At 45.2% G+C, this 144,179-nt stretch overlaps 1 protein-coding gene and 5 long non-coding RNA genes across 7 annotated transcripts; 3 read left to right on the forward strand and 3 right to left on the reverse strand.

The window, feature by feature from the left end:
• Positions 1-531: 531 nt before the first annotated feature.
• Positions 532-7,376, forward strand: ZNF503 (zinc finger protein 503). The gene is made up of 3 exons (XM_083440391.1): positions 532-1,359; positions 3,108-3,571; positions 4,949-7,376. The coding sequence occupies exons 2-3, from the start codon at positions 3,194-3,196 to the stop codon at positions 6,497-6,499; spliced, it is 1,929 nt and encodes a 642-aa protein (XP_083296517.1). The 5' UTR covers positions 532-1,359; positions 3,108-3,193; the 3' UTR covers positions 6,500-7,376.
• A 16,325-nt stretch (positions 7,377-23,701) lies between these two features.
• Positions 23,702-31,385, reverse strand: LOC310677557. The gene is made up of 4 exons (XR_014511273.1): positions 31,255-31,385; positions 29,893-30,077; positions 24,832-24,938; positions 23,702-23,925 (listed from the first exon to the last, which is right to left on the reverse strand). It is a non-coding gene; the product is annotated as an uncharacterized lncRNA (long non-coding RNA).
• Positions 30,907-55,022, forward strand: LOC310677556. Its single transcript, XR_014511272.1, has 4 exons — positions 30,907-31,125; positions 31,358-31,470; positions 51,031-51,099; positions 54,746-55,022. It is a non-coding gene; the product is annotated as an uncharacterized lncRNA (long non-coding RNA).
• On the reverse strand, positions 37,868-41,754 carry LOC310677578. 2 transcript variants are annotated; one of them, XR_014511295.1, is made up of 3 exons: positions 40,967-41,754; positions 39,421-39,811; positions 37,868-37,943 (listed from the first exon to the last, which is right to left on the reverse strand). It is a non-coding gene; the product is annotated as an uncharacterized lncRNA (long non-coding RNA). The 2 variants fall into 2 exon arrangements; XR_014511296.1 differs by having other exon boundaries at positions 39,421-41,754.
• A 1,190-nt stretch (positions 55,023-56,212) lies between the features above and the next one.
• LOC310677555 lies at positions 56,213-74,003 on the forward strand. Its single transcript, XR_014511271.1, has 3 exons — positions 56,213-56,745; positions 69,343-69,456; positions 73,793-74,003. It is a non-coding gene; the product is annotated as an uncharacterized lncRNA (long non-coding RNA).
• Positions 74,004-142,757: 68,754 nt separating this feature from the next.
• LOC310679139 lies at positions 142,758-143,908 on the reverse strand. The gene is made up of 3 exons (XR_014512130.1): positions 143,782-143,908; positions 143,566-143,664; positions 142,758-143,481 (listed from the first exon to the last, which is right to left on the reverse strand). It is a non-coding gene; the product is annotated as an uncharacterized lncRNA (long non-coding RNA).
• Positions 143,909-144,179: the final 271 nt, after the last annotated feature.

Genomic DNA, 144,179 nt, shown 5'->3' on the forward strand with positions numbered 1-144,179 from the left:
CCAGCTCAGAAATTGGCCGCGACCCCTGAAAGCCCTCCTGCCTTGTTCTTCCCTTGTCAAACGTGTTTTATATCTCCCACTGACCTTTTTTCCCTATCGTTGCAATGTGCGCAAGGCCACCCGGGCAGATCCGGAAACAAAAGGAGACACATTTCTCTTTCGATCTTTTTATTTGGGGCCTGTGGAGATACATACTTATTTACATTATGCCTTCGAAGGGCAGCTTAAGGTAAATGAGGAAGTTTGAGAAGAAAATCAGAGCAGCTATTTTACGATGATGATTTTACTGCAAACTGGAAAAAAGCACTAGGAAATAGTCGACCCGGAATCTTTGAAGACAGAGCGAAAGTGGGAGACTCTTTTGATGTTCAGTCGCCTGGGCATCATCCTTAAAGCTAGCCGAGGGTAAAACGGCCAAGAAAGAAGCGCTGCCTTGCCTACAAGCGCGCAACTGACGTCTCCCCAAACGTCTGGTTTTGCAGCCCAGCCAGACTAACGTTTTACTCCGAAGTAAGCGCGCACGGGGATCGCGCTGGTTGGACTCTGTTACAAATGAGCGGCTCTTGGCCATTTGTTTCGCTAGGGTGTTGTTGTTGTTGTTTGCCGCAGGAGCACTTCCCCGCTGGATCTGCACCGATTATTATTTCTGTTTTAAGAAATCGTCTAGGTGCGAGCAAGGTGTCGAGATACACACACCGCTCACGGAACCACGTGGTAGATCAATAGGGCAGCGCGGGGGCAAAACGTGAGGGGTGAGTTAGCGGGGTGTGCGTGTGAGTGGTGAATCCAGTAATTGTGGACAAATACTTCGAAGGCTGCAATGAATCGCCTCCGCCGAGCCTTTGATCCCGGGCCTTTCCGCCTCTTCTCCCCCGCCCCTGGCTCCTTCGTCTTCTTCTCCTTCTCCCTGCGAGCTCTTGTCAGTATTGGCATTCCGCGGGCTGCTCAAGATGTCAATCTTAATCTCATTTTAAACATTCCGCCGTGCCAGCCGATTGAGAGACGGATTGGCGATAAAATTTCAATAATGCGCCTGCCTCCTCCTCCCCCCCCCCTCTCTCCCGCCTCCAAATCCGGCACCAACTCGCATCTCCCTCCCTCCCGCGCCACCAGGGTCAGTCAAAGTCACCTCTCCACAACCTGAGCTCGGTACGTTTACTCGGAAGTAAACCCTGCACAGTTCCGCAAGGCTTACTCCCAAGTAAGTGCGCGCCGGGTCGGGGCCGAAGTCGTTGGGCGAGCGCGCTCCAAAGTAAGCCCTACGGAGTCCAGTGGGGACTTCAAAGGGGACTCGCGCCAGGGCGAGTGGATTGCCTCTGCAACGTGACGGCCTCATCCTGTTCGTGTAAGTGCCCCTGAGTTCAAGGGGACTGAGTCCCAGGGTTGTAATCTTGATTAGTCAAGCGAAAATATGAAACAACAACAACAACAATAATAATAGTGACGCAGCGATCGCCGTGGGGAAGAAAAAAAATCTGCCCGGTCACTCGGCTCTTTCTCCCCAAGGTGCGTCCGCCAAAAGAGAAGTGAGAGTCGCTCCTTGTTTTGTTGGCATACAAATTGCATTTACTCGGAGAGCGATTTACTCTTTAAATTGAATGGCTCTTTTTTCCAGGGAGCTCGTCTGCCTGTCTGCCTGTCTCTCCTTGCTCCCCTCTCCCTCTCTTCCTTCCTTCAAGTCGCACTAGGCTTGTAATCAGCAACAAAACCTGACATAAATCAAGGGAGGATTGACAGGGGCTGACAAATAACTGATTGATTGCGGTTGGGGAGCATTGACAACTGATGAAGGGGAAGAGAGAGAGAGGGAGGGAGGGAGGGACGGAGGATCCCCACCCCAAAAAAGCGGGGAGAAAGGGAGACGAGAGCGGCTTAAGGAAGGGCGGAGTGTTGCGAGCATGTGACGCGCGCCTCTCCCAATCTCCGTCCAGAGCCTCCAAGAGTCACCGAAGACCCGATTGGGCGGTTTTTGACTCGTACTTCAGGAGGCAAGAAGCCTATTAGTTCTTTAGTTTCGCGCTCCAGAAAAAGAACAAAAATGCTGCGCGATGGGCAAAGATTTAGAAAAAGGAAAGAAACCCACGAAATAATTTTCCGGTGTGCGGAAGAAGGGGGGCCATGGGAAGTGCGGCGTCATTAATAAGAGGGGATCAGTGTGGGGTGAGGGTAGTGGGGGGACCCTAAGAATAATTTCCCTGCCTTTTTTTTTACGGAAGGCGGGCGCACTGCGGAGGCCTCTAAGGTACGGCACAAAGCGCGCAATTGCGCAAACCTACCTCGGGAACTTGACCACCTTGTCGTTTTTCTAGAGGTATTTACAAGCCCCCCCCCCCCCCAAAAAAAAAAAGATCTAGCGCGGTGCGGAGGAAATACTGGAGGGGAGCGAGTGAGAAAATCAATAGCGAGTGGCTTACGTGAAACACAAAATTGATGCCCATCCATCCTGTCCTCAGGAGCAAAAACAAGAGAGGCGGGGAAGGCGAAGGGGAGGAAGGAAGAAAGAGACCATTAGAAAAAAAGCCAAAGAAAAGCGATCGCGGAGGGGGGGGGGGCGAGTGGTGGAAAAGCCCCTGAAGAGGGAAGGTGACGTCACATCCCCTTGACCCTCCAATCACCTCGGGGTCCCATTTGATTGGAAGGCGGCAAAGGCTTTAATCTCCGACTAATTCAGCTGCTTTTGAAGTGAGTTCCTCTGCCAGATCCGACGCTGGATGGGCAGCGGCTCGCATCGCAGCTGAACAGGGAGGCGGAGGAAAAAAAGGAGGCGGCCGGCCGGGGAAGAGCCCGCAGCCAGCCAGCCAGCTAAGCAGCCCAGGGAAAGAAGAGGGACTGGGACAGACAGGGGGAAGCAGAGCTCCAGATTTCCCCCCCATACCTCTCCACCCCCGTCGTCAGCAGCAGCAGCAGCAGCAGCAGCAGCAAAAAAACACACACGAGGATTATTTCTGTTTTGTAGCATTCTTCCGTTTTGAATTCTCACGCACCCCTCCATCAAAGGACTTTCTTTTAAAAAAATATTATTATTATTTTGGACGAGTCTTCCATTATTATTTTTTTAAATTAAATAAAGTGCGCGCATCTATGTGTGATCCCTCCTTCCCGTAGAGATTGGAAGCAGACGCCCTGTTGGGGCTCCTGATCCGCGCGCCGGGCGCCCCCCCACCCCGCCAGTTTTCATGCGAGGCTTTGGGTCATGATTACATCCCCCTTGCTTTCTGCCGTAAGAAGTAGTCAGCACGGAGGAGGAGGAGGAGGTGGTGGTGGAGCAGCGGCGGCGGCGGCGGCGGGAGGAGGAGGCGCGAGAGATCTCGGAAGCAGCAACAGCAACAGCAGCAGCTCCGGCTCTGATCTTCCCTGGCAAAGCGGACACACTGGGATTTCTACCAGCGGCGGCAACTGCAGCAGCAGCAGCAGCAAACCTTTCTTCCACTCTGTCCCACCCTCGGACCCTTTGCGCCAGGCGAACCGGCTCCCCATCAAAGTCCTGAAAATGCTTACGGCACGGACTGGACACATTTTGCACCCCGAATACCTTCAGCCTTTGCCTTCCACCCCAGTCAGCCCCATCGAGGTAAGGGCGCCGCGATCTTGGGCGGACGGGTGTGTGTGTGTGTGTGTGTGTGCGAGAGAGAGAGAGAGAGAGAGAGAGAGAGAGAGAGAGAGAGAGAGATGAACACCGCGGGAGACTGACCGACCGACCACCTTCCCGGACGGGAATCCTTTGCAAAAAGACGCTTTCCGATTTCCAGCCCAGCCCCCACCGCAACCGCGGGCTTCCCCCGCGTCCGGGCAGCGGAATTCTGCGCGCGTTTACTTAGCCCCGCTTAGCCCCCCTTCGTGTTTAATGGAGGTTGCATGCTCCTAGAAAAGTGCTCCCCAGTTCTGAGAGGTTTGCAAATTTAAACAACAATGGTTATGTGCCCATTGGTTTGGTGGCCTCCCCCATAAAGGTGATTCTGCTGCAATTATTGGGCTCCACTTTTCTCCAGCGGAACGTGCAGTGTAATGCAGAGTCGCGCCCACTCTCGGGTCCTGTCTCATCGCCCCCCCCACCACCACCTCAACCGCCCTCGTCTCCCCGCTTCATTTCGCGTGCCTTATCATTGGAGCAAAAAGCGTCTGTAATGTAGATCTAGCGAGCATTTCGCTGGTTCACAACGCGCTGCAGTTTGAAAGAAGCAGTTTACCGATCATTTATTTGTGTGTGTGTGTGAAAAAAGGAAAAAAAACACAAGACATGCTGGCGTGACTTGTAGGTTGGGAGGAGAATTGCAAGGGAAGCAGATCAGATCTTCGGGATGATAACGTTGTGGGGTGATACTGAGGAGCACCGCAGTGGGGCGGCGGCAAAGGGAAGCGGGTGGAAAGCGGAATGTACGGAAGGAATAGGATTTCTTGGCTATTTCACCGAAACGGCTTCAATCTCTTCGACTTGGGATCTGTTTATAAATAGTATCACTGAGGGATCCACTCAGCTGCACAAGCGTTGCTTGGGGAGAGCGAAAAAGCTTGACTTCTTACCAACAACGGCGCGGGGAGGGGGTTGCAGCGTTGGGGGAAGGACTGTGGGGAAGCGGGGGGCAAAGTTACTCCCGGGTGACCAGCCTGAAAGCGAGTCCGCTTCCTCATAAAGACGCCGAAGACTTTCACATTTTAAAAAAATGCAAAAGTATTGCCATAAGTACTATGCAATTATAAAGTAATTTGCCTTGATAAAACAAATAAAGCATGCTTGCGTAAGCCCAGAAAAAGTGTTCGGGCTGCTGATTGCGCCTCTCGGTAATTGCCAGGGGCTTCCGGATACTTTTGCAACTTTTTTTGTTTCCTTTAAACTGGCACTCCGCCTTTTATCTCTCTCCCCTCACCCCACCTCCCAGCAAGACCCCCATACTAAACGTTTGCGTTTCTCCCTTTTTCTTCCCTCGCCCCCACCCCTGGCCTTCTGCAGTTAGACGCGAAGAAGAGCCCGCTGGCTCTCCTGGCTCAGACTTGCTCGCAGATCGGCAAGCCCGACCCGTCGCCGTCGTCCAAGCTTTCGTCTGTCACATCGAACGGCAGTGACAAGGACTCTTCCAAGTCGGGCCCGCTGAAGCTCAGCGACATCGGCGTAGAGGACAAGTCCAGCTTCAAGCCTTACTCCAAGCCCGGCGCGGACAAGAAAGAGGCGTCGGCGGGCGTCGGGGGCTCGGCGGCCGCCTCGGGGGGAGGCTCGGGCGGCGGCGGCGGCGGCGGCAACGAGAAGTCGGGCTTCCGTGTGCCGAGCGCCACCTGCCAGCCGTTCACGCCAAGGACAGGCAGCCCCACGTCCAGTGCCTCGGCCTGCTCGCCCGGCCTGCTGCCCGGCGCCGACGGCAAGGCCGGCGACTCGGACAAGAAAGACTCTTCCGACGGCTGCGGCGCCAAGGCGGGCTCGGAGCCGTCCGGGGGCCACGGCCGGCTGGGCTCAGGCTGTGGCGGGATTACAGCGGAGCTGAGCCAAGCGGCCCACGAGAGCGCCAAGGGCCTCCTGGCGTCCTCGTCGTCGTCCTCCTCGTCGTCGTCCGCGTCGTCGGACTCGTCCTCCTGCGGCGGCAGCAACACGGTCACGTCCTCCTCGTCGGCCGCGGCGGTGCTGAGTTCGGGCCTGGTGGCCCCGGTGTCTCCCTACAAGCCGGGCCAGACGGTGTTTCCGCTGCCGCCCGCCGGCATGAGCTACCCGGGCTCCCTCGCTGGCGCGTACGCGGGCTACCCGCCGCAGTTCCTGCCGCATGGCGTGGCGCTCGACCCCACCAAGTCCGGCAGCCTGCAGCTGGCCGGTAGCCTGGGCTGCAGTAAAGCGGGCTCCAGCCCGCTGGCCGGCGCGTCCCCGCCGTCGGTGATGACGGCCAGCCTGTGCCGAGACCCCTATTGCCTGAGCTACCACTGCGCCAGCCACTTGGCCGGCGCCGCCAGCGCTTCGTGTGCGCACGACCAGGCGCTCAAGTCCGGCTACCCGCTGATGTACCCGACGCACCCGCTGCACACGGTGCACTCGTCGCTGAGCGGAGCCACGCCGCCCTCGCTGGCCGGCCACCCCTTGTACCCTTACGGCTTCATGCTCCCCAACGACCCCCAGCCGCACATCTGCAACTGGGTGTCGGCCAACGGACCGTGCGACAAGCGCTTCGCCACCTCGGAAGAGCTGCTCAGCCACTTGCGGACTCACACGGCCTTCCCGGGCACGGACAAGCTGCTGTCCAGCTACCCGAGCTCCACCTCCTTAGCCAGCGCGGCGGCAGCGGCCATGGCTTGCCACATGCACATCCCCACCACCGTTGCCCCCGGAAGCCCCGGCACCCTGGCTTTGCGCAGCCCGCACCACGCCTTGGGACTCAGCAGCCGCTACCACCCTTATTCAAAGAGCCCCTTGCCCACCCCGGGAGCCCCCGTGCCTGTCCCGGCGGCCACGGGACCGTATTACTCCCCTTACGCACTCTATGGGCAAAGACTGACGACAGCGTCCGCTTTGGGATATCAGTGAGTTTTTTTGGGGCTTCTTTTGAATTTTTTTTGTTTTTGTTTTGGTGGTCGAAAGGGTGTGGGGTGGGGCGCGAGGAATTTCAAGCAACGGTTCTCGTTGGGCGGGGGAGAGACGGGGCGAAGAACACAAAGCAACCCTTCAAAACTTTCTTTAAAAAAATCCCACAAAAGAACAGAAAATTGAAATTTGACTTTTTTTATATATATATAAAGATAGTGTTCATCTTGAGGACTGGATCCATGGGCACTGTATTTATTTATGTTAGCTTCAAGCGGGACAATGAATCAATAAAAGTGCATTACATAACTTCAGCTCGATAGGCTTAAAGGAGAAAAAAAAGAGAAAAAATTAAAGTGGAAACACCCGTTGTAGAATATAAATAAATAAAACGAAAACGAAAATAGAGGTCTTCTCTTTAATGTTACTTTAAAATTGCTATGATTGTATTGTACCTTCTTATTTAATGTCTCATTGGGGGTGGGTGGGGGAAAAAAAACCCTAAATGCATGTCTCTTTTTAAAAATCAAAATCAAACAAACAGAAAACCCCTTTACCACTTAACTTGCAATTTGTCGACTCGAATTTCAAATTGCATTTATTTTTTAAGATGTATGCCATCGCAGAAAGAGAATTGGTATTTTTTTGTACTTATTCTGGAAGAAAGGAAACCCAACAACGATTCCAAAAACCTCCATTTGCCTTATTTTTGTTCTTTAAAAGGAACACTGGACTATTTTTTAATTTTTAAGTCCACCCTGTAGAAGGGGCAGAAGCAAGGATGACGTCATGTATTTAAAATAATAGACAATGTATCGCTTTAAAAGATTAAAATTCCGTATATTTGATGTATTAAAAAGGTTTTACTTTTCTTTTGCAATTACCTTCTGGAGTCTGTTATAAATACACCTAAGTGTGCGGTGGACGGAAAGTGACTAGGGGAGAAAAACTAACAAACCTCTAAGTGTTGATTTAATTTAATAATAATTATATAAAGTTTTATTTGTTAACTAACGTTTTTCCTCTTCTAACTTAGAACAGTGTGTTCCTAAGAGTTCCCCCCTGCTATACCACAACTGGCAATTAAATTAGAAAACCCAGGAGTCAATTTAAACCGCTCCCCGCTTCTTCCCAGGGAAAAGCAAGGCTTTCGATTCTAACTAGGGAACTGCTAGCCAGGCTTACCAATGTTGGCAACCGGGGGGACGGGGGGAAGCGAACCTCTGTGGCTGGGAAGAGGGAGAAAGAGAACGGCAGTTTCTGGTCTGTAGTAACTTTCTGTGACTTTACCAAAAAGTTTAAACCAATAAATGGGGCGCGCGGTGGGGGATATCCAGGAAAACTTCGGGCACAATTCGAAGAGGAGTTCTCCTGTGGAAGCCCAGTAAAAGTCGGGGGAAATGCGTAAAGGGGCATAATGCTCCTGCGTTTCAGTAGGGCTGGCGGAGGAGAAGCTCCCGCTGGATTGTTTCCTTTACGACTTAGACCTCAATCCACCATTCGGCGATTGGGACAGTTCCCTGTGGAAGAACCCCTGTTTCAGGTCGCTTCTCAAGCCTCCTAAAGGGGTCCGTGTTATTTCTTTCTCGGTTTTCCGAACTAACACTCTGTCCCCAAACTGGCTTGCGGCAGTTAAAAAAAGCAGCGCCATTCAGTCGACTTCAGTTGGACTGGCGCAGACTTCTCCCTTCCCTTTCTAAACCCAGTTTAGTTTTGGGGTGGGGGTGGGGGCACTATTTATGGATTTTAGTTGTGTGAAACGCAAGCACTTTGGTTTCTCCGGGCTCCGTCGCCGGAACCCAGCTGTGAATCTGGCTCCTCTATCCACTCTTTCCGCGTTTCCTCGACGGCATAGATAGCAAAAGGGTGCCAAACGGGCTTTTAGCTTAAGAAAACAGTCTGCAGTCATCGCTGTTTACCTGTGCCTCTGAAGGAGGAGGGTCCCGCTTCCTGCAGTGAGTTCAATGGGACTTACTCTCGGGGAAGGTTGCATAGGACTGCAGACCTCCTCCGGATCTGCAAGGGACGGACTTCGCTTCCATTTAAGGGGCGTCTAAAAACAAAAAACAAAATTGCCACATACAAGGAAACAGTGTATTGTATTCGGCTGCCTCTTACCCCCAAGTTCCCGTGGGGAGGGTGGCCAAACCAGGCACGCTCTCATCCAAGCAGGCGGTGCAGAGGATGGCTGTTCAAGGGTGCGATCCTAAGGACATTGGCTATGGAAAGCGGGGGGACTTTGTGTGAGTAAAAATGGGCTGTCAGTGTTTGGAAACAGCTATTCCACCCCAAGAGGGTGGTGTGGAGGCGTGAAGTCTTATCCCCTTTATCTCCTTTTAAGCAGCAGGGGGTGAGAGCCGAGAGCCACATAGGCCGAAAACCAGCCCAATGGCAGCTACGGCGGAGGGGGAAAAGCAACTTCATAACTCGGTGGCCTCTAGGTAGCCTGCTTGGTTTGTGCAGGCGTTCTTCTGAATATGCCTTCGCCCGTAACGCATAGATTGCCTCCAGTAATTAGAAGTTAGCTTCGCCGTAAACCCCCCAACCCCCCCAAAAAGGAGGGAGAGAAAAAAAGAAAGAGGAGCTATGTCAAAGAAGCGACGCCAGCAAATGCCCAGTTCTTGCCCAGGCATTTATGCCAAGCAATTAGGAGCAGTAAATGTGCAGAGGGTAGCAAACGAGAGACCCCGTGGTTGGAGTTTCCGGCGCTGCAGAACGTCAGGCTGTTTTTCCTGCTGGGGGGGGGGGGGACGACGACAGTGACTTGACTCTACGTTGTGCCTTGAGATGCACCGACGGGCAAGGGCGATCTCCCTCTTTCTCGCCATTTGCTGTTGCTAATATTTATTCGTTTTATTTCACCATCAAGGAATTTTCACTGGGCTCTCTTGGTAATGGGAGGCAAGGAAGGAACTGGAGGTCTTTTTCAAGCCAAGAACAATTACCAAACGCAGGAGTAGGAGATCGAGAGATGTGTACAAGTAACTAGAAGTACGTGCACATTTGGAAACGAGGAGTCGTGTTTCTCTAACTATGGAGGAACCCAAACTGTTCGTTGCGTGTTGCAATTTATTTGTAGTGTAATGGGGTTGGGGTTTTTTTTTTGCCTTTGTTTTGGTTTTAGAAAACGGAATGAACCCAAATCTCCCTGGTGTGACGATTTCCTATTTTCAGAGAGGGGAAAATCCGCCTTGGAGGAATTAAAAGGGAGCGTTAAGTTAAAAGCAGCAACAGTCAAGCAAACAGGGGCGCATGAGATGAAAGGTGACCTTTCTTACAAAAGAAGCGCCCGCCCTGCCCTCAACAAAGGACCCGCTCCGGCGGAAAGTTCTCCTGCGCAAGCCTTACTGAAATGAATGGGAGCCAGGAAAGACTGTCTGATTGAGGGCGCCCCATTCATTTCAATGGAGCTGGCGCAGAGTAACTTTCCGCCGGAGAGGTTCCTTTGTTATTGCTGCGTTAGATATATATATATATATATATATATATATATATATATATACATTCACCCAGCAATAGGCTCCATTGTACTTAAAAGAACTTCTGCATGGGCATATAAAGGATTCCGGAGTGTGATCCTAGAGCGTGTTTACTCAGCAGTCTGTCCCATCGTGCGCCATTGGGCTCAGCCTCTGCTAAGCCTGCGTGAAAATGGCAAGAAAGCTGGAAGTTAGTGATCTGTCTGTCTCACAGCTCGGCTAAGCCCAAATACCTTGGCTAAAGCCAATTAAACTGAATGTTAATTTTTTGATGCAGCGTCTTTGAAGTCAATGGCTCTCCTAATCGCGTCTAAATCTAAGTAAATCGGCTTAACAGAGTTGTGGATGAGGCTGGAGTCCGAGCAAGCGACTCTTGCCGGTGCTGTTCACGCTAGCAAAACTTTCAGTCGCTTTTTATAAACTTCCTGAGCTGTTCAAACATTTGCTCTGGCCCAGTGTCGCCTACATTTTTTTTTTAATATTAAAAGCCAATAAATGGGCGGAAGAGACGAGTGGGTGACAGAGCGGACACACAAGCAATATGCGGATAAGGTCCCGAGTCCATTTCTGTCTTGCTAATGTGGAGTTGAGGGCAAGCCGCTAGTCCCTGCGACGTACGTCGGAGAATTTCAACGTCAAAGCCGCCTTCGAGAGGACAGGCAACAGAAGGGCAGCCCCCTCGCCCTCCCCAAATCAAGAGCTCAGCCTCGTCTGCATCAGACAGACAGACAGACAGACGCTCAAGTCTCTCGGCTTCTCTCTGCGTGTGGAGCGCGGGGAGAACACGGACCTACCTCTTCGTATTTATTTCCGTATTTATTTTGTATTTGCATTTCCATCTAAAAAAGATCCGCCTAAAACCATCATTTTGTACCTTTCTATGGCAAAGGTGCACAGACGGCAATGCCTTTATTAGGCCCAGCAAAACATGTCGCGAAAATAGAGAGGGAGCTTTGGAGGGAACTGTGTATCAGGCCAGATGCGAACTAAAGTTAGAGAGAGACAAGTGGCTTGATGTTGGTTAGCTTCTTCTCTAAGCTCTTCGGGCAGAGAATTTGCCTTTCTCTGTAAACTGTACGCTGGTTCCTGTAGCAGTCCTAACAGCAGGACTATGATTAATTATTTAGTTGTCCTTTCTGGTTTGCAAGGGGTTGGACTGGATGACCCTGGGGTCCCTTCCAGCTCAACAATGCTCTGATTCGAATACTGAGGGCACAGAATGGCTGGGGGAAAAACGTGCGTAGGTATCTTCCCCCCTGTTTATTTTCTCCACGGGGAAACGTAATGGAACCTGGTTTTGGTGAACCACAGCAATCCACAGAGAGGCCAAGACTGCGCGCTGCCATTTGCGCGCTGCCTTCTTTCAGGAGAATGAGGTCAACCCGCTTACCAGTGCGCGGCGCGGAAAGAAAATGGGCAGGTGAGGTCAGGAAAGGAGAGGAGAGGAGGACTTGGGTGCTGGTGGTGAGGATGTGTGTGTGTGTGTGTGTGTGTGTGTGTGTGTGTGTGTGCAGGATGTCGTCGAAAGCCTGGTGTGGACACCAGGATTGGACGTCTTCAGCTTGGACTGTGTCTCCTGACTCTGGGGGAACGTGGAAGATTGGGAGAAGGTCCGACGAAACGCGCACGGGATCGGTTGCGTGTTGTTCATAAGCCCCAAATGAGACCCAAGGAACAGATGTGTTGCGTGTTGGGTGGGGCAGCGTGTCAGCAGAGGGCTGGACAAAGGGCACGAATGATCGCCTAGAGAAATGCATGGAGTTTCATACAAAAGCGGTTTTTAAAATTTCCCTTCAATATGGGAGGCCGGGGAGTATTCTATTTAATAGTAATAAACAACACAACGTGGGTCCCGTCCCCCCCGCCAATGTCACGAGTCTGGAATTTAAAATTCCCTTCCCACACAGTGGAGAGAAAGAAAAAAAACTTAATTATATATAGAGGGTAGTAGTCGTAGTACTAGGTGTGGGGTGTCGCAATAATGCCTTTTATTCGACGCCTGGCGTGCAACCTGTTAACTCAGTAACGTCCCAGCCTTCACCGCGCCTGTTACGTTTTCCAGTCCGAAGCAACTTTAAGTGGTCCTTAGCGATTAGATCCAGATTGCTTTATTATTATTATTATTATTATTATTATTATTATTATTATTATTATTATTATTATGATGCCGCATGCCTCCAGGGCCTGGCGGTCTCACCCTCCGCGCAATTTGATGGATAATGAGACAAGTGGCGCTCTTTAATCCCTGTGAAAGCAGGTATTTGCAGTTTATGTCCCAGAAAGGTAAGCTTACATGGTCCAGGAGGAGCAGTTTATTCCTCATGAAATGGTGAATTAAGGAACGGTGATCAAGGAACAGGCACAAATTCATCAGGAAAACCCACCACCCCAAGTTGACAGACCGTGTGTGTGGGGGGGGGGGGACTGGGAGACTTTATGGTTTAGAATATTACATAGCCCAGAATATTTTCCAGAATTTCCAAGGTCCTCGCTACAAAGCTGTAGCGGAGCCGAAGAAAGGTCTCGTTTCTAGAGTTAAATACTTGGTGGGTTGCATGTGTCTTGGTGCTTAAAACGCAGCTTTTTTTGCGCGTCTTCAGTTATGTTCAGCTCTTTCTGCGGATCTTCAGCCGCTCTTGTGGAAAAAGAAAAAGGGTGAATCCATTTTGGCTGGCTGGGAGATCACCCTGAAAACTCTGAAAACCTCCCCCCTTCCCCAAATGAATTAAAGACAACCAGACAATACTGGCCTCTGCCTTCAGCGTCACGTCGAGGCACGCAAGAATGGTAACCCAGCAGCAGGAAGACGCCCATTGGAACCTGGAAGATCGCGAAGGTTGGGCAGAGGAACGGCTGGAGAGGTCGCACGTCGAGGCCAAGCCTCCTAGGCCTGCGCACCACCAGCCTTGGCAGGTTTGCTCAGAAATCAGTCCCACTGAGTCCAAATGGGGCTTCTTTTTAGATAAGAGGTCACAGGAGCTCTCTCCTTCCTTGTCCTGTCCTCCTGGATTGCACCGCAACCGTGGTCCCTCACCCCCACCGCCCTTGTTTCTTTGCCGCAAACTTTTCGAAGGACGAGGAAGAAGCCAATGATTTGGCCAAATAAAATAAAATATAATTAAAAACTATTAAACGCAGTGGCTCCGCTTAGATGCTATCCTGTGCGTCCCAATCGGTTCATGTTCCACTTTTATGCCGTACTGGAATGCTATACAAGGGTGCCCGAAGATGGGGAAAACGAGACAGACCCTTAATTCTCTTATTATTTTGCTTAATTCTCCGGCTTTGTTTTCCCTGGGTGCCCCCGCCCGGCGGAGTTCAAGCCGCTGAACACCGCCAGGCGGCGCTGTCCATTCCCTCCATAGCAAGGCAGTGATAGCAAAGGAATGAACTGCCACTTCTATCCAAATGTGGACTTTTGCTCTTTTTTTGTTGCGCGCGGGGGCGGGGGAAATTGAGAACTAGTTGTTTCTGTCTCCTATGTTTCTCTCTCTCCTTCCTTCCTTCCTTCCTTCCTTCCTTCCTTCCTTCCTTCCTTCTGTGTTTTGCATTGCTTTAGCTCAGTTTAAAGGGAGAAGCAACGGCATGACCTCTCACACTTCGGAAACAAGAGAAGTCTGGAACCAGATAAAAATCACATTTTGTTATTTTTAAATGGAGGGTAGGAATAGGAGTAATCCTTGATGTAATCGGAAGGGAACGAGTGCAGTATAAAAGGAGGGGAGGAAGATAAGACTAGATAAGACTGAGGGAGGGGAGGAGGAAGAGGGGGGGTCCCTCCCCTTCTTTCTATTCGAAATCTTCCTGGGAATCTCACTCCGAGGGGGCAGATAAAGCTGAATTTTCTATCCGAAGCAATTTAGGACTACAGGTGTTCAGAACAGATGGCATCTTATCAGAGATTCCTTGTAATAGATTTCCTTTCCACCACTTTTTGGAGATAGTGGATTTTTGTCTCGCCTTTTCAAAACAAGTTGCAAAAGTTTTGGGGAAGTACAAAGGTTTTGCAAATCCTAGTGATGCAATGCAATGGAACCTAGAATTTATTTTTTATTTTTTGGAGGGTGTGGTGTTGCGAAAATTCAGGCCAGAAAGGCGAAGATTGACATGAAATTACATAATTCCCCTCCGGGGGGGGGGACCGCCACCATAAACACTATAAACTAAGCAGCTACTTGTAGCAAGCTGAATTTGAGCAAAACTTCCAGAGCAAAAACGCTTCCTAATTTTTGTCTCACTCCACCCCTCCGCCAAAGAATAAAAGAATCCAGCCAGCCAATGGAGAAGCCCAGAGTGAGATCAACCCGGCTGTGCGCCAGATCTCCTAATTAAAACAATAGAAGTAAACCACTGAAAGATTCAATACGTTTCCTGCGTGTGCCCACCCAGGTCGTTGGGGCTGATTCGCTCCACATTTCACCTCTCTGCCTCCAAACTGTGCGGTCATATTCTCGAGATAAATAATTGCAAAGGTATTCCATTTCTACGCAACAACTCACCCTCGCTCCCCAGACTCAATCTTCGTTCAGTGCTTTAGAGAGCTTTCATTTAATCCAATGGTCTCAGCGGTGAAGCTCATTTTTAGAGCGGAAGAAGTCGGCGAAACCGAGCGGACCTGCCCGCGTTTCACTTGGCCCCTAAATTTCGCCATGTAACGTAACACGTTTCTAGTGACCTATAAATGCTTTTTTTTTTTTTTTTTAAAGGGAGGTTGGAATTAAAACCAAAATAGGAGTATAGGCGGGGGTTTAAAAAGTTATACAAGTCGATTCTCCGGCACCAGTAAAATACAGAAGAGTTGTATCCATTTTAAGGCAAGCTCATTTAATGTACCGGGCTGTAATATTAGTGTTTTTAGAGCTGCGGAAGAGCGAGGAAGGCGGAACGAAATGAGACTAGAAAGCCTAGCTGTGTGGATGTTCTGTAATTGTTGCAGGATCTGCTCAACGCAAACCCACTTTTGAATCCCCTTTGCTCTTGACAGGCGAGAACTAAGCGCAGGTTTAATCGCCCCAATGGGGCAGGATCGTGCCCTTCCTAGTAAGTTTATTTGCTCAGCGATTCAGGCCGTGGCCTGCCGATACTTCCTTGGAGTGAATGGGTACCGAATCGAGTAGCCCTCCTCCATCCATAGCAATGGTGCTGTCCAGACTTACCGCACCAGCTTCACTATGTCTACTTAGAAGTAAGTCCTGTTGACTTCAGTGGGGCTTACTCCCAGGTAACTGGGGTTAGGAGTGCAGCCCACGGAGCAGCTGAAATAGCCACCGAGATTCAAAGCAAACCTGGGGTGGTCATTTTAAAAAACATGGGCGTAAAAGAGAGCCCAGCTATGGTGGTGTTGCGTTGAGGAAAGCCTTTGGGTTTTTAAATCTGACTGTTGATTTCTCTAGCCCTAAACGTAGATGCGCAATGCACCAGGAAGTTCTCCAGCGCGAAAGAAGATGCAAGTGAACGAAAGCCGTGCGTCCACACCCTTCTCCTCCAGCTCAGGCCCCATACATCTAAATGGAGTTAGGAGACGTTCCCGTTGGACAGAGTCCTTCAGGCCCCCGACCCCCCAGTGGAAATGCGCGCTCTGAGACCACCTTTCTTGGGCATTTTTCGCAGGGAAGAAAGGTCGTGGCTCAGAGGTAGCGAGCAGGCTTTCCATGCAGAAGGTTCAATCCTAGACGCCACCAGGAAGATTGAAATCTTGGAGATTTCTGCTACTGGTCAGTGTAGACAATCTGAACGCGACGGACCAATGGTCTGACGCGGTACAAAGCCGCTTCCTCTGTGTGTGTACGTCTGTCCTTTCCAAGCAGTTTAGCTCCGTTCTGACGCGAGCGTGCCAATACGTTTCGTTCGAGTCATCCCTGACGCGTCAAATCATTCCTAGCTCGGCAGGTCTGACAGCCTTGAACAGGCCGACCATTTAGCGATGGAGAGCTAAAAAGAATCCCTGCTCTGAGGTCTGAGGATCCCTCTCAGATCTGAGGGGCAGGTAAAGGAAGGGAGCTATTCCTAGCACCAGAAGTCCGAACCCTCAGTGTGTATTCAACGACAGACCCGCCACATCTCCAGGGAGGGACAGTCCCGGATTTACAGGAGGCGTCCTGGTTTCTGATTTGATCCCGGAATGTCCAACTTTACCAGGGTGTCCCTATTTATATCGCAGAAATGTTGGAGGCGGGTATGGTAGGATGTCCCTCTTTTCATCAGAGAAATGTTGGAGGGTTTGGAGTTATGCGACTCCAGAACTATGAAGATAAATAACTATATATACAAACTTTAGAAGACATCTGAAGGCAGCCCTGCATAGGGAAGTTTTAAAAAATGGCAAATATTTTATTATGTTTTTATAGATGTCCCAGAGGGGTTGGGACAACTCAGTCAGATGGGTGGAGTATAAATAATAATAATAATAATAATAATAATAATAATAATAATAATGTTGTTTAGTCATTTAGTCATGTCCAACTCTTCGTGACCCCATGGACCAGAGCACACCAGGCACTCCTGTCTTCCACTGCCTCCCGCAGTTTGGTCAAACTCATGCTGGTAGCTTCCAGAACACTGTCCAACCATCTCGTCCTCTGTCGTCCCCTTCTCCTTGTGCCCTCCATCTTTCCCAGCATTAGGGTCTTTTCCAGGGAGTCTTCTCTTCTCATGAGGTGGCCAAAGTATTGGAGCCTCAGCTTCATGATCTGTCCTTCCAGTGAGCACTCAAATAATAATAATAATAATAATAATAATAGATTAGGGCATCCCTATTTTCACTGGAGAAATGTTGGAGGGTATGTCTTTTTTCCAGGTCAATGTGCTGGGAATGGCAGCCTTAAGACCGAAGGGCATTATCTAACAGGAAGTTCTCCTGCTCATGTCTCACTTTGCCAAGAGCCAGCTCTCTCTCGTGACTCCCATTTATTTCATTGGGGAGATGTCTGGGCAACATGCACTCCAGCTTGAGAAACAGTGCAATGAAATTGCAACCCGCAATTCTGCAAGGTAGGTTTTTTTTAACACGGAAATGACACACTTTCCACAAAATGCACCATTTTTTCTCACCTGCTGCCCAGAGTCCCACTGACTTTCCCCAAGGAACCCTCTGTTGCGAGGGATCCCGTTTTTCCCAGCTGCAATATTTTGTGCTGGAAAATGCCCTCTCTTTCCCTTCCCCCAGCTAGCGGCACGTACAGCTGAGTGAACGTTAAACATTTATTCATCCATTTATTCATTCATTTAAAACATTTGTAGCTAAGTGCTGGGAAACGGTTATTTTTCTCACCATGGAAGTGCTACTTTGAGGAGGGTGTGTGTGTGTGGATCACTTGGCAATAATCGTGCAAGCAGTGGTGAATTATGCTGTACGCATCATCTGGAAACACCCTTAGGGTCTTTGCACTCTTCCCTTTTGAAAGCACGTTTATCAGTTTGTACCACTCAGCTTTCATGCCTTCCCTCAGGAAAGCCCTATTGCTTGAGGGGTATTGAATCTGCCTGTCAGGAATTCCAGGAACTGAACCAGTAAGCTCAGGGAAGGGCCCAGCTTGCTGAGGCACCAGGGCTTTCATCTGTGGTCAGTCCCTGCAATTGTCAGGCAGTATAATGCCTCTGGCTTGGCTGGGCCTAGTGCTGAGGTAGCCCCTGCCCTGCCCAGCCCAGCAAAAACCTACCATAATTGGTTTAGCAAATGGTGAAAATGAAGGCAATTAGAGCTGGCCCAAGACATTTTGGCACCCGAGGCGAACCACAACGTCCCTCCCTACCAGGGAAGAAGGAGCGAGTGACGATCTACATCGGGAACAAGGGGAGGATGAAGATCGACATCAGGATGTGCTGCCCCTGGAGATCCTGCCACCTGAGGGAGTCATCTCATTTTGCCTTAAGGTTGGGCTGGCCCTGGGGAGGATTTTGTGCATTGTGTGTGTGTAGGGAAGCAAAATTTTCTGCACGTATCAAGCTTCCCCTATACCTTTGGCAGTGGCGATTGTAGCAGTCCCTCTTATCCTTTCTGAAAACTTCTGTGGCAATGGTGGTGGCTGATGGTCCTTGGCTACCATTGTTTCCTTCCAGAATGCCCCTGGAGTATGATATAGAATCATAACATAGCATTAGTCTGAAAGGGTGGAAAATGGAACCCACACTCCCCAGTCATGAATGCTTGGTTCAGCTAGAGGCTGGTCCATTAGGACAAACAACCCCCACCTACCTGTCTTATTTACAACCAGTCATGGGGGCTCTGCCTGCCATTGGCTCTAGCTGTGCCTACTGTGGGTCTCCCTGGCTTTTGCCCAACCAGTCCCACTTCTGCTCAGTTTTAATAAATACTAGCCGCCTGACTTTCTGCTTTGCCCTCTTCAATGACACTGTATTTTCTGTGCTTCATTGTCCAGCTTCCTGACAAAATAATCCATTCGGGTAAGGCCTGCTATTGCCCCTACACTGCCACTATTGCACACTTAAAGACAAAAAGGACAACTCTTCCAGAATTCACATTTACTTATATTGTGATTAAAAGGGGAAATTTAGCATCACAGATATGGCTTTTGTATAGCTGGTGTCAAGGGTGGCAGGATGGGTAAATAACTACCCCCAAAACTGCTGGCTCCCTCTGTCTGAATTAGAAATACAGAAAGGTTTGTGTCTGCGAAGGTTGGAACAACATAAGAACACGAGCCAACCACAGCACTGCCGTGAGAATCTGCCTCAACCCTTCCTTGCCCTTTTCTTTTCTTTCTAGACCTTTTTCTTTGTAGAGCTTCCTCTGAGATTGAGATGCAATTGGAGGCCACAGGCAGAATTCCTCCACCCTTGCTCCATCACATTCAGTTAGCAACCAGCAGCACTGAGGCCTAGAGACACTGGCATGTGCCAATGACACCATCATTGCTAGTCAGGGCCTAGGGGCTCTCGGCATCGACAGGGATGCCCAGAATCAGACAGACCCGACAGGGGAATCCAGTCACATTAAAAAAGAAGAAGCTAAGAATTCATGAAATCATCCTTGTTTCCTGAATGGTAGCAGCCTTGTTTGTTCCAGCTCTGATGAGCACCTGTAACTTATAGCTCCAGGCATATTTGAGGGTGCACTCCTGCTGAAAGCCCTATTGGAGTCTGAAACCATCGTTCAGGCTCATGGCCTTGTCATTTCTATGGATTTCCCTAGAAGCCAGAATTTGACGACGACCAGGAAGACCTTCCACCAGCTGCATCTGTCGAGGACTGCAGCCTTTTCACTCAGATTCTAATGTGATCGAATCACTTTGTAATTTGTATTGCAAGGAGCTCTCCGTGGGATTGTCCAGAAGGTGTGGCTGTTGTAGAACTTTGCAGTATTGGTGGGCATGGCCCCTGCTTACGTTGAAATGAGATAAACAGTGCCGCTGTGCATGTACAATGTTGGGGGTCCTCAGTGGGTCGCCTTGGGCCAGTCATGGTTGTGGTCTCTCACCTTAGAGGGTTGTTTTTGAGGATAGAACAGAGAGGCAGAAAACCATGCACACGTTGAGCTCCTTGGAGGGAAGTTGGGCTAGAAATTTATAGGGACAAAGAAAGTGGATTTCAGATAAGCTGGGTTCTGATCCCTCTCTTGTTCAAAGGCTTTGGTTTTGCAAACTGTGTTGCTCACACTGCAGTCACTTGCATGCTTGCTGAGACACATGTCTCACTAAGTTCAGTGAGACTTACTTAAAGGTAAAGGTAAAGGTACCCCTGCCCGTACGGGCCAGTCTTGACAGACTCTAGGGTTGTGCGCCCATCTCACTCAAGAGGCCGAAGGCCAGCGCTATCCAGAGACACTTCCGGGTCACGTGGCCAGCGTGACATCGCTGCTCTGGCAAGCCAGAGCCGCACACGGAAACGCTGTTTACCTTCCCGCTAGTAAGCGGTCCCTATTTATCTACTTGCACCCGGAGGTGCTTTTGAACTGCTAGGTTGGCAGGCGCTGGGACCGAGCAACGGGAGTACACCCTGCCGTGGGGATTCGAAGTGCCGACCTTTCGATCGGCAAGCCCTAGGCGCTGAGGCTTTTACCCACAGTGCCACCCGTGTCCCTAGGGGGAGACTTACTTACCCCCTAGTAAGTATGTTTAGGATTGCAGTCTTTCTTCAAAGACTTTGAATGACAACTTTCTGCAGGCGTTCCTTTGCATGAATGTTGACCTGGAGAGGGCTCTCTGCAAGTGGACTGTGTGAAAACCACTGTTCTGAACAAAACATGCACAGATGGCCTTGGTACCTTTGCCCTTGCTAAGTTCTCTGTGACTCAGATAGAACCCGTTTCCCACCTTTGAAATCCCCAATGTTTGTTCTCTGATTATGTACAGGGAGAATGGGAGCTGTTGGATCCTGGCCCCTCTAGAAAACTTGCTCTCAGTAATGTTCTGAGGCAGGGAGCCATGCTCTCTCTTTTTGTGCAAGCTCCTGCATTTCACTCTTACAATAACTGCCTTTCAATGATGGGTGAAGTGATTCATATGTATTTTTGTGTGTGTGAGTAAGTAACCGAGCACTTAGAGCACTGCTGAGTGATTTATCATCAATATAAACCATCATTTAGGAAGTCACTAGGAAGATTGGGGTGGGCGGGAGGTGGGCAAAGAGAAGACCTTCCAACTTGAAACCATGTAAGTAAAACAAACAGGAGAGAAGGAAGGGGAGAAAATATTTGGGCACATGTAGCTCCTCCGAGATGAAAAGCAAAAATAACTTTGAAACAAATAAATATTTCCAACATCAAATACCAATCCATTTGAATAAAACACCTAAAAGCTAATAGATAGAAGAAGAGTTTGGATTTGATATCCCGCCTTTCACTCCCTTTAAGGAGTCTCAAAGCGGCTAACATTCTCCTTTCCCTTCCTCCCCCACAACAAACACTCTGTGAGGTGAGTGGGGCTGAGAGACTTCAATGAAGTGTGACTGGCCCAAGGTCACCCAGCAGCTGCATGTGGAGGAGCGGAGACGCGAACCCGGTTACCCAGATTACGTGACTACCGCTCTTAACCACTACACCACACTGGCTCTCAATAGGGCTCTATCATACAACTTGCGTCGCACAAAGAGATAGGGCTCTATCATACAACTTGCGTCGCACAAAGGAACAGAACCCAGAATGGAGCTGTGTAGATCAGAGGTTCCCAAGCAAGGCAATAAACTTGTACTGTAAGTTAACTATACAGAGGATTCTTTAAAATTGCCTGGTCTTTCCTACTGAACACAAGGAGACGTGCCTAAGCCTCTTTCCCAAGTTTTCACATTTTGCAATTGCCATTTGGTGGTGGTGGTGGATACTTCAACATCTGTCCACAGTTGGTCGTAGTTGCAGAAAAATAACTTCCAGTGACTACCTGATATCAGATGAACTCATGATGGGTAAGATGCATCCTGGTTACTATGGGGGGAAGGAGGGGCAAACTAGAGATTCTAAGGACTCATTATCAAGGTGGAAGCAGGAAAAGGGGACAACAGTTGCCCTTTAAGACCCCAGGGATTCCTATGGCCTGGTGTCCCAACAATTAACTCCTCCATCTCAGTTCTGATTTCACTCGTTGGCTAAAAACACTGTCAGGCAGGATAATTGCTTAGAAGGTACCTGCACACTTTGTTTCATAACTTTCTTTCTAGGAGGGATAGATTCTATTTTATAGCAAAAGTCAGAGGCCCCTGTTGGCTTTGGCTCTGGTACCCTGTTTTCCCACTGAAAGTGGCAGCCTTCTGCAGCTGCCATTCTTTTTTTAAAACAACAACAACAACATGGTAGACTAGTTTTCAGCATATTGCTTAGTTTGGCCTTACAGTGCAGGGATCTGCAGACTGAGGTTGCTGGTTTAGGCACTTAAATGAAGCCCAGGCTGCAGACAGGCTAAAAAAAGGGATGTGGTGTTATGCTGATGGGGACCTGCTGAGCTTAATGGAACAAGGTAAAAAGGGTAAAGGACCCCTGACCGTTAAGTCCAGTTGCGAACGACTCTGGGGTTGCGGCGCTCATCTTGCTTTACTGGCTGAGGGAGCCATCATACAGCTTCCGGGTCATGTGGCCAGCATGACTAAGCTGCTTCTGGCGAACCAGAGCAGTGCACAGAAACACCGTTTACCTTCCCGCTGGAGTGGTACCTATTTATGTACTTGCATTTTGACATGCTTTCAAACTGCTAGGTTGGCAGGAGCTGGGACTGAGCAACGGGAGCTCACCCTGTCGTTGGGATTCAAACCGCCAACCTTCCGATCGGCAAGCCCTAGGCTCAGTGGTTTAGACCACAGTGCCACATGGGCTATTAGCTGCAATGTACATGATAAAGGGGAAAATATGATTCTTGCTCTGGGAACATCATGATCAGGGGACAGGTTGGGTCCCAAAGGGCTCCTTCCACATGGATGGCGGCAAACAGATTGAGATTGAATCCTGACAAGACAGAAGTACTGTTTCTGGGGGACAGGAGGTGGGCAGGTGTGAAGGATTCCCTGGTCCTGAATGGGGTAACTGTGCGCAGCCTGGGAGTCATTTTGGACTCACAGCTGTCCATGGAGGCACAGGTTAAATCCGTGTCCAGGGCAGTGTACCAGCTCCATCTGGTATGTAGACTGAGACCCTATCTGCCTGCGGACTGCCTCGCCAGAGTGGTGCATGCTCTGGTTATCTCCCGCTTGGACTACTGCAATGCGCTCTACGTGGGGCTACCTTTGAAGGTGACCCAGAAACTACAACTAATCCAGAATGCGGCAGCTAGACTGGTGACTGGGAGCGGCCGCCGAGACCATATAACACCGGTCTTGAAAGACCTACATTGGATCCCAGTACGTTTCCGAGCACAATTCAAAGTGTGGGTGCTGACCTTTAAATCCCTAAATGGCCTCGGTCCAGTATACCTGAAGGAGCGTCTCCACCCCCATCGTTCTACCCGGACACTGAGGTCCAGCACCGAGGGCCTTCTGGCGGTTCCCTCACTGCGGGAAGCCAAGTTACAGGGAACCAGACAGAGGGCCTTCTTGGTAGTGGTGCCCTCCCTGTGGAACGCCCTCCCACCAGATGTCAAAGAGAACAACAACTACCAGACTTTTAGAAGACATCTGAAGGCAGCCCTGTTTAGGGAAGCTTTTAATGTTTGATGTATCACAGTATTTTAATATTCTTTGGGAAGCCGCCCAGACTGGCTGGGGAATCCCAGCCAGATGGGCGGGGTGTAAATAATAAATTATTATTATTATTATTATTATGGCTGCCATCATTGGCATGGGTTCAAATCCAGGCACTATAATCCCTTATACTGGGCTGAGTGATCTCCGCAAAAAGAGTGTGCTAGGCAAAGAGACAAACTGCACCTCCATGTCGAGGTCTTTGCAAGCAACAGGTCCTAATGACGGGTGTTTTGCTAGTTCTTGTGAAACTAGAACTAGCATTATGGTATAATAACTCAGTCTCTGGTGTATGTGCACACACAATTCAGGATAGACCAAAAATGAGAACAATCGTCATACAAAATCAAACTGAAAGGAGGGAGCTGTGCTACTTGCAGGATGGGAAACAATTACTGCATCATAACATTAAAGTCTATTGTCTCTTAAATGCTGTAGTCATTTGTCTAACATTATCCAAGCCTTATTGTAGCACTCATCTTTCATGAGGGACTTCTCTCTTCTTTTCAAATGTGTAATTCTCTAATACGTTCCCCTCCTCCGGCCCTTGTTGCTGTCTGTTAAATTTGTAAATCAGAGGGAGGAAAGAGGGATTAAATTGCTGAGGTGTACAAAAACAGAGGAAGAAAAATGTATTTTTCACATGACAGAAACTGGCTCCAAGGCCCATTGAAATGACTGGTAGCTGCACCAATGGCCCATTCATTTCAGAGGTTTGGGTTTGTGCAGGAGAACTTATTGGAGGATTGTGCCCTCATTAATCCATGCTTGTGTGTCCATGCAGCAGGGCAGGACCTTCTCTGGAATAATGAGACGGTATTCTTCTTTCATCTGCAACAGAAAAGGATGGCATTTGGAGTTTAACTGCATCAGCAGAAGTTTGAACCGAACACTGAATTCCTGCTGGAGAAGCACACTCTATTTTTGGATGTAATCACATTGAGTTTAGGGGGAAATAATAATAATAATAATAATAATAATAATAATAATAATAATAATAATTAAATAATTTGTATGCCGCTCTATATCCATAGATCTTAGGGTGGTTCACAACATAAAATTACAGTATAAAAACAAAATACCGTATTTTTTGCACCATAACACTCCTCCTAGAAAGTAAGGGGAAATGTCTGTGCATGTTATGGAGGAAATGCCTACGGGTGACATGCCTACAGATTTTCCTCCTCTAAAAACTACGTGCATGTTATGGTCGGGTGCGTGTTATAGAGCGAAAAATACAGTACGTACATAATAAGAACAAAAACAAGTCAATAATTCCCCCTTCCTCAAGATATTTAAAAGGGCACCAGATGTCAATCAGCCAAAGGCTAAGTTTATTAAAGGAAATACAGTGGTACCTTGGGTTAAGAACTTAATTCATTCTGGAGGTCCGTTCTTAACCTGAATCTGTTCTTAACCTGAGGTACCACTTTAGCTAATGGGGCCTCCTGCTGCCGTGACACCGCTGCTGCACAATTTCTGTTCTCATCCTGAAGTAAAGTTCTTAACCCGAGGTACTATTTCCAGGTTAGCGGAGTCTGTAACCTGAAGCGTCTGTAACCTGAAGCGTCTGTAACCCGAGGTACCACTATACATGCTTGATACAACAGATCCTAGTTTTAACTACGTTGGAGAGATAAAGTTCTGTGCTCTCAGCAGCAGACATACAAACATGTCCCCAAGGTAAGGATGAAGGAGGAGCAGGAAATGAGGTCAGCAAGAGTATAAATCTAGTACCTTAGGGAAGGTTAGCACAGGTTACATCAGAAAGGGCAGTCTGGGAAACTCGGAGGCTCCTTTCTCTATCTACTCTTTCCCATTGCAAGTAGAGTTGCGTCCCAACACTTCCATAAGAAACAGGGGAAGGAGGTTATTTATTTATTAGTTAGTTAGGGATGCGGGTGGCGCTGTGGGTAAAACCTCAGCCCCCAGGACTTGCCGATCGTCAGGTCGGCGGTTCGAATCCCTGCGGCGGGGTGCGCTCCTGTTGCTCGGTCCCAGCGCCTGCCAACCTAGCAGTTCGAAAGCACCCCCGGGTGCAAGTAGATAAATAGGGACAGCTTACTAGCGGGAAGGTAAACGGCGTTCCGTGTGCTTGTCACGCTGGCCACGTGACCCAGAAGTGTCTGCAGACAGCGCTGGCTCCCGGCCTCTAGAGTGAGATGAGCGCACAACCCTAGAGTCTGTCAAGACTGGCCCGTATGGGCAGGGGTACCTTTACCTTTACCTTTTAGACTTATACCCCAACCTTTCTTACAAGATGGAGCTTAAGGAAGCTTATGAAAAACAGAAACAGGTATGCGTGACACACGCACATACCCCACCATAGGATAATATCCTGTTAGGATATGCCCCATTTTAGGAGAAAAGCCAACACAAAAATGGGTAACTCAAAGGCAACGCGATATATAAAAATGTATGAAATATCAGCTGCATGATAACAGCACCACTCTGGAATTCCAAAAAGACAGAGATGAAATCCAATACAAGACAGCGATGAAAATCCAATACCAAACTGAAACAGTGAACTTCAAAAGTCACATTGGAAAATGTCGATACAAAAGATGCCCAAAGGAGAATTTAATCTACTTCAGCGATTGTGGCCGGCTCTTTGGACTTTCACCTTCTTCCTTCTCCCACACCATCACCCTGTGGCCTTTCCTGGCCATTCCCACTTGGGACATGCATGACACTGTTGTGTTCATTTCTCTTTTTCTCTCTTCCTTCTTTTATTTTCCTTCTACCCGACTGTTCTGCTCCTTTGATGTTCTCTTTTGTTGTGTGCATACGAGTGTGTGGCTGGATGGATAAAGGACTCAACGTGCCTCCCCCCCCCCCCCAAAGCAGGGCGTCAATTCTGGAGTAGGACAAAATTGTTGTGGCAATACTGGAAGGGAAGAGTGTGTGATCAAGGAAGATTTTTTTAATAAAAAAATTACAATGAAACTGTTTAAAGCAACTTTTATGGATCAATACATTGGCACTGTGGGTTAAACCACAGAGCCTAGGACTTGCTGATCAGAAGGTCGGCGGTTCGAATCCCCATGACGGGGTGAGCTCCCGTTGCTTGGTCCCTGCTCCTACCAACCTAGCAGTTCGAAAGCACATCAAAGTGCAAGTAGATAAATAGGTACCACTCTGACGTGAAGGTAAATGGCGTTTCCGTGTGCTGCTCTGGTTCGTCAGAAGTGGCTTAGTCATGCTGGTCACATGACATGGAAGCTGTACGCCAGCTCCCTTGGCCAATAAAGCGAGATGAGTGCCGCAACCCCAGAGTCGGTCACGACTGGGCCTAATGGTCAGGGGTCCCTTTACCTTTACATTTGCATTAAAATTAATAAAATGCAAATTTATGGTTTGCTGACAATTTTGAGGGACTTTCTCTTTGCCACATCTGATGGTCCTGCAGAGAACCTAGCTGACTTCTGAAATGGAGCAAAGATCTAGGTGGTTGAAATGGTCTAGCCTACATTTCCTCTCCTGTCTGCAAGAGCCTGATCAGCAACCTGTTTTGTTGTTGTTGTTTGAGAGCTTGGAGCAATGCAATAGGAAGGATGGTTGATGGAACATCAATGGAGAACGGCTAGTGATGAATCTACTGGCTGGACTTCAGCATTTCTGAAGAAGACATGATAAGATGTACTGAAAAATCTTTAATTAAATCCTGAAAAAGCTTTAATTAAAGTTTGTCCTAGTATGAACTGATTCTTTCTGTTTCTGTTAGTTGGTATGTTGTTATGCCTCCCACTTTTGATTTTTGTTTAGCGGTTTTTTAAAAAAATGATAGTGAATGATCATTCTGTGTGGGTGGAAAAGTGGGCTAAACACATTACAAATAATCATTTAATATTATTTATCTGTTCCTTCTTCACCTTCTATTCCTACAGCTCAACCATGCCACCCTGCTGCCTTTTGGGAGGTTCACAGACCTAAGCCAACACAAACAACTGTGCACACTGAGGGATGCTGTTTTTCCAGAGTTTCCAAACACTTGGAGAGGAGTTGTGTAGACATCCATGCAATTGTATGTGCAGGGGTCCTTTCAGATAGTGCAATGAATGCATATATGTCTGGGACATAGACTGCCAATGTGATGGCTCCCTGCATTTATAGTATATTCAGTCAAAATGTCCGGAAAGGACTTAGCCTTGCCTGTTGGCCCCCACGTAGCTGAGAGGCCAGCCTCTCCACCCAACCCCAGTTGAGTTGGCAAAGCTAGGACTGCTGTTTCTCTCTAACAGTCTGAGGGACAGTGCATGGATGTTTTGCTTTTATTTATATAGGGGTCTCACATATAAAGTACAAAGCGGCTGCTTTGCTTTGCTTCATTTATTTTTCAAAAGAATCACAGTGACCGAAACTAGCAAAAAAGGGTTGAATGACGGAAATGTAACAGCTGTAACCTCACCACCTTAGGAGCAAAAGGTTTATGCAGCATGGACAGGAAAATACAAATGGCAAGCCAAGGTGGTTAAGCTGGGAGGGGAGAAACAAGCCTTTATGTTTAAAAGACCTCCGTTTTGTCTTTCTTGTATGAAAAATGAAGAATTAGAAAGAGAGTCTTCTTTCCTTCTTTTTGAAATGGCAGGCTCTTTTTCTCCTGTGGACTAGCCCTCCCCCCCTTTTTTTGCAGACTGTGCTGGAGTGCATGATGGAGTGCTGTCAAACCAAACAACTATCTGTCTTGTCTGTTCAGTGCTTTTTCCTGTCTCTAATATTGAACCTGCCAGTGATCCTGAACGCACAACATATCAAAGACACTGCTTTTTATTTTTTTAGAGCTCATCTTCCTCCAAGGGATAGGAAGCTCTGAGCAGTCTGTACAGGGTCACTTTCACCCGGAGGTGAGGAAGCTTGGGAGATCTATTGCATGGAAATCTGTTTACATGAGGCTAAGCCTAGTCCCCTGTGATGCTGAAGAGTCTCCTCCAGACTGCCGGGCGAAAGAAGCTTTTGCCAAACCAGGAGAGAGAGAGAGAGAGAGAGAGAGAGAGAGAGAGAGAGAGAGAGAGAGAGATGGTTATTTCCTTTTCCTTTCAGATTATTAATGTGGGCACAAAAAGGCAATGTTGAGCAAATAGACCCAACTCTGTGATCTGCTCAATTACTGTCTATCATGCAGATGTGGATGGTTTGTGGGCACAGAAAGGGAAGTCAGTTATACCTGAAAAGGAGCACTGTTCAAATTCCAAAACCTGCCCACTATTAGAACTAGAAAAGCATGGACCAAGGCATCAGATTATCCATGACAGGAAGTGGAATGAGGGCGGAGGAAGGCATATGGCCTGTGGGGACAACTTTGCTGAATTGACCAGCCATTATGAGTGACAGGTGGATTGATAAAAGGAAGCTACTGCAGGCCTGGACTAGAAGTATTGCAAGTGGCTTGTTCTATAAAACTTCCTGGAAGCCAAATATTCCTTCTGTGCATTTGAAGCAAATGATATTTCCTAATCCACTTCGAGTGTGCTTTGTCCTGAAAGGAGGCACGTAAGCCTTATAAGCAAACAAAACATTTTAATGGACTAGAAACTTCTGTTAATTGGTATGCAGGAAACTCTTCCAGAATACATTTTTCCTTTTGTTAAAATGAAACTGGTGTGACTCAGCCTGACTGTCTGAAACCCACTTCGTTTGTACATTTCTTGACATGGTTGTGGCAGTCTCTGCTTTGGATAGGCAAGAAAACATCTGCCCATGTGGTTTCGCTTCCTGACATATGCATCATCTTGTAAGCTTTCTAGGAAACCAAACTGTGTGGGTAGAAGCCTCTCTCTCTCTCTCTCTCTCTCTCTCTCTCTCTCTCTCTCTCTCTGCAAAGGTGCTATCCTTGTGCGCACAACACTCATAACTCCAAAATCTACTGGTGGGAGGAACATGAGGGTATGTTGGGGGTGTGACTACAGCCAAGGTCAGGCTGGATTCTAATGCCTCAAAAAGTCATGCTATGTTTTAGAAAGCAAGATGGGCTTTTGGGTGAGCTCTTGAGGGTAGTGGCAGAGCTTCATTCTCTGGCACCAGGGGGGGCAGAGAGCAGGGGGGGGGCTGGCGCGCATCCTGGGGATCGCACTGCCGGGGGTGGTGCGCTCTCCCCTCACTCCTCTTCCTCCACCAGTGCTTGGGGGTGTGATTCCATCCACTGTGCTATAATACAGTTGCCATTCATTTTATCGAGGCCTGGACAAGGGAACTCTCTGATGCATTGCGGTCTCCATTTCTGCTAGGGAAGGAACTGGCCTTGCACTGACTGTTGCCATATATATATGAGAGAAACTACTTCAGTTCCCAAGAAAACATCCCACTTAACAGGGAATCCATAATGCTAAACATGTTTGTTTAAAGAACTACATTACTGCTACATATTATAAGTGAGCGGCTTGAGTCACACATTGCAATTAGCAGATTGGTCATAAGTAATCTATCGAGCACGTTGGAATGCCAACAATTGATCGCTTACTGGTATTTCCTTTAATCATTAGTTTGTATGGAGTACCGTAAATAGAATTTTAACATCATAAAGCAGGCCAAAATTTACCCCTCTCTATGTATTGCAGTAATATGTGGCGGTAACAAATATCCATGTAATCAAGTGCTTTCAGATCCAAAAATGGAAGCACACAAATGTTTTCCTGAAATGCAGGCAGACTCAGTGAGGTGAACTGCTTGCTAATCAGCCACAAAGAAGCATTTTATTAACTTTCACCATTCTTCCTAAGGAACTCCAGATCGAGAACATCCAATGTTTTTTGCATTTAGTCTTCACGGCATTCCTGGGAGGTAGGTTAAACAGTGACTTACCAAAAGCCATTTGGTAATTTCATGGCTGAGCAAGGAAGTAACTCCCCAGTCCAACCAAGAACGGATAACTCTTTAGACCAGTGGACATTCTTACGGCACACTTAATATTGCAAATCCAGGTTCTTTTTTATGGATTATCTTGAGAGATGTCGCCAGAACTACGTACTTCTGTATTATCACCCACCCTAAACATTTAGGATGGAATGAAGAAACAAATAAAATGAAATAAATATTTGAAGAATTTATGTTAGGCTGGCTTCTTGCTTAGGTGTTTGTTTGTTTATATTAAAGTTTTCTTGGTTGACAAAGGTATGCGCAATCTCTCTTTTTTCAAGTTACATTTTCCATAGGTCAGTTTCATTTGTTGAGACATTAGGGTTACATTAGGAAGAAAAGGGGGGAAGAGGTGGAGGGGGGAAAGGCGAGTGGGGGTGGGGTTGGGAGGCGATGTGTCTAATTTGCTTAATGTATGTGTGGGGTTTTGTGTCAACGTCATTTGTGCGGGTTCTGTTTGCTATTCGCTTGTGTTCCTTTGGTGGTGAGAGAGGTTGGGTGCAGTTGCTTGTTTGTGATTGGCTGTGTTGAACTTTGTTTTTGTGTGTGAGTGTGGTGGGTGGGTGGGTGTTTTTGAATCAGGTTAGCTATATTGATTCGTATGCTGTTGGTGGATTCTTGTAGTTGTCTTGTTGGGCTGTGTATGTGATAAAGGGGAGCCATACCGGGGTGAAGGTATCTTCCCCGTGTCAGTTTCAGTTAATTTTTCTAGTAGGGCTGTTTCCCATACTATTTTGTACCATTGGACCATGCTTACTCCTGACAGGTCTCTCCAGTGTCTGGCTATGATGTTTCTGGTTGCTGAGAGTAGGTGGGTTATGAGTTCTTTGTGTTGTTCTAGAATGTTGGCACTGAGTTGAAAGCAATTTCTCTCCTCCACATGTGGTTTTGGCAATGTCAAAAGCTCTCTCCTTTTCTTAGGAACTTTTTGGCATGCCTTGCAAAAATGGTTCACCAAACACCAGAATTGCCCTCGCTTGCCACCACTCTCAATAATCTTCACTTGCTGTCTGTAGTAGCATCATCACACACGTAGTATTAAAACACAATCTCCGATTGTGTGGAACTATCACATGTGACTAATAAAAGAAGCGAAAAGGAGCGTCAGCCAAAGGAAAAACCAGTTGCAGCAGCAGTAGCTTGGGAAAACAACAGCACTGAACAGGATTGAAAATAAAGGTGAGCATTCTCACATTCTAGATAGTTTGGGGAGAAAGTGCTAGTGTTGACCCCAAAATTAAAAATGGCAAATAGTCAGTGCCGCGCTAGTGGTTATATACCTTTAATTATATCCATCTAAATACTGACCTCAATAAAATACCAGGGAGATGTTTGTCCTTAGTTGAAATTCACTTAAAAATTGTCCAAGCCCTAATCTTTCACTCTGGATCTCTGCTTTTCTTTCATATAGGATCCAACTCTTGACTGATGTGTCCGGGCAATTATCTGAAAATAGTGATGAATGTTACTGCGAGAGTGTGCAAATGACTGTTTGGAGAGTTTAAGCTTGGATCTATATTAAAGGTCAGTTATCAAAGGAAAAAGGAGGCAAGAATGGATTATTTGCTGCTTGCAGTGAGTAGAATTTTAATGTCACTAATGTTGGTTATTAAGCGTAAATACACAAAGGTTTAAGGAAATCAAAGGATGAATGCAGTCCAGGCTTCTGGCAGGGTCCCCAAGGAGTGCCTGTGCTCAGGGAAGAGCTAAAAATACAAAATGAAGCTTTTTAAGGCAATTGGGTTTTAAAATATACCCTCTTTGTGAATGGCCCAATTCATTTTGCAAAGCATTCTCCTAGGGTTCAGAGACCCCTGGCGCACAGGAAGCCAGGCCAAATCTGTCCTCGCAGGTTCCTAAGAATCAAGAGCTTGACAGGTTTTATGTTTAAAGAAAACCACTTATAAGTCAATTAGCTTTTTAAAAGACTTTGGAAAACCCTTGTGAGCTTGACCAATGATTCAGAAGATAAAAGACAAAGCAAGCCTCTCAGCAGAGTTCAGTTCTTCTGTTTCAAATTTCTGATGTGTAAACTTAAAGAGAGAAATTGCTTATAAAGCAAAGCATTCGTTGTCTAGTAGCCAATGATACTGGGTAACTCTTGTATTAACAAATGTAACACGTTACAATTGGAGACTCTGGAGTCTTCAAAAGACAAAACCAAACTCAATGTCTCGATATGCTTTTATATATTGAGTGGACAACTAGCAGAAAATTCCAGTTTTAAAAGAGAGAAATAATCACCAGTTTGTCTGAAAATCGGGTCTCACTGTGGTGGTTAACCTGTATCAAGGCTCCACCACTTCAGACTGCAGATGGAGAAAGTGGTCAAAAAATGCATAACCTATCATGAAAACTAGGTATTGTGGAAACGAGTTTTAGCCTAGTCTTCTCCCTGATATGCTAGTGTTCTTTGTGCAGGGAGGGCTTGCCTGGAGAAACAATCAATTATCTGATTCTGCCCCGCTACAGTTTGAACTGGTACATGCCAGACAGAGGTTTACCAACTCTGTCAAAATGAAGCAATTTCTGCTCATTACCAGGTGAGTTTCCTTTATAGAAAGGTACTGTGATAATATGGGACGCGGGTGGCGCTGTGGGTTAAACCACAGAGCCTAGTAATAATACTAATAATAAATTTTATTTATATCCCGCCCTCCCCAGCCAATGCCGGGCTCAGAGTGGCTAACATCAAATGTATAATACATTAACATAAAATCAGACAATCAATTAAAATACATCCTCAAATCAGATCAGGATCAGAGTAAAATCCATTCGGATGGCAACCCGCAGATTAGGGTTGGGGACCTTAAATGCTCACCAGGCCCAACTGTTTGTGCTGAACTTATATGGGCCTGTGAGAAAAATTGGGAGGCCACTTTCATGCAAGGACTTGCTGATTGGAAGGTCGACGGTTCGAATCCCCGCGATGGGGTGAGCTCCCGTTGCTCGGTCCCTGCTCCTGCCAACCTAGCAGTTCGAAACCATGTCAAAGTGCAAGTAGATAAATAGGTACCGCTCTGGCGGGAAGGTAAACGGCGTTTCCGTGTGCTGCTCTGGTTCGCCAGAAGCAGCTTAGTCATACTGGCCACATGACCCAGAAGCTGTTTGCCAGCTCCCTCGGCCAATAAAGCGAGATGAGCGCCGCAAACCCAGAGTCGGCCACGACTGGACCTAATGATCAGGGGTCCCTTTACCTTGTTGCTAAACAGTGAAGTCCCATACCTCCATGCATGGCTGCAATGCTTTCACTATTCTCTGGTTCTTTGTTTAGGGCAGCGTATTTCAACCAGAAAGGGACGCGGGTGGCACTGTGGGTAAATCCTCAGCGCCTAGGGCTTGCCGATCGCATGGTTGGCGGTTCAAATCTCCGCGGCAGGGTGAGCTCCCGTCTGCGGTCCCAGCTCCTGCCCACCTAGCAGTTTGAAAGCACCCCTAAAGTGCAAGTAGATAAATAGGTCCCGTTTATAGCGGGAAGGTAAATGGCGTTTCCATGTGCTGTGCTGGTGTCGGCTCACCAGAGCAGCTTCGTCACGCTGGCCACGTGACCCGGAAGTGTCTCCGGACAGCGCTGGCCCCCGGCCTCTTAAGTGAGATGGGCGCACAACCCTAGAGTCGGACACGACTGGTCCGTACGGGCAGGGGTACCTTTACCTTTTTATTTCAACCAGAGGTCCATTGATTCTTCAGTTCCGTATTCCCCCAGAGGTTCTGTGAAATGTTACAAACTCTTACCTTAAGCACTTCGCTTTCTTCTCTTGCCAGTTCCCTCACCTCTGAGAGTCAGAGTGCCCGCAATTAACATGTCGTCTCATGGCATAGTTTGCCAAAGTAACCAAGTTTCATGCTGGGAACTCTCAGAATAGTGTTGCTTCAAAGAGATCCACAACAGATTTCCTCATCTTTCCGGAGTTGTCCTCCCACCCACATACTCTTAGGGGGCTGAAAAAGGCTTTTAAATTTTGAGCTTGTGAAGCGATCTATTGCATGTAATTTCACACTTTCAAATCAAGAATTAAACACGTACAACCCCACCCAGCCCTTTCGGTATACAACACACCCAGAACTCTAACTTGAGAGATATGGCAATCTCATAAACAAACAGACAGTTTGCTTAATCTGGAATAAAGCGCATATGAATTTTATTTATATATTTCATATATAAAGATGTATTCATATTGCAAGGTGTTCCTCTCAAGCCAAGCCAAACCTTAACAGAATATTAAAAATAAATCACAAAAATAAATATTTCACGATATACAGGACCGGCTCTTCCATTAGGTAAGTAGAGATCCCTGCCTCAGGTGGCAGATCAAGAGGCTTGCAGACAAGTGACCCTGACACATTTGCTGCTGCCTTTAGCCACTTGCAGGGCTTCAACCACCATTTTGCTAGCTTACATTTCAAGTTGCTGCCTCCTTCCTTACTCAGGCTCAGCTGCTGCTGCCTAAACCCCTCGGAATCCATTTTTCAGTGCATTTCCACGACACTTTCCAAACTCGCAAAAGTCTGTTGTTGTTAAGTGGTTTTGTTGTGATAGGGGGACAGGGAACTTTAATCTGCTTCAGTTGTGCAAACCTAACATTCCAAGATGCACCTCAATCCCTCTTACGTCTTAAAGAAGACATTTAGACGAGTTTAGTTTCTTTTATTGTATTCTGAAAAAGCTTTAACCAAATCTTATTTTTTAAAGAGCAAGGTTGCAGAGCAAGATGGGACAAGAGAGGGAGGGAAGGGCGAAGAGTGGCAGCAGGTGAACCTGACCTGACTTCAGTTCCCACCATACCTTGTTCTGAACATGAAAACAAATAAACAACACCTGGAACAGGAATCTTGAACTTAAAATCTGAAAACTATGATGTAGAAGCATAGAAGACAACATATCTTCCAACATTTCTCCGATGAAACCAGGACGTTCCATTCCATAAGGATAATTTTACTATTTATACCTCATCCATCTGACTGGGTTGCCCCAGCCACTCTGAGTAGCTTCCAATATATATAAAACACAATAAAACATTAAACTTTTTTTTAAAAAAACTTCCCTATACAAGACTGCCTTCAGATTGCAGATAATACCATATACCCTCCAACATTTTCCCAATGAAAATAGGGAATTCTACCAAACCCTCCAATGAAAATAGGGACTTACTAAGGAAAAGTGGGACATTCTGGGATCAAATCAGAAACTGGGACGGCTTGTATACATTAGGGATGTCCCTGGAAAATAGGGAAACTTAGAGGGTCTGAGACAAGCTGCTCCTTAAAAAGCAGCTCTAGCTGCAAGGACTTTCCTATTGGAGGTCACCTGCCACAGATTATTTTATACAGATGGTGAACTTGCCAAGTGGTTAAGGCAGAAAAGACTTAGCACTCAATAACATAGGAAAAAGGATATATTGTTTTGCCTGCAGCACATAATTTGCTGAGAGAGAAATTCCTCTTCATACTATAACTTGCATTACAAAAGATCTGTTCCATTACAGAAAACAATCACATTTCCTTCCTTTGGTCATTTAATTATTACAATATTTATTCTGCCCACCCTCCAAGCTGCTCAGGGTTGTTTATGAGGTGTTTCCTGCCCCCCCAGCCCCCTTCTCCTTACAGTTTCACAATGTGTCCTCAAAATAACTGTGAGGTGAGTTTGGCTGAGGGAAACCTACTGGGCCAAAGTCACCTCAGCTGAGCTTCATGGCTGAATCTCTGGGTCTCTATAGGTCTAGTGCAGCTTTCTGTTGACTTGAGTTAACCACACTGACTCCCATGTCAACCATTTTATTGGTGTGCAAAAGAAACAAAGCTTTCACTTGCTATTCTCTGCTCTTTTGTTTCCTCTCTTTGGATCCCACAAACAAGGAAATATAGCTATCCATTTCACACATTTTTGCAGAAAGGCATCTTGAACTCATCAAGGAAGCAGCGGCAAATAACGGCTCTTTAAGGTGTGGAATCTGTATAAAGCCCATGTTTTTGTCATACTCACTTTTTAAAGAAGTATGCTTATGTTTTAAGGTGTGCTCCAAAAACATAATGCGTGAAGCGAGTCACAGTCTCTTGCTCTGTTTTCACCAAGAAAGAGGGGCGGACAATCGTTACGGCTTCTCTATAGCTATTTCTTCTAGCTGTATTGAAAATTGCATTAAAAAACTAGTTAAAACGAAGCCTAAGATGTTGAGGTGATTTTTCCCCTGCTCTTGTTTTTAGCAGTGATTTCAATGACTGTGATAAAGCAGATTAAAACCAGAGAGACTGAGTATGGTTCTGGTCCTTTGCATGCAAATTTGCTTCATGTGAACAACAACCAATATTTATCTCCAGTCTTTTCATTTCCGAAGAAAAAGGGGTTAGGCATTATAATGAAAATATTCAAACAGTCTTAACTACAGTGTCATTAGCATGGGCTAATTACCAGCGCCTTGTGATTTACGTGTTTTTGGATTCATTGAAAGCATTTGGAGCTGTTCCCCCCCCCCTTTGTTAAAAAAAACTTTAAACAATGGAGGGCATAAAAGAGGCTGATAGAATCATGAATGACGTGGAGAAAATGGGCAGAGATCCCCCCCCCCCCATTTCTCATTTAATACTAGAATGGGGTCCTCTAGTGAAAATGATTGGGAGAAGGATCAGCACAGATAAAAAGAAGTACTATTAGACACAATGGAAGGATATACAATGATGTTTTCCATTGCCACAATGGCAGTTGAGTTCTCTCCCCTCTGCTCACAGTGTTCAGGCACAGTTACTTGTACTGCGATGACATCCTATCCCATGTTTCCTTGCCTTTGCTCCTCATCGCTGGCTGTCACCAGAGAACTGCTCAGTGTGATGACATCACAATACTGGGAAGAATATGCAAATGTTGCAGTCGGATGGGAAGGGTGAGGAACAACCTGACATGCTAGTATAACATCCAGTGGCATTTGTAAGTAGCTTGGAGAACAGGCCTAACCGTAGGTAACAGCAATCATAGCAAAATGAAATATCGCTATATGAATATATCTCTGAACACCAGCAGATCAGGGCAAATAGCAAGAGATGGACAAGGGACTTGTCAGATCATTGGTCCATCTATGGTCCACATAGACTGGTAGAGGCTCTCCAGGGATTCAGGCAGGAATTCCACCCCCCCCTTTATTAAGGATTGGATCTGGGATCTTCTGCATGCAAAACATTTGCTCTAGCACTGAGCTATGGGCTTATTCCAGCATCTTCAGATATCCTGCTCATAAGCTCCTGAACACTGAGTACGAGAACTGACTTGTGGTTTGAGTCCATCTGATAGGTTTTCAAACGTCTGTGTCGTTTTCACTGTGTGTATTTATTTAATTGTTGTTAACCGCTTTGATACTTTTTAATGAAATTGTAGTACGCAAGTCCTTTCCCCCCCAGCAAATACGTAAATTGGGGCTGTTCTCATACTGCAATGCTCTTATATGTATTACTGTTATTGACCCAGTGGTTTCCAGGGGCACTGTGGGCATTCCCACAACCTCCATCCTCTGGGGAGAAAGCACTCTACTCTTTTTAAAGTGGGCTTCTGATACTTTTTACTGAAATGCAAAAAGTAAGTAGGCAGAAAATATACTTTGCTTGCAAGCCTCCTTCATCGTAGTTTGGCTGTCAGGTTTGCACTGATTTATGATAATAATTCTTGCCACACATGGAATTTTTTTTTTAATAAAAAAACACAACCGTTTATTTTGCTGTCTAAATAATAAGGCAATTTGTTACAGCTAATTACTCAAATGCTTCCTTAATCTCAATTAAAAGATAGAGGGCTGATTCCCCGCAGCCCCCGCAATGCTACTACCTTTCTAAAGCCGTATGCTCCCCAAAAATCTTTTTTTAATGTGTTCCCAATTACATATTCATTAAGGAATGTGTGGCCTATGGAAAACTGAACTGCTAAATGCATAGCTGCAATCTTAAACAATGATTTATTGTGACATGGGATGTGGGACATTTCCACAGCTTTTGTGATTGCCGTGATGAAGCTGTAAAGCAAATAGCATGAAATGAAGCAAGGCCTCACAATTTAATCAGCTCGTAAACAGATCTACCGCATCAAGCAAATGACATTATTATCCATCTGAAGTAAATCTTGCTAATCTCAGGAGATAAAATCAACATCATTAATGGTCACATGTCATATTCATCAACACTAAACCATCCCTTTTGACAGATTAATCCTAACTACAGCTCCCACGATGTATGGTAATCGAGCCTGGAGCCTGCAATTCATTCCGCGGCAAGGCTAACCAGTACTCTTAGCGCAGCTATTACAAATAATTTTTTTATTGATTTACATATTTTAAAATGCATTTAAGGTGAGGCGCCATTAAAAATCCTGTCACTATTGCAGATTTCTCCCCCGCCCTGTGTGCAGTCTGCATTCACAGAAAAAGGGAGGCGAAACACACTTTTGGGTACAGCCCAGCACAAACCCCATTGAAAGGAATGCAAGCCATGCTACAGCAGCTCTTGCACGGTTCCTATTCATTTCAATGTAGCTTTCAAAACATCTCAGTTATTAGGAGTTATGTCTCCATCCTGCCCCTCCTCCGAGGAGATCAGGGTTCTCCCCACCTCTTCATTGCATTCACACAACAACCCTGTGAGGTAGGTTAGACTGAAAGCTTGCAAGTGGCTCAATGTCACCCAGTGAGCTTCTTAGCTGAGTGGGGATTAAACTGGCATGATCAGTCTGCTCCTAGTCCAATGCTTTGGAGGTTTTTAAGCAGAGGTTGGGTGGCCAACCTGTCATGGATGCTTTAGCTGAGATTCCTTCATTCCAGGGGGTTGGACTTGATGACCACAGCGGCCTCTTCCTTCTCTATGATTCTAAGATTCTATATGGGTTGGGGAGCCTGCGAACCCCCCGGCCCCCGTGATGTTGCTGGACCACAACTCCCATCATTCTAAAACCATTGGCTAACCTGACTGGGGATGATGGCAGTTGGAGGCCAACCATAACTGGAGGGGCACAGGCTCTAACCACTATACTTTGCTGTCTTTTGCAGAATAACTTTCTGCTTGACTGTGCTCCCACTGTCTTTTGCTTATCATGCTGATGAGCTGGAGGGTAGTTAAAGGAAGTATTAGGCACACGGTATCCTATTTGCAGATTTAGGGTGCTTCCAGACCAGACAACCTGTTTATTGGCCATTTGTCCTGATTTGTGTGCAGGGAGATGAGATTACATTGGCTACTTAATGAGCACTTGTTCTGATTTACTTACGGCAAGTGAGGGAGATGTTGCACCAAACCAATTGTTATCCCAGTGCATTTACCCATGACTTTCCTTATGGCAAAAAGTCAGATCTTTTTGAGGGCTTGTTCTGCAGGAGGACCTCTCAGTCAACTATAACTGCACAGCCAGAATTTGCTGGCATGTGATCAAATCTCCTCCCCCCTCCCCAAAATAGCAACAGTCTGGAAGCACCCTTAGATTGCAGCCCTATATGCACTTACCTGGGAGTAAGCCTTATTGAAGTCAACGGGAATTTCTTCTGTATAGACACATGCAGGATTGCACTGTTAGTTCTTCTGGGGGGTGGGGGGAGCCAACCCACTCAATGTGTTGAGTGCTGAGCCACAAAGATTCTGTAAACTGGAAGCTACTGGAGAGCTTGAGTTGCATGGGATCTAAACGCCCCCTGGTGTCCTCTTCTGGCTGGGCTGTGAGCTTGCTGGTCCCTAAAGTTCCTCGAGTGGACTAGGAGTTGCCCTGCAGCAAGCAAGAGGTAGTCGGGATCACTTAAGAAAGGCAGGCTCTGTAAAACCAGCTCCCAGGCAAGGCAGATGTTTCTTTGACAGTTGCTTGAGTTCAACTGCACTCCTAAACAGCAGGCATGAATATTCCCTGGCAAGAAACAAGCAGAGATTTGTACACTGACTTAGAGCATAGTTCCATCTAGCCCAGTTTTGTCCACTTTACTAGCAGTGTGGCTCTCTGAGGCCGAAAGCAGAGAGATCTTTCCCAACCCCAGTATCTGAGTGGCTGCCTAATGGGCCTGGAGATACAATGATCGCAAACCAGAGCATTTGAAGTAGCTGACACAAAACAGCCCAGTGATCAGCATGCCACTGAAGCATATTTTCAGGAAAACGTAGATTCTCAGCCACTTGGCAAAGGACCACCTCCCTGCCTTAGTTTCCCCTGACGAAAATGACCATAGGATTGTTAAGAGGCTAAGCTAAACAAATTCTTGTAGAACATTTTGTACAAAATGAGCAACAAGAGCTGCATAGTCCTTCTGCAGCTTTGCTCTTTTCCTGACAGTCTACAACAGTTCTGTCTCTGTTGACCAACCAGGACTTCCAAAATTGAATGCAGAGGAGCAACAGACTCTCTGGCAGCCTTTGGGAATAAGTTTTCCATGAAGGCACGAAGGTTGCCATATTCCTGGGCTTACCGCTTGCTGCACAAAGCTGTGGACAAGGGAATAAGCAAGGTGGATGTGCTCCCTATAGCCAAGGGACAAGTACAGTTACTGCCTGAGCACATGAAAGAATGGTCAAGCTCAGAAATAGACAAATGCTGCATTGCTTCAGGCAGTTGATCAACAAGGGGTAGCCAAGCAAGAGACAGTAAGCTCACCACGGACTGGCAATTACTTAAAATTAATCTGTGAATCCTCTTTCTAGAGTCTGGGCTGGAACACACACAACTATCTTTCTGGGGAGGCCACTGAAAATGACAGCCTTCAATTATCTGATATGCCTTGCACACTACCTTTCTACCAGTTGGTTCTCAGGGCAGAAACAGAAAGAGCGAAGAAAACATTTGCTTACATTGTGACTTGTTTCCATTATGCATTGTGCTAAGCAGTGTGCCCTTTCGCCTGCCCTTAAAGGTGGCTATCAGCAGGGCTGCAAAATTGGAACTGCAACCCACAAACTACAGAAGCCTCAGCAAAAAAAGGCTTGACTGCTGATAAGGTGGGGGGTGACAAGATGAGTTTGCTGATGCAGGGAAAGGCTCTCAATTCACCAGACAAATCCCCTAAATGCTGACCTTGTTTGCATGGCCTGTTACCGCGTAACATCTTTATAGATCTGGTTGAGTCGTCAGAAGAAACTTTGTAGTTCTAACAAGTACGTATCACTTGTTGATGCACACAAATCACTAGATTGGTTCGGGTTGTGATGATTTGATCCTGGTGGTTTCTTCAAGCCCCCCATCTTGTCAAACAATCTGGGTTTGGTTGAGGACGCTTTTTCTTCCAGAAAGCCATGGGCCAACAGCATCCCACCACTGTAGTCTTCTCACCTTCAGGTCTCCCTCCATCTTTTCTTTCATAGCAAGGCTTTGCCTGTGATGTCAGCATGATGCAACAATGGCACTCATTGTGAAACGACTCTATCCTCACCTGCTGCTATGCTAAAGAGATTGGTGTATACAGTTCCTGGTTCTGGAAATGCTGTTTCATGATGATTTCTGCTTCTCTGGGCAGGAAGGACCAGCTTGAAGCCATGCCATTTCTACATTCATTGGTCTGTGGTCCAGAAATGTACCTGTTAAGTCAACTGCCAGGCTCTGTAACAACATCCCACATGACCTGATGCCCTGCAGATACTTTGGACCCCACCCCCCAATTTCCCTGGCTAAATACTGGCTAAAGCCAATGGGAGATATAGTCTGAAACACCTGCAGGAGTGGGTAGAGTGCCAGACTGGGACTTGGGAGACCAGGGTTCAAGTCCCCATTCAGCTATTAAACCTACAGGGAGATTACAGGATTGATGTGAGGATTAAATGTGAAGGAGAAAGAACCACGTATGCCACCTTGAGCTCCTTGAAGAAAAAGGTGAGATATAGATGCAATAAATAAAATAACACTCTAGAGTTTGCCACTTACAGCAATGCATACCAAACCCCAAGAGAGGCACAGAATGCATACCAAACCCCAAGAGAGATGCTACATTAAAAGGTGTTTTTTTTAAAAAAAAAATAATTCTGAAATGTGAAGTATTCTATATTACAATGAGACATGATGAGCTGTAATGAGATTATGATGAGATATTGTAATTAATTAGACCCACCCTTGCCAGGAGTGAAAATAGATTGCTGGAGTGGGTCAAACCAGTTGGACAAGTTTAGCCTGGCATATATTGCCTTTCATTAGGAGGCTTGAACTCCACATAGGATTTATTCTTTCCGGCGTGTGAAGGTATGGGCTAACTTTTTTATTGGCCGTGCTGTTGGGGGACTGATAAATTTGCTTTGTGGGCTGGATCCAGCATGCGGCCTGCCAGTTGGCTATCCTTGTGCGAGAGGATTGCGAACTTGATTGCTGTTAAATGTAGCAGTTGCTTTGATTGTTTACTTATATGCACAAAGCACTAATGTAAGTGCTGCATGATTGGGATACCATCCCATATATATATATATATATATATATATATATATATATATATCATTAAAAGCATTGATTTCTTAGAATTATGTTTGTTTATTTATTAAATTCATACCCCACCCTTCCTCCCAAAGGAGCCCAGGGCAGCAAGCAATAAGTGATAAATGTTCCGACTTTAATGGAGTGGCAATATAAATAATAATAATAATAATAATAATAATAGGCTTAAAAACAATTCCAGGACAATTGCAGACTGGGTCAGATCTCAACGCTTGTTGAAAGAGGAAGGCTTTCAGCAGGAGTCCAGAAGACAACAGACTTGGACAGAATAACTTTGGAATAACATTTTTTTTAAAAAAACCAGAAGCGTTTCTGCTAAGTATTGTTGGTAAAGATATCCTGAAAAACTTAAGAGAAATATTTTTATATGCCACGGCGGCAGTCCGAACACTAGTAACAAAAAATTGAAAAGGGGGAAATGTTCCGACTTTAATGGAGTGGCAGAATAAGCTATAAGAATATGTGGAAACGGTACAATTGACCAACAGTTTAAGGGGTAATTCAAGACAATAATTTGAAAAAAAATGGGACAAATATAAGAGATATGTGCAAAAATATGCCAGTGGTTTATTGTCTATGACACTACTTGATTGACCTTGGATAAAGAAACATATGAGAAATAAGAACAATGGTACAAATTGTTGTAAGAATGTATTAGAGAATATATAAAGAATAGAGTAATAATGGTAGGTACATTCACTATCAAAATAAAATTATACAACAGGAATTGACAGTCCAAAGTCCTTAGGGTATTTTTTGTTAATAATTTTTGATAAGGATTTTTGTTAATAATCGCATAAAAGGTAACATAAATACAGCAGAAGTTGAAGGTTTATATATAGGTAAGAAAAGATAAAGTATATGTTTTTCTTTTCTTTTTTGTGTATATGATTGAAACTTCAATTTACTTTATGAGATGTGTCATATATTTATGTAATGTATTGTAAGACTATTAATAAAGGAAAAGAAGAAGAAGACAACAGACTTGGCAGTGGTCTAATATTCAAGGGGACGGAACTGCAAAAGTACCACAACACTAAAGACCTCATTCCTACATTGTGCAGAAGGCAGCTCCTGTTTTGATGGCATCTGCAGGAGGCCCTTGCAGAATGAACCTTTTCTCCAGTTTCTCCAGTCCAAGGAAGTGTACATGGTCTCCTCCATTTTGTCATCACAATAACCTGTACGGTAGGTTAGGCTGAAAGGAGGTGTGTGGTTTAAGTTCGCTTCTGAATAATAATAATAATAATAATAATAATAAATTTTATTTATATCCCGCCCTCCCCAGCCGAAGCCGGGCTCAGGGCGGCTAACAACAATAAAACAGCACAAACAACACTTTAAAATCATTCATTATAAAATTAATTAATTCAAGCCACTGGCAACCATTGGGCCAGAGCTCTGCGGAGATTGCCAATGGAGGGAGTCAGGCTGTGCCCTGTCCAAAGGCCTGGTGGAACAGTTCTGTCTTGCAGGCCCTGCGGAAAGATGTTAAGTCCCGCAGGGCCCTGGTCTCTTGTGACAGAGTGTTCCACCAGATCGGAGCCACGGCTGAAAAAGCCCTGGCTCTAGTTGAGGCCAGCCTAACTTCTCTGTGGCCTGGGACCTTCAAGATGTTTTTATTTGAAGACCGTAAGTTTCTCTGTGGGGCATACCAGGAGAGGCGGTCCCGTAGGTACGAGGGTCCTAGGCCGTATAGGGCTTTAAAGGTTAAAACCAGCACCTTAAACCTGATCCTGTACTCCACCGGGAGCCAGTGCAGCTGGTATAGCACCGGGTGAATGTGATCTCGCAGCGAAGACCCCGTAAGGAGTCTCGCTGCAGCATTCTGCACCCGCTGGAGTTTCTGGGTCAGTCTCAAGGGCAGCCCCACGTAGAGCGAGTTACAATAATGCAGTCTGGAGGTGACCGTTGCGTGGATCACAGTGGCTAGGTCAGGGCGAGAGAGGTAAGGAGCCAACTGCTTAGCTTGGCGGAGATGGAAAAATGCCGCCTTTGTTGTAGCTGCAATCTGCGCCTCCATGGAAAGGGAGGTGTCGAAGATTACACCCAAACTCTTAACGGACGGTGCTGGCACTAATTGCACCCCCGCAAGAGATGGGAGTTGCCCCCTCAATCCCATATCGTCCCGTCCCAGCCACAACTGAGTGGGGATTTGAACCTGAGTTTTCCCAGCTCTAATCACTTTATCATGCTGGGTCTGTATGTATTTGCAGAGCTACCTGGCCAGTTGTCTAAGGAGAAGGATGTTTAGCCTGATCACAGCATCATCCATTGTACTAAATTTAAAGAAAAGCTGGATAAACCACATTTGTATGTTACTTAGTGTGCTGTCCATACAACCACCTTCTGTGTATGTCTGTATGCATATAGATAGATTCACTCACACGCAAGCCACTTTGAGACCATGGGCCAGAAAAGTGTAGATTTCTGCAGCAATAAAGCTTTAGGGTGCGATAGGACTTGCACAGAGAACTTCTTTAATTAGTTGGCAGCCATAACATATGTTGGTTCGGGTATTGCCTTGTTGCTGCACAATGAAAAACTTATTTATCAGAAAGCTGACCTTATTGGGGGCAGGGAGGGTCTATTATCTGGAACACTACATCCTCTAAACAAGCACAGAATTTCATTGGCAAGCACATTAACAAGGGCTTCTGAATGACAACGTGAATGACTGCAGCGGCCACAGTTGTGTTGCCAGTCATTGACTAAGTGTGTGCAAAAAAGAGAGAGAAAATGTCTACAACCTTTGCAGATTTCAAGTGGTCTGAGCCGAGACAAGGAAAGATAGATCGAAGTGATTTATGGAGACAGCATTTATCAACTTAGTGCAAACATCACCCTTGCTAATGTACTAATTCATTAATGGCTTATTCTTCTCTCCTGAGACTTAGTGGTTTTTTATATATATATTTTTTAAAAAAATACCTTTTCTTTATAGAAACAGTAGCCATTGTTAATATCACATCTATCATAGTCTATATTTCTGTTTTGCTGGGGGAATAGGTGATACACACATGAAACAGGAGGGGGTGGGGAGAATAGGACATAATGCTTCTAAGAAAGAGAGCATTTGGTTAAATTCCTCCCTGCCATGATATGCAAAGGTAGATGACTACATGGCTCATGTGAGAACCAGGCTCTGCATCTGGCAAGGGGGCATTTTCAGGGGTGGAGGCAAAGATATTTGTGTGTGTGCAACTTGCAGTAGAGGGATGGCTAGGCCGTCTTGCCCAATCACCCCCTCCAATCATGTGCTGGTTCTGGCAGAAATGATGCACAGAGTGTGAGTTTCTAGCTGTAGATTCTGGCACCAGTAGTCCTAGTCACTGGGAAGAAAATACGTTCCACCTGGGAGTACCAACACTTGCTTTGTCACCATTGGAGCTGGAGGCCAACCATAACTGGAGGGGCACAGGCTCTAACCCCTATAAATTGCTGTCTTTTGCAGAACTTTCTTCTTGACTGTGCTTCCACTGACTTCTGCCTATTGCTTATCATGCTGATGAGCTGGAGGTTAGTTAAAGGAGGTATTTGGCACACTGTATTTCCTCCTATTTGCAGATTTAGGGTGCTTCCAGACCAGTCAACCTGTTTATTGGCCATTCATCCTGATTTGTGTGCAGGGAGATTAGATGACATTGGTTACTCAATGAGCACTTGTTCTGATCTGCTTTCAGGAAGTGCAGACGATATTGCACTAAACCAAGTGTTATCCCAGTGCATTTACCCATGACTTTCCTTATAGCAAAAACTCAGATCTTTTGAGGAAGTGGGCTTGTTCTGCAAGAGGACCTCCCAGTCAACTATAACTGCACAGCCTGAATTTGTTGGCATGTGATCAAATCTCCCCCCCCCCAAAAAAATAGCAACAGTCTGGAAGCACCCTTAGATTGCAACTCTATATGCACTTACCTGGGAGTAAGCCTTATTGAAGTCAATGGGAATTTCTTCTGTATAGACACGTACACACCATTGGAAGGGGCTGCCTCTTCCCCACCTAAGTGGCACTCAGACGTTACCCTGACATGAAAGTGGGCAGGCTGTTTTGGGCTCATGGCTGCCGCTCTCTTGGCAGGTGTGTTCATGAAGGTCGTTGCTGGCTTTCCATGTTTGCGGCGCTGTTCATGCTAAGCATTCTCCATATGATCGTGCACTCGCATGACTGAGTAGAGTGATTTGATACAACAGTGTGAATTAACCCTAAGGCTGTGGAGAGAGAAAAATGGGATGCTGTTGTTGTCATCTGGAAAGACCATCAGATGCCATTTCTGAATTCTGTAGAGCTGAGGCCTATTTCTCATGAAGGTGATGTTCATGTGACGGTGTTGTACCAATGAAGATGGTGGCACAATTGATTCAATGCTCCCCTGCACATAGAAAGCTGGGAGAAGGATTCTGTTCTGTTCCGTTCCGTTCCTTTCTGTTCCGTTTTGTTCTGTTCTGTTCTCTTCTCTTCTCTTCTCTTCTCTTCTCTTCTCTTCTCTTCTCACCTTCTTCCTAACATAGTAGGGAATTGTTTGAAGCCTGAACAATGAACTTTCACTCTCCACTCCCCATATGCACCTTCCTGAAATCCACTCTGGAGGTTAATGGAAATCTCAGAATAGATAATTTTTTGGGGGGAGGGGTGTGAGAGCAGGAGGGGGGGAAAGTTCTGTTGCAGAAGCAGAAATCCTTGCACTGACAGAATGTGTTACCAGATGCTACATTGGCTACAACCCATTGATTGTCCACCAGCATTGGATATTCAAAGATATCTGCTGGACATAGAGGATCCAATTAACTGTTATAGTAAACGGTCATTGAAAGACACGTCCTCTTTCCATTTGTTTTATTGTCCTAAGCTAGTAACCATCATGAAACTACATGGTCGTGAATTCCATATGTTAATTCACAATAATTTCTTATTAGTTTTCAATTACAGTCCCATAATAGCCTCATTATAACAATACCAGGTTATAATACAATTATTAATACCAATCGTTCAAATATCAGATTACATAATTTAGATAAAGTGGCATGCTAGATTTGATGCTTTGATGCTTTCTGCGTTCCAAAATCTTATTAATTTCCATTACATTCTGGTCACAATAATAATCCCTTATACAACAACTGCAATATTAATAACTTCTGTTCTCGTTGACGCATTAAATGGTTTATAAAACTACAAGTGAGGAACTCAAATCATATCCTTGTTCTTCCTGTGTGGGGCAATTATTCTGTCCATGGTATTTCTTCCTGTCCTTATGTCTTTCTTTACCCTGGTTGGTGCTGTTATATGTCATGCCTTGGGTGGAGCTCATATCCCATTGTTGTTCCAGAAATTCTTCCATTTCTGCGTCCCGTGTTTCATTGCTTTGCAACTTTAACAACAGCTGCAAAAGTCACTCAAAATTCCATATGTTAATTCAGTGCTGTGTTGTGTAGAACCTCCTGTTGTCTGTCCTGAGCCACTGGCCAATCAGCTACATTAGATGAACTCTTGCCTATTATGATGAGAGAGGAAAAGGAAAAAAATTCTCCTCTTTCGACACCTTTCATATCCTCTATCATGCCTTCCTTCCTTGAACTATAAAGCAGTTTAATTCAGTTTAAAGGTGTTTCAGCTTCTTCTCATTGGGGAAGCTTCTCCAACCCCTTAATCATTTTCCCTGCCCTTTTCTACAACTTTTCTGGCTCTTTTATATCCTTTCCAAGACGAGATGGCCTGAACTATATGTCATGTACCAAATGTGGCTGCGCCATAGACTTAAATGCAGCACGACAATGCTTGCTCTATCCTCAGTCCCTTTCCTAATAATTCCTATCATTAACTTTCCTCCTTTCCTTGCTCCAACACAGTGGTTTTATATGTCCAGTGAGCTGTTTGCCACAACCAAAAATTTATCCTGGGGTAGTCATACCTCCCTATCTGCTCCCAACAGGCCACAGACCTCATACAAAAGCTCTTAAATAGTAAAAGGTACAAGGGGTGAGGAACTGCAGGCTCAGGGGTGAAATGTGGCCCTCCATACATCTCTATCTGGCCCTTGAGTATTTCCCAAAGCCACACCCCTCACTGGTCCTGCCTTGCAACCTTTCAGAGTATATCTGTCTGTCTAGAATGTTTCCTTGAGCTCTGATAATGGGCAACTGCACTATACAGTGGTGCCTCGCAAGACGAAAAGAATCCGTTCCGTGAGTCTCTTCGTCTAGCGGTTTTTTCGTCTTGCGAAGCAAGCCCATTAGCGGATTAGCGGATTAGCGCTATTAGCGGTTTAGCGGCTATTAGCGGCTATTAAAGGTTTAAGGGATTAGCGGATTAGCTGCTAAAAGGCTATTAGCAGCTTAGTGCCTTAGAAAAAGGGGGTGGGGAGCGAAACCCCCCCCCCCCCAGGAATCGCAAGACATTTTCGTCTTGCGAAGCAAACCCATAGCAAATTCGTCCTGCGAAGCACCTCCAAAACGGAAAACCCTTTCGTCTAGCGGGTTTTCCGTCTTGCGAGGCATTCGTCTTGCGGGGCACCACTATACTTTAAAGGCAGTACCATGCCACTTTAAACAATCATGGCACCCCCCAAGTAATCATGGGAAGTGAAGTTTGTTAAAAATGCTTAGAGGTGTTAGGATACCCTTTCCTCCTCACAGAGCTACAGTTCTCAGAGCTCCCTGAGAAGAGGCCTTGTATCTGTATCTGTATCTGTATCTGTATCTGTATTGTATCTGTATTGTATCTGTATCTGTATCTGTATCTGTATCTGTGTATCTGTGTATCTGTGTATCTGTGTATCTGTGTATCTGTGTATCTGTGTATCTGTGTATCTGTGTATCTGGATCTGGATCTGGATCTGGATCTGTATCTGTAATGCTGGCCCAAACCATTTATTGCAAAATGATGCCTGAGCTAGGAAGATTGTGGCCCCCTCTGCCCCTGTGGGCAGGATGGAGGTGGATTCACTGGTGCCCAATTGCAGTTACAGTAAAATCCTGGATTTCTCTCCAGATTTCTAATATTTGTAAACGACCACCCTGAGATCTAGTGATGAAGGGCGGAATATAAATCTAATAAAAATAACTAAATAGATAAATTCAATATTACACCTCATTGACATGCATTCTTAACAAGAATGGCTATGCTGGATTCTGCCCACCCACCCCCCAAATCCAATTTCTTCCTCTAATTCAGTAAGAAATTGGTTAGAGCAATAACATTTTGTCTGAGTGGCAACTCTAATTTTCAAATCGTTGTTAGTTTTCAAAACTTTTGAGGGGTATAAGGAAAGAAAGAAAGGACTTTCTAGCGGGGTTCTTTCTCTTTTTTGGTAAAAATAGGAGGTGCCTTGATAAAGGTGCCATGGGTGCCAGCACAAAATGGCTGTCATGGGCAGCAAAAAAGAGGAGGTCCCAGTACTCTGCACACACAAAAACCATGGGCTCTTTCCCCATCAAGCCTTTTCTGGTGCATTTTGATTTAATCCTACAAGGCACACTGGGCTTGACCCCAGGAGCTCCTGCTGCTGGTAGAAAGGGCTCTGCCATACACTTCTGTTCCACCGAAAGTGTCATCTCAAGCCGTTAGTTGTCGAAAAAGGGCTTCTGGCTATATTTTTATGCAGAAGGTATCTTTCACTTGAAGTAAATGCTAAGGCTCCAACGAGTGCACTCTCTCTTAATTGGTGCCACATAAAAGCTTTTTCATTTACTGTAAATTTGTTTCATGTACATAAAATGAAGTATGCCATTAACGTGGGCAAAGTACAGTACCTGGAGACTCAGCACATTTTATTTAGATTATTATGTGAATATTAAGACGTAATATTGTGTGCTCCTGTCATTCTCCCTGAAAGTTGTTTGATGATGGAGGGGGAGAAACAGAACCCAGGGTTAGGAAACAAATGAGCGGAGAATTGGCAGAACACGGGCATGAATTTATTGGATGCGGTGAAGGAGGGAAGGAAAGTGAGAGAGAGGGAGAAATGTGTTACAGGGCTCGGTTTGTTTAAATTAGAACATGCTTTATGCAATCAGCATAACCATGTTACAATTATCTATGAATGGTACTACTTCAGGCTGTGGGGGAGGGGAGAGAATCAGAATTGCACGTTTAGTGATTCCTCCACAAATCAAGATGCCCTACACATGAAAAAATAGCCAGAGCAAATTGTTCTCCTTAGTGTGCTACCGTTCTATGCCCTGGGACTGTTATTTGTTTTGCAGACCCTCCAAGTGTCCCTATTTTCTAGGGACAGCCCCAGATTTACAGAAAACTTCCCGGTTTCTGATTTGATCCCAGAATGTCCTGCTTTTCCTTAAAGGTAAAGGTAAAGGTACCCCTGCCCGTACGGGCCAGTCTTGACAGACTCTAGGGTTGTGCGCCCATCTCACTCAAGAGGCCGAGGGCCAGCGCTGTCCGGAGACACTTCCGGGTCACGTGGCCAGCGTGACATCGCTGCTCTGGCGAGCCAGAGCAGCACACGGAAACGCCGTTTACCTTCCCGCTAGTAAGCAGTCCCTATTTATCTACCTGCACCCGGGAGTGCTTTCGAACTGCTAGGTTGGCAGGCGCTGGGACTGAACAACGGGAGCGCACCCCGCTGCGGGGATTCGAACCGCCGACCTTTCGATCGGCAAGCCCTAGGCGCTGAGGCTTTTACCCACAGCGCCACCCGCGTCCTTAGGATGTCCCTATTTTCATCAGAGAAATGTTGGAGGGTATGGAGTTATGTGACCCCCCTCAAGCCAAGGAGGTAAGTAACTATACAACCTTTAGAAGACATCCAAAGGCATAGGGAAGTTTTTAGATGTTTAATGTTTTACTATGTTTTTGTGTATGTTGGAAGCCGCTGAGAGTGGCTGGGGCAACCCAGTCAGACGGGTGGGGTATAAATAATAAAATTATTCTGGTTATGATTATATGATGGAATAGGATGTCCCTAGTTTCATGGCAGAAGTGTTGGAGGGTATAGTTTTGTTGGGGGAGCATTCAAAGATACCAGTTCTCAACATGCAGCCACAAGCAATTTTCCTAATTAAACTGCTGGTTTTCGAAGTTGGCCAAAATGTGTTAGAAGCTGTGGAAGGAGACCTTTCAAATCCCCTGAAAAAGTACTCACCTGGCTGACATAATAAAGTCAAAAAAGCAGCAGGCTTATTACAAGGGACTGAAAAAGAAAATCAATGAATGCAGCGTAAGAGCATATTCTGTTCTATGAACTCACACGAGGAGAACATTCTTAGTGTCTGTCTGCTTCCCAAGTATTGAACCGTCTTCCTCCCAGACCTGACTAAGGTTGTGATTCTATACGGTGGGATTTGTGAATGTCAGGTGCACAGAATAAGTGTACCTGATCCCTGCAACCTGTGCTAAACCCATGCCGATTGCATGCTAAAGAGCGGGATAACAGAGGCAATAAATAAAATAATAATAATAAATGCCATTATTTGTGTTTTGCCTTTGGCAGCCTCAAAGTTGCTGAAGAGACACTCAGATTCTCTGTGTTGCTAACTGGCAACCTTAATCATGATGCGCTTTGACATTCTTTGTGATTTGGCATTCTTTGTGAGTGCATCAATAGGCTAACCAAGGTCATTTCCTAAGCTTTATCAATTATTCCTGATTGCTTTAATCCTGTAATTGCTGCAATGGGGAATGACAGCCAGCATACTATTCCCTCTGACTTAGGTCATTTCCACACACGAGGCTTAAATTGGCTTTGTTTTAAATAAGTTCCTAAAGCAAATGCAAAGACCACCGTTAGCTGGGATGCACATTTGATTTTTCTTCCAGGTTCTCACAGCATCACATGTGACACAAAAATCAATAAGGAATGCAGATGTGTTTCTCGGTGCAATGTATGAAAAAATCCTTAGCCACACTCCGGAATCTCTGTAAAGCACGTGAAGTACAGATTAGACAAGACATGAAGCTATTGCCAGATATGGCAACGCCATGCCAAATTCTCTTCCACACACCCTGACACAGTGTCACTTAATGAGCTCTTTGGTTCCATCACACCGTCCATTTCTCCAATCCATCCTTGCCCCAAAGCAGCCATTTATGGGCAGGGAAACATACAAGGTGCTGATGTTGAACAACCTTATGCCTGACATGAGAGAGGAGAGGACTTAACATGGTGATGTCATCTCAACGACGGCTCTGTTTCATGTGCAAGAAGCCATCATGCAAAAGGTAGCAGGGGGAAGGACCTTTTCAGAGAGAGAGAGAGACAGAGAAGAAGTAGAAGTTGGCAGCATAGGCCATAAGCTCAAGTCCCAGATTCGAGATCCAGCATCTCTAGGCAGGGCTAAGAAAGACCCTGGACACAATGTACAGAACGGAACTAAATGGGTCCATGAACTGACTCTGCATAGGACAGCTTCATATGCTCCTCAATCAGGGCTGGACCATACATGAGGCATGGTGAGGCAACTGCCTCAGGCAGCAGGGTCCCCAGAGGCAGCAGATCCTGATGTCAACCTTTCTTCTCCCCTTGTTCCTTGCCCCTTGTTCCCTGGTGGGGAGGGGGGAACCACCATTTTGGGGTTTGTCTCAGCTGCTAAAATGCAAAAGATGTCCTCAATACATCTTCAACGGCCTAACTTCTGCTGGCGAGAGAATGCCATTTTTCTGAAATCATGCTGATTCCTCCTTCTACAGAGTGCTGTGGAGCACACGCTGATCTTCACCAGCACAAGCTCCTTACTTGTTCATGCTCTGGAACTGACACAATGACCTCTTGATGTGCCAAAGTGGGGCTTCTGAAGGCCAGGCTCCAGCGACAGTCCTCCTATACCTCCATATTGGCGGAAGAACTTGCAGGCTGATTGGTGCCTTTTAGGCAGCATTGCAAGACCCATCAATAGACTGAGCACTGCGGCCACCTCCTCAGGCTAAGGAACCAGGCTGATTTATTTGCTGGGCTGAGCTCTTACCTGTCCCCACAGTAGCTGACACTTTGAAACCTGAATGGCTGCTTGCCTGGACTACGGTTCTTGCCTCTGGCCAATCTTCACCTTAACAGACCCTCCAAGTGTCCCTGTTTTCCAGGGACAGTCCTGGATTTACTGAAGCCATACCAGTTTCTGATTTGATCCCAGAATGTCCCGCTTTTCCTTAGGATGTCCCTGTTTTCATCGGTGAAATGTTGGAGGGTATGGCATCATAAGACCTCCAAGCCAAGGAGGTAAATACAACCTTTAGAAGACATCTGAAGGCAGCCCTGTATAGGGAAGTTGTTCAGTGTTTTATTATATTTATATATATGTTGTAAGCTACCCAGAGCAGCTGCCTCCTTCTTGAGAGATAAGCAATGACAAACCTAGACAGCATCTTAAAAAGCAGAGACATCACCTTGCCAACAAAGGTCCGTATAGTAAAAGCTATGGTTTTCCCAGTAGTGATGTATGGAAGTGAAAGCTGGACCATAAAGAAGGCTGATCACTGAAGAATGGATGCTTTTGAATTATGGTGCTGGAGGAGACTCTTGAGAGTCCCATGGACTGCAAGAAGAACAAACCTATCCATTCTGAGTGCTCACTGGAAGGACAGATCCTGAAGCTGAGGCTCCAATACTTTGGCCACCTCATGAGACGAGAAGACTCCCTGGAAAAGACCCTGATGTTGGGGAAAGATGGAGGGCACAAGGAGAAAGGGACGACAGAGGACGAGATGGTTGGACAGCATTCTCGAAGTTACCAGCATGAATTTGACCAAACTGCAGGAGGCAGTGGAAGACAGGAGTGCCTGGCGTGCTCTGTTCCATGGGTTCACCAAGAGTTGGACACGACTAAACGACTAAACAACAACAACACCCAGAGCAGCTGGGGCAACGCAGTCAGATGGGGGAGGGGTAATAAATAATAAAATTATTGTTACTATGTTTATGATGGAATAGGACACCCCTATTTTCACTGGAGAAATGTTGGGGGTGTGCCCTAATTGCCATTCTGACAACCGAACCATTGACTGTTTTCAATGACACCATATGAATCCAGCCTCCCACATGGCTGACAGCTTGCTTTCTCCTGACCTTGAGGGCCCTGATCCTGACATTACTAGAGAAGCCATTTTCCATGGGAAAACTCTGCTATCACAGTATCAAGTTCAGCCACGAATCCTAGAGTCAGTTCCTCTTTCAAAGCCTTCCTGCCATCTAAAAGCAGCCTGTCAAGCAGCATTTTCAGGCCATCCTTCCAAACTATTCTAGTCACAAGATAGGCTATTGTATGGAATTTTAGAGCAAAGTTTGCTAAGTAAGGGTTGTGTGGCCATGGAGATTTGTCGCTCTGGGACGTAGGTCAAAAGCTAATTTTAGTACTCTCAATGCTTCTCCTTATAGTAGCAAGGCAGCATATCAAAGAAGCTCTTTAGCTCCATGCTTGCATTGGTTACAGGGCTCGTTTTCATGATTCCTGAAATGCCTGGCCTTCATCCCAGCATGAAATTGAGCCTTATGCCACATCTCCAGTGTGTTACTCAAAAAAACAACACCAAAGAATGAAAAAGCCCTTCCTCTGCATTGTATTCATTTGCTTTAGCCAACTGAAAGCCCCCCACCCCCAGACAGAAACCAAGACGACACTACTGATTTACTGTAAATAGGTGCCACAGGCAATTTGCTGCACGGTATGGTTTTCTTGAGAGTGCTAGACCACATTTGAACAAAGACACCAAAAAAAAAAAAAATCAATGAGCCCCATTGCAGCCTAAATGCTTTGTTAGCCTTTTACTACAACATTACATATTACATGCAAATAATGGGAGAAATTTAATGCTACTAGCCTTGCCAGGCAATTTCTTCGGATCTTTAATATATATATATATATATATATATACAGATCTTGAACAGTAACATTTTTCTTTTTAGCGTGAAGTTGCTCAAGGTTCACTGGAGACTTTGAAATTGCTGCTTTCAGAAAAATAACAATGTAAAATGACATTATGATATATAGCACCTTCCTGTGGGCTTGAACCAGTGCAAGTGCCAGCTGCTAATGCCTCTGGGAATGAAGCAATCTCCAGGGCACCATTGTCCAATTGTCCTTCTAACTGTATCCTGTTTAATTAGTTGCAATTAATTTCAAGCAGCAGCCTCCTGGAACATCACATCAGGAAGCATTGGGAGTGGATATGTGGAAATGCTGGATATTCAAAATTACGAAGACTGGAGAGTGCGTGTGTTAAGAGGAGAGAAGTGAGCAAGCAGCAAAATGTTTTTGGCTTAACCAATCTGGAAGCGAATTATACAAAACTTCCTGAGCTAGATACTATGGAGTCACACACACACACACACACACACACAGACAAATAAGCAAACGAATAAGACACAATGCCACTAAATAAAAAAAAGAAATATTCTGTGTGTTTACTCAGAAGTAAGTCCTGCCTGTGCTGAAAAAACCAGGCCCATTAAATGGTCTGATTCACATGCCACCTTAAACCATAGTTAACTATGGTCTGAAGGTGAATTTGCAGTGTGCCGATGCAGAGGTCAAAACTGCAGGTGCTTTGCTCCTTTTCTGCAGTGGTTTCTACAGCATTATTGCAGCTGCACCGGTTGAATTACCCTCAAACCGCCTCTGCTCCTTTGCTCTTGCTGCTGTCGTGCTGCTAGGAGCTAAGCCATAGTGTGGCTTAGTTTCCTATCGAAACCTGAGCCCAAGGTTTGTTTCAGGAGGAAATTAGGCACATGTTTGAAATGTTGGATGAATAATCAGATACCAGCTTGCTCAGAGTCGAAGAAAGGGACTCAGGTCAGGCACACTCATGCTGCTGTGGTTTTGCACACTGAACCCCTGCATACTGCTGGTGGGAGATGGGGAAATGGGGGGGGGGGGAGAGATTTGGTGTGCAGCATTGGAGAGCAGCGACACTTTTGCACCACACCTTCAAGCAACAACAGTAGCCTTCCTGAACAGTGAGAACTTGTCATTTCAGCAGCAGTAACCTTTCACATCAACAGCCATTCTTAATTCACCCTTAGGGGTTCCCAGGGGTGGAGTGGGGGCATATTATTTGAACCAGAACTGTCTAGTTATGGCACTCCGTGTTCCCTGTTAAATTACAGTTGCTAACATGACTTCTTTGTGGGGAAGGTTTGGCTTGAGTTATAGCATCAACAAATCCACCATTTACACTCAATAAGACATTCTTGTTGGCAAACAGTATTAATTAAAGACATGCAGAGCCTTTAATTAAAACTCCCATGTTTTTGTGTTCTGTAGCTTTCAACAACAAAATGTCTAGCCTTTGTTATTGATTAAAATGAGCTCGCTTCTTTTCAAGATACGGAGAAAACCCACGTGACGAGTGGTCTATCACAGAACTGAGACTGAAAGCAGAAGAGGGGTTGTTTTTTCTCCAGAGTAACTTGCAGGTGATACAATTGTCTGTGGTATGTATGCTCATTCCAGTATTGGCAATCGTTTCTTGGCTTTATGGGTGTTTGCCATGCTCCTGAAAAGCCTGTTTGACAGGAGGCAAGAGAACATGGTGCATGTTTGTGTATCACAAGGCGTGAAGTCTTATTTTGGACACCTAAAAGCTACTGCATGCCTCCAGCCCAGAGAACATGTTTTTAAAATGTCTGATCCCTGTCACAAACAGAATTTCGCTTTGTGGCACCAAACGTCTGCTGTGGTTCTAATGGACTCCCCTAACCCAACCTGCTTGCCAACTGCCCTTCCCCACACCTGAACAAATTCCCGTCTCTCACTACTCACCCACCCCTTCACTTATCCCCTCATAGCTTGCCCCAAATCTCCCATTTTAAGGGAGCAGGGAGGTGCTCCTCAGAGCAGCTTGCTAAATTGCTCTGTGAAGTGCCTCTCCCCTCTGTTAAACCTTGCTGCAGCTGCATTTAACTGGAGCTGGCAGAGCCACCTATCAGCAGCCACATGAGCTGTAGCATGACGACAGTCTTACACTTTTATGTATACAGGAAGAAAGGCACTGGCCTGATTCACGTGCAACAAGAAACCATGGTTGGCTGCAGTATGAACAAACCATGGTTGGTCTTGGATTTACATACACTTCCCCGATTTTTCACGCCCATAAGGAGGAAACTTGAAACTTTTGAATGTGGTTTGAAACAAGCAGCAGTTGCTCATGACATCCTGGGCTTGTGGGGATTTTGCTTTGCCTAAACCAGGGGTCACTGACCTTTTTGTGCCAATGGGCATTTGGAATTTCCAAAAAGTGCTGTGGGTGCCAGCCACAAACAGGCTGCTGTGGGGGTGTGGCATAACACAAAATGGCCACCACATCTGAAGGAGTAGAAAAAGAGACAGTACTATGGAGGGGGAGAGGTTGCTGGTGTTCAAATAGGAAATGTTGTGATGTCCTGAATGTGCACACCAACTTTCATTCTGAAGTCTCAATGTTTAACGTCTTCAGGCGCAAGGAGAGCCCGGGCGATTTCAAACGTCTCCTCTCCGCAGATGCTGAAGAATATTGCCCTCTTCTTGGCGTCTTCTTCATCGGTGACCCCTTTGGCTTCTAGGAGGAAGGTGAAACGGGAGGCGTACGCTTCCCAGTCTCCAGATGCTGGGTTGAACGGCGAGAAGCTGCTGTTGGTTGCCATTCTGAGTTCCTTGTGTCCCGGAGCTGAAGCCTGGATACACGGTGCGAGGCAGCGGTGCGGCAGGTGGCGGTGCTGCGGTGCTGTGTGTGGCAGTCAGCTCAGCGGGATCCCACCTTCGTCGCCAGTGAAATATACTCAGAGTCGCAAAGTGATTTCATGCTCTTTATTCAGCTCATAGTGGTGAGGAGGAATGAATGAAAGTCCCCTCGAAGTATCTGCCTTATATACATTATTTACACAATGGGCTGCACATGATTGGCTAATTCCGGAATTCTACTGTAAGCCAATCAGGTTGTGGATTCACTTCTATCTGGAGTATGATTGGGTGGTTCCTGCCAACCAATCATACTGCTGCATTGTTCTAGGACCAATCAGACTGCTGCATTCTGAATCCTATTGTTCTAGGACCAATCAGACTGCTGCCTTTTGGATCCTATTGTTCTAGGACCAATCAGACTGCTGCAGTTTGGATCCTATTCAACTCAGTACATAACAATGTTCAAGGGAGATACTGTGCTACAAACAACAAGAGAATAAAAAGCCATCAGTTTGACTCAGCCAAACCAGAGTTCAGAATGTGAGAATGTCTTAAAGATGAAGTGGCCTTCAGTATTGGGCCATCCAGAATAAACACTTGTGGTAAGAGGCCGGTCTGTATAACTTGTCATTCACCTTTAAATCATAGGGGTTTGAGGGTGAAGAAATATTTGTTTGGGTTGCTTAAATAAAGAAATTCAAGATAATAATTTGACCTTTGAGGCTGGTCCATAATTCATTGCTTCCAAGACAGTCTATTTTTGTTTTGTTTTTCCCCCTGTTTTGTTTTTATTATACTGGTGCCATAAATGGTTATCTTCTCTCCACACAGTGTGACAGTAGTTTAATTCCTGATGCTATGAATCAGGGATGGAGCTGGGTCGATGACAGAGAGTTAGTGATTTACAATAGACCAGGCACTCTATAAAAACCTATGGCAAGGGGTTATGAGTTATCAAGATGTGCTGAGCTGGCATCCGTGGTCAGCAATATGCAGGGCGGTGGAATCTCGCCACTCATGGCTGCCCAGCATTCCATTACTGCCTGTTAGCCTCTTGAGCGAGAGCCAGCGAAGGACGGGCGATGGAGGGAGGAGTTCTCCGAAGGATCTGACGGCTGGAGAAATGGAGGGGGAACTTGTGAGGGAAACAAATGGCAAAACGGTCACGCTGTCAAGACCCGCCGCAGCTCATAAATCTAAAATGGGGAAATTGTATGTTCTGGAATATTAACAAAGCTGTTTGGACAACAGCAGCAGACTGAGGGGCTGAGAGAGATTCCCAATTATTATTTTTTCTGCAACGGCCACAGTCCCATGTTCCGGCAGGGGGTAAAGCTTAGTTTCTAGGAGGTTCCAGGTTTGTTCTCAAAATAGCCTTGGAGATGGGCCTTACCTTATATGCCCAGAGGCTTCTGGCACGGTTGCCAGGATCACGCCTTCCTCAGCATGCTGAATGTCTCTGAGCATCCGAGGCTACCCTGAAACAAACACCCATAAGTGCAACCTTGTGATGCCTTTCTTCATAAACTCAGAAGCTACCAGCGCAACAAGGGAGCAGCGATAGTGCCATTTCTGGAGTGGACTGTGGAATCCATTCTGCCCCCTAACCCACTTGCATGGTTTTGGTGGAGCAGAATGCAGTGCTTTTTCTTTCTTTCTTTCTAAAATAATGTTAAGGGGTACAGTGGTACCTCAGGTTACATACGCTTCAGGTTACAGACTCCGCTAACCCAGAAATAGTGCTTCAGGATGAGAACAGAAATCGGGCTCTGGTGGCGCGGCGGCAGCAGGAGGCCCCATTAGCTAAAGTGGTGCTTCAGGTTAAGAACAGTTTCAGGTTAAGAACGGACCTCCGGAATGAATTAAGTACTTAACCCGAGGTACCACTGTTCTCTCATTTTGACTCAAGAAAATCACCATTTTATAGTTCAAATCAAGAAAAATAAATACGGTAAATGGACAAAAGTACAAAGATTCACAAAATGTTTAGGGGTATGCATACCCCTGTGTCCCCCACCCCCCAAAAAGCACTGGCAGAATGTAAAAATTATATTCTCTACCAAAATGTTTTGGAACAGAACCAAGCAGTTCAGCCGATCCCTTTTGCTTTTGTTTCCTCAATGGCATGAACACACACCAACAAGAGACAGTTCCCCTGCAGCTCCAAAACAGTATACAGTGGTACCTCGGGTTAAGCACTTAATTTGTTCCGGAGGTCCGTTCTTAATCTGAAACTGTTCTTAACCTGAAGCACCACTTTAGCTAATGGGGCCTCCTGCTGCCGCCACACCGCCGGAGCCCGATTTCTGTTCTCATCCTGAAGCAAAGTTCTTAACCTGAAGCATTATTTCTGGGTTAGCGGAGTCTGTAACCTGAAGCGTATGTAACTTGAAGCGTATGTAACCTGAGGTACCACTGTATATACAACCAGGACATGGAATCCTGAGCTTCACACACTCTACATTCTGGAATCTGAAAAACAAAGCAATTGGAATAACAGTGCCTCTGTGTATGTTCAGTTTTCATATTTAAGTGAATGATTCAGCCAAGGATAAATACACAAGTCTAGTTCCTTTCAGCAGAAGAGATTTAGGGAAAATATCTGACTTAAACTTCTAAAGGAAACCAGTAGGACATAAGGTGTTCACATCCACTTTGTGGAGATTAGGCAACGAACATTTTGAAACAAGATTGCACAATGCGCCACTATGCACGTTTACCTGGGAATGAACCTGATTAAACAGCATGGGACACTTATGAAAAACATATATGTCGGATTTGGCTGCTCTTGTTGGAAGTTTCTTCCTCTTGTATTTTGAGGAGAAACAGCATGGGAAAAAAATATTACACAGTTTTATCTTTACAAGAAGCAACTAAAATTAATTATATAACAAGAAGCTGAGAGGGTCTGGGACTATCACTGTCGTCTCAAGCCTGTCTATAGATCTGAAAATTCCAATATAGCCATCAAATAATCCTGCTCATAAGAGGATACCTCTTAATTTCAAAGGGGTGTCTGGATCCCCACCCATGTGGTCCTTGAAGCAGGAGAGGTGCACTGAGTGGATGGGGCGAGAGGCTACGTCTCACTTCGCTGCCATGCTTGGGGGTGGGGAGTATAATCTAAACTAGATACATGTGAAAAGGATCTAGGAGTCTTGGTTGACCACAAACTTGACATGAGCCAACACGGCAGCTAAAAAAGCCAATGCAATTCTGGGCTGCATCAATAGGAGTATAGCATCTAGATCAAGGGAAGTAATAGTGCCACTGTATTCTGCTCTGCTCAGACCTCACCTGGAGTACTGTGTCCAGTTCTGGGCACCACAGTTCAAGAAGGACACTGACAAACTGGAACGTGTCCAGAGGAGGGCAACCAAAATGGTCAAAGGCCTGGAAACGATGCCTTATGAGGAACGGCTAAGGGAGCTGGGCATGTTTAGCTTGGAGAAGAGGAGGTTAAGGGGTGATATGATAGCCATGTTCAAATATATAAAAGGATTTCACATAGAGGAGGGAGAAAGGTTGTTTTCTGCTGCTCCAGAGAAGCGGACACGGAGCAATGGATCCAAACTACAAGAAAGAAGATTCCACCTAAACATTAGGAAGAACTTCCTGACAGTAAGAGCTGTTTGACAGTGGAATTTGCTGCCAAGGAGTGTGGTGGAGTCTCCTTCTTTGGAGGTCTTTAAGCAGAGGCTTGACAACCATATGTCAGGAGTGCTCTGATGGTGTTTCCTGCTTGGCAGGGGGTTGGACTCAATGGCCCTTGTGGTCTCTTCCAACTCTATGATTCTATGAAACTAGGCCTTGATTTATTTCATGGATAGAAAAATCCCATGTAAACTTGTTTCAGGGAGCTTCAGTTTATGGCTCGACTTCCGTCTTCTTTTGCTTCCTTTCTTCTTAGTGGGGTTGTCTCAATGACTGTAATGTCTTTTGAAGGGACAAATTGGTGAGCCCAACTATTAGCTGGGTGACATCAAAGAACATTAATCTTTTGTTCTCTAGCAAGGCCAATACCACATTAGTGCATTTCACCCAGTCATTATTAAGCCTGTAGCCCAAGGGTGTAATAAATGTTTTATGGCATGCAAACCAAGGTAATGGAATGCAAATTCCACAATATATCCTTACATTTATTTTCTAATAGAATAAATGATGACGTATTCTCTCCAAGAAAAAAGGCCCAAATGAGAGGACTAGCTCAGAAATTCGGAAGGGGCTTAAATACAGACTGTCCCTGTCCCCATTTAAGGGTGGCAGGAAAACAGAGGGTGCAATCCTGTGCCTCGTTAGGGTGCGTGAATCCCATTGGCTTCAAGTAGCTCTGCTCTGTGCAAGCTGCCTACTAATTTGCATTTTGGAAAACCATTTATGCTTTTAAGTGCATCTGTTTCCCTCTAGCTCTGTAATGTAAACATCCTGGATATATATGCCTGTGTGAATACTGGAATCTTACATTTTAATTTCTAATTACATTTCTCCCTCTCATTTGCTCTGTAATGTATGGGAAGCATTAGTGGGAAGCATAGTTTTAATACAGGCCAAGGAGAGGATTTGTGCCATCAGAACTTGTCACGATACAGTGGTACCTCAGGTTACATATGCTTCAGGTTACATATGCTTCAGGTTACAGACTCCGCTAACCCAGAAATAGTGCTTCAGGTTAAGAACTTTGCTTCAGGATGAGAACAGAAATCGGGCTCTGGTGGCGCGGCGGCAGCAGGAGGCCCCATTAGCTAAAGTGGTGCTTCAGGTTAAGAACAGTTTCAGGTTAAGTACGGGCCTCCAGAACGAATTAAGTACTTAACCCGAGGTACCACTGTACTAGGGATGCGGTTGGCACTGTGGGTTAAACCACAGAGCCTAGGACTTGCTGATCAGAAGGTCGGCGGTTCGAATCCCCATGACGGGGTGAGCTCCCATTGCTCGGTCCCTGCTCCTGCCACCCGTTAACAGTTCGAAAGCATGTCAAAATGCAAGTAGATAAATAGGTACCGCTCCTGCGGGAAGGTAAACAGCGTTTCCATGCGCTGCTCAGGTTCGCCAGAAGCGGCTTAGTCATGCTGGCCACATGACCTGGAAGCTGTTCGCCGGCTCCCTCGGCCAATAAAGCAAGATGAGCGCCGCAACCCCAGTGTCGGCCACGACTGGACCTAATGGTCAGGGGTCATTTTACTTTACCTTTACCACTGTACTAGGAGAGGCCTTTTCAAATGCAACACATTTTACATTTCCCCACCCACCTTTGAAGATGGGTGCGCAGGGGTCAAACAGGTGAAGACACATGCTGCTGTCCTCCCTCGGAGCAAGGCAGCAAGAGGGTGGAAGAGGCAGCAGACAGCCTGGTCAGGTGGGTGGCCACTGGCTATAGCTGGAGTAGGAAGGCTGGCTGACGGGCAGGCAGGCATGTGTGTAATAATGAGGCAAGCAAATTTCCTGCCCTGCTGCCAGTTCACAAGTTCCCTGCGCCCGAGACAATTGCTCCCAGTACATTTCCAAGCACAATTCAAAGTGCTTCAGCCCTGTATACCTGAAGAAGCATCTCCGCCCCCATCGTTCATCCCAGACACTGAGATCCAACACCAAAGACCTTCTGGATGTTCCCTCACCACAATAAGTGAAGTTGCAGGGAACCAGGCAGAGGGCCTTCTCGGTAGTGGTGCCCACTGTGTGGGAAGCCGTCCCAGCAGATTTCAAGGAGATGAGTCACTATACAACCTTTAGAAGACATTTAAAGGCAGCCTTGTATAGGGAAGCCTTTTAATATATAATGTTTCGTTATGTTTTTATGTGTGTTAAAAGATGTCCAGAGCGGCTGAGGTAACCCAGTCAGATGGGCGGGGTACAAATATGATGATGATTACGATTAGTATTAGTATTGCCTCAGATTGACTCGTTATATTGAACGTCTTGCCTGATAAGACATTTGTGCCATTTTGGTCGGTACTAACTGAGGTTTATGGAGGGCTTCCTCCCTGCTTTTGGAGCAACACTTTGCTTTTATACATAGAATTGTGACCTGAATGCGCACACTAAATTTCACTCCAGTGTTTCCCTCTTCAGAGTAGGCATCGCCGTATCATCAGACTTATATATGAATAGCTAACTCATGCTCTTGAGTTATGATACGTTGCCAAAAGGCATTAGCACATTCAGAGGGAATGGAACTCCTAGGTTTGCAAAGACAGAAAAAGGTTTTAGGGGGGAAACAACGGGGGCGGGGAGTGAAGAATCTCCCCAACACAGTCCAATAAGGACTGAACATGCTGTTGTGAGAGATGGAAAATGGCAAAGGAGGGGGAATGGAATGAAGTATGCTGGAAAAGGGCTTCCTAGGTTAGCTGGAACATCAAAAACAAGCGCTTCCATACGTAACTTTTAGTTGCAGCTCCCACTTGATGCAATGTGTGTAGTGACTTTTCCTCTACCCCTTGAAATGTGGAGTCCGTTGATCTAGTATTTTATTCTAGGACAGAATATTGTCTTGAGCTTGTATACAGTATAAAATTTCATTCTGGTATCTCAGTTTTAAGGTGCAGTAGGTACACTGCAAGCCAACATACATAACTGCAAACAGAGTGCCTATCAGGTAAGGTAAACTTCACTTCACTGACAATTAATATATTTCCTCCTTCCCCTGGGATAGGGGAATACAAAATGCATAAAGCAAATGCCACCAAAATACCCTAATATTGCTAACTTGTCAGCTGCAGCTGTTGGGAGTTCTAGTGCATTTCATTGCAAGTTGTCTGGATTAGTCTTTGGGACTCGAGTAAGTCATTTTATCGGTCCCTAAGAAATGGTTTCATTTTATCCTTACCTTGTTTCCTGATGATGTTCAGTGCTTTTGATGTGGCCTAATAGAGTTCCATGTTCATTCATTCCTGTGCTTCTCTGAGAGAAATGCAGTCACCAAGAGAATAAATTGTGTTATAGTACAGCATCCAAGTTGATCCTTGGGAGTGATAAGTGAGTTCTAAAGCAGCGAGGGCAGTCAGAGTTAATAAAGGGGGAATGGATGGGCAAAGTTTCTGAGCCGCTCTGGCTTATGGAGCTCTGCCTCGCTTGAATCCCAGTAAGTGGCAGTAACACAACAAGATCACACAGATGCTCAGCAGGAGAACATTTCACCGCTCCTTTTCGCAAAACCCACGAGTACAGAAAAGGTTCATAGGCGAAGGTATTGGAAGTGTTGTGATGCAACTCAGCTTGGACAGGAGACTGAGATGTCTGCCTGGGAAAGGGTAGAGAGAGAGAGGAACCTCCAAGTTTCCTAGACTATCCTTATTGACTGGCCAACAACATCCGGCAACAGCTTCTCAAGATGATTGAGAGGGCCCAACCAGTGGCGGAGGAAGGGGGCAGGGGGGCGGTCCACCCCGGGTGCCATCTCTGAGGGGGGTGACAAGAAGGCACCCCACAGGGTGCGGCAGTGGCGCAAGCGGCCACCATCGTGCCCCTGCTGCATGCGGACGATCCCTCCGCCGCCACAGCCACGAGCAGAGGATCTCACTGCTGTGCATACGGGGCTCAAGCGGCACCGTCGGCAAACCACCCTGCAGCGCATGCACCACGCCGCTACACACTGTGCTTGCACATGTGCCGCTGGGCAGTTTGCCCCACCCCCCAGGTGCTGGCTAGCCTTCCTTTGCCCCTGGGCCCAACACGATGTCCTCACATAATGCACATGATGTTGCGCAACATCCTGACACCACACATATGACGTAGTGAGGAGCCAGGGGGTGGAGCCAAAGCCCTTCTGAACATTGAGAGGGCATTGCCCCCTAAAAAAAAGGGGGGGGGAAGTGTCTCAGCCTCCCAGTGCTTTTTTCTGGGGGTATGTATACCCTAAACATTTAGTGAATCTTTGTACTTTTCTCCATTTACTGCATTTATTTTTCCTGATTTGAACTATAAAATGGTGATTTTTCTTGAGTCAAAATGAGAGTACCCCTACACAATTTTTTTAGGGGAACAAAAGCACTGCTGACACTTATTGCTGTTGCATCCTCAGCATAGGATAGGAGCATACCCTAAAATTATTTGCTTCATTTAAAATGTGAGTAGGTTTTCTCTGAGAGCAGTTTATACACCAATATTTTAATTAAGGTTTCTAAAATTATTTAGTTGAGTGTGCCAGCTACTAGATCCTATGGAAGCAGCTTGTTCTCAGTCCAATGGTAAAGAGTGCATGCAATTAAAAACAAGCATGCTCGTTATCATTAGATGATTGTAGGAAGCTTCAGGTATACAACTAATAGACAGGCAGCCATACAGACGACATTTTAAAGATTAGGGCCTAACCCCCAAATTCACTGTAGTTTCTCAGTATTAATGCTTTAAGTATTTGGCTGGAAGGCCCAAAACTTTTATTAACTACAGTGCTAAAAGCTATCATGAAAAAAAATCAATTAACACCTGGCGTTTTATTTCAAAATCGAACAATTAAAACAGTCTTTGGCATGATGTAACCACTCACTGTCTCAGTAGAGGATTTACTGAATATCTGATATGGGGTGATGGCCTTTGAAGCCAGCTGTTAAAAAGCACTTAAATTTACTGCCCGCTTTTAAAAGATTTTTTAAAAATAATTGTTGTAAGACATGATGCTAAGTTAGCAGTTATAAACCCGCCCTTCATATAAATTAATTCACGATGGCATCTACTTCGCCGTGAAAGTCAAGGCAGCTATTTGGGGGAAGAAGGTTTCAGTTTTGCTGTAAATTAAAAAGTGCTTAATATACCAAAAGGAATATTTGCGTCACCTTGCGCTTTGAGGGAAGAAGGAAAGTTTATATGGGAGCGAGGAATCCATCTTGACAAGATGTTGCAATGAATTCCCTGGCCTCCAGTCTAACAGCGTAGCTCCTGTTTAGGGCTCCAGCCAGTCTGGGATAGGAACCTTGGGGTGGTGGGTTTGGCATATTCCCTTCCTTTGCTTTATTGTGCTCTATATTGCAAAAGGCTCCGGGCTGGAGCTGGCAGCCAGTTCTCAGCATGGGAGTTGCATTGGCATAGAACTGGTGTGTGGAGTTTAGTGAGGGGAGAGAGGACTTTAAACCTCCCTGTACATGTTCCCCCACCCCAAACTATCACTTCCAAGAGCAGCATCCCAGTACCCCCCCACACACACATTTCCATCTTTCTCCCCCTTTTTCAAGGGACACTCAGGGCCTATCAGGGAGTGGCCAGGAAAGCATTTCTCAAGTCCAGATCCTCAAGTTCAAAGGGAGCCTCAAGTTTAGACACTTGTTAATTTGATCAAAGAATCATAGAATTGTAGAGTTGGAAGGGACCCTAAGGATCATCTAGTCCAACACCCTGCAATGCAGGAATATGCAGCTGTCGCATGCAGGGATCAAACCTGCAGCCTTGGTGTTATCAACACCGTGCTTTAACCAATGGAGCCAGCATCCCTATGGTGAGTTGGGGGGGGGATTATGTACTTTGGGCCAAAATGTGACTGTCTCACAGTTTAGAACTGTAAAGTGAAGCAAATGAGAATGGGATTGGGTAAAATACAATTTATTTTGTTGTTGACCGATATGGATTTAGGGTGGTTCTAAACACTGGGACGCGGGTGGCGCTGTGGGTTAAAGCCTAGGACTTGCCGATCAGAAGGTCGGTGGTTTGAATCCCCATGACGGGGTGAGCTCCCGTTGCTCGGTCCCTGCTCCTGCCAACTTAGCAGTTCAAAAGTACGTCAAAGTGCAAGTAGATAAATAGATACCACTCTGGCGGGAAGGTAAATGGTGTTTCCGTGCGCTGCTCTGATTCTCCAGAAGCGGCTTAGTCATGCTGGCCACATGACCCGGAAGTTGTACACCGGCTCCCTCAGCCAATAAAGCGAGATGAGCGCCGCAACCCCAGAGTCGGCCACGAGTAGAGCTAATGGTCAGGGGTCCCTTTACCCTTTACCTTAAACACAGGCGGAAAAAGTCAGAAATTAGATCATTTAAAATAATAATAATAATAATAATAGTAATATATTAACCCGAGGTACCACTGTACCTGACTTTTAGAAGACATTGGAAGGCAGCTCTGTTTAGGGAAGTTTTTAATGTTTGATGTTTTATTGTGTTTTTAACATTATATTGGGAGTCACCCAGAGTGGGCCGGATATAAACTACCGTATTTTTCACTCTATAACACGCACCAGACCATAACACGCACGTAGTTTTTAGAGGAGGAAAACAAGAAAAAAAATATTCTAAACAAAAGAGTGGATATATGATTTTTGTGGTTCATGCTGTGGCCACAGACATGTGATCTGACAGTGAGTTTGGAGTAGCCCAATGCAAAAATCCTGAGGATCCATGTGGATCCATGCTTTGTAACCACGGAGGAGGGAAGGAAGGGGAACCATGGATCCTCTGCTCACGACTGCAGCAGATCCCCCCCGCCACCCGCAGGCATTCGCTCCATAACATGCACAGACATTTCCCCTTACTTTCTAGGAGGAAAAAAGTGAGTGTTATGGTGCAAAAAATATGGTAACTAACTAACTAACTAACTAACTAACTAACTAACTAACTAACTGACTGACTGACTAACATTGTTATTGTTATTTGGACCTGCAGTGGGGGAGGGGGCTTGCACCCATTTCCTCCTACTGGGTGTAACAGTGAGCTCATGGGAGGAGAGGAGGAAGAAAAATAGCAGTGGGAGCTTTGCTAAAAAGGGGTCAGTAAAATGTAAAACTAGTTTTTAAAGAGCTGGGGAGAGAGTAGAATGGGAGGGTGAAGGGCTGGAGCCCCCCCATAACATTTCTTAATTATACAGTGGTACCTCTGGTTATAGATGCTTCAGGTTACAGACTCTGCTAACCCAGATATTATACCTCGGGTTAAGAACTTTGCTTCAGGATGAGAACAGAAATCGTGTTCTGGCAGCGCGGCAGCAGCAGGAGGCCTCATTAGCTAAAGTGGTGCTTTAGGTTAAGAACATTTTCAGGTTAAGAACGGACCTCCAGAACGAATTAAGTACTTAACCTGAGGTACCACTGTACAGAACATTTGAGTGTCCTTTGCACTTCCTGTAGAATTATCTCAATTTATTGTTGCAACAACCCAGCCAGGTAGGCCACTAATACGAACTTGATAATACAGGTGGAGAGGGCAGACTAAAATGAGAGGCGATGAGTTGCTGAAAGCCACCTACTGAGCTCATGTGAGTGGAGACACTTGAATCACGAACTTCCCAGCCCAGTTTCTTAGCCGCTATACTTCACTAGACAACTTGTTAAATGTCAGGAGCCTTTAACTAGCATGTGTGCAAAAAGAGATTTTTGGGTTTGCTTCATCAACTGTGAAATTTAAATGTAATCACCCTGAAAAATCCCTTTGCTTTATTTGTATTTTCTGCAGGGCGCTTGCACTTGCAAACACGGAGTATATTAATCATGGCTTCATCAGCTCGTTCCAGTGACGGCCAGCATTAACCTTTGCTAAGTGATCAGTTGAACGTGCTTGCCTTCCCAGGTGCCAAAGCCACGATCACATTTACTTTGAGGGTCTTTCCTTAGGTTCAGCGAGAAAGGAATCTTTCGTCTCCTTCTGCACCCCTGATTACAATGAGATTTTATCAGTATTCACCCATGGGGATGGGGGAAGAGGAAGAGGAGAAGGGGGAAAAACCTGAAGATACAAGATTGAATCTGTTTTGAGTCAGGATCCAAAGGACTGTGGATTGAGTTGGTTATGGTGGACCATGGTTTTCATGTATCCTAACAATGGCTCAACCCTCATCCTAGTAGCCAATGTCTGCTGCCTTGGCCTGACTAGAGGTTCCCATGTCAGCCTTGACTCTTTGCCTGTGCGATGGGTGACTGCTGTCACCCACTGCCACTACTGCTGATGCCCTGGCTGTAACCCCTTTTGTGACCCTCTGATGAGGACATACCTACTTTGTCATCATACCGTATTGGCCTGAATATAAGCCTCACTTCCCCCCCAAATTCCACCCGTGAAAAGTTAAAGTGCGGCTTATATTTGCGACCTTACAAAAATTGGCTTTTATGATATTGCTGCTGAAACAGACATACGATAAAACAGAAGGGGTGAGTGCCTGTGGAATTTTAAGGGAGCGGATTATATTTGGGGATGGTCTTTTCCCCCTCCCCCTCCCCCCCAAATTTTTAAGTTGTGGCTTATATTTGGGGGCGGCTTATATTCGGGCCAATACAGTAGGTGGTTGATTTCATCTCTGCTACACTGCTCAAGGAGCCTTCAGGACGGGGTTGCTGCCATGGGCCTTATGTGTCTGTTTCTTTCAATGAACTGAGAATTGTGAAAGGCTTTGAGTCATGGGGGTGGCGAGAGTATGTGAATGAATTTGGCAGTGCTTGGTTTCTTATTTTGTTGCTGGTGGTCTATTTCAGAGTTGACTTCCCTGCCTTTCTGCCTGATGATGATGATTAACTGAATTTATAAACCTTCCTATACCCGGAGGTCTCAAAATATAAAACCACAAAGCATATAATCAAAATTTAAAACAACACAATAAGCCCCCCCCCCCAAGCCTGCCCCCCAAGCTGGATGGCTTTCTGGACTCAGACACGAGTTTGCAGTTGAGGTGTTCAAGCCCATTGAAGAGTGTTGCAGTTAAGGTGCTTTTAGACACATGTAGAATCATAGAATCATAGAGTTGGAAGAGACCACAAGGGCCATCGTGTCCAACTCCCTGCCAAGCAGGAAACACCATCAGAGCACTCCTGACATATGGTTGTCAAGCCTCTGCTTAAAGACCTCCAAAGAAGGAGACTCCACCACACTCCTTGGCAGCAAATTCCACTGTCAAACAGTTCTTACTGTCAGGAAGTTCTTCCTAATGTTTAGGTGGAATCTTCTTTCTTGTAGTTTGGATCCATTGCTCCGTGTCTGCTTCTCTGGAGCAGCAGAAAACAACCTTTCTCCCTCCTCTATGTGACATCCTTTTATATATTTGAACATGGCTATCATATCACCCCTTAACCTCCTCTTCTCCAGGCTAAACATGTCCAGCTCCCTTAGCCGTTCCTCATAAGGCATCATTTCCAGGCCTTTGACCATTTTGGTTGCCCTCCTCTGGACATGTTCCAGTTTGTCAGTGTCCTTCTTGAACTGTGGTGCCCAGAACTGGACACAGTACTCCAGGTGAGGTCTGACCAGAGCAGAATACAGTGGCACTATTACTTCCCTTGATCTAGATGCTATACTCCTATTGATGCAGCCCAGAATTGCATTGGCTTTTTTAGCTGCCGCATCACACTGTTGGCTCATGTCAAGTTTGTGGTCAGCCAAGACTCCTAGATCCTTTTCACATGTACTGCTCTCAAGCCAGGTGTCACCCACCCATCCGTAATGTGTATTACGGATTCATCCTGATTTGTTTGTGGGGAGGTTAGATGACATTGCATTAGAGCAAGTATTATCCCATAAAAAGCCTACCTTTTTGGAAGTAGCCTTGTTGTGCAAGAACTCCCAGTCAACTATGGCGCCATCTGTCCTCCACATTCAAAGCAGAACTGTACCACTTTTTAAACAATTGTGACTTTCCCCAAATAATCCTGGGAAATGTTGTTTGTTAAGGGTGCTAGGAGGTGCCTTTTCCCCTTGCAGAGTTACAGTTCACAGAGTTCCGTGGGAAAAAGAGGGATAGCTGTTAAACCACTGTGAGAATTCTAGCTCTGTGTGGGAAATAAAGGTCTCCTAGCAACTCAGAACCTTTAACAAACTACCCTTCCCAGGCGTATTTGAGGGAAGCTGTGACTGTTTCAAGTGGTATATTGCTCTAAGTGTCTAACAGAATTCATTTGATTTTTCTTCCACCTCCAAATCCCTTCGTTTCCTGTCTGTAAAACTGAGGCAGTCTTCCTGCAAATATTCAAATATGTGCAAATGTTAATTGTTTAACCTTTGAAGCCCTAAATGGCTTCAGCCCTGTATACCGGAGGTCTAGCTCCGAGGGCCTTCTGGTGGTTCCCTCATTGTGAAAAGTGAAATTATATGGAACCAGGCAGAGAGCCTTCTCGGTAGTGGTGCCCGCCCTGTGGAACACCCTCCCATCAGATGTCAAGGAGATAAGAAACTATCTGACTTTTAGAAGACATCTGAAGGCAACCCTGTTTAGGGAAGTTTTTAATATTTGATGTTTTTGTGTTTTTAATATTCTATTGAGAGCTGCCCAGAGTGGCTGGGGAGGCCCAGCCAGATGGGTGGGGTATAAGTAATAAATTATTATTATTATTATTATTATTATTATTATTCCATGCTAACCCTCTTGTAGTTTTGTCTTAGCACTCATGGAATTGTCCACCCATGGACCATCATGGTCAATAAAAACATTTGTTTTGTTTCTACAGCAGGCAAGAAATGCTTTTAATATATTTGAAAAGCTAGAAATGCTCTAATTTTGTGTGTTTGTTTGTGAGGGTATGTATGAAAGCACAATTACACCTGACATTGTTAATTCCTGCTACCCCTCTCCCTTGCTTTTCTGCAATTTGGATCTTTGATTATGGTCTAAAATGCTCTGTGCCACAAAATAGAGGGCTCGATTAAGCTGTGCCTTACCAGCTGTAATGAAGTAATTTAAAGTAAGAGAGATAATATGTTGCATCAACCCCCGCCCTATTAATACAGGCCAGATAAGTAGGCACACCTCTGAAGGCATCCATTTATCTAGAATGATAATGCTGTCATGCTCTTATTGTGCTCTGGCACAGCTCAAAAGCATTCTTGAAAATGCTTCACAAATGACACGCGGCAGATAAAAAAATGTTGATACACTGGCATAGGGAAAAAAGAAAATTAGGTTCCGTGATATTGTTTACTGGTTCAACTTACTTTTGTGTAGATGTCTGATGCATGCAAGTCATAGAGATAGACCAAACTGTTCATCAGGCAGAACGCCATGATTCTGCAGCCGTTACAGCTCCTTTGGGACACAACTAATAGCCAAGAAACCTAGGCAGGCACTCAAGGCACCACCATTTATAAGGCACATCGAATGCCACTTCTGGTTGCTTTGCTCGAAGCTTTCAGCCCTTGGGAATGCTAGTATGAACATCTAATCTTGAGATGAGGGGTGGTGCCTCATAGGTCATGGGACTGAATCTTCCAGTTTCCAAAGAGAAGCCAAGCAGAGCCTGAGGGGAGCAGAGCCTCAGCTATTCCTTCTGGGACAGGGTGTAGCTCGATGAACATGAGAGCAGAGCGCCTTCCCCCAGAGTCCCTGAAAATGGAGGCTTGAATCCTGAAATCCTGAAAGACAGATCCTGATATCGAAACACCTGTCAGGGGGTGGACTGTCCATGACAGTCAGATTATGCTTCGGGAGGCTTTGGGCTGAAAGAAGGGATGGGGAACCTCAGATCTGGAGGTCAACTGTAGACACTTGTATTACTCTTGGGATTTTCTGAGGCCACACCTCCCCTGGTCCAGTCATTTTGCCTGGCTGGAAACTTTAATTGCCCAGCACGTACAAAAACTTAATAAAACATTAAACATTTATAATGTCCCTATACCGGGCTCCCTTCAGATGTCTTATAAAGGTTGTATAGTTTCCTATCTCCTTGACATCTGATGGGAGGGTGTTCCACAGGGTTGGTGCCACTACCAAGAAGGCCCTTTGCCTGCTTCCCCGTAACCTAACTTCTCACAATGAGGGAACCGCCAGAAGGCCCTCAGAGCTGGACCTCAGTGTCTGGGCTGGACGATGGGGGTGGAGATGCTCCTTCAGGTATACAGGGCTGAGACCGTTTAGGGCTTTAAAGGTCACCACTAACACTTTGACCTGTGCTCGGAAACATACTGAGAGCCCATGTTGTTCTTACAGGACCAGTGTTATATGATCCTTGCTGAAGAGGTGTATGTGTGGAAACGCTTGTGCCTCGACTGTATCCTACAGTACGAAGATAAGTGTTGCATTCCTTGTTCCGATCACACCTGGCATATGGCTCCTGGAAGGCTGCTTGTGTGGCAATGTGGCCCTTTGGGCTCAAAACAGCTCTTCTTGAAAAGCACCATATAAAAGCGACTGTACAGAATGTCTTCAATTAGGTCTCATAACTAACCTTACGTATATGCTACCGAATCCTTAAAATGCTGGAGATTTATTCTGAGCTGGGTTCTTTATATCATCTTGAAAATATAGCAACGGACAAAGGTGGAATGGGAAAGACGTGCTTTAAAGTTCACCTTTCTGCTAATTGCTTGCTTGTAAAAATGGTGTGTCCAGGCACACGGACCTTTTATAGACTACTTTACGATGGGAGAGCGAGTGATTCAGCATATTTCTTTTATGTCTGTTCATTCAGTATTATAATATGGCAGCATTCCAAAGGATTCAAAAATGTGCGAGTGGGTCTCTTGCCCCTCCTCCCCAGACTGAGAGCTGCAGTAACTACTCTTCATTTCCTCCTCCCATCTTGCTAGGCTGGAGACAGAGGCAACACAGCACTCTCACCCTGGGGCAGCTTGGTCATCTGTATAATTCTGCCAAGTGGTAAGGAGAGTGAGGTCTTGTTCCACTCTTTCCAAGCACACTTTGCACTTTAAAGCTACATGTCCATGTGCCCTTTTTTGTTTGTTTGTTCTGGAGCTTTCTCTGTAAAAACCTGTTCTTTAAAGTTCAATCGGAGCAAACAACAATCTGCAGAAAACCTGAATTGTCATTTGCTCCGATTGAGCACTAAAGAGCAGGTTTTCGTGGGGAAAGCTCTGGGGCAAAACCCCCCAAAATGCTCAGACAAAAGTGTGGATACGGCCTGACACTCTTCTTCCGTCTAAGGTGAAACTTGTGCAAATGCGTGCAATGTATTTATCTCTGCTCCAGCAGAAAGATAATGTTTTCTGGGACCTTGTGCATGCAAATACTCTGCCGCAAAGCTCTGTGTCTGTCTGCACTTCATGGCTGCCTTCAGGTGCAACCATACAGAGGTGTGTGTGAGGAAGATGCATATTAAATAAAAAGCCACAAGTCTCCTAGCAACATCCCGCGCCACTTATGGATGCCCTCCCCTCATTATGCAACTGAACCTAATAAAATATGATCAAAACCATTTCTAAAATGTTGACTGGGACAAATATGCATTAAACTACTTGTAGGTGATAGCAGAACCAGTGGTGGAGCCTTTCCCCACCAGAACATAGCGCGGAGCACAGTTAGTAAATTGGCCCATAAAAAAAGAAGGGGAATGTTTTATTGAGAGGTTTGGAAGGCCCAGATTTGTTACTGAGTCAGTTAGCAAATGATAATAGTGATAATAGCTACATTCTGTTTGCTGAGTTCAATAAATGATGAGCATACATACTGTGTGTGTTGTTATTAGATTTTCCGTGCTCATCAGAAGCTGAGTGTAGTTTTGGCTTGCTAAATACATCTTCGTGCTGCAATCTATAGAACGGTACACTTTTCATACCAATCAGACTTTAATATTAATTTGTTCTTATTTATACACCCCAGAAAGACACAGAACATCTTCAGATCCATGATAAAGCTTTCATTCAAAATAAAGTATGGCTATATCATCGCTAGGGTTAAAAACATTTTACGTTTGCTACTCGAAAGATTAATGGGTCACTCAAGCATTTACATTCTCATACATTTTTATGACGGCACCACAAAATGAATGTGATGCATGTTCAGTAGAGAATGATGGGCTTAAATATCTAACAGCTGCACTTTGGAAATTCAGCAATGTTTTAAGTATTGTTCCCATTTAGCACTTTCAGTGAATGCTGCCGTTCACTGTTCTTAGGTATGACTTCTTTCATTTGTCTGTGCACCAGAAGGCCTCCCCCCTGTGATCCCACTGAAGAAGAAAAGGAGGGATACAGTCAAAGCAGAAGGAGCATCAGTGCCCCAAACTTACGACACAAGCAATGATGCTTGCAGACCTTGATCAGAGCCATCTTTCCCATAGGGTTTAGTGGTGCATTGCGCCAGGGCACCGGCCTCTCAGGGGTGCCCCAGCAAGTGGGGCAGCTGCATGGCTTTGCCACTGGCCTCCCCTTTCCCTGCACGCCTGCCAGCTGCGCCCCGCCAACCATAAGGCTGGTGGGCGTTCAGCTTCCCTCCCAAGCCTCCTTGGGAGGAGAGCGATCCTCGCATAGGCTTGGGAGTGAAGTTGTGTCCCTTCCAAGCCTCCATCCTAAGCCTCTGTGGGGATCGCTCTCCTCCTGAGGAGGCTTGGGAGGGGCGCAACTTCACTCCCAAGCCTCTGCTCTCCCACAGCGGCATGGGGGAGAGTTGCGCCCCCTAATGGCTGACAGTGCGCAGCTACGGCCACCCCAACACTATCCGTGGTAACTTGGGGGCGCTGGGCGGATATTTGCACCCCGGTGCCGCATCTGCTAAAGATGGCCCTGACCCTGATGACGCATCTCCTGTGTCTTGAGTGACTTGATGGGAATAACCATTGCATCACATGCCTGTATCATTCATGCATAAACCAGGGGGGTAGGAGGGTATCTCATTTTAACCTAAAAAGAGGAGTGCAGATGAGGAGAGCCAATTCCTCTTTGCTGCCTTACTCCCCAGTGGTTCTCTGTCCCATAAACTTCGCTTCCAAATTGTTATGTATTCAGTGGTCTGTGTTTGCCTGAGCTTGAGTCCGGACTAAGGACTCTGAGCTCCTGCGTTCTGATTAGATACATGATGTCCAATCATTTCAGGATTTGGGCCTCTGCCATTGGCCCTTGAACTCTGAGTCGTGATTCGCAGCTGGGAAGTTTAGACAGCCAGTCACGTTGGGAGTGGGAGTGGCTCAGGCTTTCAGAAATGTATATAAGCAGTTGCTTTGCCTCCGTTTCCCAGCTATGTAGTTCAATAAAGGTTCTTGCTGTTATCACTGTGTCTTGCCTTGTGGGACCCAACCTACACTTTACAAATCCAGCTCACTTCTGAGATCAGACCTGGGCTAGGAGAATAAGTTTAGGTGACCAGCTACTGGCAAGTTAAACGAGTAAAGACAGAGGTATCAACTTCTTTTATCTTTTGATAGTAAGCCAACAGTATATAAACTACAGCACATGGCTGATGGGTCGCATGTAACTTGGTGATTCACAAGTTATGTGGGCTTGTATTTATTAGGGTGCCCTTCTGATCACAGGACCAATTGTAGGCACACTTTACACTGTATGTTGGAACTATTTTCAGAACTAATTTGGTAAGGTTTAGTGTTTCGTCCAGAAGAAATAACTGCTATTTAGAGATGAAGCACATTTGCTTCCCATAATTCTCCTCTAACGAATGTCTATTTCAAATATTCACTAAATACACTCAATATTCTCTGAATATTCACTGAAGAGCTGATATATGTACATATCTGACGTACGATTACATTTGCTTTCAGTGTTTGATATTTTATTTCTTTATGAGATATTGGACACTTGATATGTGGCAATACTTAGTAGATGGCATGTTTTAATGGGATTGACCGTGCTTTGCTAATTTATGCTAGGTCCCATTGTATTTATTTATTTAAAACAGTTCTAACCTTTCCTTCAGGGCACACTGTCCTCCCTAGGCAGCTTACAAAATACACTAAAACACATGAACATTCAGTGACAGCATTCACCCATACCAGCCTGAAATACATTTTCTCCCCAAGTACACCACAACTGACCCAAGCACAGATTTGAACAAGACTTTGCTCCTAACTCTGCCAGAGTCAGCCCACCTATGAGGCAGGGTGAAGCAGCTGCCTTGTAGCCTTATTAGACTTTACCGACTGGTGGGGTCTGCGTTGCGCCCGGGAGGGAGGGAGGAAGTCAAATGACACCAAGGTTGATTCAGAGAAAGAGTTTATTCTGCTCTCTGGATAGCAGAAGGCACTTGCATGGTCAGTCCACAGCAAGTCCAAAGAAATGAGAAATTTCATGCAGTATATATTTCCTCCAGGCACCCTCTCCCCCCTTCCCCAGGAATCCAGCCACGTCAGCTTATACACACAGGTTGACATCACAGATGTTCCTGGTCCGGTACTCTTAACCATAAAAGGGGTTTCCTCTTCCTGTACTCTGACCATAAAAGGGTGTTCCTGTTCCTGTTCCTAGACTCTTATCTTGGAGCAAGAGGTCACCAACTCCTGGTGCCGTTCCCGGGTGGCTGACAAGGTCAGTGTAGGATAAGACCCAGATGCGTCATCCCTGCTCCACTTTGGAATGGACAAGGCCGTTCATTAGGCGTCACGGACTGATAAAGGAGAGAGCTTTCAGCACTTGTTTATACAGCTGGGTTTTGGCTCAAGAGCTCAAGTTAAAGCATTTTAGAAATGCTCGCTTGGAGAAGGAAAAAGGGCCTGTTTCAGACTGACTGCCCAGTCAGGTTTTGGGATTTTGGAAACCCATTCCTTCAGCCTCAGGCGGCGGAAAAGCAAGAGGCGGTGCCCCACTTGCCCCACTGCTTCCGCCGGAATGCAGAATGCAGAATGCAGAACCAGGCTGGATCTAGACACATCAAAGAAGCGCTTTGGAAAAATGTGTTGCAACCTTTATAAAGAAAAATCACGTCGGCAAAAACGGAACTCCATAGCGCCATCTGGTGCTACAGTGTTATATCACATCTAAAACGTTTTTTTCTTTACCAATCTAGTTGAGTCGCCCGAGTATAGGTGGTTAAGGGTGTGCTGCAGATATGTGCCCAGAGATTCTTTTTTAAGCTCAGCAGTGATGTGGCCATACATATATCTCTGGTGAGGAAGTTCCAAGGTGTGGAGCCACAAAGAAGAGACCTCCATTTTGGATTCATCTTGAGAAACTTGAATTGAAAATAGTTTAGTTATGCTGAAAAACTCAAGTTTTTGAAGATAAAAATTCCAAGAGGAAGCAATAGACTTGTACCACAGGCCTGTAAATTGATGACTGATGATGCAGCTACCAACAGTCCAAAGTGCATTTGAAGAGAAAACGTATGTACATTAAGAATGTACATTCTGATGTCAAATGTGGATTTCCCCACTCACTCTTGTGCTACGCAAAGAGATTTTCCTAGAATTAACATAGCCTCTTCATCTACAGAAAAATCTTAGCCACTTTGTATATGGCATAGTCCCATCACCTCCTGGCAAATAGAAGGGGAAGAAATGGAGGCAGTGAGAGATTTTACTTTCTTGGGCTCCATGATCACTGCAGATGGTGACAGCAGCCACAAAATTAAAAGACGCCTGCTCCTTGGGAGAAAAGCAATGACAAACCTAGACAACATCTTTAAAAGCTGAGACATCACCTTGCCAACAAAGGTCTGTATAGTAAAAGCTATGGTTTTCCCAGTAGTGATGTATGGAAGTGAGAGCTGGACCATAAAGAAGGCTGATCGCCGAAGAATGGATGCTTTTGAATTATGGTGCTGGAGGAGACTCTTGAGAGTCCCATGGACTGCAAGAAGATCAAACCTATCCATTCTGAAGGAAATCAGCCCTGAGTGCTCACTGGAAGGACAGATCATGAAGCTGAGGCTCCAATACTTTGGCCACCTCATGAGAAGAGAAGACTCCCTGGAAAAGACTCTGATGTTGGGAAAGATGGAGGGCACAAGGAGAAGGGGACGGCAGAGGATGAGATGGTTGGACAGTGTTTTCGAAGCTACCAGCATGAGTTTGACCAAATTGCGGGAGGCAGTGGAAGACAGGAGTGCCTGGCGTGCTCTGGTCCACGGGGTCACAAAGAGTCGGACACGACTAAACGACTAAGCAAATCATGGGGATCAGTTGACATTACTTCACTCTACAAATAGATTATTTGCCAGATTTCTACAAACCTACTTTGCTTTGGCTAATAAAAACCAGACAAATGAGCGTGGATACACAAATTAGGACAAATATAATGTTATTAATGATAGTTTAATTTACAGTCTCAGGGAAAGTTCTAGTGAGGTATCAATTTACTCACCGAAGAAAATAAATGAAAAGATAATTATGCTGTAATTAAGGCTCTGCTTTGATGTACAGCATGTTCATAGCTACAGTGCTATTAACTCAGCATGTGCAGCATTAGTCCGTCTTTCCTTGCAGCCAGGGACATGCCTATGATCGCCAGTTCAGCAAATGCTGGATTATCTTAATTTCTAATTTCTTGTGGTATTTTGGTTTTATGGTTCTCGTATTGAGTCGTGTCTTTTAATGGGCTATTTTATACTGCCCTGAGAACCTCTGACTGGAAGTACAGAAAATATTAATGCGTGACTATCCCCATCACTGGGGAACCCTCTAAATGTCACATCAGTGACCTGGGAGCTGATTTTTTGTGGGTTCATTCCATGGGTGCTGCTGTAATGTCTAAAGTCTTGCAGCTGCATGGTGTCGGCTCATAGCCGAGTAAGATTGTCTTCCATAAACATAATTTTAACAATGAGTCTGTAAGTGACTGTGGAGACCAATTCCGGATCCACACGTCCTTCCACAGTGGGGACATTGGTTCCCGGGCGGGAGTTGATCATGGTGTGGATTTGCCAAGCGTGCCTTCCTCTTAGCATGTTTCTCCCTTGCGCTCTGAGTTCGAGTGTCTTTAAAGTCCACAACACCTTTGGTAAAGGCTGTTCTCCAACTGGAGCACTCGCAGGCCAGTGTTTCCCAGTTGTCGGTGTTTATACTACATTTTTTTAGATTTGCCTTGAGGCAGTCTTTAAACCTCTTTTGTTGACCACCAGTATTATGCTTTCCATTTTTGAGTTCGGAATAGAGTAGTTGCTTTGGAAGACGATAATCAGGCATCCCTACAACATGACCAGTCCAACGAAGTTGATGTGAAGAATCATTGCTTCAACACTGGTGATCTTTGCTTCATCCAGCACACTGATATTATTTCGCCTGTCTTCCCAAGTGATGTGTAAGATTTTTCGGAGACACCGTTGATGGAATCTTTTGAGAAGTTGGAGATGGCGTTTGTAAGTGGTCCATGTTTCACAAGCATAAAGTAAGGTTGGTAGTACAATAGCTTTGTAAACAAGCATTTTGGTTTCCCTGCGAATGTCCTGGTCCTCAAACACTCTGCACTTCAATCAGGAGAAAGCTGCGGCCGGCAAAATTGGCTTATGTACCCATGTAGCTGCAGGAGGCGCTGTGGGTTAAACCACAGAGCCTAGGACTTGCCAATCAGTAGGTAGGCGGATCGAATCCCCGCGACGGGTGAGCTCCCGTTGCTCGGTCCCTGCTCCTGCCAACCTAGCAGTTTGAAAGCACGTCAAAGTGCAAGTAAATGAATTGGTACCGCTTCGGCGGGAAGGTAAACGCCATTTCCGTGCACTGCTCTGGTTCGCCAGAAGCGGCTTAGTCATGCTGGCCACATGACCCGGAAGCTGTACGCCAGCTCCCTTGGCCAATAAAGCGAGATGAGCGCCGCAACCCCAGAGTCGGTCATGACTGGGCCTAATGGTCAGGGGTCCCTTTACCTTTACTTTACTCATGTAGCTGCCAGCCTTTAAACTTTACAGTTGTATCACAGTGTGCCTAAAATGTCTCAGGATGGAAATCAGGGCACAGCTATGTAGGGTGACTAATGAATGAGTACACCCAGGCACCTGCTATTGTATATTTCATGTAAAGTAATTTATTGTTCTATTTAACATAAACAGTATTCTAGGGCTGATGGTTTAAGATTAATGAGGCATTTATTCCTATCCAAGAAGTGAGTTCCAAAGGCGCATTTCCCTTCACAGATTTGGGCTGATAGTTTCGTTAACGTCATTAATGTCGCTGCCCTGAGCCCCTTACATTTTACTGTAAGATCAATGGAGGCATTATTTTGAATGAACCTGCAAAAAAGAAAGATTTACAGCCAATCTAAATACATCCTCTTGCGGCTTGAACTTATAGAACTTAATAAGAAACAAGTGATCTTAGAGCTGAGGCGAACATCCTAAGGGAGCTATTCACACATCTCTCTCACACTGGTACTTTGCCATTCACTTCAATGGGGTGCTATCTAGATTAAAAAATATTTATTTCCTGCCTTTTGACCCTGTCAGGGACTCCCAAGTTGGCTCATGTCATAAGATAAAGCATTCCAATACAAGAACAGAACAAATAAAACTCGATCGATAGCGAAGCAATTCAGATTTACACAAAACAAAAACGAAAATAACCACCAATGCTTGAAGCGCACAGAAACACTACTTATTTCAGATTTTAATCACCAAGCTGCAAAGGCTTGAGAGAACGTAAAGGTGGTTTTTTTTGGTTTGGGTTTTTTTTTTTTTTTTTGCGTCTGAATCAAATAACATTGTGCCTGTTGAATATGAGGAGGGAGCTGTGCTGTGGCAGAGCCTTTTTGGCTGCCACACCTCAGCATCTTACCCCAGCCCCCCTGCTCCCTTAGAATAACGCTGTATGTGGAGTCACTGTGGGAAGAAATGGTGGTCCCTCCTCTTGAGGCTACCATTTCCCCTCTACATAGTGACAGAGTGTGGTTATGAAGGGGCTGGTGTGTGCAGTGGCGTAGCGTGGGTTGTCAGCACCCGGGGCAAGGCAAGTAATTTGCGCCCCCTAACCCGGGGCAAGGCAAGTAATTTGCGCCCCCCCCGCTGCACTGTCCCTCCCCCAGATAGTCCCTCGCTCTCTCTCCGCACCGCACCGCACGCCTGGCACCCTCCCCTCCACAGTGGGCAGCGACCCGGTGGCTCGGATCGGATTTGCACAGCCAGCACTGCAGTGAGAGAGAGTGAGTGAGCCAGGTAGGGGCAGAGAGCTGCGAGTGCGAGCGCCCTCCCGATGTTGCGCCCGGTGCGGCCGGCCCCCCCTGCACCCCCCGCGCTACACCACTGTGTGTGTGTGTGTGTGTGTTATATGGCCGTTTCTGAAATGTGGGCACCGAAATTGGCTGGCTAAACAGCATTCTTAAAAAAAGGTAATTGTCAGTTGTATATAAAAATCTTTTTGGGAAGATGCATAAATAAAAAATTTAAAAGCATTTTTTAAAAAGAAGCCGCTGCTCCTCCATAAGCCCCCCCTCCCCTGAAACTGACAAATTGATTTGGTGTTCTCCTTAAAAGTTTATTTTATTTTGGTACTTTTCATTTATGATTTTCAATTTTATACATTTCAATAATTCTACAATCATTTTAGCATTTTGAAACTGAACTTCCTTTCTCCTCTTTCTGTGGTTTCTTAAACTTATTCTTTATATTTTCTGCATATTCTGAATTAACTTACTCATTTATTCATTTACTTTAAACATATACAATGGTACCTCAGGTTAAGAACTTAATTCGTTCTGGAGGTGTGTTCTTAACCTGAAACTGTTCTTAACCTGAAGCACCACTTTAGCTAATGGGGCCTCCTGCTGCCGCCGCGCCACCGGAGCACGATTTCTGTTCTCATCCTGAAGCAAAGTTCTTAGCCTGAAGCACTATTTCTGGGTTAGAGGAGTCTGTAACCTGAAGCGTATGTAACCCAAGGTACCACTGTACTCTTATAAAACTGCAGGTTATTGCAATAATCCTGCCAATGTTCTTATCTGTTTCCAGTTTGATTGTAATTACTCAATAAGCCATTTCCATCCTTTTATAAAAAGTTTGTTATCTTGATTTCTTATTCTTCTGGTAAGTTCTGCATATTCCATAAGTTTTTGCATCCATTCTTCCTTTGCTGGGACTTCTTCTTCTTTCCATTTTTGGGCAAATAACATTCTTGCCACTGTAGTCACATACATGAATCAATTCCTATACAGTTTGGGTAGTTCTGTCCCTATAATTCCACTTAAAAGTTTAACTTGGTTAAATTTTTAAGTGGAATTAAGTGGAAATGCATTCGTTTCCAAATAGGCAGCTAATGTTTACAGTGAAAAGTTTCCCTGTCTTTTCTGGGGGTGGGGTATGATCATTGTCTTTGAAAATCTCCCCCTCACTGACCTCCCAAACCTGTAAAAAACATGTGTTGCTGGCACCTACAGGCTGCTTTATGCATAATGGAATTAAACATGTACAAAAAAGGTAAAGGTAAAGGGCCCCTGGATGGTTAAGTCCAATCAAAGGCAACTATGGGGTTGCGGTGCTCGTCTCACTTTCAGGCCGAGGGAGCCTGTGTTTGTCCACATACAGCTTTCTGGGTCATGTGGCCAGTATGACTAAACCCTTCTGGCGCAACAGAACACTGTGACGGAAACCAGAGAGCATGGAAATGCCATTTACCTTCCCGCTGCAGCGGTACCTATTTATCTACTTGCACTGGTGTGCTTTCAAACTGCTAGGTTGGAAGGAGCTGGGACAGAGCAATGGGAGCTCACTCCATCACGGCGATTCGAACCATCGGCCTTCTGATTGGCAAGCCCAAGAGGCTCAGTGGTTTAGACCACAGCATCACCTGCATCCCTACTATCCATGGTCAACCTTTATGCAGACAGGGGACTGAATTTTCCTTATTGATTTTATGTTCTTTAAAAAAAAAAATTAATGCTGTCTATTCTTATGCCTTTCATTATGTCTTCATTATTGCACTACATAAGATGTTTTCTTAATGTTCTACACTGCCCTGGGCTCTTTCTGTAAAGGGCGGTATACAAATTGAATCAATAATAACAATAAATTTATATACTAAGCCCGCAATGTGGCAAAAAATGCTAAATAAAACCTCAGCTACTAAATACGAACTGTGCACACTGAGAAAAAGATTAATTCCATGTACATATACACGCACAGCCAGGAAATCTTAGAGACTACCTTTATTTTATTTTTTTGCTTAAACAAGAACAACAAACAGAAAAATGAGCTCACCGCGACCAAAGCTACCATTCTCCCAAATTGTAGAGAGAAATCAGTTTTTGAGGAAATGAAATGAAATAGAAGAAATCTTTTTACAATTTCCACGCTGGTTAGAGCTTTTAAAATCCCCGGGCCAGCTATGCTTCAGCTCAAGGAGAAGAATAAAGCCATCAGTTGACTTTATTATGTTTGGGAAGAGTAAAATAAATAAATAAAAGGAGAACTGTGATAGATGTTTGAAGAGAGGCCCATTGTATGCCACATCAAGGCTCGGCTTATGTTTCACACACTGTTGACCATGAAAAGGGGCTCCTCATGACTTTCGAAGGCCCATTACACAAAAAGGGAGAGAGAGAGAGAGAGAGACACAAAAAGGGAGAGAGAGAGAGAGAGAGAGAGAGAGAGAGAGAGAGAGAGAGAACTTTTCTGGATGTGTTTTGCCCTGGGGAGGGGTGGGGGGTCTGACTGCTACCATCCTCCATGATTAATGGCTTGTGGCTTTATTGTGTGGACGCTGCTAATTAGCTTCAGACTGATTAAGGACGAAGAATGCAAACTTCAGCTCTGTATACCTCCGTCACCTCTTTTCCACCAGAGTAAACTTGGCATGTGGAAAAACTCTGACACCCAGATTTCTTCAGAACATGGAAAAAGGTCTCAGCAGGAGAATAACACAGCTTTCAAGTGGTTCTCTATATGCCACCCGCCAGAACAATGGCTACTGGACAACGACCTCAAATTGTTGTGTTTTTATGCTAAGGTTCACAATAGCTTTTTTTAAAAAAAAAATAGATAAAAAAATAGATAAAATAAAAACATTTGAGATCTATACAGGTTGTCTGCTATAATTATTAAACATTCTTGGCATGTTTATTGAGAATTCCCTGCATATTAACTAGTTTGTGTGTGTGTGTTTAAAACAGAGCCTTAAAAAAAAGAATAATTAAGCTGTGAGCACTTATTTTTGTGTAATTATTAGCAAACGAAAGACAGTTAATTATGCTTCTGTAGCTTCACCCAGTCTTTTCAGATACTCATCAGGGATGCATTTAAGAAGAAAAATGGACTAATTGTTACTGCTGGAAAACTCTGACCACCTGTAAAAGCCTGTACTAGCAAAAGCCCCTTACCCCTGTAGATGTTGTTGTATCTCACACTTCTAAAGCTTTCTGTCTCCACTTTTTCTCTCTTGGTATGATCATGAAGTTGTTCTTCATCCCAGAAACTACTTGTTCTATGAACACAGGAAAGCCAGACTTCCAGCACTCACCAGACTGTAAAGGCTGATCAGGGTAATAATAGATTGTTTGTCCTTTGGGCACAAGCAAGAAAATGCATTAAAAGAAAACCTAAAACAAACCTTTAGCAGTTCATATAGCAAAGTAATCAGGCATTCCAAATTTGAGGTGAAGGAAATACAACAAAGATGCTGAAATTTCAGAGATTTTTTTAAAATAAAAACTCATAAATGCTAATGAAAACTTTTGTTGATCAGTGTGAAACTATTTGTACTATAAAGCCAGATATCTATAGGTGTATGTGCAGAAATTATTTAAGGACTTACTATAGATGAAACACTTACTGATTGCTTTGAATGACGTAACTGGACCACCCAGCCAAAAAGCCTTTTGTTTGTTGAACATCTTTCTCAGTTGCCTTGATTGCATCCTATGAATGTTTTATACGGTTGCTGTCACCCAGCCAGACCTAAAATCCTTTCTTATTCCCAGATGTGTTTGATTTGTTAGGGGTATTTCTGCTCCTACCTGGACAGTTATCTTTCCACAAGGGCTGACATTGATGCCGAAATCCAGCATCACCTGTGAAACATGGGCCACTTATAAATGCCATCTCCAACTTCTTAAAAGGTTCCATCAAAAGTGTCTCTGAAAAAATTTACACATCACTTGGGAAGACAGGCGAACTAATGCCAGTGTACTGGAAGAAGCAAAGATCACCAGTGTCAAAGCAATAGTTCTTCAACATCAACTTCGTTGGACTGGTCATGTTGTGTAGATGTCTGATTATTGTCTTCCAAAGCAACTACTCTGTTCCGAACCTAAAAATGGAAAGCATAATGCTGATGGTCAGCAAAAGAGGTTCAAAGACTTTCTCAATGCAAATCTTTAAAAATGTAGTGTAAACACTGACAACTGGGAAACACTGGCCTGCGAGTGCTCCAACTGGAGAACACCCTTTACCAAAGGTGTCATGGGCTTTGAAGACACTCGAACTCAAGATGTAAGGGAGAAACATGCTAAGAGGAAGACACGCTTGGCAAACCCTCACTGTGATCAACTCCTGCCCAGAAACCTATGTCCCCACTGTGGAAGGATGTATAGATCCAGAATTGGCCTCCACAGTCATTTACAGACTCACTGTTAATGGAAGACAATCTTACTTGGCTATGAGTGATCACCAAAGAAGAAGAAGAAGAAGGGGTATATCTATTGTATTGCCAAGATGTCCTCACACATGGCTGTTATTGGGGATTATAATTTCTAGGGGTACTATACAATAAGGTCCCTGTGCACAGCACCATCAACATGTAAAGTGAAAACTCATGAGAATGGTTACTACCCCCCCCCCAATGTTGGATACTCAATAAGCAAATTTGTAAATACAGGTGGTGACCATTTCGTATTGCTGTGCTCATCAGGCCTGATGATCATGTGTCAATCATGCTTTTGCCAATAAAGGGTTAATTCCAACTTGCACAGTGTGATTTATGGCTGGTTCACTCCTGACACTCGAGTGGAATACCTCAACCATGAAGGAACTCTCAGATGCAAGGCTATTTTTCAATAGCCCCACTCCAGGCCCTTAAAGTGTGGTGTAGTGGTTCAGAGCTGTGGACTCGTAATCTGGTGAACCGGGTTCGTGTCTCCGCTCCTCCACATGCAGCTCCTGGGTGACCATGGGCTAGTCACACTTCTCTGAAGTCTCTCATCCCCACTCACCTCACAGAATGTTTGTTGTGGGGGAGGAAGGGAAAGGAGATTGTTAGCCGCTTTGAGACTCCTTCAGGTAGTGATAAAGCGGGATATCAAATCCAAACTCCTCCTCCTCCTCCTCCTCCTCCTCTTCTTCTTCTCTTCTTAACCCTACCCATTTGCTTTACCTCCCGTAGTCGGTCAGATCAGGACGCACACCAATGGCAACATAAAGAAATGTGAGGCTGTGCCCTGGAACATAATGTTTTAAATGATTCTTCATTCTTTGGTTGTAATTTAGAAAATTCTGTGCAATAAAATGGATACGCTGCTCTCCTAGGACTGATTGTAAGTGATTAAGAGATACCCAGGGCCTGTATTTCACACATACAGCTGGGGGTGGAGAAAGAAGAAACTAAAGTTAATCTGTACTCCAGTGATTCCTAAGACAAAACTATTTAAGACTAACACCAAATATAATAATAGATTACAGATACTTCATGAAAATTAGCACCCGTGAGAGGGGAAAAACTACAAGTACATACAGTTAGTAATTGAAAATATTAATAGTGGAGAAAAAATGTATCCATTCTCTGAACAATTTGTAGCAATGTTAAATAATTGATAGCAGTTTCTCGTAATTAAATACTAATGAATGCATTTACTGGGTAATATACTTTATGGCTATTCTCTTTATTTAGAAACACTTGTATTAATCTTGCATGAGTAATTTAAGCATATCAAATGATTTCCAAAAACATTCATTCCAGCAAATTCTTTTTAGTAAACATCTAATTGTTTAACTTTTTTCTGCAATTAAAGCTTTTATCTGGATGATGATGGGACAAAGGCAATAATTACTTAGCTCTTATGCAAACATGGAAATGAATAGAAATTTCAGTGGCATCAGAAGACCCAATAAGGCATACATAATGGGTGGTTATGTGATTGAACCTTCTAAAATGAGCACCAGGAAATGCACAATCAAATGCAAAGCTTTGTTATTTATTAATACTAAACAGTAGAAATGTAGCACATTATTATTATTATTATTATTATTATTATTATTATTATTATTATTTACCGTTAAATATAAGTGCTTCTTCAACTGTATGTCACTCCTATGACTTAATTTTTAAAAAATCTGTTCTGGGTATGAGATCTTATGGATTCAAAGTGCTCTTAAACCCAGATCCCCTTCCCCATTCATTCTAATGGAGGTAGCTGATTGTTACTACCACAATTGTTTTACTTATATGCTGCTTTTAAAATTAAAAATTAAAAAAACCTCTAAGGATTATAACTGTGCCAAAGGGAGAAAAAAGCAGTGTAGCCATAACGAATCTCCATTAAAACATCTCAGACTCGGTTTCAATCTCAGACCATATAATAAGTCTGACAAATCCCAGAGATTGCGGACAGAATCTGAACAGAATGAGGGGAAACCAAAGTCCTGACTGCAGTTGATTCAGCAACTGAGCATCAGACAAGCAACAAGGAGGGAGGTCTCAGGGCTGGGAGCTGTGGCTCTCTTGTAAGATCAGTAGGGAGGCATACTTCTGTTCAGGTAGGCCATGGATGTGTCGTGATGACAGGAGAAGGTGGGAACTAAGATTCGTGAGACCCGCCAGCAGGTATTTAAATCCAGGCAGGCCTAGGATAAAGTGTATTAGCTGACAAGTGGTCAGACAAGTGGTAACAGGAAGTGGGACAGGCAGGAAGATGCGGGCAAGCAACCACTTCGCCTTTCTCTAACTGCGGTTCTGGAAGATGGAAAGGAAGCATGGCCTAGGACTAGCAGGAAAACCTTTCAGAACTAGTATCTGGGGCTGCTACATACCCACAATTCCCAACAAAATATGGTGCTTTATCCTGCTAAATTATGCTGTCAGATTAAAGGCAAAAAGGTAAAGGTAAAGGATCCCTAGGGACGTGGGTGGCGTTGTGGGTTAAACCACAGAGCCTCTTGGGCTTGCCAATCAGAAGGTTGACGGTTCGAATCCCTGCAACGGGGTGAGCTCCCGTTGCTTGGTCCCTGCTCCTGCCAACCTAGCAGTTCGAAAGCACGTCAAAGTGCAAGTAGATAAATAGGTACCGCTCCGGCAGGAAGGTAAACGGCGTTTCCGTGCGCTGCTCTGGTTTGCCAGAAGCGGCTTAGTCATGCTGGCCACATGGCCTGGAAGCTGTACACCGGCTCCCTCGGGCAATAAAGCGAGATGAGTGTCGCAACCCCAGAGTTGGCCACGACTGGACCTAATGGTTAGGGGTCCCTGTACCTTTACCTAAAGGACCCCTGGACAGTAGTCCAGTCAAAGGCGACTATGGTGTTGCAGCGCTCATCTCACTTTCAGGACAAGGGAACTGGCATTTGCCCACAAGACAGCTTTCCGGGTCATGTGGCCAGCATGACTAAACTGCTTCTGGCACAACGGAACACCGTGATGGAAATCAGAGCACACGGAAATGCCATTTATCTTCCCGCTGCAGTGGTACCTATTTATCTACTTGCACTGGTGTGCTTTCGAACTGCCAACCTTCTGATTGGCAAGCCCAAGAGGCTCAGTAGTTCAGACCACAGCACCATCCACATCCCTTTGTTACCTATGTTGTCAGATTACAACTCCCATGGCTATCATTGGCCATGCTGTCTGGGGCTGTTGGAGTGTTTAACATTTGAAGGGCACCTGGCCCCGTCTTAGACTAAAGAGCAGGGATATTCTGATGATGTGTTTCACAATACAGTGGTACCTCGGGTTACATACGCTTCAGGTTACATACGCTTCAGGTTACAGACTCTGCTAACCCTGAAATATTACCTCAGGTTAAGAATTTTGCTTCAGGATGAGAACAGAAATTGTGCTCCGGCGGCGCAGCAGCAGCAGGAGGCCCCATTAGCTAAAGTGGTGCTTCAGGTTAAGAACAGTTTCAGGTTAAGAACGGACCTCCGAAACGAATTAAGTCCTTAACCTGAGGTACCACTGTAATCAAACATGAATGGGAGCTCTGCAGCTGTTCAGTCATTCATCATTCCGGTTAGCTGGTTGGTTTCCATGCCAGCACCAGCCATCTTGAATGACATCAATTAAACAACAACAACAGCAACATGTGATGAATTTAACCATTTTCGAACCCAGGATATATTTAACTATGATTTGTTACACAAATGTCACTCTGTTGTCATTGTTCTGGAATTATGCTGCTGAAATGTGCATTCCATTGAACTCTGTTTTATTGAGGTGATGGTGGTAACCATTAGGATTCATTATTATGTTTCTTATTATGACTGCCTACCAATACAGCACTTGATTACATGGCTGTGTGTATGTGTGCGCATGTGTGGAAAGGGGTCAAGGCAATGATGCTTAATGGAACTAGTAGCTTTATAAATATATGTGCCAATAATCTTTCAAAGAAAGAATGATTCCTTGAGGTCATTCTGAAGTATGCAAGATTTCAACCATTTGGGTCAAAATGACATTGTCTGCATTGACTTGGCAGCTGCCCAGAACATCCCAGATAATATTCAGGACAATGATATGAGCCGTCTGTGCCTCCGTTAATGAGTGTAGGGATGAAACATAACAACAACAAACAACCACAACAAGAACGTTCTGTTCTTCTGCTAAAAGTATCCAGAGTGGTATTCTGCACAATCATAAAACCAAACAGTATAAGCAAGTATCTAAATATGGAAGAGATAATGTGGGGATTAGGAACAACTGCAGTGAGAAATTGGCACACTCTCCCCAGATCTAAAAGATAGCTCTGCAAGACATGATGTTGCCCTTGAGCTGTGCTGCCATCTTCTGCCCGATATCTGCTCCTGGGGTCTATTCTATTGGGCTATACCGGGGGAGAAATTATGCTCAAGGCGGAAAGGACTTCTGTAAGCAACAACATCGGAAAGTCTGCCTGAAGCCAGTCCCATGCCAACGCAATGTGATGTTGCATGATGTTACTGGCATATGAAACATACAGCCACATGCATCAAGACTGTGAATCACAGAAGACAGAGTTATGCCTTCATGCAATTACACGGCAATGTCACACTTCTCCTGGAATCAAAATATAGAAGTACCTCAAATATAAAAATTGGTGTTCTTTTCAAGGGGTGGGGGTGGGGATGGAGGGGCAGAAGCAAACAAACTTTCATTATTATTTTTTGTAAATTGCAAACTGGTTTGCGAAATCTCTCTCTCTGGGGGTGTTTTGGCCAGATCTAGTAGTGATGTAGCACAGAAATATCATTCCCAATGGGCTGCTGATGTTTACCAGTGGGTGAGCCCAAGGATCAAGAGGTGAGATCACCGCCCCTTAAGCACTTAGGGTATTTTTTAATGTTGAAATAAGATTAGTAATGGAGTGGAACAAGACAGATGTCAATGAATGTTGTGAAGGAAATGGAAAGAGAAAAATATTTTCTCCCCTTCTGTCAGAGACCGTGCTGAGGAGGGCTGCACTGAGGAGGAATGGTGGGAGTCTGTCTCCCCTCCCCCGCCCCTGAATCTTCCCAGGAGCAGGAGGACAGTATCGATTTGGAACAGTGGTTTGAAGAGGGGTGTAGTTCAGAAGGCAGAAGCTGGGAAATACTGGATGGGGAACAGCTTGGAGAAGAAGCACTGGGAGAGAGAGGGTTAACACATTCACTGTCTCTGGACAGCATACCTCCTCTCAGCCCAAGGTCAAGAAGAGCTCAGAAAGTCTCAGAACAGAAAGCACAGTGGTTACAAACTCAGATTATTTGACATAGGAGTGACATAGATTAATAGAGACAGAAGCGAGTGTGATCCTTAACTGGGAGCACCGCCATTCTAGGAGATGTGTTATTTGTTCTCTCGCTGTGATTATTAAAGTTTCTAACTAGTAAGATGTTCCTTTCTTTGATCTTCTTATCTACTGTGCTGGGAGGGAACAGATTCCCCAAAGCCTGACACCTTCTCATAATAAAATTTGGATACCCCTAATTAAAATTATTGGTAATAAGTTGAAGATGTGGTGTGTTTGTGTGTGGAGGGGGGGGGGAGAAGAGTACTTCTTAGGATTCAACACATGGCATCCTTACAGGGACTCACCACTGCAGAAGAGTTGAGCCTGACCTGACCCCTCTTAAAAAAAGATCCTGACACTTACTACTGGGCAGCTCCCATTTATGTTTCCCACAATGCCCTTGAGTGACACTACAATGTTGGTATTGTGAGGAAACTTAGTAGAAACTGGGGGTGCACTGGGGGAGGAGAGCTGTTGCCAGGTAGGTCTGTCAGGGTGGGGACTACTACAGTAGGAGGGACCACTTCTGGAGATCAAGCAAGGAGCCAATCTTCCACTTCTTCCCAGAATGCGTCATCCACACATGGAATTTACTGAAGCAAGATAGCCAGTAGTTTAATTGGTTTTAAAATGGGATTAGACAAATATGTGAAAGATAGAGACATCAGTTGCTATCACCTATGTACTATGGTAAGGGACGTGGGTGGCGCTGTGGGTTAAGCCACAGAGTCTAGGACTTGCCGATCAGAAGGTTGGTGGTTCGAATCCCCACAACGGGGTGAGCTCCCATTGCTCGGTCCCTGCTCCTGCCAACCTAGCAGTTCGAAAGCACATCAAAGTGCAAGTAGATAAATAGGTAGCGTTCCGGTGGGAAGGTAAACGGCGTTTCCGTCTGCTGCTCTGGTTTCACCAGAAGCGGCTTAGTCATGCTGGCCACATGACCCGGAAGCTGTACGCCAGCTCCCTCGGCCAATAAAGCGAGATGAGCGCCACAACCCCAGAGTCGATCACGACTGGACCTACCCTCCCCCTTTATGTACTATGGTAACTAAATGGAAGATCCATGTAGAGGTGCAGAAAATTTAGGATTCTGATACACTAAGGATGAACAACAGGGAATGGTCATCGTCTTTTCTTTGTGAGACTGGCTCGCCATTCTGGAAACAACAACAACCAGCTTTATTATTTATATGCTGCCCATGTGACTGGATTGTCTTAGCCACTTGGAGCGCCTCCCAGCAAAATATTGAAAACACAGTAAAGCATCAACCATTAAAAACTTCCCTGAACTGTGCTGCCTACAAATGTCTTCTAAAAGTCAAATAGTTATCTGTTTGACATCTGACGGGAGGGTGTTCCACAAGGCAGGTACCACTACCAAGAAGGCCCTCTGCCTGGTTACCTGTAGCTTCAGGTCTCACAGTGAGGGAACCACCAGAAGGCCTTTGGAGGAGGACCTCAGTGTCCAGGCTGGACGGTGGAGATAGAGACGCCATTTCAGGTATACAGGGCTGAGGCTGATTAGGGCTTAAAAGGTGAACACCAACACTCTAAAAATATTTTGCTTGACTAAAAACATGCCTGATTAATTTTCTTTAATCAGGTGACAGCCCTAATTTTTAGCTATTCAGAAAGTAGTTTGTGCTCTCCCTAACTTCATCCACTCACGGGAGCTGAACCTTTAAACAAAGTTTTACAATAGTACTGGAACAGATATATTTGTTTTGCCTCTGGTGTTGACATCATGCCTGACTGACAAACTGTAATTTGAGCGATAACTGTTACATTGCAAACGTCACCTGGAAAACCCCTTGATTGCTATTCAGCTGTACATGCCGCACATTCGAGGCTGGAAGTCATCATTTGCAAATCATCACCTTTCTAGAAGGACTACCAATTCAAGTTTCAAAATGCACGAATGCACACACACACACAAGCACTGGTGAACATGTTGAAGAAACATTAACCCAAGGAAGTGAAGAAATATGAAATACTTCACGAAGTCATGGGTTTCTCATTATAGGAATATTTGACCTACTGTGTTTTTGCTGAGGTATTAAAGCCGTAGAACATTTGGTTTAAAAAATATTAGTTGCTACAAGGCATCTGCCCCTCTGTCTAGTATGGGGTGACAATTCATGCTGCATGATAGACCTATTTAGAAACATGTTACTTATCAGATAGAGGTAGCTTGCGTTAATTGTATATAGCTGGCATAAGAGGGTAAGTTCACATTGTCATTTCTGCTACTGAATTGTTTTAATGGAAAAAGGGGTCTGTGTGTAATGATGCTGGTGTTGATGAAAATTATTGTGTTATGTATGTTATCACTAGCTCATACAGGAACCAGGCAGGGGGCCTTCTTGGTAGCCCAGCCTCTGAAATGCCCTCCCATCAGATGTCAAGGAGATAAGTAACTATGCAACCTTTAGAAGATATCTGAAGGCCCTGTATAGGGAAGTTTTTTAATGTTTCATGTTTCATTATGTTTTTATATATGTCGGAAGCTGCCCAGAGTGGCTGGGGCAACCCAGTCAGTTGGGTTGGGTATTATTATTATTATTATTATTATCACTACTACTACTACTACTACTACAAAGACGATCATGTGAACTAGCCGCAGTTGGTGGCCATAACACCATACATTTTAGTACTCTTGCTTCCTTAGTGTTTTGGGACAACACACTAGATCAGGGGTCAGTAAACTTTTTCAGCAGGGGGCTGGTCCACTGTCCCTCAGACCTTGTGGGGGGCCGGACTATATTTTGGGGAAAAAATGATGCAAGAGCACCACAAGCCCTGGTGGCTGCTTACCTGTGTCTTGCGAGCGGCGGAGGCTGACAGCGGCAGCAGTGGTGGGATGATGAGTGGCGCATGAAAGGGCTCCAGAGTGGGGCTGCTTAAAATGGCAGCCGCTTGAGCGCTGCTGCTGCTGGCACCAACAAAGCCCAGCCCCTTTCCTCCTCTAGGCAGGGCAGGGAGAAGCCAGGAGGAGGGAGGGAGGAGGCACCAGCATGAGGGAGAGGCAAAGAACCTGCGTGCTGGTGATCAATGAGACGATTCCTTGACCGTCCGCGGGCCGGATTGAGAAGGCAATTGAGCCTGATCCGGCCTGCGGGCCTTAGTTTGCCTACCCATGCACTAGATTAACAAGAGGGCTTCAATGATTTGCGTCAAACAGAGCCCTGAAACCTTTAGAGGGTTGAATGAAACTTTTCTCTCTAGGTTAGCCTTGCCTTGCTACAGAGTGCTGAGCAGAGTGCAGTTATATTCTGCCAGCCTCCCTCCTTCGCTGCCTGTTGTGACATGCCAGCTCCCGCTCTGAACCACAGCAGGTGGTGGCAGAAGGAATCAAAATGATACCAGACTGATAAAGCAAGTCTGATAAAACGAAACTCAGCACCGACAAATGCCACAAACGCTACGCACTGGAAGGAGAAATCAAATGCACAAGTTTGAAAAAGAATTAGAAGAGGGGAAACGCCTGTCAAGGTAGTCTTGCCAAAGGGGATTTATGGGACTGCACAGACATATACAGAGAAGAGTCAGCTTACTCTCATGTGCATATTTGCCAGCGTTCCTGCTCGGAGGCATTCTACATGTGGATATCTATATGCATGTAATCTCCCTTTCACACTAATGCTGAGTGTGTGGCCACTTGGGGAGTCAATCAGTTGAGGATGTGGCCAGCAGGCACACTGGTGTCAGAAGTGTGGCTAGCACAACCCTGCTCCCCTTTCTCACATTCATGGAACATGGGGTGGAGAATGGCTGTGCCTGGCTCCTGAGAAGGTGACACCCGAATCTTCACAATAAATCTTATATCTAATCACCCTTCGGATGGGCCAGGTTCTATCTGGAAGCACCTTCAAGGGAGGCTGCCCAGCAGCTTTCCAGATGTTCCTAGAATCATAGAATTGTAGAGCTGGAATTGACCCCAAGGATGACCTGGTCCAACCTCCTGTAATGCAGGAATTTCAACTAAAGCATTCATGACGAATGACCATCCAACATCTGCTTGCAACCCCACAAGGAAGGAGAGTCCATCTCTCATGGGAGTCTGTTCCACTGTCATAATGCCAGAAAGTTCTTCCTGATTCTTAGTCGGAATCTCCTTTCTTGTAACTTGAAGCCATTGGTTCAGGTCTCCGGGGCATGAGAAAACAAGCTTGTTGTTGGACTGCCCCTTCCACCATCCCCAGTCAGCATGGCCAATGGGAAGAGATTATGGGATTTGTAGTGCAAGAAAGTCTAGAGGGCCCCAGGCTAGCTATACCTGCTCTAAGGGGGTTTGCAGCATCCACTGTCAAGCTTGGATCATTGGTACTACTCTGGTTGTAAAAGGCCTAGTAAGACACTCAGGCCTGAGAGCAGGAACAGAACACGAGTCCCTGGGTAGGCTGAACATCAGTAGGCTGCTGGCATGGAGGGAGAACCTGGAGTCAAAGCTCAGAGAAGGCAGCACTCTTCATGTGAGATAGTTGCACCAGATTGACAAGGAGGAGTTGGCGTTCTTGTGAAAATCAAGCATCTCTTACTAGTGTACCAGGACGGAAGCTTCTCCATTAGGGGCTTTCAGGATAAAAGTGTCTCTGGTTGCCATTAGTTTCAGTGAGGAACCCATCTTGAATTGAACTTTCAGGGCCAATCTTTGAAAAAAGGCAGAGCGACAACCCTCAATTCACCCCACAGCTATGACAGTTGGTGATTTGTTACAACCGGGGCAGAATTTCAACTGTTCAATCTGATTGGGCTGCTCGTGGGCGGACTTTGGTAATATGGCACCCTGAGCGAGGACAAAATTTGGCACCCTCCCTAAATATTTTAATTTTTGAGTAGGTACCCCTATAAATACTGGTCAGTGCCCTGTGTGGGGGGACTGCCTGCCCTGCCCTAAATTTGGCTCTGGGCTGCTGTCCTCTGAACAGAGCACCCCATCCCTGTCCCCAATAGGCACAGATTATTTGGGCTGTCAATACATTTTTCAATATTGGATGGAGGTTGATTTCCCATTTATACAAAAGTCTCTGATGCTATTGGCTACTTGACCTTCCCTTCTCCAACCAGAAGTCCTGGTGGGACAGGGAGTCTCAGGGCCTGATCCTCAGTGCTGCCTGCTCAAGCCTTGTGGCACCTCAAAGCTCCTACCTCGCCCACTCCCTGCCTGAGACTCTCTGAAACACATGAAACTTAATAGTAAATAAACATCCAATACTGAATAATCTTACAGACAGAGAGCTGCTGAAGAAGGACTAGGGGGCAATTTTGGAGTTCCTTTGTAATAACTTTGCCTTCAGGCATTTTTGCAACCAAAAGGAATGTGGATGGAAGGCTGTTTGTAGTTCACACTAAATATCGTTAGCAACTGAAGTCTCATGTGGCATTTTTGCCTTCAAATCCCCTCTGTCAGTTTCTTTAAAGAGTTTTGCTGGGGCTGCTTTACTTCACAGGAAAGATTTTGCTAGTGGCTGCTCTCAAAAATATTTCATTTACAAATGAGATTCTCTTTTATCAGATGCCAGCTTATTTCTACATAGCCTGAATAATAGTAATAATAATAACGGTCTAAACAGCTCTCCCGTTTTTGCAGAGCCTCATCCTGAAGGATTCCCCAGTTTATAAACCAGAGGTTGCACAATGCTCAGCTTTTCCATTTTATCACTTGTCTCTAAGAAGCTATTTTTGGGTCGGAACAGTTTAGACAAAAAAGAGGGGGAGAGCGCTATCTTCCCTGCAGAGGTTGTGATCGACTAAACGAAGAGCAGCTCTGCATACATATAGTAAGATGCAAACGGTTTGAAAGATGTGCCTAGGAAAGAAGATGAAACACCAGCCTGCTCTGAGAGCCGTCATGCAATTGCATCTCCTGTTGACATTCAGCAAATATTGCAACTTCAAACTTTTTTTGGGGGGGAGGGATTCCCGCTAGCATTCGTTTCAGCAATATACTTGAGAGGCGGAAAACCTATGAAGGTGTGCAAGGGTTTGCACATGCGTTGCACCGTAAGAACATTGGATCATAGGATTGCAGAGTTGGAAGGACCACAAGGGCCAGTGTGGTATAGTGGTTAAGAGCAGTAGACCCGTAATCTGGTGAACAGGGTTCGTGTCCCCGCTTCTCGACATGCAGCTGCTGGGTGACCTTGGGCCAGTCACACTTCTCTGAAGTCTCTCAGCCTCACTCACCTCACAGAGTGTTTGTTGTGGGGGAGGAAGGGAAAGGAGATTGTTAGCAGCTTTGAGACTCCTTAAGGAGAGTGAAAGGCAGGATATCAAGTCCAAACTCCTCCTCCTCCTCCTCCTCCTCCTCCTCCTCCTCCTCCTCCTCCTCTTCTTCTTCTTCTTCTTCTTCTTCTTCGTCTGGCCTCCTGCAACATGGGGCTCAAACCCACAACCCTGAGATTAAGAGTCTTATGCTCTACCAACTGAGCTATCCCAACATAAGAAGAGCCACCTGGGTCTGATTAGTGGCCCATCTAGTCTAACATCCTGTTCTCACAATGGCCAACTGGGTGCCCATGGGAAACCCACCAGCAGGATCTGAGCACTCTCCCCTCCTGCAATTTCAAGCGACTGATACTCTGAAGTATTAATGCCTCCAGCAAGGGACATAAAACATAGCCATCAGGGTTGACAGACACTGACAGCCTTACCCTCCATGAATTTGTCTAATCTTCTATGAGTAGCCAGCAGCATCTCTTTGAAGAGCAAATTCCATAGTTCAACTGGACAGTGTGAAGAAGTACTTTCCTTTGTCTGTCTTGAATCGTCAGACATTCAGCTTTGTTGGATGTCTATGAATTCGAGTGTTATGTTTCTCTACCCACTTCCTCCATGCAATGCATAAATTTATACACTTCTCTCATGTTGCCTGTTATGTGAAGAAGAAGAAGAGTTTGGATTTGATATCCCGCTTTATGTTCACTTGTTGTAACCTGCCCTGAGACATTATAAGTAAATAAAATAGTAGAAATGTAATAGAAAGGGGTGGTGAGTTTGTCTGTCATACCCACTCTGAAATTTGAAAAGTTGTACATGGGGCTCCAATGAGTACCAATTTCCCACTCAAAATGTAATCATTTTTAAAATGTGACTAGATGTTCATGATTATATTGTCCTTTTAATAAGCTCTGGATGTCCTATGGGCAGTCCATGCCCCTAATTGCTCTCTTTCTCTCTTGTCTTCCCCCCACAAAGGACTCACAATTCTCATTCAAACCATCCCCTTCGTTAGCTTGCCATATAATGCAGCCTTTCACCCAACTGCTATTCCTTATATTTAGTCCAAAACACTTTCCTACTGCTGTGACATGGCCAAAGACCCTCCTGCTGCCCCTTTAGCCATGATCCCACATGATAGTGAAACTGAAGCTGGTCAAGAGACCTCTCAATGGAGCTGGTCTTGCTGTTATCACAGCAAGAGCTGAGGAGAAGCTGAGGTGCTTGTATCCTCCCCTCGTGCCTCACCTGCCTGTGCTCATTGTTTTCGATGCTTGCTAAACCCAGACAGACAGATAATTTAGTATTCACTTCTACATATTGCTGGTTTCATCCACACATTATTGTTCATCATTTTATATTGTCTTATACACACTGCTTTATTATTATTATTAAGCAGTTTATAATCCTTTATACAGTGGTACCTCAGGTTAAGTACTTAATTCGTTCCGGAGGTCCGTTCTTAACCTGAAACTGTTCTTAACCTGAAGCACCACTTTAGCTAATGGGGCCTCCTGCTGCTGCCGCGCCGCCACTGGAGCCCAGTTTCTTGTCTTATCCTGAAGCAAAGTTCTTAACCTGAAGCACTATTTCTGGGTTAGCAGAGTCTGTAACCTGAAGCGTATGTAACCTGAAGCGTATGTAACCCAGGGTACCACTGTAAATGAAACAAAGTTCTCTGGGTGGCTCAGAAAATAAAAGAAATAACTGGTATTTTTTAAAAAAACGCAATGTTTATCTCTCAATTTTGAGAGTTAGTTATGGGCAAGGCAGCCCTGTTTAGGGAAGTTTTTAATGTTTGAAGTTTTATTCTGTTTTTAGTCCTCTGTTGGGAGCCGCCCTGAATGGCTGGGGAAACCCAGGCAGATGGGCAGGGTATAAATAATAAAATGAGGATGAGGATGATTAGGTAAAGCAGATTATACTTTCAAACGACAATGAACAGAAACGCCAGGACCATAGTAGCGTGGGATTCACAAGGTTAAAGAAAACCCAGTTTTCTCTCTCATCATTCACATTTCTGCTCTTTCGTAATTTTAATTCTTCCATTGATCTTTTCAGACACGTCCAGAAGGGGAGCGTTTGTCAATACCAGAAAGACGACCTAAGAGGAAGCCCCAATGAGCTTTTCATTGGCAATAGCACCCTACAATCCTGTCCCCTCAGGGAGCAAAACTTGTTTTTCAAGACATGACCTCAGAGATGTGCTCCACGCATCTTACACAATTTATCACCATGTTGCCTATAATTAGGTTTGTTAACGTACAGCCCAGTGCAGTCTTGTTGACTGGGAACTTAATCAAGTTACTATTGAGTTCTTGTATGCATGGCTCCGGGTGACTGTTTTACTTGTAGAATTATAGCCACAACCAATGTGAGGAAATTAAGCTCTGGACACAACTTTTTTTTCTCCCTTTTTCTTTTTAAACTCTCCTCTCCCCCACAATGTGAAAATATTTAGCAAACAGTGACAATGATGGAAAACAGTAGGAAACAAAAATGTTCTACATTAGTATAAAACATGAAAAATTGAGCAAGGACCCTCAGTGGTACAACATGTGTTATGCTGGCTGGCAGTCCATTAGGGTTGATAGACATTTCACTTACCTAAGTCAAATATAACAGTCTAGAATTCATTAATATAAGAAGGGGGCTGCAAAATCAAGCCTACCATCTGGTTAGAACGACAGAATAATCTACAACTCATGATTAGGTCTAAGGAGTGGAATTTCACTTTAATCTTTTTCATTGCTCGAAATTTCCATCTGCGGAGTACGGCACATCATTTTTCTTCAAGACAAATGTGCTGTTTTTCATGTTCCAAAATTAGATCAGAAGAAAACGATTAATCATGTCATGGCCTGGGAAAGGAAACAAAAGCCCTGATATTTCTCTCTCTCCCTCTCTCTCCCTCTCTTCCTCTCTCTGGCTGTTTGCAAGTTCTTTTCTTTCCCTCCACCGTCTCCATTTTCACTGCAACTTTTAAGAGGTGAACACACCCTAAATGCAGCAGGGCAGCAAATATGGGGTCTGGTGTGTGCAAAGCCATTTCTAGGCTTTCCGTTGACCTGTTGTTCTGAGTCTACCACCCACTAGCACCCACTCCCTGTCCCACGCTGTGATGATCCCCCCTCTCCCTGCTTCCACTCCCCCTGGTCTCCCAGCGCACGACAACAGATGGCGAACTGTTTGTATGTGACACCAAAACCGAGCTGAAAAATTCACGGAAACAAGTAGCCGGGCTGCAAATTAGTGAGACCACACAATTGTCAGGTGGCAGTCCCCTTTGACAGTTGTAGGCCATTATAGGAACATTGATGTTTTCGCAGTGTGACAAAGAGGAATCCTTTTAGTGCGGCAGGCCTGCCTGTCAGCCGGCTCTCAAGTCATAACAAATCTCTGGCACTCAGCTGAGGCTGAACATTTGCAGCGTCAGGAGGATGATAAATGACCTGCAGGGCTTTGAAGTGCCTTGGCAGTTCAGATGGGTCCACAGTGCTGACAGAGAAATATACACAACAGCGTAACCAATAATGAGAACATTAAACATTCCTGCCTTGTGACAGGCTGACAGAAAAACCCAGCCTCACATCAATCATCTGTGGAGATATAACCTTGACAATTAGCCCCCTCTCTGATACTTGAAATAACCTTTCTCCCCCACCCCCCACTCTCTCTTTCTCTTATTTCTCTCTCTCTCTCTCCCCCTCTCCCCTTTTATTTATTTATTTGATTTCTTTTTGGGTATTTTATTTTTTTAGCCGAGCTTATCTGCCATGATCGTATTTCTGGTGTGTTAGGACAGGGAAGGAAGAAAAAAAACAGCACACGGAGCCAGCACTCAGAAATTTCTTTCTTTTTTCTTCCATCTGAAAAATAAAACATGCCAAGGGAAAGTTTATTTGATGGACTTCCACTTATTTCCCTTTAGGAAAACAGAATATACATTTGGTGTCCTATCAGCTAAAAGCATCTGTCGGTACAAATACTCAGAATACAACTTTGATTTACATTTTATGCTTATTTTGTCCCCCCCCCTTTTTTTAATGGTTCAGACTATTACACTGAAATTGTGTGTGTGTGTGTGTGTGTGTGTACACATACACACACTCTCTCTACCCAGTGGGCCACTCCACATAAGAGTAAGGGCACAACTAAATGAAAGAATCAAAGGTATAGGTAAAGGGACCCCTGACCATTAGGTACAGTCATGACCGACTCTGGGGTTGCGGGACTCATCTCGCTTTATTGGCCGAGGGAGCCAGCGTACAGCTTCCGGGTCATGTGGCCAGCATGACTAGGTCACTTCTGGCGAACCAGAGCAGCGCACGGAAATGCCGTTTACCTTCCCACCAGAGTGGAACCTATTTATCTACTTGCACTTTGACATGCTTTCGAACTGCTAGGTTGGCAGGATCAGGGACCGACCAATGGGAGCTCGCCCCGTCGTGGGGATTCGAACCGCTGACCTTCTGATCGGCAAGTTCTAGGCTCTGTGGTTTAACCCACAGCACCACCCACGTTCCTAAATGAAAGAATGATGGGACTCAAATCAGGACCTGCCCAATTCTTATGAAGTCGGGTGGACCTAATTTAAAATATAATAACTAGGCTTCCTCTATTCTGTAGGATAACCAGCCTCATATAACCAACATGCTAAAGTTTAATTAATGTATGAATCAAGCCTACTGTTGTGCCCAATCTACTTGAGAAGCTCAGTGTATGAAGAAGTTCGACCTGGTTGCTCCAGCTCAGCCTTATGGCTTTCACAAGCCACTCTTAAGTTCCTATACCAATAACCTAGGAACTTTTGTCACTTTGTAAGTAAGCTAAGTTTTACTGCCTGTGCAGCTTTTCTGAAACACATTTTAAAAATTATTATTATTAATTTACATCCATACACAATCTTAGGTACTTGTACAGCCTTAAATAATTATACCATTAAATATTGATTTAAACTTTCATTTGTACATGCACTTTTCTTATAATTTCTAACTAAACAAAAATAAACCAAATAAACTAAATTATATGAAAACAGATTTCCCGTCATTTCCCGATGTAAGTTACATTTACGACATTGAATGTACTTATACTTCTTACCTTACTCTTACTATAGTTTCTAGTACTTTCTCATAACATATTGTACCATTTTTCCTTGCTTAGTAGTATTTAATTTACACAAGGGTCATTCAAACGCTGCCATAGATGTTATGTCATTGTTATATTTTTGTAGGTATTTCTTGAACATATCCCATTTTTGCTTGAATAATTGTTTTGTATTTCCCCTTAATCTATCAATTGAGCCAATTCTGCATAGTCTAATAACTTATTCTGCCATTCCCTTAAGTAAGTAAAAAAAAAATTAAGCTTACCAAACATGAGGTCTTTTCCTAAGCTGGGGGAAGAGGGAAACTTTGGAAAGAAACTTTTTAAGGAGACATTTTGGAACTCACTTGGAAGGATCTATTTTAAAGGTCTAACATCCTATATTTCCACACATTACTTTGCTGCCTGTTTTGTGACTTTAAATCTCTGTGGGTGTTCTCTCACTAAAGAGTACTAGCTCCAAACTTGGCATCCATGGAATTTTCTCATATATATTCAATGCCACAAAAGGAGAGACAAAGTTCATTCTTTCAAACTAAAAATGACATAAAAGTGGTATAGGGAATAGTTCATAAAGATTATATGAAGGGGAAATGCTTCATTTGCAACTATTATTATTATTATTATTATTATTATTATTATTATTATTATTATCACCATCATTATTACTTACAGGTATAATACCAATTATAAAAATATAGCCACACATAATTAAAATAAACAATAAAACAATAAAACAAAACATTAAAATAAACACCTATAATCAAAATGTGCCATAAACAAGTCAATTAAAGGAGCATAGCAATTAAAACAGTTGGTTCAAGACAGGAGATCAGGAGAATTCCTGTCTGAACAGGTGTGTTTTCAGGAGCCAGCAGAATACAGATGCCAACGGGGCTTATCTCATTTCAGCAAGGAGAGCATTTCACAATCCTGGTGTCACTGGTGAAGAAGCCCAGCTCAGTGTTACCACAGGCCAATTATCAGGGTTCCATTCGTTGGTCTTACTGCTGTTACTGTGCAGCAGATGGGAATATGGTCTTTCAGGTAGGCTGGTGAGGTCATCTGAAAGCAATCTACATGTAGCATCCTGCTTTCAATCATCTCCCTTCCTGGCTTGGGGCAGTGGACATTTTTGAACCAGTTTAAAAAAACCACTTTTGCATACAATACAGCTTTCAATACAGCCTGGAGGCAGTTGGAGGATGGATGGTGGCCAATGGGTTGGGGTTGAATCCTGACAAGACAGAAGTACTGTTTTTGGGGGACAGGGGGTGGGCAGGTGTGGAGGATTCCCTGGTCCTGAATGGGGTAACTGTGCCCCTGAAGGACCAGGTGCACAGCCTGGGAGTCATTTTGGACTCACAGCTGTCCATGGAGGCGCAGGTCAATTCTGTATCCAGGGCAGCTGTCTACCAACTCCATCTGGTACGCAAGCTGAGACCCTACCTGCCCGCGGACTGTCTCACCAGAGTGGTGCATGCTCTAGTTATCCCCTGCTTGGACTACTGCAATGCGCTCTATGTGGGGCTACCTTTGAAGGTGATCCAGAAACTGCAGTTAATCCAGAATGCGGCAGCTAGACTGGTGACTGGGGGCGGCTGCCAAGAACACATACCACTGGTCTTGAAAGACCTACATTGGCTCCCAGTACGTTTCCGAGCACAATTCAAAGTGTTGGTGTTGACTTTTACAGCCCTAAATGGTCTTGGCCCAGTATACCTAAAGGAGCGTCTCCACCCCCATTGTTCTGCCCGGACGCTGAGGTCCAGTGCCGAGGGCCTTCTGGCGGGTCCCTCATTGCGAGAAGCAAAGCTACAGGGAACCAGGCAGAGGGCCTTCTCGGTAGTGGCACCCGCTCTGTGGAACGCCCTCCCATCAGATGTCAAAGAGATAAACAACTACCTGACATTCAGAAGACATCTTAAGGCAGCCCTGTTCAGGGAAGTTTTTAATGTGTGACATTTTAGTGTATTTTTGGTCTCTGTGGAAGCTGCCCAGAGTGGCTGGGGAAACCCAGCCAGATGGGCGGGGTACAAATAAATTATTATTATTATTATTATTATTATTATTATTATTATTATTATTTCATGGTACATCTACCTTCTCTGTCATCCTGCATCTCCACAATGCCGAACATCTTGTCCTCTGGTTGCTGCGGAAAGAAGCTATTGCACCATCAGAAACCTGCATGGCAACTGTAAGACCTAGAGCAGGCATGGCCAAACTTGGCTGTCCAGATGTTTTGGGACTACAATTCCCATCATCCCTGACCACTGGTCCTGTTAGCTAGGGATGATGGGAGTTGTAGTCCCAAAACAACTGGAGGGCCAAGTTTGACCATGCCTGACCTAGAGAGCGCTCTCCCCATTTTTCAGATGATACGAAAGAGTGTGGCAAAAATCTGGAATGGATATTTTGAGTCCAAAGACATGGCATGGTAGCCGTAAGTAATGTGACTCCACCATCTCACACGGATCAGGACTAAAGTTATTGCAGTGCAGATACATTGGCTTGAGGGGAAGCACAAATATAATTCAAGCTCAGGGAGATGGCAAACATGAAGGCCCCTTTTAGCCCTGATTTACAGGGGTGCATCTGCTCCTGACCGTCTTCTGTTGCAAAGGCTACAAGTTTACAATGCTGGAATTTGAAACAGTTGGAAGCTTTATAGATGACCAGACCCTGATCATAAAAATTCAATTGAATCTGCTCTATCCATTCTTTCATTGCAGCCCCTGCAAATTGATACCACATGAAGCCATATTCCTGACATAACCCTTTTACAGCTAAGAGTTAATTCAGGATCATCAGTCCATGCAACAGAAAATGTCCCGCTCATGTAAAATGTCCAAGCAGCTAAAAAACAAACAAATGAAAAACCCTGCATGCCTCATTTTTGCCCCTTTATTGTGTGTATCCGCATGCCAGTTTTTTAGTTTGCCTTTCTACAGAGCAATAAACATGTTAATTTATTTGCAGTGCACCCAATTCTTTTTTTCCACTTTCTACCTTGAGGAGTGCCAATCCTCAATCACTCTTCATATTTCCTGAGCAAAGGAAATATCAAATTAAGCAAAATCCAAATAGACCCAGGTAGTGATCAAAGAAATTTTAAAGAGGATGATTCAGAAACAAACATCTAGCTACCAAGTCATTTTCCATCTAGGATCATTATTTAAAACCAACACAACAACACAAAAGAATATAAATGAAAGGATTGCAGGTATTGGCCTCTTACCAAGAGAAGGAGAGAATGACTACCATACTCAATCTAAACAAGTGGGTTAAATGGACTGGGTCAGGATAGGACAGCATCCTGTTTTCTTCTACAGGGGGCTTCACATCGGTGAAAATCAAGCCAACCTTGAGGTGGCTTTGCCATTTCCATCTGAAAGCACTGAAACCTCAGTCCCAGCCCTGGAAGGCCCATCTGAAGTGCTAAAGGATCTGCACAGCTCTGTCTGATAAGGTCCTCAACCTTGGTGTTCATCCGGGTGGCGCTGTGGTCTAAACCACCGAGCCTCTTGGGTTTGCTGATCAGAAGATCAATGGTTTGAATCCCCGTGACAGAGTGAGCTCCCGTTGCTCTGTTCCAGCTCCTGCCAACCTAACAGTTCAAAAGCCCACCAGTGCATGTAGATAAACAGGTACCTCTGCAGCGGGAAGCTAAACGGTGTTTCTGTGCGCTCCGGTTTCCGTCATGGCAATCCATTGTGCCAGAAGTGGTTTAGCCATGTTGGCCACAGGAGCCAGAAAGCTGTCTGTGGACAAATGCCAGCTCCCTTGGCCTGAAGCGAGATGAGCGCCACAACCCCATAGTTACCTTTGACTGGACTTAACCGCCCAGGGGTCCTTTACCTTTACCTTTTACATATCTACAGTGAGGAACTAGAGACAGGGAAACTAAACAAAGCTGTATACCTAATCACGCTTAAAGACATAAAGCTTTGTGGTCTACAGGAAACCCAGACCCATCTCATTGCAGGGATTTCAGAGTAACAATGGGGGGAGGGGAAATGTGGCACTGGAAAAAGACACCCCATCAACATATTTGTACAGTACAGTAGTAGAAGTATTGTAGTACCTTGGTTCTCAAACTTAATCCGTTCCAGAAGTCTGTTCCAAAACCAAAGCATTCCAAAACCAAGGCGCGTCTTCCCATAGAAAGTAATACAAAATGGATTAATCCGTTCCAGACTTTTAAAAACAACCCCTAAAACAGCAATTTAACATGAATTTTACTATCTAACGAGACCACTGATCCATAAAATGAAAGCAATAAACAATGTACTGCAGTCACACAATCAATCAATCAGTAGCTGAACTGTGTTCCACACAGTCACAAACACAAAACACAAAAGAGCCACAAAAACGCAAAATAAATAGCAAAAACAGACAGATCTCAGCATAACACTCAAAACGGAAGCGTAACACTCAAAAAGGAGCACATTCGACTTCCGAAAAATATTCACAAACTGGAACACTTACTTCCAGGTTTGGGTTCAAAGTTGTTTGAGTACCAAGGCGTTTGAGAATCAAGGTACCACTGTAATCATGCTGATGTCCAATGCCCTTTTAAAAGGTGTTGGGGATGGGTGATGGTCATTGGGTTGTTTTTAATACTATAATGTGTTTTGTGTTTTTACATTGTGATCTTATGTTGTAACCACCCTGACAACTGTGGCTAGAGGGCGGTATGCAAATTTAATAAATAATAATAAACAACAACAATAACAAATGGTCTGCACTGTAGAGGCTCCCAAAGTCTTGCAGTTGCAACATTTTTACATTTTACTAGTGAAGAGTGTACCTCAGTGGTAGTTCCAACCGTAAGCCTTCGGTAAATTCCTACCACTCGTGTCTAATGTTCTGAAATGCCATCTGCAAGTATGAGTAACCAACGTATTAACTAACTTTGCAGATGACACTAAACTGGAAATCCCGATGAGTGTTTGTGGGGAATGCATAAAGGGACTTAGAGAGAGCCTAGAAATATAGGCAGGAAATAGCCAAATGAAATTCATCCTGAAAATATGCAAAAGCCAGCACACTATACACATGGGGAACATATATCAAAAATTAAACAAATAAGCATCATCAGATCACATGCCAAAGCTTTTTAAGGGAAGGAAGCAAGTCTACCACCCAGTGGTGACCTTCAGCATTGTAAAACAATGTAGTTCTGTACAGAGGTATGTTAAGAACATATGAGCTTGCTGAATGGTCCGTCTCGTTCAGCATCCTGTTCTCAAAGTGGCCTATGGGAAGCCTGAAGCAATCACTCCAGCTACTGGCATTCAGAAACACACAGCCTCTGACAGTGAAGGCAGAGAGCATAGACGTTGATAGTCTTGTCCAGACATCCCCAACCTTTGGCCCTCCAGATGTTTTGGCCTACAACTCCCATGATCCCTAGCTAACAGGACCAGTGGTCAGGGATGATGGGAATTGTAGTCCAAAACATCAGGAGGGTCGAAGGTTGGGGATGCCTGGTCTTGTCCTCCATGAAGTTGTTTAATTCTCTCTTCCCCCGCCCTAGAATTTTTTATTACATTTCTTGTTTTACATTTTAGAATATTCATTTAAACAACCTTAAAATATCAATGACTTCCCTTCTTCTCTTTCCATGGTTCATGCTGCATAACATAAATCCCTGCATATTTCACATAAACTAAACCATTCAGTATTCCGTTATTACATCCATCAAAACATGTTTACACTGTTGAATTTATCTTAATGCTGCCAGCATTTTCAAGTGTGCACAATTCCCCCCATATATTCAATAAATATTTTCCAGTCTTTTTTAAACGTATGTTCTTATTCTCTTATTCTATATGTTAGGTCCGCAAGCTGCGCATATTCCATCAGCTTAAGTTGCCATTCTTCTTTAGCTGGGACCTTGCTCGTTTTCCATTTTGGGGCTAACAAAACATGGGCCGCAGTAGTGGCATACATAAATAGTCTTTTTTGACACCTGGGAATTTCCCTCTGAATTATCCCCAACAAAAAGGACTCTGGGGTTTTTGGTTTTTTTAAAAAAGTACTTTTAAACATTTTTTTCAATTCATTATGAATTATTTCCCAATACTCTTTTACCCTTTTACAGGTCCACCACATATGATAGAACTTACCCTCATGGAACGTTTAATTCCCTGCCTCCTGCAGGTGAGAGTTCCATAGTTTACACACTGTGTGAAGAAGTTCCTCCTTTTGTGTGTCTTGATTCTGCCAACATTCAGTTTCACTGAATGTCCATCAGCTCAGTGTTATGAAAGAGGGAGAAACACTTTTCTCTGTTCTCTTCCTCCATGCCAAGCGTAATATCACACCATCTCTTGCTTGTCTTTTCTCTAATCTGAAAAGCCCCAAATGCTGCAATATTTCCTCATAGAGAAGATGCTCTGTCCCCTTGATAATTTTGTCTGCCCTTTTCTGAATGTTTTTCCAATTCACAGAATCACAGTATCATAGTCAAGTGCCACAACAGGCAAAATATTCCTGCATTGCACAGAGATTAATAATAATAATAATAATAATAATAATAATAATAATACCCCTCCCATCTGGCTAGGTTTCCCCAGCTACTCTGGTCATCTCCCAACAGAATATTAAAAACACAATAAAACATCAAATATTAAAAACTTCCCTAAACAGAGCTGCCTTCCAATGTCTTCTAAAAGTCAGATAGTTGTTTATTTCCTTGACATCTGATATGAGTGTGTTCCACAGGGCAAGTGCCACAACTAAGAAGGCCCTCTGCCTGGTTCCCTGTAACTTCACTTCTCGCAGTGAGGGAACCGCCAGTGTTAGGTTTCTGTTATGCCACTGTGCAGTGCTTGGAGTCACAAGACTCTAAACAGAGTCTGGAATGTCATTCCAGACTGTTTGAAGTTGCATGGGAGACGGGAAACAGATGTTGATATTAATGGTTTCTTGTTTCTTTGTACCAGTTGGCTCTCTGTGTTTCACAGAGAGATGATGTATATTCTTTTCTGTCTGCATAGTTAGAAATAAAACTATTAGCACTGTAGCTCATATTTCTCGTCCTTCTGCTGCTGTTTGTATGCTCTGCATAATGGGAACGTGCCTGGAGCCTCATCAAAAGCTTAGGTCGTTAATCACCGTTGGAGGAGATTCTGGAGGCTCGACTGGAGGAGTAGCTCGGTCGTACGGAATTCTGACAGCCAGAAGGTCCTCGGAGCTGGACCTCAGTGTCCAACCTGAACGATGGGGGTGGAGACATTCTTTCAGGTACACTGGGCCAAGGCAGTTTGGGGCTTTAAAGGTCAGCACCAACGCTTTGAATTGTGCTCAGAAACATACTAGGTTAGACTAGATGACCCTTCACTTGCCCTATCACTTTACCCTTGTTTACAGTTTATTGCATTTGCCATTTTATGACCCATTCACACAGTTAACAGAGGTTCTTTTGGAGCTCTTCACAATCCTTTTTTGTTTTAACAACCCTGAACAACTTAATATCATCAGCAAATTTGGCCATCTCATTGCTCCCCTCGGACTCTAGGTAGTTTATGAATGAGTTTAAAAGGACAGGTCCTAATACCGGTTCTTGCGGGACTCAAGTCCAGTTAAGAAAGTCAATTCCCCCAGCCCCTTTAATTCTGTTTGAAGCTGCAGCAGTCTATCAACTTTGAGAAAATATATTTTTAAATAAATGTGTTATTCCCGAAGATTAGAAAAACATACAGAGAAAAATGCAGCCTTGAAGTCAGCAACACCAATGGAAGAAAAATAAATTAGATTACAAAGCAGAAAAGCAATTATGCTTATACTTCCCAATATCAGCACCTTTGGTACTTATGTTTTCTTTCTTTTAGCATCTTTAGTAATTAAAGACATCTGTGCATGTGTCATACCTTGGTAATCCATTGCTGGCATTTTTCTATTATGCCTTGTATTTTGCAACCACAATCCCCCTTGCTGTAAATACATTAGAGAGTAAGAAGGAGTGTTCATCTCCCATCACCCTTATGGATCCCAAAGGCCTGTCATAAACTGCCATCAACTTTGTTACTTTCAGTGTTTTACCACAATATATTATTTGGGTGGGACACTTCCACCACATATGCAGGAAATCAGCAGGTGTCAGGTTTAGCACTTCTCTCACACAAGACACGACACGCTGGCAGTTTAACTAAAAAGGTGAAGGTAAAGGACCCCTGACAGTTAAATCCAGTCGCGAATGACTCTGGGGTTGCGGCGCTCATCTCGCTTTACTGGCCGAGGAAGCCGACCAGAAACACCGTTTACCTTCCCACCAGAGCGGTACCTAGTTATCTACTTGCACTTTGATGTGCTTTTGAACTGCTAGGTTGGCAGGAGCTGGGACCGAGCAACGGGAGCTCACCCCATCACGGGGATTCAAACCGCCAACCTTCTGATCGACAAGCGCTAGGCTCAGTGGTTGAGACCACAGTGCCACCCATGTCCCTACAGTTTAACTAGTTAAGGTTTATTAGCAATAATAGGCTTTCAGCAATCCGAGCTTCCTACAACTCATTTGTCACTGTCGGAGTCAGTTGACTCGACTGGCTTCCTGCCCTTCCCAAGGTCAGATATACCCCAGGCCCGCCCCCCACTTCCTGCTGGTCTTCCTTTGTTCTAATCGCTTGCTCCGCCTCCTACTTCTTGGAGACTCAGGTGCAGCCATTTCCTCCTCCTGCATCCTGCTCCTTCATCTCTGTGCTGCTGTGAAAACTTAGAGGCAGCATTCCAGAGCGAGAAGGGCTTATCTCACTTTCATTGTGTGAAAGAATCTCTGACAGCAGATTAATCAATAACATCTAAATACATTTGTATACTACCAAAATATCAAGACGGGTAACTTTTAAAAAAAATATTATAGAAATACTTTAGAAATAGGTTATAATTTCATAAGCAACACCTGCTACATGTTGTTGTTGTTAATAATAATAATAATAATAATAATAATTATTTTTATTTATATCCCGCCCTCCCCAGCCGAAGCCGGGCTCAGGGCGGCTAACAACAATCAAATAATCCAACATTCTAAAAACAGTCCATTATAAAAATTAATTAAAATCAAATTAATGGCAACCGTTAAGCAAAATTCTGTGCAGGTTGCCAGAGGAGGGAGTCAGGCTGGGCCCTGACCAAAGGCCTGGTGGAACAACTTTGTCTTGCAGGCTCTGCGGAAAGATGTCAGGTCCCGCAGGGCCCTAGTCTCTTGTGACAGAGCGTTCCACCAGATTGGAGCCGCAGCCGAGAAAGCCCTGGCTCTAGTTGAGCTCTAGTTGTTGTCAATGTCCCTCTCAGTTCTCTATTGCAGTAGCTTACCAGAATCAAGGATACATGGACTGCTCAGTGGTGTCTCTCAGCCCCACTTCACCAGACGGGAATTAAGCACACTTGATATGAGGAAGGATGTGCACAGGCCAGATGAATTGTATGAGCTGCTGCATTCAACTCCAACCATAGGAAAGGGGTCAGAGCAGAGGTGATGGGGAGGTTGGGCAAAGCAGACAAGGAAGTGTTTGCTCTCCCTCCAGCTTTATCCAGACCTCTCAGTTAATGCTCAGTATCACTGCATACAAATTGACCCTCACAAATAAATCAGTCCAGTACAATATGGTCTATTTTCCTATAGCAATATCACCAAGTTGCCATTGGTATATTCTGAGTCACAAGTCAAGGCCTTGTTTTCGAACAGAAAAAATAAATTTGTTATGTCCTCACAATGCACAGAAAATACCAAATCAGGCAGCTCAAATCCTTGTTCAGCCACGAAGTTCACCGGTGACCTTGAGTCAATCTTTCTCTCCCCACTTACAACATATTTCACTGCATTGTTGTGAGGTCAAAGGGCACCGTGTGTGCTTCCTGAACTCTTTGGAGGAAGGTAGGACGGGAATAAAATAGAGAAATAATAAATAAATACTCTTTAGTCAGCCTTTCCAGTTTATCTGACTTCAAGGAGTAAATATGTACATAGTGTGGGACTTCAACCAGCTAATTAAGTCAGGGGTAGCTAATGTGGTTAGATTCCAATTTTCATCAGCCCCAACCAGCACGCCCAAAGGTTAGAGATGACGGGAGATGTAGTTCATGACATCTAGAGCACAGGTGTCAAACACAAGGCCCGCGGGCCGAATCCGGCCCGCCAGACGTTGTCATGTGGCCCGTGTAGCCGCCATTCTCACTGCTGTTCTCGCCCATCCAGTGCACCATCGCCTGGTTGTGCGCCGCGTCGCCTTTCAGCACGAAGGTGGAGGTGAGCAGAGAGGCTGCTCCTCCGCGCGCCCCGGAAGCCGCTGCTGGTGCCATGCTCGGCCTCCGCTGTGCCGCCGCCGGGCAGGGATGCGAGTCTGGCAGGCGAGGCGCGGAGGCGGAGAACGGGAGGGAGCGAGCCGAGATGGAGGCGGGAGCGCGACGCGAACGCGCGGCGTGGGAGACAACGTGCCAGCAGGGCTTCCACGCCCAGGCGAGGCGCAGCGCCGCCCTCTGCCGGCGGGCCCCACCGAGCCCCGGAGCCCGGCCGCCTTCCCCGACGGCTGCTGGCAGCTGGCAGCAGGGCTGCAGCGAGCGCACCGGAGCAAGTGGACGGAAGCCCGGCGCCTGGGCAAGCGAACGTCCCCCTCAGCCTCGGCTTGCCACGGAGGGCAAGGGAGGCGGCTGCCTCAGGCAGCAGGATCCACAGGGGCAGCTCGGCCCGTTGTGGAAATGTGCTTCCTCCACCAGCACCAGATTTGGGGCCGTGCGGGCGCCTTACCCGCCCCGAGCCAAGGGAGGACAAAATAATGATAACGATGCCTATTTATTCTATGGGGGGGGGGGCACCAAAGTTTGTCCTCACTCAGGGTGGGTGCCATATTACCAAAGTCCGCCCCTGCCCCCCCTCAATGGGATTTGAAATCCAGGGATTTGAAATCCAATAAATTCCTAGGAGTGCCCCTGTCCGTACTGAGTAAGCCCATCAGCCCCTAAAAGCAGACGATACCAACTTTTCAACATTGTGATAGTGATGTTGTGATACGGTAGCGATATATTGCAGTGTTGAAAAGTAGAGGGAAGAACAAGCAGCATTGGCCCCCGTCAGAAACTGGGTTGCAACCGGCACATCTCCCCCCCCCCCCCCGCCAGCACCTGGCACAGGGAGGAGGCAGCACCAGGCGGAGAAGGAAGAGAAGGCGTAGATAAGCCCCAGCCACAAGACGCAGTCCAGTAAAGGTGCCCTCAGACTGGGCCTGCACAATGTTATGATACATCACCACAGGGGCAGACTTTAGTAATCTTTCATAACAGGGGTGTCAGGCTGAATAAAATATTGAGGGGGGCAGGTAGGCCCCACCTCACATCATCATCATCATCATCATCATCATCATCATCATTTATTACGGGTCAAAGACCAGCTCGAACCTCACATAATTTATCACATGCCACACACATCCCATTTAAATGTCAAAGCCCATCAACTTTGGGGGTCTCAGCCTGCTCAAATATTTTAGGCCGATACAACCGGCCCTTTGAGGGTGACCAAACTGCTGATGCGGCCCCCGATGAATTTGAGTTTGACACCCCTGCACTAAGAGATCCTACCTTCATTGACTTCCCGCTCCTCCCTGGCTCGGGTGGCGAAACTATTTGGGCTCGTCCACGAAAACTGATGGATCCTGATAGATTCCGACAAGCCTTGCGGAACCCTGCTCCTCCTGGCGACTCATTAGATGACCTTGTTGAGGACTGGAATAACCGGCTCTTGGCAGCCATTGATGAGATCGCGCCTAAGCGCCCTCTGCGACCCCGTCGAAACCGGGCACCTTGGTTTACTGAGGAGCTCCGGAAAATGAAGCGGGATCTCAGACGGCTAGAGCGAGTATGGCGACGGACTCGTGACGGAGCCTCAAGAACATCTTATAGGACGCTTATGAAAGCCTATGAGACGGCTATGAAAGCTGCTAAAAAATCTTACTTTGCAGCTTCCATTGCATCCGCTAGCTCTCGCCCGGCACAACTTTTTAGAATAATTAGGTCATTAACGTCCTTAGGAGGACAACCAAATCTAAGCACAAATTCGACCCACAGCTGTGAGGCATTTGCGAGCTTTTTTGCGGAGAAAGTCCTGTTGCTCCGCCGTGACCTCCCTGCCAATTTAGATACAGTGACTGAACTGGAGGCCCCTCGACTGACTTCGGGTCCAGTGTTGGACCATTTCGATCGGATACTCCCTACTGATGTGGATAGATTCCTCCAAGTTAGTAGGCCCACCACCTGCCTCCTTGATCCGTGCCCGTCTTGGCTGATTAGGGAGTGTCCAGATGTTGTGCGGACCCCCCTGGCTGAAATTATCAATTTGTCCCTTGACACGGGGACATTCCCAGGGGAATTGAAGGAAGCAGTGGTGTGTCCACTCTTAAAGAAAACTTCATTAGATCCCTTAGACCTATCCAATTACCGCCCAGTGTCAAATCTTCCATACCTGGGTAAGGTAATTGAGAGAGCGGTTGCTGAACAGCTTGGTAGGTTTCTGGAGGAAACATCGGCATTAGATCCATTTCAGTCCGGTTTTCGTCCTGGTTTTGGAACGGAGACGGCTCTGGTTGCCCTAACAGATGATCTCCGTAGACAACTAGATCGAGGCGGGTCAGGACTGCTGATCCTTTTAGATTTGTCAGCAGCCTTTGACATGGTCGATCATGATCTTCTGGACCACCGCCTCGCAGACGTGGGGATACAGGGCATAGCCCGTAACTGGTTGTGCTCTTTTATCTCTGGTCGGGGACAGAGGGTGACACTAGGGAGGGAAATGTCGTCGCGCCACTCCTTGGTGTGTGGAGTGCCGCAGGGCGCAATTCTCTCCCCGATGCTTTTTAACATCTTTATGCGCCCCCTTGCCCAGATTATCTGGAGCTTTGGGCTGGGCTGTCACCAATATGCTGATGACACTCAGCTCTATCTGTTGATGGATGGCCACACCGACTCGGCCCCGAACACACTGACCAGATGTTTGGAAGCTGTGGCTGGATGGTTTCGTGGGAGCCGATTGAAACTAAATCCTTCGAAGACAGAGGTCCTATGGCTAGGTCGGGATGGCATGGGGATGAGGGACCAACTCCCTTCTCTTGCGGGGGCCCAGTTAATGCCATTGGCTTCTGTTAAGAGTTTGGGTGTAATCCTTGACGCCTCCCTTTCCATGGAGGCGCAAGTTACAGCAACAGCCAAGGCGACATTTTTCCACCTTCGCCGCATCAAGCAGTTGGTCCCTTACCTTTCCCGCCCCGACCTGGCCACAGTGATCCATGCGATGGTCATCTCCAGGCTTGACTACTGTAATTCGCTCTACGCAGGGCTGTCCTTGAAGCTGTCCCAGAAACTCCAGCGAGTACAGAATGCTGCAGCGAGGCTCCTCACGGGGTCTCTGCCATGGGAGCATATTCACCCAGTGCTTTTCAAGCTGCACTGGCTCCCGGTGGAGTACAGGGTCAGATTTAAGGTGCTGCTTTTGACCTTTAAAGCCCTTCACGGCCCAGGACCCTCGTACCTATGGGACCGCCTCTCCTGGTATGCCCCACGGAGAGCCTCAAGGTCCATAAATAACAACACCCTAGTGGTCCCAGGCCCTAAGGAAGTTAGATTGGCTTCAACAAGAGCCAGGGCCTTTTCAGCTCTGGCTCCGGCCTGGTGGAACGCTCTGCCTCATGAGACCAGGGCCCTGCAGGATCTGATTTCTTTCCGCAGGGCCTGTAAGACAGAGTTGTTCCGCCTGGCCTTTGGCTTGGAGCCAATTTGATTCCCTCCCTTCCTCTCTTTCTTTTTTCTTTTCCTTCTCCTCCTGCGATGAGGCTACATTTTAATATTTTAATGTTACATTATTTTCATGTTGTATTTTACTTTTGTTTTTAAGTTGTAATCATTCATCTTGTTTTTATTATTCCTTGTAAGCCGCTCTGAGCCCGGCCTTGGCTGGGGAGGGCGGGGTATAAATAAAAATTATTATTATTATTATTATTATTATTATTATTATTATTATTATTATCATTATTGTTTAAAGGAGAGGGAGGAAGCATTTGTAAAGCATTTCTAATGCTTTACATTGCTGGTAACGTTGACTCTTAAAGCTCTAGACCAGAGATGGGAGAACTGTGGCACCGCGTAAGTTGTAGGACTCCAACTCCAGTTAGCATTAGTCAACCAATGGTCAGGGATGATGGGAGTTGTGATTCAACAACACTTGGAGGGAATTCCTGCTCTATGCAGTCTGGGGAGTCAGAGGTAGGGTTTAGGATTTCATTAGATCTCCCACCCTTCCATAATTTGAACACCACTAGTACCTTTGATGGACGCAGGTGGCGCTGTAGGTCAAACCACAGAGCCTTGGACTTGCCGATCAGAAGGTCGGCAGTTCGAATCCCCGCGATGGGGTGAGCTCCCGTTGCTCAGTCCCTGCTCCTGCCAACCTAGCAGTTCGAAAGCACGTCAAAGTGCAAATAGATAAATAGGTACCGCTCCGGCGGGAAGGTAAACGGTGTTTCCGTGCACTGCTCTGGTTCGCCAGAAGCAGCTCAGTCATGCTGGCCACATGACCCGGAAGCTGTACACCGGCTCCCTCGGCCGATAAAGCAAGATGAGCGCCACAACCGCAGAGTCAGCCACGACTGGACCTAATGGTCAGGGGTCCCTTTACCTTTTAGTACCTTTGATGGCAGAAGCTCCTCACCAAGCAAACATTTGTTGGTGCATTCAGGTTTTGCTTCTATGTAACATGTGAATTGGTATGGTCCTAATTCTGTGCAGAAATTAAAGCTACCTGGAAGGAACAATATCCAACCCCCAACACATGCATATACATATATATATCCACCTGACACCAGCTCTGTCAATTTTACAACCAAGCTAGTGTTTAATCTCCTGTTTTTAAGACCCGAGGGCTCCAGGGAGAGATTTCACACAGCCAAATGGAAAATTTCCCAGGAACCATTTGGAATGCTCCGAGCATCCAACATGTTGAAGGGAAAGCTCATTGCAACAGTGTTTTGCCACAGGGAATGAGCGTAGCAAGTTTCCCATGGCAGTTTAATGAACTTATGCTCAAGAATACTTTTCAAAGCCCGCAATTAACTGACACACTGTTGTGCTTAAATTAAACAAATCCTTTTAGGAGCTGACTTTAAATGTGTGGGGGAAACTACTTCTGCACGACACCAGTTTGTCTCTTGTTACAAAATTCGCATCTTGTCATCAGTTCCCCTCCTTTTTACTGGGAGGAGAGCAGAAGAATTGAGCGTGGAAGTAAAGCCTTAGAACAAATTTGTCCTCTCCTTCCCCCACTGAAGAAGAAGACATGATCAGCTATGGACAAGAGGAAACGTCACCTCCAAGGCTGAATCTTCAAGGGCAAGACATTTCCCAAGACAAATGGATGAATTTCATGACATTGTATCCTATTGAATGACCTTCTATTTACATAAAACAGATAGCTATTGAGGCAATTCCCCTTCTCGAAGCGTCTTCAGGTTTAATTATTGTCTACCAATGTGTGCTGCATACACATTCATGAAAAGTCTGCCGCACATAGCTATATCAGGACTGGCCTCCTGCAAGACCAGATCAATTGGAGACCAGCATGCAAGGCAGTGTTTGGTGCAAGAGGCTTCTACTGGTGCATGAGAATTGATGGTGACAGGGAAAACTGTATGAATTCTAAGAGCTGGGAGGTTTTTTTGGCTTTGAATTCTGATCCCAGGCAGATCCCATAAAACTCTAATATCACAATTCAGATTCTGGGCCATAAAACTCTCACATCAGTTTTAATTATAATAGCTCGAGTCCTAATCTGGTGGCTGGATTTCAGTAGGTCTAGTTTTATCAGTCCCATTCCGACGCTTGTGTCTGATAAAGGGCTAAAATGGCTAAGGCCTCTAGACTCTTTTGTTAGCCTGATAAATTTAGGCCTATACTTGGCAGAGGAACAAACAGCTGCATTTTGATCCCATATGAGTTTTCCTATTGCAGAAATTCACTGTCTAAACAGCATTCGTTTGCGGCAGAAAGAACGAATAAATCTCCCGTTTCCTTTAGCAATCTAATAAGCCTTAGAAGAGTGTGTGCATCTTGAAAAAAATACATTTTTTATGTTTCAAGAGTTCGAAGCCCAACAGCTGGAATGAGCTCATTTTGCCCCTCGTCATTACTGCCCCCTTCCCTTTCCCTCATGAAAACATTATTTGGGGAGGCTGAGGGGATTCACGGTAGCAGGGGCAGAACTTTGGTCTTTCAAATTTCAGTGGCGCCCTATGCAAGACCAAAAATTGGTGCCCCCCGCCATGCCTCCTATGTACCATGGTTCCTTGCAGCTCTCTGGATGCTGCTGGAGCATGAAATGTCAGAGTTGAGAGACTAATGGAGGATGTGCCATGATGAACTATCCCATGTCAGGGACCGTGCTAAGGAGGGCTGCACTGAGGAGGAATGGTGGGAGCCTCCCCCTCCTCTGCTCCTGGATCTTCCCAGGAGCAGGAGGGCAGAATAGATTTGGAACAGCGGTTTGCAGAGGGGCATAGTTCAGAAGGCAGAAGCTGGGAAATACTGGATGGGGAATAGCTAGGAGAAGCAACACTGGGAGAGAGAGGTTTAACACATTCACAGTCTCTGGACAGCATCCCTCCGCTCAGCCCAAGGTCATGCAGAGCTCAGAAAGTGTCAGAACAGAAAGCACAGAGGGTGCTTACGTAGGAGTGACGTAGATTAATAGCAATGGAAGTGGGTGTGATCCTTAACTGGGATCACCGCCATTTCTAGGATATGTGTTCTTTGTTCTCTCACTGTCATTATTAAAGTTTCTAACTAGTAAGACCTTCCTTTCTTTGATCTTCTTATCTACTGCCATGGGGGGAGGAAATTGATTCCCCAAAGCTTGACATCCTATCACTTTTGGGGTGGTGGAAAAGGAAGGGACTGACGTGGTGACTGCCAAAGTGAGTCCATTCTACCATTGGTGGTGTCTTGGCCTGGTCCAGAATAGGACAGGGATGCAAGGCCTAAACATTTTTTATTTTTTATTAGCTAAGTACATCCTTCTAACATGGGTTCCCATCCCATGTACATACATAGCATGGGTCCATCCCATAGTAGCCATAAAACCTTTCAGGATTCTTCAATGTTCTCTCTCTTTTAGCAGTCACTTTACAAGGCACATTACAGAGTAATATTGGCAAAAAGAGTCTCTGCTTTCTCTTTCGTAAAGTATGAAGCCATACTTTAACTGTAATAGCATAGAGGCAAAAGGACTGTACTATGACCATATACTCCCCAGGTGGCCCTAGGCAAGCCATTCTTGGCTTCAACGATCACCTCTGCAATATAGTGAGAATAGACTCACCTACATTACAGAGTTGTTTTTAAAGATTACAGCCACATAATTTCCGTGAAGCACTTTGAACATTTGGAAATGCTCTATCAATCCTGTTATTAACTGGAATTCAAGAAACACTGCTATTGTTGATGATAAACATGCATGTTTCTGATGGAGATGTAGTTTATACTGGGCACCTCTTTCTTGTTAATTTCATTGTCTGGATGTTTATTTATTCATTCTTTTTTCAACATGGTCTTTTAGTTTGTAGTTGTCTAGCTACCGCACCACTCTGAACGCAGAGCCTCTTTGAAACTCCACTGTTTATAAAACCTGATTTATGTATCTGACTGATTGATGGTTGGTCACTAATGATGGCCTTTATATGAAGTGACTGTATCATGCCCTATGTGCCAATCAGACTTGATGTGCTTGTATTCGAGCTCAAATCTGTCATGCATGCTTTTTGTCCTGAAGGGGAACCCCAAAGCATGAATCACAGAGAACAAACAAGGAGGAGAATCGTGATATCCAATTTACCAGGTTGCCACACACAACTTGCGGATGCTAAAGCAATAAAGTCCATTCCTATCCAACCCCACATCATTCTCAGTTATGATCAGGGAAGCCATAAAGGTCAGTTGCCTGACATGTAGGCTGAGTGCAGTTGTGAACACATGTCCCAAATATGAACAGACTGCACCTAATATGCTTATAATTATTCAGAGTTTTCAACCATTTGCTTATCTGCTCTCTTGTCCAATTGATAATTTGGGGTGGGTTGGCTAGAGCCATCCCAGCGGCTAACAGTAAAAGTAGGTATATGGGCCTTCACGTCAGGACTGCTCCTATAGCTTCATAGAATCGTAGAATCGTAGAGCTGGAAGAGACCCCAACGGTCATCTAGTGTAACCCCCTGCAATGCAGGAATCTCGAACTAAAGCATCCATGACAGATGGCCATCCAACCTCTGCTTAAATACCTCCAAGGAAGGAGAGTCCACAACCTTCTGAGGGAGTCCATTCTACTGTCGAACAGCTCTGATTGTCAGAAAGTTCTTCTTGATGTTTCCTCAGAATTTTCTTCATTGTAACCTGAATCCATTGGTTCGAGTCCTACCCTCTGGAGCAGCAGAAAACAAGTGTGCTCCATCTTCCATGTAGGAGCCACAGAAGCGCATGTCACAATTGTGCAAATTCCAATAGAACAAACAGATTCCATGCAGATGCCACTCATATATGTGGGTGTCCATCTGGGGGAAGGGAGTCAACAACAGTTAAATAAACATCAAATTCTAGTTTTGTCCCCATCCTCTTCTCTTCTGTGTTCTACAAGGGCAACACTGAGACTAAGGAGACTAAGGAGGAGGAAGCTGTAAAAAGGATGGCTGAGGGGCAGAATGTGGTTGGCAGTGTCCCACTGAGCCCAGTTTACCAACTTCCGCTGGCAGTGCTGTGTTGCATATGTATACAAAGCAGATTTTATTTGGGGTGGAGGGAAGCCAGCACAGTGTGAGGAGCACGGAACTACCTGTGCCTTTCCAGGTGGGAGAGAAGGAATTCCATATTGCTCCTTGTTTCTTGTTTTGTTTTGTGGTCTCCTCAGCAAAGAAAATGAGCATTGCCTTTCTTGGCTCAAAGTATTGCCTTTCTTGGCTCAAACCACTGAAGACTAGCTGACCTCTCCCCTCCCCTTCTCTCATGCATGTTTTCTCATGTTTCAAGAGCTCACTCGCCACTCCTGCTGGACATTTCAGTTACAGCATGAAAAATGGAGTCGAGGAATGAAGATATTTCCCCTTTGACCGGCACATTTGCAGAAGATATGTCAATGATCTGAGGCAAAGGGGTGCAGGCAGCCTTTCAAGAGAAAAGTTTCCCTGCCTGCAAACACACACACAAACACACACACACATACACACACACAACTCCAGCCTTCCCTCCCCAAATTCTTCTCCTTTGCTTGCTTATTGGAAGAGCAATAAATATCAAGCCGACAAGCCCTTCTCAGAGTTACAAAGCCTACCTGTAACTGAGCTGGATAATTAGCAGCCTTGAAGATGATATATGACTTTCATTACCCTTTGGGACTGGAGACTAAATGAGGACACAGCTAATTGCCGTGCAAAGCAGTTTGGCATGAATGAGAAAAATGCAGGCGCTGTCTCCTGCCAAAAAAGAAAAAAAGAAAAGTTCCTATTGCTTCTCTGATCTCATGGCTGCGTTTTTGCCGCAGGAGTTCACTCGGTGTCCATAAATCATGGGCTGCTTATGGCTGAGACGGCACTGAGTCATCAACATGTAATAAGCTGAGTGACAGATTCCAGCCTGACTACATTAGAACTTCAAACTAAGTCCTCCCCCCCCCCACTCCCGTGTTTCCAGAGCCCCCGACACAATCCCATACTTAACAGAAAATTAAATCCAGACTACGCAGAAAGGGTGGCTACAAAAGACACACGCCTTGTTTACTTCACAATCTGGGCCTAGGTGCCTTGCAGAGGCAAGCGGGGAGGGAAATGACCACAAATGCGTCAGAGGGGATGAACTCCGCTATGGCACAAAGCTAACGACTTTTACACAGCGTGGTTTGTCCTTCTTCATCTATTACCATTGATTAAAACGTATTACCTTCTGCAAACGAGCTAAATTGGCACACTGTCATCCCGGGTTTCTTTTGAGAGATAAATGCAGCTTAGCGTTCTTGGGAAAGAGTAATCTCTTGTGAAAATGAAACTAACCCTGTAGAACAGTGGTTTTCAGACTGGTCTTTTTGGACTTGTCTGCCACATAGGACATTCTGGTGTCCATACTAGGCCAGCTCACTGAGTTCATGCCAAGTGAGGGTCAAGTCTGTTGATTCGCATATAAACTGAGAATGGACTAGTGATTCCCAAACTCACCCCCTGTCTAGACTACTTAATGATTTTTTCCTGCCTGTTTTAGCAATTGTAATTTTGCTAGATGCTGAATGGCTTTTGTACTTCAAGGTATTCAAATGGTCATAAAATGAAAGTATTTCAGAGCATGTGCAGAATATCTTTCCTTAACTACTTAACACCTCCAATCATATCACCTTCTTCCACACATAGAAAACACCTCCAAGCACTTTGCTTAGTCTACTTAAGTTTTTTAGGCAGCAGGAAAAAACACCATTTTACTGCCCCCCACCATTGCCCCTTCATTCTAGCAAGCCAATTCACAAAACAAATATGCTTTCCCCCTCTTTTTAAACAGTTTCCCAGGAGGAACCTTCTCGCCATCTCTCTTTCTCTTCTTTCCTCTCACTGTCTTTCTGCCTCCTAATCTTCTCTCTACCCCTTTCAAGTGGCTTCCTCCTGCCTCGTCACTTTCGCTCTGTCCAGGAACAGCCGCTGCTGCCACTGTTCACAACCACTGTCCTTGTTCTTCACAGATAATCACAGACCACCTGAATCAAGCTTGTGGACCATGGTTTGGAAACCTCCTGCTCTAGGACACAGCTGTGGCTGCAGGGGAAGGCGGGAAGCTTTTAGGGGTTCTTGTGCACCATTTCTGATCTGCACTTTGAAGATTCCCCGGGAAGCTCCTGAAGTTTGCCTGGAATCTACTGCTGTAGAAAAATGGGACCCCTGATTTGTTGACCCCATTGGACTGGTCTTGATGTGACTGTTCCACCCTCAGGCATGAGCCTCCCATAACGGTGTCTCCGTAAGATTTTACACATCACCTGGGAAGACAGGCAAACTAACGCCTGGAAGAAGCCAAGATCACCAGTTTAGAAACAATGATTCTTCAACATCAATTTGTTGGACTGGTCATGTGTGGATGCCTGATTATCGTCTTCCAAAGCAACTGCTCTATTTCGAACTTTAAAATGGAAAGTATAATGCTGGTGGTCAACAAAAGAGGTTCAAAGACTCTCTCAAGGCAAATCTTTAAAAATGTAGTATAAACACCAACAACTGGGAAACACTGGCCTGCGAGCGCTCCAGTTGGAGAGCAGCCTTCACCAAAGGTTTCATGGGCTTTGAAGACGCTCAAACTCAGGACTAAAGGGAGAAGCGTGCTAAGAGGAAGTCACACTTGGCAATCCCTCACCATGATCAACTCCTGCCTGGAAACCTATGTCCCCACTGTGGAAGGATGTGTGGATCCTGAATTGGCCTCCACAGTCACTTACAAACTCACAGTTAAAACTGTGTTCATGGAAGGCAATCTTACTTGGCCAAAGAAGAAGAAGAATACTGAAGTCACTCCTGTGCGGAAAGTTCTCACCACTTTTCCTTTTCCCTTTATGGGTTAAGGACTAGTGTTCTCCTCCCTCTGTGGATTTGTGCAGGATGTGCAAGAAGGCCTATTCTTGGGCCCTCACCAATTAACTTCCTTCCCCTCCATTTAAAGGCACTTACTACACAAAACTGGAGCTTTCCTATAGTCTCTGAGAACAGGCACATAATTCATTCCCGAGAATGCCAAATTGTAGCTGACATTTAATTTAAGTAAAACTCGAGGCACCATAATACAAAGCTCTCACTAAAAATAAAATAATGGTGATGAAACCACAAGAATATTTCTCTGACATGAAGATGGGCTCCCCCCGCCCTTTCAACAACAGTGCATGTGCCAAGTTTTTGATGATCCACAGAAGATGACATGGGTGTTTCAGATTCTGGAGCCACATGTTACTATTTCCATCCACCCCAAAACAAGATGCTCGACACACACAAACTCCTGTCAGAGACAATTGACACCCTGCCTTCTCACTCGTGCACACAAGGCTCCTTTCTGTGGCTCCACCCTTTCTTCTTTGTTGCTTGGGGCCTGAAGTTAGCTTCCCAAACACTTATGTACGGCCCCTACCATCACCCTTCCTTCAATCCAGTTTAAAACCTGCCTCCTGAACCCTCGTCTTCAGTCTTATAGAATCATTGTAGATCTAGTCCATAGCTGTCAACCGTCCCTTATTTGGTGGGAAACTCCCTTATCCCAGTGCTGTGTCCCGCTGCTGTCCCTTATTGATGATGTCCCTTAAATTTCCTGGGTTTCAAAGGAAGCAGCTCCTCTCCCTCCCTCCCTGCTGGCCAGGGAGGACGGAGGCTCCAACTGTGTTGCTTGGCTGCGTTGCTCACCCAATAAGGAGTCTACGAACGACTGGGGGGGATGAAGCTTGAATGCCTTGTGCCAATCAAATTGGCCGCATTGCCTGGGGACTCGCCTTTGATCAGCACTTCCCAGTGGAGAGGTGACCGTGGTTTTCCTTGCTGCATCCCCTTTGCCGGGTTGCTGCGCTGTGGGAACCACCGCTTGAGGCTTCGTTTGGCTGCTGGCTGGGCTTTCTGCCTTTGGCTCGGAGGGGCTCAGAAGTTGAACATTCCTGTGCCTGGAAAATCCCTTATTTTGGCTGCTGATCCCTTATTTTCGAGGCTGCTGGTCCCTTATTTTCAAATCTAAGTTGACAGCTATGATCTAGTTTAACATCCTGCATTGCAGGAATATTAGCTAAAGCACCCATGACAGATGGCCATCCCACCTCTGTTTGAAAACCTCCAAAGGAAGAGAACCTTTAAGATTCACCCTTGCCTTTGCTTGCCCCTCTCTTTCCTTCCACCCATGTGTTGTCATCCTCATGGTCAAAGCCAAGCATTGTGAGCCTCTCAGGGTAGGTGGCATGCTGTCCTTTTGCTGAGGTTGCTCTGCGAAGTGCTGCAGATATTGATAGTTGCTAGGGAACAGGGCATAGCTCAGTGGCAGAGCATTTGCTGTGCCCAAAGAGGGACCCAGGTTCAGTCTTCAGCATCTCCAGGTATGGCTGGGAGAGCACCTTGTCCGAGGTCCTGGAGAGCCACAGCCAGTCATGAAATACTGACAAAGATATGGGACGCGGGTGGCACTGTGGTCTAAAACACTGAGCCTCTTGGGCTTGCCGATCAGGTTGGCGGTTTGAATCCACGTGACAGGGTGAGCTCCCATTTCTCTGTCCCAGCTCCTGCCAACCTAGCAGTTGTGGTGGGAAGGTAAACAGTGTTTCTGTGCATTCTGGTTTCCAAGAAGCGGTTTAGTCATGCTGGTCACATGACCCAGAAAGCTGTCGGTGGAGAAACGCTGGCTCCCTCGGCCTGAAAGCAAGATGAGCGCCGCAACCCTATAGTCGCCTTTAACTGGACTTAACCATCCAGGGGTCTTTTACCTTTACCTTACTGACAAAGATAGACCAATGGTCTGGCCTACTGCAAGCAATTTCCTATGTTCCTACACACATAAATGCTCAAACAAACAAACAAACAAACACAGCAGCTATTTTCATGACTCTCTCCTATCATCCCTTCCACTCTTAGGTGATACTGTCTTCCAACCCCCATAGCCATGTCTTCCCCCCCCAGCCAGTTTGTGGGATATAAAAACACATCCCTGTAATAAACAACTATGGGACACACACACACACACACGATTCTCCTCATAATAAGGGATTGATTTTGGGGTGGGAGTGGGAATACAGGTAAGTTTTTTTTAAAACAACTACTCTGGGGACCATGCAACTCTAGACTCAGCTCTTGGGGAGAAAGCAATCAGCCATCCATCATTCACCTCAGATAGATGCCTTGCTTGCTTATTTTCTCCTAAAAAGTTATATCCTGCCTTTCGAAGCAAGAGTCAACCCAAAGCTTCCCATTCAAGACATAAGTCTAGCTTGTTGAGCAATGGCTAACGACAATGCCCTTATACAGGTTGAGGAAGCTCAAGAGAAGGGTGCAGTTACCGAAGACAACACAGTACAAGACAAAACAGTACAAGACAACACTGCCAATCATTTGTCAAGTGGATTTTGCAGGTTTTTGCAGTGTTGGAAACACCTTCACAATGTTTTGCTGAAGGTGACGAATAGGATGGATGCAGTACACATCATGAGTCATAATTGGAGACCTCCAGAATGACACCTCTGATGCTTTGAAAATTACCAGTTTGTCTCGACCTTTTACCTTGTCTCACTCTTCATTCCTGGACATTGGACACCATATTTGCTTCCAGGTTCATAAAGCATTTCCAGGGTCTGATAACAGGATGCAAAGCAGAGTGATTAATTAAGGAGCCCCTGAAATGATTTCCTCCCTTTCTTCTCCACAGATAAAACACTCTACCACTAGTGCCGGAACGCTGAGACTTGTGATCATAGATCCAGTCACATCCCATGATGATGGCCATGAGGAAGCTCATTCCCCATCTTTCAATATGCCAGTATCAGAGCAATTCTCCTGCCCACATATAAGTTGATATATCACCCAAGTATGTTGGGTTTGTTTGCCACAAACTGTCTTGAGAGGAGTGAAAGTGGGCAGGTGATAGTTGCTGTTTGTCTTTAGTCCAGTTACATCAGGCATTAGAATCCAGAACCTGGGTAGCATGGCAGGGTTTTCAAAAACTCAACAACTACCTCAACAAAAGCACATGAAGGAAATGTCTAGTTATGCAGCAGCTCTTAATGCTTTTGGTGCTAGCTTTTGTTTCTAAGCCGCTCAGCCACAAGCATAGCTAATAGTCACACATGCCAGGGATACTCTACAACATTGTGTTGCAGAACCCCACTTGTTTATACTACATTTTCAATGCCTCATCCAGTATTTTAGTCCGGACGTTTAAAAAGCAACAACTTTGCATTGCTGGTCCAGTAATTCTTGAATAAAATTGGCTAAGCAATAGACGAGACCTTGAAAAACAGTAGAAAGATTAAGGGAGAGAAATAAATCGAATAAAGAGGGAAAAATAAGCTTGTCTTCATCTGAAGGGAATCAAATTGAAGCCTTTTAACCTTCCACATAAGTTCCACACCGTTGCCTTTTAAAATCAGTTGAAAATCATTTAAAATCAAATTGATTTTGGCTTTTACATTCAGATGCACTTCAGCTTTTCACTTACAGGGTTTTATCTGAGGAAGGTCTTCAGCCAACCTGGGTTTCAAATTGGCTGAAAATCAGTTCGGCATGTTCGCCTGCTTAGTGGAATTTTCCCATTTCCATTTCATTCACAGCCAATCACAATCAGATTAGTCTGCTGGAGCAACTGTGTCAGGAGGCAGATTTCATGGGTGTTTTAGCAAAGAAATGGTTTGTAATGCAATGAAACATTTGTTTATAGCAAGTCGCAAAGCTGCTGCCCATTTTGATATCGATAGACACAAAAGATGGATAGCTGGGGGAGATCATATAGGCACCCTATAAAGGAGCTTGCTCCATCTCTTATTAGAGGAGATGAGTAAAGACCCCAGAATATCTTTCCAGATCTGCATCTTCCTCTACATAAAAGTATCAGGGCGCCCAAATTGGACCTTTCCCTGTTCACCTGTTCCCATTCATTGTGGAGAAGCATTTGGACCTAGCGGCTATGACCCAATCTATCTGACATTAGGTGCCCAGCCCAAAAGCAAGTGAAAATGAAAAGACTACCAGAGCTGTAATGCACTGCAAGACCACCTGGCATTTATTTTTAATCAAATCCTGTAAGTGGTTTGTTCTTAACAGTTGGGTTTTGGTTGCAGCAGCTGCCTTTATCATGCTGTTCGAAACACACACACCTTGAGCTAGGACTAAGCTGGGGAGAAACTAGTTTCATAAAAGGGGTTCCCCATAATCAAAAGAACCCTGCCTCCTGTTTGGCATTTTTTAAAATGCCATGGCAAAAAGTCTGATAAATGGTTCTTAGATCCCTAACTGCCTAGGTTTTCCCCGTGTGACCAGTGCGGAAAACATCACCCTCACTCTAACGGCATCGGAGCATCGCTAAATCTGATCAACAAAGGTGCTTCGTGGCATCACTGTATCTAGTGCATGAACCTAGATTTATTCGGAACATGCAAGGAGGAATTCCTAAAAAGACAAAAATGGCCAGAAGCAGCACCGAATAACAGGGAAATGGTGTCTGTAAACAGTTGCAAACATCTATGAAAAGTGTTAGGTTTACTGGTGTGGGGAGGTGAGATCTCCTTCCTGAACCTTCTATCAATCAATCAATCAATCAATCAATTTCTTTATTCGACCGATAGTCAGAAATAAAACATTACACAATAATTATAGTCTATAACACCTGAACCTTCTATTTTGTGTGTGCATGCAAATACAAATCCCTGTGACCTATGTAAATAACAAAATAATTGGCTGGGTGCCTGGATTCGAAACGTGGGGCTGGACTCACACTGCAGGGCTGGCCCACCCATGAGGCAAGGTGAGGGGGCTGCCTGAGGCAGTAGGATCCACTGGGGCAGCAGATTTGGCCTCAAAGGAATGCATCCCCTGTAGTGGTTAAGAGCGATGGACTCATAATCTGGTGAACCGGGTTTGCTTCCCTGCTCCTCCACATGCAGCTGCTGGGTGGCCTTGGGCCAGTCACACTTCTCTGAAGTCTCTCAGCCCCACTCACCTCACAGAGTGTTTGTTGTGGGGGAGGAAGGGAAAGGAGAATGTTAGCCGCTTTGAGACTCCTTAGGGTAGTGATAAAGTGGGATATCAAATCCAAACTCTTCTTCTTCTTCTTCTTCTTCTTCTTCTTCTTCTTCTTCTTCTTCTTCTGCTCTTCAGCATGCCCCTTGAGGCTGGATTTGCTGCCGCCTTGGCACTCCCCTCATGTTGCTTTTACAGCAGCCATGGTGAATAGGAGGCACTGCTGATCTCCTCCCATCCTCGTTCCTGAAGTAGATCTTCATACACTCCTTCTTCCCTGGCAGGAGGCGGGCGCCATTTTGTGGTTCACTGCAGGTGCTAAAATGTCCTGGGCTGGCCCTTGTGTGAAATGACACCATCATATGGTATTAGGTATATTCAATGTTCAACAAAGGAAAAAAGAGTCTTGAGGCCCCTTAAAAACCAACAAATTATAAATGGACTACAGGCCATGTCATCTGATTCATGAAGTACAATCCTGAATTACAGATACAGTGGTACCTCAGGTTACAGACAACTCAGGTTACAGATGCTTCAGGTTACAGACTCCGCTAACCCAGAAATAGTACCTCAGGTTAAGAACTTTGCTCCAAGATAAGAACAGAAATCGTGCTCCAGCAGCGAGGCGGCAGCAGGAGGCCCCATTAGCTAAAGTGGTACCTCAGGTTAAGAACAGTTGCAGGTTAAGAACAGACCTCCAGAACGAATTAAGTTCTTAACCTGAGGTACCATTGTATATATAAAAGCTTGGTATGTGTTTGCATGCTTGAGTGTGTAGGTTGCAAACAGTGAGGTCACTAGAAATTAAATCCCAAAAAGTACAGACAGTGATAAGTATGTAATTACTTACTTACTGGAGTACCTCACAGGTCCAATCAGCTGCTGGACCGTATTTCATTTTTCTATAGAACAGCCCATTCCAAAAGGCATTCTTTGGGTGGGTGAAATGGTGGCCAACACACAAAATGGCAGTTTCAGCTCTAGAAATCAGCACTGGATTTGAGAGGCAAAGATGTCAGGTTAAGGGTGTGGGAGAGAAGTGAAGCTCATCTAACAATAGACCTCTCCACCTGACTCCTGTTTGTAGGTATGGTTATCTGTACCTAGCTTTTGTCACAGAATTGTAGAGTTGGAAGGGACCCCAAGGATCATCTAGTTATAAAAGGTAAAGGAACTCCTGACTGTTAGGTCCAGTTGGGGACAACTCTGGGCTTGCGGTGCTCATCTCGCTTTACTGGCTGAGGGAGGTGGCGTACAGCTTCTGGGTCATGTGGCCAGCATGACTAAGCCGCTTCTGGCGAACCAGAGCAGCGCACAGAAACACCATTTACCTTCCCGCCAGAGTGGTACCTATCTATCTACTTGCACTTTGACGTGCTTTCGAACTGCTAGGTTGGCAGAAGCAGGGACCGAGCAACGGGAGCTCACCCCGTCGTGGGGATTCGAACCGCTGACCTTCTGATCAGCAAGCCCTAGGTTCTGTGGTTTAGACCACAATGCCAACCGCATCCCTTCTTCTAGTTATACTGGCTTCATATATTTCAGTGGGCATTCTCCATCTATTTTTGAGTGTTATCACCACAGTCATGAGGGCTAGAAACTTGCTTTGTTTGTTATTTCTAAAATGATAGCTGACATTTTTAGGAAGCCGAATGCTATGGCCAATGCCACTCTTTTGCCCCTCACAAACGTACTTTTTCAATTTTTTTGGTGCTCCTATGGAATGACAACCATGATTGCGTTTTTTAAAAACATCAAGTAAAAATTATACAATTGTTTTTGGATTGAACAAAAGAACCGGTGGTTGGTCCTCTAGAAGAACAATCCATGTAGCATCCCTTTCATGTGCCAACAACTGTTATTTATACAGCTTATGCCCTTTTATCGTGACAACTCAAATGCTGAGCAGAGCATATACAGTCTATAACCATCACCACATTCAGGAAAGGAAAGAAGAAGGGGGGGGGAGCACTCTCTGCAGATAAATATTATGAAGCGAAACTTGCATTTGGGGTTCCTGGATAATGTCTTTTAAATATTCTATTTGCACCGACTGCTTGATGTTGTTTTAATGAGTTTCAGCTCTTCTACTCCCCAGCCCCGAACCTCGCTGAATAAAAGCTCGCTACAGAAGTGGCTGGAATAGATCTTTAGAAAATGGCACGGCTTGAAACGTTCTGGCCCTCAACCTAGTCTGCACTTGTTTCTCATTTGCTCCACTTCTAAAATCCCAGTTCCATCAATGTGACACCTTTCTCCCCTGTATAAAGCAAAGCAAGACACTACTCTAGTCTCTCCCCTACCCCGCCTCCCTTGCAAGGAGAGAACGACGCCACCGAGAGCTTTAAAGGCTCCCCTCAATCCCTTCTCCCCCATTATGGTAAAGTGTGATATTAATGTCATTCTGTTTGTATTAAAAATCTCCCTTCAGCCACGGGCTGCCTGTTCGCGGTGACGGTGTCAACTTCAAAGTGCTTAAATAACAGCACTCCTTTGAGTTGACTTGCACGTCGCCAGATCTCCTTACCTGAGCAACTTCTGAGGAGAAACGCCAAGCTGCCTCGCGGAATCTCCGAGACGGCTCGGCGGCTTCTGTTGTGATGTGACTTCAGCAAGGCCCACATCATCTAGAGGGCAAAGCCAGGCAATGGCAGGCTCCACTGTTTGCCGCTTCGGCAGACAAAACAATAGTGCCTCATGCCAACAGTTAAAGGAACTATTAAGGTAAGCCAAAGGGATCTTGAATGGACCCATGGAGACTGTGCCAAGGGAAGCTGTAATGGCCCCAGAGGGTGCACTGATTTCTGTCTGGGGGGCATTAATGTACCATCTGGCAGAGACTGAGAGAAGACTAAATAAAGGCCATTTACCAGGGAAGCCATTTTGGAAAAGCCACTTCCGAGCTACCGCTCAATTCCTGTAATCAATAAAGTTGTGGCCTATTTTCGCCCATTAACCTTAAATACGGTGTCTTGTGTCTTTATTTCCGATGGGGGAGGTGGGAACTCGCCATGCAATCAGTCACCTCTTCTTGAACTTCAGATTTCTCATTTTTCCAGTCTTCAGCTCTCCACATTTCTGCATCAGTTTGCGATTTATTTGTTTTTAATCCTCACGAAATTCCATCCGTATTTTAGTGTGATTCGACCGCCCCCTAATATACACCCTTTCCATAAGGAGTTTCCCGTAATAGACATTTTGACAAGCATCGTGCATTTCTGTATAGTATTTCCATGAATATATGCATGCTTGCACACTTGCTCAAATGCATTATCTGGTTGGGGAATTGCCTCGCAGAGAAGTGCAAAGGCTAGCTGGGCTTCAGTTTGCATATTGTTTCAGGAAGTGCAAATGACTCAAGTTTGCATTAGAATGTGAACTGGACTGCATTCCTTCTGTACCTGTAGAGGTTGCTTAGGCTGAGAGTAGCTGACCAACGTCACCCAGTGAGCTTTGTAGGTAGTTGGCATTTGGAGATCAGAGTTCCCAGCTCCGCACAGACAAATGCTCTTCAAGCAAGCTGTATTTTTGTGCCTTTATCTTGAATATATCCAAGAGCAGGTCCTTGAACCTTTGCCTAGCCATGAGCATCTTTGCCCTTCCTACTGAAAGCTGAAATAACACCACTGTCCTTGTCACCTGTACCGTTCTACCTAACTTCAGAACCCACCTTTAGTTCAACACTGCAAAATGGGCACCCCTTTCCCATTTTTAATCTACAGATAACCATATTTTTCGCTCTATAAGACGCACCAGACCATACGACACACCTAGTTTTGGGAGGAGGAAAACAAGAAAAAAAATATTTTGAATCTCTGAAGCCAGAACAAGAGGGATCACTGCACAGTGAAAGCAGCAATCCCTCTTGCTGCTCTGGCTTCTGGGATAGCTGCACAGCCTGCATTCGCTCCATAAGACGCACATACATTTCCCCTTACTTTTTAGGAGGGAAAAAGTGAGTCTTATAGAGCAAAAAATATGGTATTTTTACTTTTGCTCTCTCTCTGCAGATTTATCTCTGTTGCTTCCTGCTTCCTTCACCAAATATGGGTGGGTTTGGGTTTTTTGCAGCAATAAGAGAGGTAGAAAGTCAACAGGTTCAGGGAGGACTGACTACAGGGAAAGCAAAGCTGCACCCGTTGAGTTTCTGCCTGATAGGATGCTATAAAAGCCACAGAAAACTTAACCAGGAAAAGAGACCCCAGCTGAAGCATTCATCTTCAGTTAGTGGGTCATGGCCTTATCTAGGGTGAATAAGCATACGCTAAAATAAAATAGTCACCCCACACCTTTAAGGTGCCACAGAACACATTATTGCTTTTCTACAATAGGCTATCCCTCTGGAGTTACTGCTCATTTAGAAACTGACCCCACAAAGCCCTCCCTGTCTCCCATTCTAAACAAGCAAAAATGACCAACTAATTATAAAAGTCTTAAAAATTATATGTGCAGATAAAATTAGTTCTTTTCAAAATGGGGCTTGATATATCTACTATTTATTCAGCCCCAAAGACCAATTCATTTTTTGGAAACATATTGCACATTTAACTAGAACAAAGCTTAAATCATCTAAGCTTAGTGTTTTAACTTCCAGCCTCTCTTTATTCTGCTTAATGACTTGCACATTTTTTTTTTACACAAGCACAATATAATTTTATTGCCCGATATAATCCCCCGCCCCATGTTCCATTTGTTCCTGAAAGAGTCGCGAAGGGAATTAAAGACTGTGCGATGGTGCAAAACTAGTGAAATGGTGAGCTCCGAAACGCGAAGCCTGGGTTTCAGAACTTGCCTCTCTCTATGCATCATTATATGGCCTTAAGCCATTATCTCTCCCTGCTTCCCATTAACATACAGGGTAGCCTATTGATATAGCTCAGCGGTCGGCAAGGCTTACCGGCCATGGGCCAGATCACTGCTGCAGAGATCGTCTGTGGCCCGGGCCGGCACAGCGCAGCACTGGAAATTGCATCTGCGCATGTGCAAAAGTGATTTTCGGCGTCTGGGCATGTGCAGAAGTGATTTCCGGTATCTGAGCATGCACAGGTGTGATACTTCTGGCACCTCTTTGCGAGCTCCCGTGCCGCGCTGTGCCGGTTTAGCGCAGCGCGCGGGGGACTCACTGAGCGGGTGGCTCCGTTCGGGGGTGGCTTGTCGGCCGGTAAACTGGTCTTCATGGGCCACATCCGGCCCATGGGCCACACGTTGCTGACCCCTGATACAGCGGAATGAATGAAATTCATCACAACAGATCATATGAGTACACAAAACTGACACACAACAAAGCGACAGTGGAATCAACTAAAAGGATTGTTTTTCTTTACTGGTTTTTCTTTACTGGCATATGCGCCGCTGGGGTGCAAAGATCTGCCCAGCACCCCCAAATTTAGTTTAGCCCCCAAATTAACTTTTATTATGCCTTATGTCATTATTATCATTTGATAAATAGCGCTCACACCTGCGCGGCAACAAAAAGGAGGGGTTTTTTTTGGTGTTTGCTTTGTTTAAAACCAGCTTTTCTAAAGAAGACAAAGAGCACATTGGGAGTCGGTGTAAAGACTCCACGCATGCCCTTACAGTCGTGGTGGGTGTCTGAAAGATGAGACGGACGCATGCGTGGGAGAGCCATCTCAGGCAGCCTTTCTTTGTGGGATCAAACTTATTTCTAGAGGAGCTGGGAGGGCCCTAGCGAGCGCGCATATACGAGTTCTTCTTCCGGAGCCTGTGTGCGCTCCCGTCTCTAGATAGGAGTGTTCTCTTTCTGTCTGTTTCTCCCTCTTTCCTGTCACTCCCCCTCCTCCTGGCTTTGGTGAGCAAGACTTTCCAGAGAGCTCTCCCTACAGCAGAATTAGCAGGCAGGCGGCGTGAGATCAGTCGTGTCAAAGGTGCTGCCACATAGCAGCTCTATACAATTCGGCACCCGGGTGCCCCGCACCCCTTGCACCCCGGGTAAAGACAGCCCTGACAGTAAGACTGTGTTTTGAATGCTACCAACTGTTACATAAATACTAAATGTTATTACTTGTTAAGGGCAGCCAACATGGTGCCACGCAGAAGTTTCCGGCCTGAACATTGGCTGTGCTGGCTGGGCCTGATGGGAATTTGTCCAAAACATCCAGAGGTCACCCCTTGTTGGCTACCCCTAACTTAAAAGGTACTGACCAATATCTGGGGGAAGAGATATTATATTCACCTCAGAAATAATAATAATAATAATAATAATAATAATAATAATAATAATAATAATAATTTATTATTTATACCCCGCCCATCTGGCTGGGCTTCCCCAGCCACTCTGGGCAGCTTCCAAAAAAATATTAAAATACTGTAATACATCAAACATTAAAAGCTTCCCTAAACAGGGCTGCCTTCAGATGTCTACTAAAAGTCTGATAATTGTTGTTCTCTTTGACATCTGGTGGGAGGACATTCCACAGGGAGGGCACCACTACCGAGAAGGCCCTCTGCCTGGTTCCCTGTAACTTGGCTTCTCACATTGAGGGAACCGCCAGAAGGCCCTCGGCGCTGGACCTCAGTGTCCGGGTAGAATGATGGGGGGTGGAGACGCTCCTTCAGATATACTGGACCGAGGCCATTTAGGGCTTTAAAGGTCAGCACCAACACTTGAATTGTGCTCAGAAATGTACTGGGAGCCAATGTAGGTCTTTCAAGACCGGTGTTTTATAGTCTTGGCGGCCGCTCCCAGTCACCAGTCTAGCTGAAGCATTCTGGATTAGTTGTAGTTTCCGGGTCACCTTCAAAGGTGGCCCCACATAGAGCGCATTGCAGTAGTCCAAGCAGGAGATAACCAGAGCATGCACCACTCTGGTGAGGCAGTCCGCAGGCAGATAGGGTCTCAGCCTACGTACCAGATGGAGCTGGTAAACAGCTGCCCTGGACACAGATTTGACCTGTGCCTCCATGGACAGCTGTGAGTCCAAAATGACTCCCAGGCTGCGCACCTGGTCCTTCAGGGGCACAGTTACCCCATTCAGGACCAGGGAATCCTCCAATGGCACAAGCAGGGCTGTCTTCACCCGGCGGTGCAAGGGGTGCAGGGCACCCGGGTGCCGAATTCTGGGGGGCACCAGGCGCAAGCTAGGCAAAATGAACTTTTAAGTCCTGCTGGTTTTAATGAGAGAGTTAAATCTTATTCTACTGAAATAATTTTTAAAAAGAATTTAGCTGTCCCTGAATCGTGTTTGTGACAGTAGGTTATTGTAACAGCAGTAGGTTATTGTTCAACCATCATACTCAAGAACCGCTTCATCCCACCAAATCAGCCAGGCAGAAGAACAAATTGAAAAAGAGACACGACGCAGGCCAATATTCTGAGTACAAAATTAATTTTGACATGAGAGGCGAAAGAAATACCTCCCATTTTTTTTTTTAAAAAAGGCACAACACCTACAGCTAAAGGCAACTTTGGATTTAATCAGAGGAGGGGCTTAACTCTTTCCCAATCAAAATCGTGTCTTCCTGCTCCTTTCCCACTTATGGGTACATCAATCAGACCCATATATTCCTGCCCCCATGTCAGGAAAAGAAGCTTCGGTGGGGACACTTCTGGGACAGAAGGCCCAGAAGGAAAAGGTTAAACACGATATTAACTCTGCTGTTCCTCTGATCAAATTCAGAGTTCCCTTCCCGCAGTTGCATTAAATTAAGTTAAACTGATTGTATGTGAACAGCTCAACCTACTTTTAACCTATTCTTTGCTTCTTCTTCTTTTAAGTGCCGTCTTTCCTCCTGTCCATTTAGATAACAAAGTTTGCCAAGAGGGTTACAAGAGGGACATACGCCATGTAATCAGTAAATGAGTGCAGAGGGATGGATTTATTACAAGAAATAGGACCTCAATCCACGCTGAGCTCTGTATAACACTTCATCAGGGGTAGTGATAGAATTATTATTGATGTAAACATTTGAACCCCAAGAGGAAGAACAACGTAAAGGACTCCAAGGCTGGTGCATCAAAGAGGCCCCTATTGGGCCCATTGGTGTCACAAGGCCAGCTCAGGATGCAACAGAACATGCAAAGGCTCAGCCCTGTCCTCTCTTCCCAAACACCCCCACTTATAGGGGGCTCCATTGGTGGCGATGTTACATGCAGCTGCTTCTCAAATGCCTCCTGGGTCTAATCTTATGACAGTGTGGGAGGAGGGAAGGGGGAGTTTCTCCTTATCCACTTTCTCTACATCATGTGTGATTTTGCACACGCCTATCATTGTCCCCTTTCACTCGTCCTTTTTTTTCTAAACCAAAAAAAGCTCCAGCTTGCAACTTATTGTCACATGGGAGTTGCTCCAACCGCTGGATCATTTTGGCCAGTCTTTCCACCTCCTTTTCCAGCTCTGCAACATCCTTTTTGAGGTACGGTGTCTTGGATAGCAGCCCGAATCGCTTTTATAAGCAGAACAGCTTATCAATCTCCTATCCTTATAACTCAGCCACAAGGCAGTTAGATTTATAACAATATAGTTTCAAGAGTGATCCAGCCATTTACATCGCTCTGCTTGTTGGGCTGATATTTTATGACATCACTCCTTTCCATTATTACACCTGATTGAGAGCTATGTATTGTTCAAAGAGTGCTGGGCTTCCACAGTCTTGCAATAAATCTACCTCTGAACTCTATTACTGACGGCATCTTGATTGAAATTAATTAACACCAAAGTGCTTGAAAATGTACCTCATCAAAACCAGGGTAATCTGTTAGGTTTTATTTATTTAACCGGCAGTTTTGCAGTTTTTAAAAAATGTGCAGTTGTACTAAAAATAGAGGCAAAAATAGAAGCAAAGGTGCATGGTCTCTGCCACCCTGCAATGTGAACCCCCCAGGTCTGGCTCATCTGTTGTAAGCAAGTCAATATTACATGTACCATTATTTTTGGATATTAATCTAAGGCTGAAGGCTTGTCAGGTCTGGAGCAAGTTCAGAGCAATTCTGAAGAGGCAGAGAAACTGGTTTGCTAGTTAGATGCCCAACAATGGTGACATGTTATTAAGTAGCCAATGCTGTAAACTTATATCTCTTACTTGGAAGTAAGCCTTCTTGAACACTATAGGACTAACTATCTAGATTTTGTTGGCCTTCAGCTCCCAACAGCACAGCCAATGAAATTTGAACCCTAACAACAACTGACCGGGGCAGGGGGCACAGGTTCCTAGGGGTGTAAGAAAGCCGAGATTTCCATTCAGACATGTATTTGTTGCATTCAGTCCTGTTTCTGTTCTGCTGCAGTTTGGTTTCTGCCAAATACTACATTATTTGTCACTCTGTCAGCTATTTTCTTTACTTTGAAACGAATGTAAGTTACATAAATACTTCCACAGCTTACATAAATTGTAAGTAACTATTTACGTAACTTACATTCATTTCAGTGTACTAAAACATGCCATCACCTTCCCAACAAAGGTCCGTATAGTTAAAGCTATGGTTTTCCCAGTAGTGATGTATGGAAGTGAGATCTGGACCATAAAGAAGGCTGATTGCCGAAGAATTGATGCTTTTGAATTATGGTGCTGGAGGAGACTCTTGAGAGTCCCGTGGACTGCAAGAAGAACAAACCTCTCCATTCTGAAGGAAATCAGCCCTGAGTGCTCACTGGAAGGACAGATTGTGAAGCTGAGGCTCCAATACTTTGGCCACCTCATGAGAAGAGAAGACTCCCTGAAAAAGACCCTGATGTTGGGAAAGATGGAGGGCACAAGGAGAAGGGGACAACAGAGGACAAGATGATTGGATAGTGTTCTCGAAGGTACCAGCATGAGTTTGACCAAACTGCGGGAGGCAGTGGAAGACAGGAGTGCCTGGCGTGCTCTGGTCCATGGGGTCACGAAGAGTCAGACACGACTAAACAACAACAACAAAACATGCCATTAGTTACGGTATTGTCTGCAGACTTAAAAACCCCAACCAAAGTGTGAATGAACACTGCTCACATTTGGCTCAACTGACTTCTGCTCCTGGGCACAGACAAAAATTAACAGTGCAGTCCTATGCATGTTTACTCAGAAGCAAATCCCACTGAATTGACTGCTCTGTACTCCCAAGTAAATCTGTGCAGAAATGCAGCCTTGAAATCAAATTAATGATCCTGATGGAATGGGTCTAGGGTTGAGAAACAGCAACTTCCCAGATAGGTTTTAAAGAGCACCATTTGGCCCAGTTCCACTCACACCAGCCAAATGCGTTTTTAGTAGTTTCCCTTCCCAAGAGATTCTTAAGAACATAAGAAGTTAGTTAACAAACCAGCTCTGACCCTGCATGGACTAGCATTAGGAAAGATGTCAGGGGAGTTCAGGGGAGTTTGCAGCAGACAGACACTCAATTATAAAACTGTGAGAGCAGAGGTCTAAAAATTCTTACAGATCCAATTTCAGTGGCATTTATTTACATACTTATTGTGTTGCTTTTAAACTATTTTGATTTACAGAAGCCAAGAAGGATGCATATGACATGGGTGTGGCCTCATATAGCCAACACGCTTAAGTCTAATGGATGCATGAATGGGTTAATGCCACAGAGTAAGCTGTCCTGCCAGGCTTAGCTAGGTCATTTCCCCACCTTGGGAGGCAGGTAATCAAGGCATTTGTTCACTTTCAGTCTACTAGAGAAGTTCAATATGCAAGGAGGGCTGAGTTGGTTGCTGCAGCTCAGACCACATGGCTCTTACAAGCCACTCTTCAGTTCCTAGAGCAATAATTTAGGAACTTTCACCACTGTAATTAAGCCAACTTTTACTCCCTGAGCAACTTTTTCTGAATGCTGTATGGAAAAGCACATGAATCTGACATTTGAAGGGTTTGTAAGTAAATGATTTTAACTTACCGAATGTGCAGTCTTTTTTTCCATGCTAGGGGAAGAGGGAAGTTTTTGCAACTCAGAAGAGCATATTTTAAAGGTCTAATAGCCTGTATTTCCACACTTTGCTGCATGTTTTCTGATTTAAAATCTCTGCTGGGGTTCTCTCACAAAAGAGTACTTGCCTCAAGCCAGGATCTTGGCATCCAGGAAATTCTCCTTTATATACCTATTTTTTTCCTTGTCACCAACAGGAGACACGTGACATTGCAGCCTGCCAAGGCTAAACGGGCTAAACAGGTCTGGGGCTCTAAGGGAGGCTACCCAGCCTGCTTTGCAAAACAATAAGAGTAAATGTTTTATATGCCTCCTAATTCCCAGGAAAGGATATGTGAGACCCTGAGTTCATTTTTGCAGATTCTTCTATCTTTGCAAACACCACTTCCACATCTTCAGAACACTTTTTGTCAAAATGTGATTTTGCATTTATTTATTTTAGCTATTTTTGAACGGTTGCACATCACTGCATACTGCACACTATGCTTCTCATTCAAAAGGATACACTTCAGTGCAGTACTGTTAGTATCTGAATTATAAAATTGCATAGCAATTGCACACCGATCCCTTCTGAAAAGTTAAACAGCATAATGTAGATTACTACCACACCTCATTTGTGCAGAAATAGAATCATAGAATCATAGAGAGTTGGAAGAAACCACAAGGGCCATCGAGTCCAGCCCCCTGCCAAGCAGGAAACACCATCAGAGCACTCCTGACATATGGTTGTCAAGCCTCTGCTTAAAGACCTCCAAAGAAGGAGACTCCACCACACTCCTTGGCAGCAAATTCCACTGTCCTACAGCTCTTACTGTCAGGAAGTTCTTCCTAATGTTTAGGTGGAATCTTCTTTCTTGTAGTTTGGATCCATTGCTCCATGTCCGCTTCTCTGGAGCAGCAGAAAACAACCTTTCTCCCTCCTCTATGTGAAATCCTTTTATATATTTGAACATGGCTATCATATCACCCCTTAACCTCCTCTTCTCCAGGCTAAACATGCCCAGCTCCCTTAGCCGCTCCTCATAAGGCATCGTTTCCAGGCCTTTGACCATTTTGGTTGCCCTCCTCTGGACACGTTCCAGTTTGTCAGTGTCCTTCTTGAACTGTGGTGCCCAGAATTGGACACAGTACTCCAGGTGAGGTCTGACGAGAGCAGAATACAGTGGCACTATTACTTCCCTTGATCTAGATGCTATACTCCTATTGATGCAACCCAGCAGTGCATTGGCTTTTTTAGCTGCCGCGTCACACTGTTGGCTCATGTCAAGTTTGTGGTCAACCAAGACTCCTAGATCCTTTTCACATGTACTGCTCTCAAGCCAGGTGTCACCCATCTTGTATTTGTGCCTCTCATTTTTTTTGCCCAAGTGCAATACTTTACATTTCTCCCTGTTAAAATTCATCTTGTTTGTTTTGGCCCAGTTCTCTAATCTGTCAAGGTCAATAAAAAAAACACCACAAGCGTATAACATTTTTTAAAATTTCCAAATAGTGAGTGGGAGATGGAGAATGAGGGGATCCCAGAACTCTGCCTACTGCCCTTGAGGGGAAGCAATTGCAACCATCCTTTTTGAGATTTAGCAGGATCCATGTCCTCAGAAGGGACTACCTTGCCTGAAGATCTCATCCAATTCTGCTGCAAATTTTAATAGTTATGGACATTTTGTGTGTGTCTGTGCCCCTGGATCTATTTACTTACAATTTGGCAAGCTTCATCCACTCTGGAAGGGCTAGTATGTCTGCAAATTTCATTCACTTCTGTCTTTCATTCACTTCTCAATTGTGAATGAGTGGAAACGAAGCAGACTTGGACAAATCCTGAGCTGAATCAGACAGTCTACAAAGGCTGAGGGAGGCTATTTTCCAAAGTGCTGAATCGGAGTCCAAACAAAATATTGTGGTTAATGTACACCCCCACCAACTATTCCTGTACTCTAGTCAGATATGCAGCAGAAGGAAAACAGAGGTTCCTTACATTTCTGTTAAAACATTAGCCGTGGGAAGAGAGATGTGCAAGTTCCGTTACGAAGGCAAGCTTTTACAACTCCAGTTAAGGTACCTGGAAATCCATAATACTGGGGACGTCGGATATGCTTGGTTATTTGCTACTTTCCAACTCCAAATCTGCTTCTCTGTGACTTTTTCACATTTATATTTGAACTTTGTTACAAGACAATTTGGAAATATTAAGCATTTACTCTGAAAAAGAGAGAGAAAGGAAAGATATAGATTTTCTTGTTTTGATGAGGAATTGGACTATTATGGTTATAAGAGGGTACATACTTCATTGTTCCTTGAAAGTGCAATATGGCAGTATATCCAAAATCCTTATATTCCTTTTGGCTTTTTAAATGTACCTATAACTTTAGCTCTCAGAAGTCGCTAAGAAAACAAAACACAAACACAAACAAAACCCTGGTTCGAGCGCTAAAAATGTTGACCACAGAAGTCATCTGGAATGTTCTTCTTTTTCTGCCAATGAAATAGAACATTACTTACCAAGATTTGTCAGCCAACATAAATTATACCTTCTTTGCAGTTAGTTGTTAGAACAGGATAGAAAAACGGCATTGGCCTACTGAGTCATCCATGCTTCCTTCATTTAATTCATATGTTGCCAACACCTGTGAAAACAATCGGCATCAGAGGCTTAAACGTTCTTTAGGGTATGCTGAAGCAAGAACTTAGTTGTCTGAGTTGGGTTTTTCTTTAGGTCTCTAAATTATTAGCAAATCTGAGAACTATGTATATTTTAAGCAAGTTCATTCTGGGTTTGGATAATTTATTAGGATGAGGAAAAAACTGACACACTAAGGCAGTGTCAGGTGCCACAGGACTCATGCTAAACAAGGCACTGATCCTCTGGTCCACTAGATTGGCAGCCTTCATTCTGAACT

This window comes from Podarcis tiliguerta, assembly GCF_965153285.1.
Source record: "Podarcis tiliguerta genome assembly, chromosome: 5".
Lineage (NCBI taxonomy): Eukaryota > Metazoa > Chordata > Lepidosauria > Squamata > Lacertidae > Podarcis > Podarcis tiliguerta.

Excerpts from the sequence above, each read along its gene's own strand:
- ZNF503 (XM_083440391.1), top strand. The coding sequence starts at position 3,194 with ATGATTACATCCCCCTTGCTTTCTGCCGTAAGAAGTAGTCAGCACGGA. Across the intron at positions 3,572-4,948 it reads CCCCAGTCAGCCCCATCGAG|TTAGACGCGAAGAAGAGCCC; the intron begins GTAAGGGCGCCG and ends GGCCTTCTGCAG.